Raw genomic sequence first — 132,661 nt, forward strand, 5'->3', positions numbered from 1 at the left:
AATCCCAGCACTTTGGGAGGCCGAGGTGGGTGGATCACCTGAGGTCAGGAGTTCAAGACCAGCCTGGCCATCATGGTGAAACCCCATCTTTAAAAACAAAACAAGACAAAAAAAAAAAACCCCAAAGTGCCAAGATTGACACACACACACAAGAACAGAATTGAATCCAAGGTGTCTACATTGGCACACTGTGGTTGATTAGGCCATGCTTCTACCCAGTGGGGTGGTTAAGCGAAGCTTTCCAGAATTTACCCTACTGAGTTTTCGATGTTTGGACTCCAAGTGCGCCGGTTCCTTCTTGGTGTTCAGCCCTTATGCCAGATGCCTGCAGGCCTGCCTGGCCATGCTGTGGGTGAAGGATCCACTGGGGCCAATGCCTACCTGGGAGTGCTCTCGGGATCCTGTCACTCAAGCGGGCTGGAGTCCCCTGCGGGGATGCCCCTGTGCAGGGCAAAGCTGCCCTGACCGTCCGCCAACTGAAACTCATTTACCTGCCCTGACCATCCGCCAACTGAAACTCGTTTACCTGCCCTGACCATCCACCAACTGAAACTTGTTTCCCGGTCAGGGAACCAAAATGAAGCAGGAACAGCAAGAAACAAACCTCTTGAATAACAAACTGAGGGAAGAAGTGGCTTTTTATTTGGCCATGAACTGCGGGGGGAGGGGGGGCTACAGCCTTATTCACTGAGCTCCTCGAGAAGCAGCTTCTTTCCCCTTTTATAGGCTTACAATGCTAAAGGGGAAACTGAGGTGAAACTATGTTATTGTTCATTGGCTGGACATTCAACCTTACAATGTTTTGGCTTTATTAATTTGCTAGTTCATATGCAGCACAAGCAGGAACAGGCAGGGGAGAGGGTTTACAGACACAAGACAAAGGCAGTAAATTATTGGTAAAGGTGTTTTCAGAAGGGAGCCTGCGTCGTGCAAACACGGGAGTGTAACCCAGTGCCAGGCTCCAGCTGGTAAAAATAATATTCATTTGCAACTTTTTTAAGGCTTACAAATAGCAAAGATGCTGGGAACCAAAAAATAAGTTATTTTCCCATCTCTTTGGTATTTTCTTTCTTTTTTTTTTTTAACCTGCCTTCCAATCCAAAGGGGAGGAGGAAGTAAAGGCCAAAAAGTGGGAAAAGGGGAGGGGGTCTCCCTCTCAGTGCCACACACTTTACAACAAACAGATCTCGTGAGAACTCTTATCATGAAATGGCACTAGGAGGATGGTGCTAAACCACCAGAAGCCACCCCCGCTATCCAATCACCTCCCACTAGGTCCCGCCTCCAACACTGGGGATTACAATTCCACACGAGATTTGGGTGGGGACACAGAGTCAGACCATATCACTGTTTATTTTTGTTCCACCTGAGAATGCTCTGTCTTTGCAGGGTTAGGGTTATATCTCTGCCAAAGGGTTGTCCCTGGAATAGCCCCACTTGCCCTTGAGAAACTTAGAGAACTCATTCTATTCCACTCACCCGGAAAGAGTAAATGCTCTTCTGCCTTACAGGATTAAAGCTGTTTCCCCCGTGTGTGTGTGTCTTACCTCTTTGACAGGACAGGGAAATGTCCCCATAGCAGGCATTCTTGCCTACTCTATAGCTCCACCAGCTTCTCATAGGCCTTGCAGAAGCTGCATGTTAAATAGTTGATGAAGAAATGATGAAAACAGACTTCCACAATGGATGGAGACCTTTGTGTATTGTTTGGGCTCCTAGCAATACCGCTTTGCAGAACTGGGATATGGTTCGTTTCCCCAGAAGTCTTCTCCAGGTGTGTGCCACCATGCTCGGCTATTTCTTTTTTTTAATTTTGTAGCAACAGGGTTGTTGGAAACAGATGCTCAGTGCTGCAATGAAAAATCGTCGCTGAGACAAAGATCTCCCAACAAGGCAATTTTACTTTCTGCAGAAAGGGTGCTCCCATTAGCCATCTTGCCCTGAGGGTACAACTAACAAAGGAAAAGCAGACATATTTATCCTTTACGCATTTGGGGTCATCCTTACTCCTGTGTCTGATCTCTGTTGATTGGAGCCAGACCTCACAATCTAAAAACACCTGATTGGCTAACAACTTAAAACTTTTCTAAACAGGTAAAAGCAATGGAGAACAGAAGGAAAAGAGGAATTCCAAATAGGGAAGGGACAGGAAATTGCTTGTGAAAGGACTTAAAAAAGTAATAAACATCTTGGTTAAAGCACAAGGAAGGAGGTACTACGTGCCTGTGAGCGTGTCTAACACCTGCATAGGATAGGGCTTAACAAAGAGTTCTTAGCAAAAAGCAAGAAGGCTTTGAAGAAAGTCTTTAAAACAAACTATTATTTCTAACACTTATGATTTATTCTTTAACAAGAAAGGAAACTTCGAAGAGAAACTTTTCTACTTCCTCCAGGGTCTTTCTTTGTTGCCCTGGCTGGCTTTAAACTCTTGGCCTGAAGCAATCCTCTGGTCTCAGCTTCCCAAAGTGCTGGGATTACAGGCATGAGCATCACGTCCCGCTGACCTCAGATGTATCTCCAGCCCAGGTGCTGGACATGTATCCCTGAACTTAACCTTCACTGGAACTCATTTTAGACTTATAGGGGATCTGAATCTTGGCCCATTGGGTGGTCTTGGTCAAATTTTCTTGTCTGATCCCTTCTTCCTGGAGGGATCAATTCTCAGCCCCTTACAGCCCAAAGAAAGGCACAATACAGGGAAGAAACAAGACTATCACAGCTCGGGCAGGAACCATGGCAGCTTGCCATTTTGCCAAGATTAGTCTTCCAACAGCTTGGAGCTTGGAGCAGAGGTGGAATGCAACTTCCCCAAGGACTTGTCCCATGGCCCTATTATTGATGCGCTGAATCCTGGGTTCCTCCAGGGATTTAACCTCTCTTGTTGAACTTGTCAGGGAACACCTGTGTGTGATCTGCTAGGTGAGCTTTTCCATTTGAGTTGTTCTCCACCCTCAGCCCTCAGCAAATCAGTGAATTCAATAGGCAGAGGGCTGCTGTGCCTGGTCATGCTTTGAGATTCACCCTGGGGTCACCTCTTCCAGGCAGGTCTCACTGACCACCCCTGCCTGCCTCTGTGCACCACACCCCTCCTCCCACCTCCCACCACCCTGTGCCCTCTATACAGCCTTCTTATTGCACTTTCCAGGGTGTTGTGATGGGTCCATTTACATGCTGATCTCTCTAGTGGCTCCTCAAAGACAAAGTTAAATCGACTTTCCTTGACCTGGCCTGCACATCGTAGGTGCTCAGTTCATGTTGCTGGAGTGAATGACTATTTTTTATTTATTTTATTTTTATTTTTTTGAGACGGAGTCTCACTCTGTCACCCAGGCTGGAGTGCAATGGCACCATCTCAGCTCACTGCAAATTCTGCCTCCTGGGTTCAAGTGATTCTCCTGTCTCAGCCTCCTGAGTAGTTGGGATTAACAGGCACCCATGACCACACCCAGCTAATTTTTGTACTTTTAGTAGAGACAGGGTTTCACCATGTTAGCCAGGCTGGTCTTGAACTCCTGACCTCAGGTGATACACCTGCCTCGGCCTCCCAAAGGGCTGGGATTATAGGTGTGAGCCATGGCGCCTGGCCGTGAATGACTGTTATTTTATTTATTTATTTTTGAGACAGGGTCTCACTGTGTCACTCATGTGGAGTGCAGTGGTGAGATCTCGGCTCACTGCAGCCCCAACTTCCCTGGCTCAAGCAATTATCCCGCATCAGCCTCCTAAGTAGCCAGGACCACAGGTGTCTGCCACCATGTCTGGCTAATTTTTAAAGTTTTAAAGGGTCTTGCTCTTTTGTCCAGGCTGGTCTCAAACTCCTGGACTCAAGTAATCTTTTGCTTTGGCCTCCCAAAATGCTGGGATTACAGGCATGAGCCACCACACCCAGCCTTTATTTTTATTTTTGAAGAAAATTTAGAATAGTGGTTCTCAATCTTGGAATCACCTGCGAGCTTTAAAAAAAAAATTACCAGTGCTGGAGCCCACTCCTCAGGATTCCGATGTCATTAATTGGGGTTAGAGCCACGGATGAGAACCACTGGCCTAGAAATAGTTTTGCTAACTGGCAAGATGAGTACAAATTTAACCCAGCAGATAAGGTTAATTATACAAGACTGCGACCTCATAGTTAATAAGTTACTTACCATGAGGTTAGTAACCTAACTTGATTTCCCAGGACAAAGATGAACAAACTAGATTTTCTGATTTTCTTTTCTTTTCTTTTGAGATAGGGTTTCCCAATTGTTGCCCACGCTGGAGTGCAATGGCGCAATCTCGGCTCACTGCAACCTCTGCCTCCGGGGTACAAGCGATTCTCCTGCCTCAGCCTCCTGAGTAGCTGGGACTACAGACATGTGCCACCATGCCTGGCTAATTTTGTATTTTTAGTAGAGACGGGGTTTTTTCATGTTGGTCAGGCTGGTCTCGAACTGCCGACCTCAAGTGATCTGCCCGCCTCGGCCTCCCAAAGTGCTGGGATTATAGGCGTGAACCACCGCGCCTGGCCACAAACTAGATTTTCTTAGAGAAATAGTCTGACCGATAGCAGCGGCCGCGGGCCAGAGGGTGGGGACCGGGGCCACGACCCACACCGGGATCGCACCGGCTCCGGCTCGCGGTCCCCGCTGTCGCCCATGGCCCGCCGCCGCGCCTCGCCGGTGCACAGGGAGGCCCCAGAGCGCCTGAACCTGGAGGACACAGAACCGTCGGATTCCGATGACGAGATGATAGACCCGGCCAGCTTGGAGGCGGAGGCCGCCAGATCCGCCATCAGTACCGGGCGCTCATCAACTCCGTCCAACAAAACCGGAGGACATACTAAATGCCGGCGACAGATTTAACAGAGGTCCTTGAAGAGGCCAACACTCTGTTTAATGAAGCGTCCCAAGCAAGAGAAGCAGTCCTGGATGTCCGCTTTCTTGTTTTGGCTTCAGATTTGGGCAAAGAGGAAGCAAATCAGCTGCGCTCGGACCTGAGCTCGTTTGAAATTTTAAGACACGTTGAAGCTCTACTGATACATATGGGTGTAAATCCGCTAGAAGCTGAAGAACTCATGCGTGATGAAGATAGTTCTGATTTGGGATTCATAGTCTATGACTCCTGGAAAATATCAGGCAAAACAGCAGAAAACACTTTTAATAAAACCCATACATTCCACTTTCTGTTGGGTTCAATATATGGAGAGTTCCCTGCGCCAAAGCCGTGAATTGATCCTCCAGGAAAAGTTCCTATGATACAAGAGGAGAGCGCAATGCCCGCCCAGTTAAGCAGAATGGAAGGCAGAGGTGAGCAAATCGCTTGAGCCCAGGAGTTCAAGACCAGCCGAGGCAACACGGAGAAACCCTGTCTCTACTAAAAATACAAAAGTTAATCAGGTGTGGTGGCACATACCTGTAGTCCCAGATACTTGGGAGGCTGAGGTGGGAGGGTCACCTGAGTCCAGGAAGGCTGAGGCTGCAGTGAGCTGTGAAGCTGGGTGACAGAGCAAGACCTGGTCTCAAAAAATAAATAAATAAATAGGCTGGCATGGTGGCTCACACCTGTAATTCTAGCACTTTGGGTGGCCGAGGCAGGCAGATAAACTGAGGTCAGGAGTTCGAGACCAGCCTGGCCAACATGGTGAAACCCCTTCCCTACTAAAACTACAAAGTTAGACAGGGATGGTGGCGCACACTTATAGTTACAGCTACTCCGGAGGCTGAGGCAGCAGAATCGCTTGAAACCAAGAGGCAGACGTTGCAGTAAGCCAAGATTGTGCCTCTGCACTCCAGCCTGGGTGACAGAACAAGATTCTGTCTCAAAATAAATAATAAAAAACAAGAAAGAAATTTCCCAACAGTTACTGGCTCCCCCAGGAAGGAACAGCCTGCGTTTAACACAATGGAACAAGATTCACTTTCTGGGCTGGTTTGATTCCTTTTGTTTCATCCTGTTATTTTAGGATGGTTTTGTATGTTTTTCACGGACTGATTGTTCTAAACGCACCAACATGGGTGACCATGGACAAGCACATTGCCCTGGACTTCTTGGAGTCAGCCGAGGCGGGGAATGAATGGTGGCCAGCACCTCTTGCCTCACGATTTGCTTAATGACTATTTTGCTGACTGTGCTCTGGCTGGGACCCTGGCTGTAGGCCTGGTCAACCTGCTGTCAGTCACAGTCATGGCAACACTCATGTTTTCTAAAGAAAATAAAATAGTTTTGGGACCAGGCACAGTGGCTCATGCCTGTAATCCCAACAGTTTGGGAGGCTGAGTTGGGCAGATCGCTTGATCTCAGGTGATGCCAGCCTAGGCAACGTGGTGAAACCCCATCTTTAATTTAAAAAAACAAAACAATGATTTTGAGGCTCATGCTTGTAATCCCAGTGGTTTGGGAGGTGGAGGCGGGCGGATCACTTGAGTCCAGGAGTTTGAGACCAGCCTGAGCAACATGGTGAAACCCTCCCTATTTCTACAAAAAAATACACAAATTTTAAAATAATTGTTTAATTATGGTGATGTTGGGTGCGGTGGTTCATGCCTGTAATCCCAGCACTTTGGGAGGCCAAGGTGGACAGATCACCTGAAGTCAGCAGTTCAAGACCAGCCTGGCCAATGTGGTGAAACCCCATCTCTATTAAAAAAAAAAAAAAATTAGCTGGGCTTGGTGGCACACACCTGTAATCCCAGCTACTCAAGAGGCTGAGGCATGAGAATCACTTGAACCCAGGAGGCACAAGTGGCAGTGAGCTGAGATCATGCCACTGCATTCCAGCCTAGGCAACAGAGAAATACCCTGTTTCCCCCCCACCAAAAAAAAATTATAATGGTGGCATGGGTCTGTAGTCTCAGCTCTTGGGAGGCTGAAGCAGGGGGATTGCTTGAGCCTGGAGGCAGAGATTGCAGTGAGTCAAGATCACACCACTGCCCTCCAACCTGGGTAACAGAGTAAGACCTGGTCTAAAAAAAAAAAAAAAAAAGTTTTGGTCCAAGTCCCTATCAGTGCAAATAACTAGAGTATCTGATGGGGCAGCTATACCCCTGAGAGTCCTTAGCTGGATACATGAAAGGTCAGAGACCAAAGGACTTAGGCCAAGTGGCAAAGGCTGCAGCTGAGCTCATCTGAGTCTTGGCAGGGCGCCTTGCGATCATCCAGAGGGTGAGGCTGTAGAAGCTGCTACGTCTCCCATTGGCCTCCCATCGCCCCCTAGAGGCTGCCGTGAGATGCTTCTGTATCGCCTCCAGCTTCTGTGAGATCATCGCCTCCAGCTTCTGTGAGACCTAAGGCCCTCCTCCGAATAGAGCTGTAGAAGATAAAATTCCTCAGCTGCATCTGGAACAGGCTCCACAGCTACTGGGCATCCCACAACCTTGCGGTCACAAGCCCCTTCAGGGTCTTTCAGGGTCATCCTGTTCGGTGTAGGGGACAAGGACTGCAGGGGCTGGCACCTTAGGCTTGTCCTCCTTTTCGCTGTCTATGTAAAGAATAAATCCTAAATCTAAAAGTGGCTCACTGTGCCTTTATAGGTCAAATCAGCCAGGATTTGGCCTCTGCCTGGCCTAGTTGGATGTGAGCTTGACAGTGGCCTATTGCTCCACCTCTCATCTTAACCAAAGCTGAATCAGAGAATCTGGGGATAGAATTTTTGGCTGTCACACAGGTCTAATAATGGCCCTGAGCTTGGGAGAGATAACTGATTTATGGAACCTCAATAAATATGGGTGGCTGGCTTTGAAATGAAGACTCAGGGATTATACCTGGAAGGCTTCCATTTAAATGGGTCACATGAAAGGTTTAGTTCCAGAGGAACATATACATATTTTTTGAAAGGAGTTTTGCTCTTGTCGCCCAGGCTGGAATACAATGGTGTGATCTCAGCTCCGTCTCTTGGGTTCAAGTAATTCTCCTGCCTCTGACTCCTGAGTAGCTGGGATTACAGTCACCTGCCACCACACCCAGCTAATTTTTGTATTTTTAGTAGACATGGGGTTTCAACATGTTGGCTAGGCTAGTCTCGAACTCCTGACCTCAGGTGATCCGCCTTCCTTGGCCTCCCAAAGTGCTGGAATTGCAGGCGTGAGCCACCGCGCCCGGTAGGAATATTTGTATATCGAGGACACCTTATTTCCTGATGGAAAGCCAACAAGATGTAAGTTACCAGTGTGCTGGAAAAATACCCAGAAGGTCTTTCCAACAACCCACTAGAAGAGGGAGGCCAGGGAGTGGATTTCTTTGACCACGAGGGCACGTGTGGAGAAGCCTCTATGACCAGTAGCAGTGAGACAGGATGGGGTTCTTGCTGGTGCTCCAGAGTGGCAGCACAGGGAACTTCCAGGTCCTCCAGACTGCACTCACGCTGCTCCCTGCGTGCCTGCTCACCCACCACAACCTCCTGCAGAACCTCACAGCCATAACCCCAGAGCATCACTGCCGGCCAGGGACAACTGGACCAATGGGTCTCCTGTCCGAGCTATGTCAGGGATAGGGACCTACTGGGGGGTCTTCATTCTGCTGAGCAAGGACCGCAGGGCTGAGCAATGCCTGAGGGTCTCTGAGCCCCAGTGGCAGATCTTAAACCACAGCAGCTCCTCTTCTTTGGGCCTGGGCGGTGAGGCCTGGCTGGATGTATGGGTATATGACTGGAGCACCATGGCCTCCTCCATCACCACTGAGCGGAGGCAAAGCTACAGTGGAGTGCTGAACCTTCAAACGGCTTTTTAACTTTCTTTTAATCAGGATATAACCTTTTACGTTAAATGTAAATTTAAGTGTACAGCTAGATAACTTTTATATTTTGTTTTGCCTATGTTTGAATTCCACATAAACAAAACCATGTAGAATGTATTCTTTAGGCTGGGCGAGGTGGCTGGGTGACAGTGAGACTACGTTTCAAAAAAAAAAAAAAGAATGTATTCATTTTCTTTGAGATGGGGTTTTGCTCTTGCTGCTCAGGCTGGAGTGCAATGGAATGATCTTAGCTCACCGAAACCTACACCTCCCAGGTTCAAGCAATTCTCCTGACTCAGACTCCTGAGTAGCTGGGACTACAGGCATGTGCCCCCATGCCCAGCTAATTTTGTATTTTTCGTAGAGACAGGGTTTCTCCATGTTGGTCAGGCTGGTCTCAAACTCCCGACCTCAGGTGATCCACCCACCTCAGCCTCCCAAGTATTTATTTTTTTTAGAGACAGATTTAACTCTGTTTTCCAGGCTGGAGTGCAGAGGTATAATCATAGTTCATTGCAGCCTCAAACTCCTGGGCTCAAAAATTCCTCCCAAACTTTAATTTTTTTTTTTTTTTTTTTGAGATGGAGTCTTGCCGTTGCCCAGGCTGGAGTGCAGTGGTGTGATCTCGGCTCACTGCAACCTCCGCCTCCCGGGTTCAAGCAATTCTCCTGCCTCAGCCTCCCGAGTACTACAGGCGCATGCCATGGGGCCTGACTGATTTTTGTATTATTAGTAGCGACTGGGTTTTACTGTGTTAGCCAGGATAGTCTCGATCTTCTGATCTTGTGATCTGTCCGCCTCAGCCTCCCAAAGTGCTGGGATTACAGGCGTGAGCCACCGCACCCGGCCTCAAATTTTAATTTTTAACATTTTTTATAAAGATGGGGTCTCATTATATTGCTCAGGCTAGTCTTGAACTCCTGGGCTCAAGTGATCCTCCTGCCTCAGCCAAATACATCCTGGGCCAGGTGCAGTGGCTGTTAAGATTGCAGGTGAAAGCCACCGTACCTGGCCCAGGATGTATTTGTTAGTGTCCTGGGGCTTTTAAATTCAACATAGGTTTTTAGGAGTCATCCATGTTGAATGTATCAGGAGGTCTTTTCTTTTTTAGTATTATAAAGAATTCCACTGCATGAATATATCATAGTCTAGCTGTCTTTTCTATCATTGAAAGACATGTGCACTGTTTCCAATTTGGAGCTATTCTGACTATCACAGTCATGAACATTCTGGCACGTCTTTTAGTGGACACAGGCATTTGTCTCTGCTGGGTGTATGCCTGGCATGGAATTGCCGGATCACAGGGTGTCCCTGGGACAGTTTTGTAAAAGGCTTGTATCAACTTACAAATGTATGAGATGTTCAGCAATCTCCCATTGCTCCACGTCCTCCCGCAAACTTGATCCAAGTGATTTCATCTTGCCTTCACTTAGCTACTTACAAAACAGTAAATTTTTTAAAAATCAACATTTTATCCATTTTCTTGCTACTCCAAATTTCTCATGCACCTAAATAAAATGAGAATAGGGCCAGGCGTGGTGGCTCACGCCTGTAATCCCTGCACTTTGGGAGGCCGAGGTGGGTGGATTATAAGGTCAAGAGATGGAGACCATCCTGGTCAACATGGTGCAACCCCATCTCTACTAAAAATACAAAAAAATTAGCCGGGTGTGGTGTCACGAGTCTGTGGTCCCAGCTACTCAGGAGGCTGAGGCGGAAGAATCACTTGAACCCAGGAGGTGGAGGCTGCAGTGAGCCGAGATTGCATCACTGCACTCCAGCCTGGTGACAAAGCAAGACTCTGTCTCAAAAATAATAATAATAATAATAAACAAAATGAGAATGAGAAGAGGAAAAGGCCAGGTGCGGTGGTGGGTGCCTGTAATCCCAGCTACTTGGGAGGCTGAGGCAGGTGGATCACCAGCGTCAGGAGTTCAAGACCAGCCTGGCCAAAATGGTGAAACCCCGTCTCTACTTAAAAAAAGAAATTAGCCAGGTGCAGTGGCGGGTGCCTGTAATCCCAGCTACTTGGGAGGCTGAGGCAGGAGAACCACTTCAACCTGGGAGGTAGAAGTTGCAGAGAGTGAAGAAGAAGAAGAGTTGGAGGAAGAGGAGGAGGAAGAAGAGGAGGAAGAGGAGGAGGAGGAAGAGGAGGAGGAGGAGGAAGAGGAGGAGGAGGAAGAGGAGGAGGAGGAAGAGGAGGAGGAGGAAGAGGAGGAAGAGGAGGAGGAGGAAGAGGAGGAAGAGGAGGAGGAGGAAGAGGAGGAGGAGGAAGAGGAGGAGGAAGAGGAGGAGGAGGAAGAGGAGGAAGAGGAGGAGGAAGAAGAGGAGGAGGAGGAGGAGGAGGAAGAGGAGGAGGAGGAAGAGGAGGAGGAGGAAGAGGAGGAGGAGGAGGAGGAGGAAGAGGAGGAGGAGGAAGAGGAGGAAGAGGAAGAGGAGGAGGAAGAGGAGGAGGAGGAAGAGGAGGAGGAGGAAGAGGAGGAGGAAGAGGAGGAGGAGGAAGAGGAGGAGGAGGAAGAGGAGGAGGAAGAGGAGGAGGAGGAAGAGGAGGAGGAGGAAGAGGAGGAGGAGGAGGAGGAGGAAGAGGAGGAGGAGGAAGAGGAGGAAGAGGAGGAGGAGGAGGAAGAGGAGGAGGAAGAGGAGGAGGAGGAAGAGGAGGAAGAGGAGGAGGAGGAGGAGGAAGAGGAGGAGAAGGAAGAGGAGGAAGAGGAGGAGGAGGAAGAGGAGGAGGAAGAGGAGGAAGAGGAGGAGGAAGAGGAGGAATAGGAGGAGGAGGAATAGGAGGAGGAGGAGGAATAGGAGGAGGAGGAGGAGGAATTATTGAAAGATTTCAAGCAAATTGGGTCTCAATTTGTGTGGATCATCCATTGAGGTTAGAGGGCTCCTAAGATGAGGGATTGGACTGTGTGCTTTATAAAATGTCTGGGATAATGTGCTAATTTTATCATGCTAGCATTATTATAAAGGTTTGTGCCATTTAAAATAAATAGGCTGGCTGGGTGTGGTGGCTCACACCTGTAATCCCAGCACTTTGGGAGGCCGAAATGGGTGGATCACTTGAGGTCAGGAGTTCGAGACCAGCCTGGCCAACATAGTGAAACCTCATCTCTACTAAAAATACTAGGGAGACTGAGGCAGGAGAATCGCTTGAACCCAGGAGGCAGAGGTTGCAGTGAGCTGAGACAGTGCCACTGCAATCCAGCCTGGGTGACAGAGTGAGACTCCTTCTAAAAAAAAATTACTAAAATAAAATGGCTGGTGTTCATGACAGCAGGACCACTGGACCCCACAGTTGTGGAGAGAGGCACATAGTGAGGCATGGCAGCTGTCGGCTGACACCTCCTTCTCTTCTCCTCCAGTGGGACCTGGTGTTCAAGTATAAGTCACTGAAGTCCATATACATGGTCGGATGGGTGGTGGGGGCCGCTGCCTTCAGCATCTGCTGTGACAGGTAAGGAAAGGAGGCCCAAGCAGGCCCCGGAAATGTCTGATCGGGCTATTGCTCACACTATCCTCACACTATCCCCAGAGACTCAGGATCCCCCCCTAAGAAGATCCCCATTCCCTTCTCCCTTCAACAGAGGGTAGAGCACTCACCCCATACTTCTGGAGTCCTGGGCCCCCCACGTTTCTAGGATGCTGTCCACTAGGCATGCATCTGTTGCAGCTGAAGTGATGGTATCTCCCCTTTTTGTTCTAAAATGAACTTAAGTCACTAATACCAAATTATTTTCTGCTTGCTGCGAAGTTCTGGGTCATGTGGCAGAATGCCTTTTGTCACACGGAAGGTGCCGAAGCCCCACTTGCAGTCACTTTTCTGCTGCCCTGCGTGATTTCACCAGCAGTGTTGCCTTCACCGTTTGCTTCCTGAGGAAGGGGGAGATACTGCGGTTTGGTTATTGTGAGTGGCCAACTTAATAGAGCACCAATAATGGGAGTCCTTGTAGGTTCCCATTTTACCTATAAGGAAATGAGGTTTTGCACCGCCGGTCTTAGAGAAAGCTGCTTCCAACATGGACATTGGACCAATGTCCTTGGAGGTAAAGATGGTGTTGGAAATAGATGCTTGGTGCTGCAAAGAAAAATTAGCACTGAGGCAAAGGATTTTTTAGTAATGCAATTTTTACATCCTGGACTGCAGGAAGGGTACCCTCACTAGCCATTGCTACGAGAGTACAATGAACAAAAAGAAACATATACATTTTTCCCTTATGCATTTGGTTTTTTGTTTTTTTATTATTATTATTATTATTTTTTTTTTTTGAGACAGACTTTCGCTCTTGTTACCCAGGCTGGAGGGCAATGATGAAATCTCAGCTCACAGCAACCTCCACCTCCTGGGTTCAGGCAATTCTCCCGCCTCAGCCTCCTGAGTAGCTGGGATTACAGGCACGCGCCACCGTGCCCAGCTAATTTTTTGTATTTTTAGTAGAGACGGGGTTTCACCATGTTGACCAGGATGGTCTCGATCTCTTGACCTCGTGATCCACCCGCCTCTCCCTTATGCATTTGGGGTCGTCCTTACTGCTGTGTCTGATCTCCGTTGGCTGGAGCCAGACCTCACAGTCAAAACTAAAACCTGATTGGCTAACAACGTAAAACTTTTCTAAACAGGTAAAAGCAATGGAGAGCTGGGACATGCCTGTGAGCCCGTCCAGCACAGATATCTTGGTTAAAGTACAAGGACATAGAATGTACTACGTGCCTGTAAGCATGGCATGTCTGACAGCTACATAGGATAGGGCTTAACAAAGGTATTAGCACACTTACTCTTTAACAAGAAAGGAAACTTTAAAAGAACTTTTTTACTTCCCACAGATGATTTTCTGTGAGGAGGAAGCTCTGTGCCTGACACTGCATCTGTGGATGGGAGACCCCGTGAGTGCCAAGGCAAGAGTCAGAAGCCTCAGCCTATTTCCATATAAATAATGAAGAAGAAAATAACTAGAAACATAACCTAGTAGTTATTCATATGTGATCTTGGTTATTCATATGTGATCTTAGTTATTCGTATGTGATCTTAGTTGTTTGTATGTGATCTTATTCACATGTGATCTTATTCATATGCGATCTTAGTTATTCGTATGTGATCTTAGTTATTCATATGTGATCTTAGTTATTCATATGTGATCTTAGTTATTTGTATGTGATCTTAGTTATTCGTATGTGATCTTAGTTATTTGTATGTGATCTTAGTTATTCACATGTGATCTTAGTTATTCGTATGTGATCTTAGTTATTCATATGTGATCTTAGTTATTCGTATGTGACCTTAGTTATTCACATGTGATCTTATTCATATATGATCTTATTCGTATGTGATCTTAGTTATTCATATGTGATCTTAGTTATTCGTATGTGACCTTAGTTATTCACATGTGATCTTATTCATATATCTTATTCGTATGTGATCTTAGTTATTCATATGTGATCTTAGTTATTCATAAGTGATCTTAGTTATTCACATGTGATCTCAGTTATTCGTATGTGCTCTTAGTTATTCACATATGATTTTAGTTATTCATATGTCATATTAGTTATTTGTATGTGATCTTAGTTATTCATATGTGATCTTAGTTATTCATAAGTGATCTTAGTTATTTGTATGTGATCTTAGTTATTCGTATGTGATCTTAGTTATTCATAAGTGTTCTTAGTTATTCATAAGTGATCTTAGTTATTCACATGTGATCTTAGTTATTCGTATGTGATCTTATTCATATGTGATTTTAGTTATTCATATGTCATATTAGTTATTCATATGTGATCTTAGTTATTTGCATGTGATCTTAGTTATTCATAAGTGATCTTAGTTATTCATAGGTGATCTTAGTTCTTTTACTAATGCCTCTCAGATCTCAAAGTGTGAACCTGGGGTGACATTGTGAAAGGAATGACTCTAAGACAAGATGTTTAAGCCCTCTGTCACACCCATGTAAGGGCTGCCAGAGGGTACCTTGGCTATGTGGCAGTGCCAGCGCTGGGAAAGTGCCTGCTGTTTAGCAAGCTGCAGAAGGAGATGTCAGAGATGTCTCCTTCCCAGAGGAATGAGGAGAAAACTCCGCTCCTCCAAGCTCTTGCGGCAGGCCTGACGGCTGTCAGGGAGGCCCACAGACATCCGGGGGCTTACTTGTCTCTGCGTGACGCTGTGCCTCAGTGGTCACGTTCCATGTCCACTCTCATGTTCCGCTTCTGCACCTGGTTCCTTTTTTTTAAGAAGAGATAATCAGTAAAAGTAAGTAATATAAATCTTAATGCCTTTGTTCTTTCTTGACAAGTATGGAAAAGTGCTGACACATTATGCTCCTTACCTCATCTCAGCTACTAGAAAGTCTTGGGCCCCTACCTAAATGACACATGATGTACTTGGCCCTATCACTGACCACCAATGCCACGCCCTGCCTGCCCTGCCCCCAGCTTTGTACTCAATAAATGTCAGAGTGTGCGGACACAGGGCCACTGCCGGACTCCGCGCTTTGGTGGGCAGTGGACCCCTGGGCCCAAACTCTGTTTTCTTGACCTCTGTGTCTTGCGTCTTTATTTTCAGTTTCTCGTCTCCACACCAGCAGAGAGGGGCTCACAGGACCCCGTAGGGCTGGATCCTACAGCATCTGGATGGCTAATCCTGGTTACAGCTGAAACTTTGGGAGCTGCCAGGACCCGTGTCTCAGGAGGCCAGTGCTGGGCTCTACCTCCTCAGTTTTGTCAGCCCCTCAAATGAGTCACCCCATGTGCTAGAGAGAAGATTTAAGTGGACATCAGAAGAGCTGGGCTCTGGCCCCTCTGTTGCTAACCTTCCATGAAACCTTAAAAAATGGCCGGGTGTGGTGGCTCACGCCTATAATCCCAGCACTTTGGGAGGCCGAGGCAGGTGGATCATGAGGTCAAGAGATCGAGACCATCCTGGTCAACAAGGTGAAACCCCATCTCTACAAAAAATACAAAAATTAGCTTGGCATGGTGGTGTACACCTGTAGTCCCAGCTACTTGGGAGGCTGAGGCAGGAGAATTGCTTGAACCAAGGAGGCAGAGGTTGAGGTGAGCCGAGATCCTGCCATTGCACTCCAGCCTGGGTAACAACAGCGAGACTCCATCTCAAAAAAAAAAAAAAAATTAACTTAGCCTCCTTGGATCTTTTCTGGAAGATTGAGGGGCTCCCTCAGCTATCCCAGCTGGCACAGTCCCCCATGGCTGGGTCTCAGGGACACTCGGCCTCCTCCTAACCACTGTGCTGGGGGCAGGAAAAGCCAGCCAATCAAAGGTCTTGCTCATCAGAATAGAAGCCAAGGAAACGGCCCTGGACTCTGTGCTCACCCCCACCCTGCCCAGAGTGAAAGGAGGGAACCAACTCATTTCTACAGGAGCCTCGGTAGCTAGGAGGGGGTGCCCATGTGCTCATCACCGTCCCCTACCAGGGACATCTATACTTCAGGAACAGGCAGAGGGGAGCAGTGCCAGGCAAAAGCCCTATGCAGATGCTAGGGACACTTTGCAGCCAGAGAGCAACCCCTGGCCCAAAGAGGAGGCAGAAGGCTGGGAGAGCCCTGGCAGCCCCTGGCCCTGCGTTCAGTCCCCAGGCCCAGCACAGCCAATCCATCTCTGTTGCAGGTGTGGCCGCAGGACATCGCCGCATGGAGCAGCACTGCTAGCGGTTCCCACAGGCACCGAGGCCACCTCCACACCGATGTTTACAGCCCACTCCATGCTCTGCTTCCTTAGCAGATCGACACTCACCAGGAGCATCCTCACTAGCCTCTTCTTCAGTGAGTACCCCAGGGTGGCTGTGGTTCCAGCCCTAACTCCTCACTAACCAGCTGTGTGACCTGGGGCATGTTGCTTAAACTTTCTGGGCCTCAGTTTCTCCATCAGTAAAATGGAAGTGGTTATGATGGTACCTTCCTTATCTCACAACTATTTATATAATAACACTTGGCACACATGAAGATTTGAAGAAATCTTTGCTCTTTTAAGGTAGTGGGTTGAGGGCCCTAGGCTCAAATTCCCAGCTCCATCACTTACCTGTTACTATTTTTTCAGATCGAGTCTCGCTGTGTCACCCAGGCTGGAGTGCAGTGGTGCGATCTCAGCTCACTGCAACCTCTGCCTCCCGGGTTCAAGTGATTGTCCTTCTTCAGCCTCCCAAATAGCTGGGATTACAGGCGCACACCACCACGCCTGGCTAATTTTTGTATTTTTAGTACAGATGGGGTTTCATCGTGTTGGCCAGGCTGGTGTCGAACTCCTGACTTCAAATGATCCTCCCACTTTGGCCTCCAAAAGTGCTGGGATTACAGGCATGAGCCCCCATGCCCAGCCTATCTGTTACTTTTGACAAGCCACCTCAGACTCCTGCGTGTGAAATGGGACTCGGCACACACTACTGCATAGAGTTCTTATGAGGATGAAATGAGAGAATGGAAGTTGCTTGAATCAAACTGTCCACCATGGCACTGATGCAGGGAAAAGACCGATGTAGGTGTCAGAAGCTCACCCATGAGCCCCATCCGTCAGGGGAAAGCCCAGCTGGGACACCGCCTGGGAGACTACATCACCGACGACCAGGCTGACCTCTCTCTCTGGGCCTGCGGAGCTGATGTCCGGCAATGGTAGGTTTGTCATCCCCAGCCAGGGAGTGGACCCCAACCGAGAGGCGGAGGCTGGTGAACACCTACAGCATGGACATGATCGCCCTGGGGCAGGGGGTCCTCTCCCGCCTGGCCTACCTCCTCTGGCAGTGGCACTGGCTGTGAACACAGTGTCTGTCTCCCACGTGATTATTCTTCTGCACACCTGGTGCATCAGCTCCCAGGTCCATATTTCATGGTGGAGGCTGCCCCCGCCCCACTTCCCTTGTGGGCAGTATTTGCTGAGCTCGGAGCTTACTTTGTTTTAACTAAAGTGTGGGAGGCCTACCTACTGCTGGATCTAAGTATTCCACATCAGAAAAGCATCTGAGGGAGCTTTGGCTGGGCCCGCTGGGATTTTGCATCAAGCAGAGAAGAGGGAACCCATGAAATATTCAGTGTCTTCATTTGATTTTTTTTTTCTCCGTATCACCTTTGGTGAAAAGCCCTAGGCCATTTAGGGTTCTTCGTGGGCCAGATCCACCTTCAAAGGCTGCACATGGGGTGTTTGATGTGTGTCCCTAGATATGACTATGGAGCTCCCCAAGCCAACACCAAATTCAGTCTTGAATGATTGACAGGCAACTGTGAGGTCTCTGATAAGCTCCAGGCTCACTTGGCTTCAGGGAATGCCCCTCGGGGATCGGACCAGATGTTTCTGGTCACTCACTCAACCAGTGAGAACAGGCTCACCATACAAGTCCAGAACCACAAGGAAAGCAAATAGGAAGCCTCACAAAAATGATGATGAAGATCCATAGTTAATGCCATGGAGAGATGGTCAGAGCGTCCGTTAAGTGAGAAATGTAGGTGACAGAGCATGTACAACATGATGATAGTTTTGCCTAAACAGACACATGCCACCATCTGTACCTTGCTTTGTGATTAGAAGGAAAACAGCAGAGACAACGAGCAGCCCCATGAGAGCAGCTGCTCTCACTGCGGTGAAATTCTCCCCACCAACCCTGTTTTTCTTATTTGGATTTTCCAGTGGGTCCCTGTGGTGGACAGCTAGTCCAGCACCTGTCCCCCAGCACCTCCTGTGCACCCTGGGTGGAGAGGTCCCCTGGCACCACCAGCTGCTCAGGGTCAAAAAAGGCAGGGAGCCCTGCCCTGTGTGAACATGCCTGCAGCTCCCCGCCCCTCTCACTATCAGAGGACTGCCAGAACCAGCGTGCTGGCTTATCACCCACGACAAACATGATATGGCTGTGAAGAATCTGCAGGCCGTGGCAAGATTAAATGGCAGAAAGGAGCAAGGGGAAAAACTCGCTCCAGAGGTAGGCACAAAGGAAACCCACACGCTGCTTCACCCTTCCTCCCATTATTAATACTTCTCCGTGAGGGCCTCAGCTGGGCTACCAAAGGTGAAAAAGAGGCAAGCTTCTTTAAAAAAAAATTTGCTTATTTCTGAGATAGAGTCTGGCTTTGTGACCCAGGCTGGAGTGCTGTGGCATGATTTTCGTTCACTGCAACCTCTGCCCCCCAGGTTGAAGCCATCCTCCCATCCCAGCCTCCCAAGTAGCTGAGATTACAAGTGCATGCCACCACACCCAGGTAATTCTTGTGTTTTTCATAGAGACAGGGTTTTGCCATGTTGCCCATGCTGATCTCATGAGCTCAAGTGATCAGCCCGCCTCAGCCTCCCACAGTGCTGGGATTACAGACATGAGCCACATGCCCAGACTTCAGAGGTAAGTTTCCACATGCAAATGGAATAACTAGAACCATCAGATAATCAGAGGACCTGTGGGAAATGGATCCTGATGTACTGTTTCTCAGAAATTACTGCAGAATGCATTCCATCAAAACAAAGGTATAAACCAGGCCCGGTGCAGTGGCTCATGCCTATAATCCTAGCACTTTGGGAGGCTGAGGCAAATGGATCACTTGAGGTCAGGAGTTCAAGACCAGCCTGGGCAACGTGGTGAAACCCCATCTGTACTAAAAATACAAAAACCAGCCAGGCGTGGTGGCATGCACCTGCAATCCCAGCTACTCAGGAGGTGGAGGCAAGAGAATTGCTTGAACCCAGGAGGTGGAGGTTGCAGTGAGCTGAGATTGTGCCATTGCACTCCAGCCTGGGTGACAGAGACTTTACCTAAAAAAAAAAAAAAAAAAAAGTTGTCATGAAGTGGGACTTAAAAAAAAAAGTTGTAAACCAGGAGATCCAAAATAGGAGGAAGGCACAGGGGGAAAGAAAGAGTCATGCAAGAAATGGAGAGAATAAAGAGTTCACACTGGGGGCCATTCACTAAGAAGAAAACGTACTGATAGATTGTTGTACTTGATCTTATTAACCGTTTTATGATTCTATCAGAGAACTCAGGGGTAAATTCATGGCAGACACTTAAAAAACTAAGTATATAAACAAGCAAATAAAGAAAAAAGCAATTATTAACTCCAGGAAAAACAAAAAGTGACAAGAAGAAAGGAAATGTAATTGGAGTGCAGTACGTAGCAAACAGAATTTACGTTGGGAGAATGGGGAAGGGAAAGTAGTCAGAGGTGGTAGGGTAAGGGGGCTAAAGCCTCATGCTTCTTCAAAAAGAATAATCGAAAGTTGGAAAATTAAGCCATAGCAGCATGATATGTTATTTAGAAAGATGGAAACAAATTCAAGAAGAAACACCTAGAAGAGCTGAGGGTAGTTGCAGTTGGGGAGCGAGATTTGAGAATGGTACTGGAGAGGGAAAGGCAGGGACCTTTCTAACCGTGAACATGAAGAAGCAATATGGCTGAATGGCTAAAACCCTAGACTGTGGGCCAGCCGCCTGGGTTTGACTCCTAGCTCATCACTCACAGCTCTCTGATTTGGGGCAAGTTATTTAATCTTCTGAGCCTTAGTTTCCTCATCTGTGAAATGGGGACAGTCATAGAATCGCCTTCCCAGAGCGCTGTGAGGATTAAATAAGTTCGTTAACACCAAGTACTTACAGCCCACCCCCACCCTGACACAACCTGAATAAATGGTGGCTGGTTTTCGTTATTACTTTTTATTTTTATTATTTATATATTTAAGACGGAGTTTCCCTCTTGTTGCCCAGGCTGGAGTGCAAAGGCTCGATCTCGGCTGAAAAGGCCAGGTGCGGTGGCTCATGCCTGTAATCCCAGCACTGTGGGAGGCTGAGACGGGAAGACTGCTTGAGGCCAGAAGTTTGAGACCAGCCTGGGCAATATAGCGACACCTCGTCTCCTAAAAAAAAAAAAAATTAAAAATTAGCCGGCCATGGTGGCACGTGCCTGTAGTCCCAGCTACCTGGGAGGCTAAAGCAGGAGGATTGCTTGAGCCCAGGAGATCAAGGCTGCAGTGAGCTATGATCACACCACTGCATTCTAGCCGGGGCAAGAGAGCAATCCCTAGCTCTAAAAAACATATAAAATCGAGCAGGAATTTCTGCTGTTACAGAAGGTTAAAAAAAGAAAAAAGAAAGAAAGAAAAAGAAAAGAAAAAACATACAAATGTAAAAACATGTTTTTAACTGTGGTGGCTTCACGGTGGGTTTGTTATATTGATCTCTGTGGTCTTCTTACATGTTAGAAATCATTGTCCTGCAGTTTTCTCTTAGGCAGAGTCTCGCTCTGTTGCCCAGGCTGGAGTGCCATAGTGCAGTCTCTACTTACTGCAACCTCTCCCTCCCAGGTTCAAGCCATTCTTGTGCCTCCGCCTCCCAAGTAGCTGGGACTACAGGTGTGCACCACTGCGGCTGGCCAGAAACAGTTGTTTTTAGGTGATAAAAGATCATATGTAAAGATGCTTATCCCAGTGCCTGGCTCACGGTGAACATTCACTATATTTTAGTTGTCACCACACAGGTAGGTTTGCCAAGATATAAATTTAGCCTTATGAGATCTAGTAGGACATGGATATGAACTTGGGATGATTGAAGGAATGCTGCAGGTGGGAGGCACGTGTAAAAGACTGTCACGTCTGTCATTTACCGATGAGGACACTGAGTCCGTAAAATGGCTGCCTCCTTGACGGCCCAGGACAAGACTATGCTTAGTGTCCCGTTCTCCTTCCCTCCCTCTCTCCTGCTTTCCTCTCCTAGAAATGTTGACGTTTTGGTTTTCAGTTATTCACAGCTATGTCTTGAGGACCCACCTACCCTGGGCTAGGGATAGGGACTCAGGAGAGGTACAAACTGGGCTGTGGCTCAAGGAGCAGAGGGGCCTTCAGGGAGGCACAGTCACCGGCCACATGGGTGTGTTCACTGCAGTTGTGATCAGTGCCCCACAGGAGACATCCAAGGAGCCAGTGTAGGTAGGATCGGCGCCATGGAGGGGGTCAGGGAAAGCCGTTTTGTGAAAGTAGCATTTCAGCTGAAATCTAAAGAAGAATAAGTAGGTGAGGCTGTAGGCCACTGCCTGCAATCCCAGCACTTTGGGAGGCCAAGGTAGGAGGATCGCTTGAGGTCAGGAGTTAGAGACCAGCCTGGCCAACATAGTGAAACCCTGTCTCTACTAAAAATACAAAAATTAGCTGGGTGTGGTGGCTCGTGCCCGTAATCCCAGTTACTCAGGAGGCTGAGACAGGAGAATCACTTGGACCCGGGAGGCAGAGGTTGCAGTGAGCTGAGATCATGGCACTGCATTCCAGCCTGGGCGACAGAGCAAGACTCCATCTCAAAAACAAAACAAAACAAAAAAAACAAGAAATAAGTAGGTGAGGCCAGGCATGGTGGCTCACACCTGTAATCCCAGTACTTTGGGAGGCCAAGGTAGGAGGATCACTTGAGCCCAGGAGTTCGAGACCAGCCTGGGCAACATAGTGAGACCCCCCTCCCACTGCAAAAAATTAAAAAATTAGCTGGGCGTAATGGCATGTCCCCATAGTCCCAGATACTTAGGAGGCTGGGGCAGAAGGACTGCTTGAACCTGAGGGGTCAAGGCCTTGGTGAGCTGTGATCGCACACACCACTGCATTCCAGCCTGGGCAACAGAGGGAGTGCAAAGGACCTGAGGCAGGGAGGCCCCTGACACATTGAGGCGTCCAAGCAGGAGGTCAGCGCTGATACCAAATTAACTCCCTGCTCTCCACCTCCCACCCACTTCCTCCTCGCAGACATGCAGACCATTCAGATGACGTTCAGTTTATTTGGGAAAGGGAGGCTGGCTGGCTCTTTAGCTTTCTTTACCTCTACACCATGGAGCTCTTCCCCGCTGAAATCAGGTAAGAAGATAGATGGAGCTCTAGGACCTAGAGGGCAGCCTCCATCCCTCAGAGCTTCGAGCTGGGCATCTGGGGAAACCAGCCTCCATTAGGAGAGGACTTTATGGTGTCCCATCTCAAAGGAGCAGATGCACGGAGCTATTTTATTAGGATTTTGATCATCACACAGCTGTGCATTCCCAGTTCTTATGGCAGGCTCTCTCTCTGCAGGTGGACGGGGGATGAGGGTTGAGATTTGCAGCACTCACCTGGGCTCCTGCCTCATGCCCCTGGTCTACATCCTCAGCAGCCACAGCTCAGTGCTACAGCCCTTAGAGTCTGGCCTGGCTCCTATCCTGGCAGCCACCGCAGGCTCTTTGCTGGTGGAGACCAATAACCTGCCATTGCTGGACACCACCGAGAAGACAGAGCAGAAGGGAGACCCTGCCCACCCCATCTCTCTAGCACTTTGGAAAGCGCGTGTGGCCTGTAGGGGATGGGGCAGTGGGATCATTTATTTCTTCCTTGGCAGAGGTAGGGGCCAACGGAGAATCCCCTGACCCATGTTGGGATCCCAGGGCAGTCCCCACTGTTCCTGACCCGCCATCTGTAAATAAAAGCAGCTTCCAGTTCACTAAACTTTGTAAACTGCCTGGGAGTCTGACAAAGCACCTGGAGGTAAATCATGCAGGAGCGTGGACAGTCCTGCCAGATTCTCCCCTCACTGAACGCATGGTCACAGTGGACATAGAAGGAACCCGTCACATGGCCAAATTCCCTACAGACCACAGTCGTGAGCGAGCCGGGTCAAAAGGCTGCCTGTCATTCGAGATGAATTTCAGCCATGATTGGTAAAAATGCTAACAAGTTCATCTGAACTTCCAGCAAGTCATAGTCTTTTTGCTGGTAGATAGTCTTATCTCAATGTTGAGGGCTGCTGACTGATCAGAGTGGTGGTTGCTAAAGGTTGGGATACCTGTGGCCATTTCTTTTCTTTTTGAGACAGAATCTTGCTCTGTCGCCCAGGCTGGAATACAGTTGCGTGATCTCGGCTCACTGCAATCTCCGCCTCAAGGGTTCAAGTGATTCTCCTGCCTCAGCCTCCTGAGTAACTGGGATTACGGGCACGCACCACCATGCCCGGCTAATTTTTGTATTTTTAGTAGAGATAGGGTCTTCACCATGTTGGTCAGGCTGGTCTCAAACTCCTGACCTTGTGATCTGTCCACCTCAGCCTCCCAAAGTGCTGGGATTACAGGCGTGAGCCACTGCACCTGGCCTTTTTTTTTTTTTTTTTTGAGACAAGGGTCTCGCTCTGTCACCCAGGCTGAAATGTAGTGACACAATCTCAGCTCACTGCAACCACTGTCTCTCAGATTTAGGAGATTCTCCTGCTTCAGCCTCCCAAGCAGGTGGGATTACAGGCGCCCACCACCACACCTGGATAACTTTTGTATGTTTAGTAGAGACGGGGGTTGCACCATGTTGGTCAGGCTGGCTTCGAACTCCTGACCTCAAGTGATCTGCCCACCTCGGCCTCCCAAAGTGCTGGGTTTAAAGGGGCGAGCCACCACGCCGGGCCACAACATGTATTTCTTAAATAGTAACACTTAAAAGTTGAAATTCTTCCTTCATCCATGGGCTGCAGAATGGATGAGGTGTGAAAACAACATTCATCTCCTTGCACATCTCCATCAGGCTCTTGGCTGACCAGGTGCATTGTCAATGAGCAGTAATGTTTGAAAGGAATCTTTTTTTTTTCCTGAGCCACAGATGTCAACGCTGGGGCCGGGTGTGGTGGCTCTCACCTGTAATCCTAGCACTTTCAGAGGCCGAGGTGGGAGGATCGGCTTGGTTCTAGCTCTAGATTTAGTCTCTACTGTCCAACTAGATTGTCACTGCCACATGTAGCTATTGAAAAATTTTAAACTAGTTAAAACTACATGATTTTTTTTTTTTTTTGAGATGGAGTCTCACTCTGTCGCCAGGTTGGAATGCAGTGGTGTGATCTCGGCTCACTGCAACCTCTGACTCACTGGTTCAAGCGATTCTCCTGCCTCAGCCTACTGAGTAGCTGGGATTACAGGCACGTGCCACCATGCCCAGCTAATTTTTGTATTTTTAGCAGAGATGAGGTTTCACCATATTGGCCAGGCCGGTCTCCATCTCCCAACCTTTTGATCCGCCCACCTTGGTCTCCCAAAGTGCCGGGGTTAGAGGCATGAGCCACTGTGCCCAGCCAAAATTACATGAAATTTATAATGTAATACCTTAGCTTCCATTCTAAGTGCTCAGTAGCCACGTGGGGCTGGCAGCGACCGAATCCGGCAGCACAGATCCAGAACATTTCCGTCATCGCCCTCCTCCTGCTGCTTCTGCTCCAGCATTGATGTCCCACTGGAAGCGCTACTGGCACAAAGACTCTCTCATTTGCAAGAGGAGCCCCTCTCCTAATGAGTCCTAAATGCTTTTAACAAATAAGGTAACGCATGCGGTTATGGGTGACTTCCTACCATTCTAGACGGAAGTGCTGGGCAAGAGAGGATGACTATGCAGAATCACAAAAGAACGGAAAAAGCTCCTTCCTTTCACCTCGTGGCCTTTCTGAGAGCAAGATGGGTCACCAGCAGCTGTACTGGAGCCACCCACGAAAATTCGGCCAGGGTTCTCGCTCTTGTCTCGTCTGTTCAAACCGGCAGGGTTTGATCTGGAAATAGGGTCTCAATATGTGCCGCCAGTGTTTCCGTCAGTACGCGAAGGATATAGGTTTCATTAAGTTGGACTAAATGACCTTCAAAGGATTATCCAAGACATCTGCCATGAAAAACCATGGTAGTGCTTTGTACATAAAATAAACATTTTTAAACCCCTCCCAAAAAAAAGTTTCAATAATGCTTTTATTGTTGTCTCCTTAGGGCTGCCTTTCTTGGGTTCCCAGGACCACTTCTCTCAGCACTCACTCATGGGCAACCCAGGGTCAGTTGTCAGATAATCCTAGCCCACACCCAGCCCGCTCAGGAGAGGGCACCCAGCCAGGGCTGTTGCTATCAACTCCTCCCCTCATGGCTGTCGGCAGGTCTCAGAAGGGTATGGTGAGGATTATAATACAGCCCCACTGAGCAGAAATGGAGCAGCTGAGAAGCAGAGGCCCAGACAAGGGCAGCTCAACAGAGTGGTCCCAACCCACCGCTGGCTTCAAGCAAAGGGACCCTCTGGCGTTAGCTGGGAACAACCATGAACACGGCCAGCTCCGTGGGCATGCAGCCTGGACAGCTGCATAGAGCCTGAGTTCAGAAGAGGCCCACATTTGCCTCATGTTCGGCTTGAACTCCTGACCTCAAGTGATCCACCTGCCTCAGCCTAGAAGAAAACAGGAGAAAATCTTTGTGATCTTGGGTTATACAAAATTTTTTAGGAAACAAAAAGCGTAAACCATAAAAGAAAAAAATTGATAAACTGGATTTCATCAAAATTAAAAATATCTCTTCAATGGCCAGGTGCAGCGGCTCACACCTATAATCCCAGCATTTTGGGAGGCCCAGGCAGACAGATCACTTGAGGTCAGGAGTTCAAGACCAGCCTGGCCAACGTGGTGAAACCCTATCTCTGCTAAAAATACAAAAATTAGCCAGGCATGGTGGCAGGCACCTATAATCCCAGCTACTCGGGAGGGTGAAGCAGGAGAATTGCTTGAGTTTGGGAGGCGAAGTTTGCAGTGAGTTGAGACTGTACTGCTGCACTCCAGCCTAGGTGACAGACCGAGATTCTGTCTCAAAAAAGACAGGCAGAGAGAAAGAAAGAGAGAAAGAGAAAGAAAGAAAAGAAAAGAAAAAGAAAGAAAGAAAGAAAGAAAGAAAGAAAGAAAGAAAGAAAGAAAGAAAGAGGGAGTGAAGGAAGGAAGAAAGAGAAGGAAGGAAGGAAGAAAGAGAAGGAAGGAAGGAAAGAAGGAAAAAAACAGGCCTATTGGGTCAGATTGAGAGGCTTACTCTGCATCCTAAAAGTAAGAGGAACTCACTGACAGGGTCCTAAGGGAATGGGAATACTCACATGGTCATATTTGAATTTCAAGCAACTCACAGGGACCTCAATAGGGAGAACTATGGGAGGTGAGGGTGGGTAAAGTCATGGCACACAGGGCTGCCTAAGGAGTAAAGATAACCAGGGAGAAGCAGCCAGCAAGATGCCCATCTCAGCTGCTGTTATTATTTCCTCTCAGCTCCCACCACCTTTACCACAGGTCTAACGCAGTGCCTCGGACATAGTGGTAACTCAATAAACAGTTGCTAATAGGTTCAAGGTTTAGAGCTTTGGGTTTTTTTGAGACAGAGTCTTGTTCTGTCACCCAGGCTGGAGTGCAGTGGCACAATCTCAGCTCACTGCAACCTCCACCTCCTGGATTCAAGCAATTCTCCTGCCTCAGCCTCCTGAGTAGCTGTGATTACAGGCACCCTGCCTAGCTAAATTTTTTATTTTTAGTAGAAATGAGTTTCCCATGTTGGCCAGGTTGGTCTCAAACTCCTGACCTCAGGTGATCTGCCGACCTCAGTCTCCCAAAGTGCTGGGATTACAGGCATGAGCCACCATGACCATCCCAAGCTTTGTTTCTTTAAATCTCGCCTCCCACTATGCACAAAGCCTTCGTTTCAGATAACAGCATGGGGGGAATTTGGGAGGAAGAAAATCTGAATAACCACAATATTGATGTTGGCAAGGATGTGGAAGAAAGGGAACTCTTTGTTGTCGTTGTTGAGACGGAGCCTCACTCTGTTGTCCAGGCTGGAGTGCAGTGGTGCAACCTCGGCTCACTGCAGCCTCCATCTCCCAGGTTCAAGATTCTCTTGCCTCAGCCTTCCAAGTAGCTGGGACTGCAGATGCCCACCACCACTCCCAGCGAATTTTTTGTATTTTTAGTAGACACAAGGTTTCACCATTTTGGCCGGGCTGGTCTCAAACTCCTGACCTTAAGTGAGCCACCTGCCTTGGGCTCTCAAAGTACAGGGAGGGATTCCAGGCATGAGCCACCGCACCCAGCCAAAAAGGTAACTGTTATACACTGTTGGGGAACTGTAAATTAGTACAACCTCTATGCAAGATAATACAACGATTTCTCAAAGAACTAAACATAGAACTAACATGCACTCCCGCAATACCACTACCTAGTGTCTACCAAAGGAAAAGCAATCATTACATCAAAAAGGTACCTGCACCGGTGCATTTCCCACAGCACTATTCACAAAGCAAAGATATTGAATCAACCTAAGCACCCATCAACAGATGATTGGGTAAAGAGAATGTGGCACATATACACCTGGAATACTATTGGGTCATAAAAAAGAATGAAATCATGTCTTTTGCTGCTACATGGATGGAACTGGAGGCCAGTAAGTAAAACAAGTCAGACACAGAAAGATAAATACTGCACCTTCTCACTTCTAAGAGGGAGCTATGGCCAGGTGCGGTGGCTCAAGCCTGTAATCCCAGCACTTTGGGAGGCCAAGGCAGGTGGATCACGAGGTCAAGAGATTGAGACCATCCTGGTCAACATGGTGAAACCCCGTCTCTACTTAAAATACAAAAAATTAGCTGGGCACGGTGGTGCGTGCCTGTAATCCCAGTTGCTCAGGAGGCTGAGGCAGGAGAATTGCCTGAACCCAGGAGGCGGAGGTTGCGGTGAGCCGAGATTGTGCCATTGCACTCCAGCCTGGGTAACAAGAGCGAAACTTCATCTCAAAAAAAAAAGAGGGAGCTAGACAATATGTACACATGGGTGCAGAGTGTGGAATGGTAGACAACTGCAACTCCGAAGGGTGAGAGGGTGGGGGCAGACAATCAGAGGTGACTGCATGGGTACGATGTGTGTTATTTATGTGATGGAGACCCTGAAAGCCCTGACTTCACCACTACACAATCTATGTATGTAACAAAATTACATTTACACCCCATAAATTTATACACATTAAATAAACATTATTTTTAAATCCTGGAGACACTCAGACCAGACCCGGAAGACCATGCTACATTGCCGCCACCTGGTGGCAATATACCTGCATAGAGCAGTGCCTCCCCGAATTCCCAAATTCCCTGCTTCTGGAGAGCATCAAAAATAAATAAAAGATACACTTACACTACTGAACTGAACACTTACAAATGGTTAAGATGATACATGTTATGTGCTTTGACCACAATTAAAACACATAGATGGCCGGGCGAGGTGGCTCACGCCTGTAATCTCAGCATTCTGGAAGGCCAAGGCGGGTGAATCACTTGAGGTCAGGGGTTTGAAACCAGCCTAGTCAACATAGCACAACCCCATCTCTACTAAAAATATAAAATTAGCCGGGCATGGTGGCACATGCCTGACATCTCAGCTACTTGGGAGGCTGAGACAGGAGAATCTCTTGAACCTGAGAGGTGGAAGTTGCAGTGAGCTAAGATCCCACCACTGCACTCCAGCCTGGGCAACAAGAGGGAAACTACGTCTCAAAAAAAAAAAGCATAGATAAAAGAGAAAAATAAATAAAATAAAAGTATAAAATAGGTCGGGCGTAGTGGATCACGTCCGTAATCCCAACACTTTGGGAGGCTGAGGCAGGTGGATTGCTTGAGCCCTGGAGCTCAAGACCAGCCTGGGTAACATGCTGAAACCCCATCCCTACAACAAAACAAAAACCAAACAACACTGTAAAACCCCATTTCTAAAAAAAAAAAAAAAAAAATTAGCTAGGTCGTGGTGGTGTGTACCTGTAGTCCCCGAGAGGCTATGGTGGGAGGACTGAGTGAGCCCCGGGAGGTCGGGGCTGCAGTGAGTCGTGATCAAGCCACTGCATTCCATATTCCATCTGATTTCCACCCTGTGCTCACTCCAGGTGAGCTACAGAATACATGTGGCCAATCCACCCTGTGTCGTAACAACAATGTGCAATTGGACCCTGGCATTAACCTCTTCTAACATTTCACACTAACCAACGGGAGGTCCATGAGGTCCCCATTTGCAATCAGAGTCCAGGAAGGTCAGCCACAGGAGCTGTTTGTAAATTTCACTCCATTGTTGCCTGAGAGCTCACCACAATAGTTTCTGTTAACCTACCCAGATTTAATGAAAAGGAACTGGTCCACAGTTTACTTTCTGTTACTTACCAGCTTTGTGACCTCCAGCAAATCACCTCTCTGAGTTTATGGAATCCCCATCATTCAAATGGGATTTATAGATAAAATTCCACTATATACACCACATTTTGTTTATCCATCCATCAGCTGATAGATATTTGGGTTAGTTCTACTCCTTGGTCACGATAAATAGTTCTGCTGTTAATATTCTTGTAGAAGTATTTGTGTATACACTTTTTTTTTTTTAAGAGTCTTGCCCTGTTGCCTGGGCTGGAGTGCAGTGGCACAATCTTGGCTCACTGCAACCCTTGCCTCCCAGGCTCAAGCAATTCTTGTGCCTCAGCCTCCTAACTGGGATTACAGACTGTTTTCCACTGCCACTGTACCATTTTGCATTTCTACCAGCATGTTTAAAGTCTCCAATTTCTCTACATCCCAAGTTTCTGTTGCTCGGGCTGGAGTGCAATGGCGCAATCTTGGCTCACTATGACCTCCGCCTCCTGGGTTCAAGTGATTCTCCTACCTCAGCCTCCTGAGTAGCTGGGACTACAGGTATACACTACCACACCTGGCTAATTTTTTGTATTTTCAGTAGAGATGGGTTTCACTATGTTGGCTAGACTGGTCTCGAACTCCTGACCTCGTGATCTGCCCACCTCAGCCTCCCAAAGTGCTGGGATTACAGGCGTAAGCCACCATGCCCAGCCTATTGTCCTATTTTTTTATTATAACCATCCTTGTGGGTACAAATATGATTACATTTCCCTAATGACTAATGAAGTTGAGCATCTTTTTGTGTGCTTATTGCCTATTTGCATATCTTCACTGGAGAAATGTCTATTTTAGTATTTTGCCCATTTTTTCATTGGATTATTTGTCTTTTTATTGTTGAGTTGTAACAATTCTTTATATACTCCGGATACTAGACAATTCTCAAATATATGATTTGCAAATATTTTCTCCCATTCCGAGGATCGTCTTTTCACTTTCTTAATAGTGATGCACAAAAGTTTTTAATACATTCTCTTTTAAAATAAAGTAATTGTTTATTATGATTAAAGTGACACATTTAAAAATATATATATATTTTATTGCATTTTAGGTTTTGGGGTACATGTGAAGAACATGCAAAACTGTTGCATAGGTACATACATGGCAATGTAGTTTGCTGCCTTCCTCCCCATCACCTATATCTGGCATTTCTCCTCATGTTATCCCTCCCCAACTCCCCACTCCCCGCTGTCCCTCCCCTAGTACCCCCCTGCAACAGACCCCAGTGTGTGATGCTCATCTCTCTGTGTCCATGTGTTCAACACCCGCCTATGAGTGAGAACATGAGTGTTTGATTTTCTGTTCTTGTGAGTGACACATTTTCTTACACTAATCAGCTAAAGGAGAAAATCATTCCTTTGTGGTGTTGGGTACAATTCAGCAGTCATTCCTAATAAACTCTCTAAGTAAAACAGAACTAGATGAAAACAACAAAACCCTGATTATACTTTTTTTTCCTGTAAGTTCATTCAAGGCAAAATAATCCTCTCCAATTTTACTAAGGTGGCTGACCACGTCCACGACCAAATCTGCCTCTAAACTGGAATTCAGTTGCTGACCCAGCCCCAGCCTCGGCTTTCTTGTCAGCACCAGGTGGCACAGCACTCCGTCTGTAGGTATCTCTGTCGGCTTCCCCTCTTGTGAGTCTTGCAGGTCGTTCACCTTCCAGACCTTTAGGCCGAGGCCTGCCTGTCTCTGGACGGCTGGGGCGTAGGGTGGCAGGCACAATCTCTGGGGGCAGAGGAAAGTAATCACAGAGTTACTGGATACCCTCATCGGTAAGGTACCAGTAGAAATGTCTCCAGGCAAACTGTTCCTTCACGTAGCCTCGGGACTTGAGAGACTGCAAGGCCTCCATGACATGAAGGTTGGGCACGTTCTTGTCTGCCAGCTCTGGGCGCTTAGGCATGTGGACATTCTTCTTGGCCACTGTGACTCCCTCCTTTAAAAGGAGCTCATAAATGGCAATCCAGTTCTTAGGCATCAACATCTAAGCGGCTGTAGGGTCCGGGGCTGAAGCTGGAAAAGACCTTTTTTAGACAGTTTTACTGTTGCCCAGAGTGGAGTGCAGTGCAACAGTGCCACCTGGGTTCAAGCAATTCTTCTGCCTCAGCCTCCTGAGTGGCTGAGACTACAGGCACCCACCACACCTGGCTAATTTTTTATTTTTCTTTTTTTTTAGTAGAGACAGGGTTTCACCATGTTGGTCAGGCTGGTCTTGAACTCCCGACCTTAGGTAATCCGCTCACGTTGGCATCCCAAAGTGCTGGGATTACAGGTGTGAGCCACCACGCCCAGCCTGATTACCCATTTTTTTTTTGAGATGGAGTTTTCACTCTTGTTGCCCAGGCTGGAGTCTAATGGCACGATCTCAACTCACTGCAACCGCCATCTCCTGGGTTCAAGTGATTCTCCTGCCTTAGCCTCCCAAGTAGCTGGGATTACAGGTGCCTGCCACCATGCTCAGCTAATTTTTGTATTTTTAGTAGAGACAGGGTGTCACCATATTGGCCAGGCTGATCTTGAACTCCTGGCCTCGTGATCTGCCAGCCTTGGCCTCCCAAAGTGCTGGGATTACAGGCATGAGCCACCACGCCCAGCCTTAACTCTTTTCTTACTAACAAAATGTGTATATTGATGGGGTAGCAATGAGTTCCCTCAATAATACAATATAACTTATAAACCTACATTTCCCAGCGTCCTTTAAAGATATGGCTATGTGGCTAAAGTCTAGGGAAGGACTTCTAGAAAGACTCCTCTTCAAAAAGGGATAGACAATGGTTTGCCAATGTCCTCCACTAGAGGACAGTGGAGCAGAAAGATGGAGGCCTGATGAACTTGAAGTCACCATTTTAGCCCTGGTTACCTATCTCTGAAATTATTTCATCCGACAGAGCAATACACTTGTTTTGTCCCAGCTACAATTGTTTTAGCTATGTCACAGATCTAAAACCCACTTGATTTACTCCTGCTATCAAAATATTATATTGACACAGAAAAGACAACAAATCAGTGGAATAAAACAGAAAATCCAGAAACAAATTCAACTGTTTCTGGGGACCTGAGATATGAAAGATTACGGTTCGAGTCAGTTGGAGAAGAATGTTTTATTTCCTAAATATAACTGCTGACATGCTGGCTGTTTGTCAGGAATAAAACACAGCTAAATCCTTCCTCACATCACAAATAAGGTTAGTTCTAGGTGGATTAGGGATCTAAAGGCAAAATGTCAAGTAATTAAATAAACAAAAATTGGAAGAATATTTGCATTAGCTTATCAAGCAAAGCAAGAAACCTAAAACCCATTAAGAGAAAGAATTGTACAATTTTGTGTGGTAGATAAAAACCATAAAGTTAAAAGAGGCTGGGAAAAACACGTATGTAACACATTTGCTACCCAGCAGTTATTGTCGATGGTGGGAAACTGCAAACATTTTCTGTAAAAAATCAGATAGTAAATATTTGAGGCGTAAGTGTGTGAACCCTGAAAGAGCCAATCTTTCATGATGGATCCTCTGTGCAAATACGAATCCCTTGAGGTGGGTTCCTAAAATTGGTTTTTGTTTTTTGAGACAGGATATTGCTCTGCCGCCCAGGCTGGAGTGCAGAGAGGTGATTTTGACTCACTGAAGCCTCCACCTCCCGAACTCAAGCGATCCTCCTGCCTCAGCCCCGGACTAGCTGGGATCACAGGCACCTGCCACCGCAGCAGGCTAATTTTTTGTAGAGAAGGGTTTTCACCATGTTGCCCAGGCTGATTTTGAACTCCTAGGCTCAAGTGATCCGCCCGCCTCGGCCTCCCAAAGTGCTGAGATTACAGGCGTGAGCCAACGCGCCCGGTCTGGGATGGGTATTTTTAAGGCTCCTGATACATATTGCTAAACTGTTTTCTAGAAACGCTCTACCAGTCTACTACCCCACCAGCAGAGTATGACGCCTACGGTTGAGAGTTTTGGCTCAAAGAATTATGATCTATTTCACCCTCTTCTCATCTTAAACCCTCTTTTAGTGACCTACATTTACTCCCAAGCCCCCCTGGGGAATTCCCAGTCACCCACTGGGAATCTCTACCTGGAAATCCCAGGGGCACTCAAACATAACCTGTCCAAAACTAAATTATTTCTGTCACCTTCCCACCTCATATCCCCCCCGCCAAATGCTCCAGATTCAGAAAAAATACCCAGCACTGTGGCTGGCACCACGGTGATAATCACGATAATAACCATGGCAACCAGATTCCCTACTGAAGCCATTCTTTTCAGTAGGATGAACCACGGGATGACAAGGGGAACGGAGAAGGAGGTACAGTAAGTTTGAGACAGTCGACGGCAGGCGCACTACAGCGCCAGCGCACAACCGAACAAAGAAAAAGAGTGACGAACCTAAGCCACTGAGCTTCACCGAGCAGCCAATGCCCAGAAAACAGGTATCTGCCATTAGCACACAGACTCAATTTCCTTACATGTAACCCCGGGGCTTCGCCGGTCACACCCCTCCTCCTCGCCCAGCGAGAGACAACTGCGCAGCTGCCAGCGGGCTGGCCGCTAGGCGCGTGCGTAGAGTCGTCCACACGCCCGCTAGTGCGCACGCGCCCTGGGTCGCGCGTGCGTGCATGGGGTCCGGGGGATGAGCCCCGGAAAGCAAGGGAAAGGGGTGGGGCTGGAGCAGGGTCTCACGCATGCGTGCGCTCCACGAACCATTTGGCGGGTTTTTCCTGGCCACTCTTGTTCTGTTACCGTCACTGAGAAGCTCGGGGGTAGCTTTTAGGAAGCGGGACGTTCTCCCCAGGAAAGCGTCCTCCTGAGATTTCTACTCCCTCCATTCAGGGCGTTTGGGGGCCACCCCTTCATTATTTAAAAAAAAGTATTTCTCTGCGACTAAAGGCTGGGGCCTTCTGACAGTGTGAGGTCTTGCCTGGGCTAGCTGATCACCTCCTGTCACGGTCCGCGGAGGGTGGAAGGATAAGAAGCCGAGGCGCTCGTCGCTCGCCACGCCCGCGGGTTTCTTGGGCGCAGGTCGGAGCTGGGTGGGCCCTCTTCCCGGCCCCCGGCTTGGGCGACCATGTCCGTGTCGCCCAAGCAGCTGGCGGAGGAGCTGCAGATCTTCGGCCTAGACTGCGAGGAGGCTCTGATTGAGAAATGTGAGTCCCGCACCCCTCCCGCGCCCCAGCGGTGCTCCGCGCTCTCGCCCGAGTTCCTCGGCGCTCAAAACCGAAAGAGTAGCGCTTCCAGTTTCCACCTTCCCTTGAGCCGAGTTCTCGGTGGCTGTGAGATGAAGAATCAAACTGAGTTTTGAGATTTAGGATGTGGGGACTTTGAAATGCCCGCTGGGTACCAACTGAATGCTAAATGAAAAATAAGAATATGCAGCCGGATTTTAAACCAACTCGAAGTTCCCGGAAGGCGGAATTGGGATGTGCTAGATCGAAACGAGGCTCGGGTGGCACCCGAGTTTGGAAATTGTTGACACCCTGGTAAAGAAGCAAGAGGTGTGGGGGTTTTGATATGTAGCTCTTTATTCTTGGCTCCTGCCTTTCCCTACACCGTAAACCTCTGCTGATCCATCAGTTCTCATCACAGCTGTTGGTGGTTCTGTGCAAATATGAATCCCCTGAGGTGGGTTCCTAAAATTGAATTTGAGCTTCGGAAGGAGCTTTAGGGAGCTTGTTGGCTCCCTCTGTTTACATATGGAGAAACAGACAAGGAAAGCGAATTGCCTGAGCTGTCTATGAAGCCAGGTGTCCTGCCGCAGAGTCCAGTGCTCCAGTATAGGAGTCCATCGTGTTGGTCAAGCTGTAGAGCAGTGTAAGGAGTTATTTGAAGCAAAGCTTGGGAGATGTGGAAGTTCTAGAATCGGTATGAATGTGCACCTGCCTTAACCACTCAACACTTTGAACTTCTTATATAGAAAAAGAGAATGCAAACATGTTTATTTATGGTGAGAAATTCCGTTCAGAAACCAGAATACTTCAAGTCTTCAGGCCCAGTGCCTTCTCTTTTTTTTTTGAGACAGAGTCTTGCTTTATCTCCCAGGCTGGAGTGCAGTGGCGCGATCTCAGCTCACTGCAGCCTCCACCTCTGGGGTTCAAGCAACTCTCCTGTCTCAGCCTCCCAAGTAGCCAGGATTACAGGCACCTGACACGAGGCCCGGCTAATATATATGTATATATATTTTGGTAGAGATGGGGTAAGAAGGCTTGGCCAAGGCTGGTCTTGAATTCCTGACCTTAAGTGATCCAATCACTTCAGCCTCCCAAAGTGCTGAGATTACAGGCATGAGCCACTGTGCCCGGCCCTTCACTTTTAGAAAGTAAGCTTAAGTGGAAAAGCTATTATAGTCAGAAATTTACATGGTAAGCATTAAATCAACACAAGAGTAATTAGTTATATGAACCAAATTTGTAAAGGCTTCAGGCCAAGATCACAGTTGCTTCCATCTCTCACGTAGGGCTAAACTGGCGTGGCTTTGGAATTATGGACTTTGGATTATCAGTAGCCTCAATGGCACCTTAATGTTTTCTGACAGTCAACCGTATTTCCCCAGTCTCTTTTTTTTTTTTTTTATTTTTGAGATGGAGTCTCGCTCTGTTGCCAAGCTGGAGTATAGTCAGTGGCATGATCTCAGCTCACTGCAATCTCTGCCTCCTGGGTTTAAGCGATTCCTTTGCCTCAGTCTCCTGGGTAGCTGGGACTACAGGTGTGCACCACCACACCTGGCTAATTTTTTGTATTTTTAGTAGAGACAGGGTTTCACCATGTTGGCCAGGATGATCTTGATCTCTTGACCTCATGATCCTCCCGCCTCAGCCTCCCAAAGTGCTGGGATTATAAGCGTAAGCCACCGAGCCTGGCCGTTTTTTGGTTTTGGTTTTGAGATGCAGTCTCCCTCTGTCACCCAGGCTAGAGTGCAATGGTGTCATCTTGACTCACTACAGCTTCTACCTCCCAGGTTCTAGCAATTCTCCTGCCACAGCCTCCCGGGTAGCTAGGATTATAGGTCCACATCACCACACTCGGCTCCTTTTTGTATTTTTAGTAGAGATGGTGTTTCACCATGTTGGCCAGACTGGTCTTGAACCCCTGACCTCAGGTGATCCATCCACCCTGGCCTACCAAAGTGCTGGGATTACAGGCATGAGTCACCATGCCCAGCACCTCGTCTCTTCACTCTGAGTCTTCCAGATTACTATTTTCCACCTTCTCCTCTTTTAACATCCTTCTGTCCCACCTTCACTCTCAGCTGACAAACTTCTATTTTTTGCTGAAAAAAAAAAAAAATAGAAGCATTAGGCAACTTCTGTCAGCCACTACCATTACATCTCACTGACCCATATCTGTGGCATATACCTAGCCTGTTTTCCTATTGCAACGAATAAACTCTCCATATTCCTAGCAAAATCCAAGCTCTCCACTTGAGTCCTAAACCCCATTCCTTCTTGCCTAATTAAGGACATCACTGGTAATTCTCCTCTCTTACATATTTTCTATTTTTCTCTCCACAACATTTTTTTCCTACTTGCATAGAAATATGCTTCCAATCCTGCCTTTAAAATACTCTGTTGACCCTACTTCCCACTCCAGCTCTCTCCTTCCCAGTTACAGCAGACCTCAAAAGGGTCTTGACATCTTTTTTTTTCACTTTAAGTTCTGGGGTACACGTGCAGAACATGCAGGTTTGTTACGTAGGTATACACGTGCCATGGTGGTTTGCTGCACCTATCAACCTGTCATCTACAGTAGGTATTTCTCCTAATGCTATCCCTCCCTTAGCCCCCAACTCCCTGCCATCCCTCCCCTATCCCCCCACCCCCCTGACAGGCCCAGGTGTGTGATGTTCCCTTCCTTGCGTTCATGTGTTTTCATTGTTCAACACCCACTTATGAGTGAGAACATATGGTGTTTGGTTTTCTGTTCTTTTGTCAGTTTGCTGAGAATGATGGTTTCCAGTTTCATCCATGTCCCTGCAAAGGACATGAACTCATCCTTTTTTATGGCTGCATAGTATTCTATGGTGTATATGTTCCATTTTTTCTTTATCCAGTCTATCATTGATGGGCGTTTGGGTTGGTTCCAAGTCTTTGCTATTGTGAACAGTGCCGCAGTAAACATAGGTGTGTATGTATCTTTTAATAGGATGATTTGTAATCCTTTGAGTATATACCCAGTAATGGGATTGCTGGGTCAAATGGAATTTCTATTTCTAGATCCTTGAGGAATGGCTACACTGTCTTCCACAATGGTTGAAATAGTTTACACTCCCACCAACTGTGTAAAAGTGTTCCTATTTCTCTATATCCTCTTCAGCATATGTTGTCTCCAGATTTTTTAATGATTGCCATTCTAACTGGCATGAGATGGTATTTCAATGTGGTTTTGATTTGCATCTCTCTAATGACCAGTGATGAGGAGCTTCTGTTCATATGTTTGTTGGCTGCATAAATGTCTTATTTTGAGAAGTGTCTGTTCATATCCTTCACCCAAAAATACGGAACGCTTCACAAGTTTGCATGTCAGCCTTGCAGAGGGGCCGTGCTCATCTTCTCTGTATTGTTCCAGTTTTAGTATAAGTACTGCAGAGGCGAGCACGGGTCTTGCCATCTTTAAATGTTTCCTCCTTAAATCCATTTCAGTAAGTTCTTTTGTTGCCACCACTTCTCTACTCCAGGTTACCAGTGACTTTCACTTTGCTAAAATCTGGTGATGAATTCTCAGTCCTCATTTTGAGTTAGCAGTGGCACTTGACCGTTTGTCATTTTTTCTTTTTTTAAACACATTGTTCTCTTACCATCTTAGACACTACTTGTTTTTCATTTTCTTTTTTCTGAGACAGGGTCTTGCTCTGTTGCCCAGGCTGGAGTGTAATGGCCAAATCACAGCTCACTGCAGCCTCAACCTCCTTGGCTCAAGCAATCTTTCCACCTCAGCTCCCAAGTAGTTGGAACTACAGGCACGTGCCACCAAGCCCAGCTAATTTTTGTATTTTTTGTAGAAACAGGGTTTCATCATGTTGCCCAAGCTGATCTTGAATTCCTGGGCTCAAACAATCAGCCCACCTCAACGTCCCAAAGTGCTGGGATTGCAGGCGTGAGCCACCGCACCCAGCTTACTCCTAGTTTTTCTTCAGTTTTGCTTGTGTCACCGCTTCTCAGGCTTTGCAGATTCATCCTCAGAGGCCCTGAGGCACCCCAAGACTCAAGTCTGGGCTCTTTTCTCCCTTCTAGATATGCTCACTCCCTTGGTGATCTCACCTGGGGTCTCATAGCTTTATATCCCATGTATTTACTGATGGTTCCCAAATTTATATCTCAGCCTGGACCTCTTGCCTGAACTTCAGGCTGGTCTTTTCAACAGCCTACTGTCTCCAGTTGTATGTCTAAATGGCATCTCAAACTCTGCATGTCTAAGACTAAGCTCTTGGTATCTCCTCTCTCTCCCCAGAATAGTTCCTCCTGCTCTTTTCCCCATCTCAGATAATAGGGACGCCACTCTTCCTTTTGTACAGGCTAAAAATATCAGCATCATCCTTGACTTCTTTTTCTCACACCTTACATTCAGTTAGCAGATCCCACAGGCTTTACTTTCAGTTTGTAAAGTCCTATCCAGAGTTCAACCATTTCTCGCCATCTCCACTGCCACCATCTTGGTCCAAGCCACCGTCATCTCTCACCTGGGCTTTGTCATGATTCTCTTAATTGGTCCCCCTGATTTTGCCCTCTTCTCCCCTGGTAGTAAGCTTTGTGAGGACAAGGATGCTTCTGTCTTCTTTCTCATTGCCCAAAACAATGCCTGTCACTAAGAGATTCTGCATAAACACTGATTGAGTAAACAGGATTGTTTATGCTTTTCGCTGAGATAAATTAACTGAGTTTTCACTTGTCCAATTTTCCTTCCTACAGTGGTAGAGCTTTGTGTCCAGTATGGACAGAATGAGGAGGGAATGGTAAGCGAACTTATAGCCTTCTGCACCAGCACACGTAAAGATGGCCTTACCTCAGAGGTCCTGAACTCTTTTGAGCATGAGGTAAGAACAAAATGAAAGCAAACTAAAAACGCGATTCTCCATTTCTGCTCTACAGGGAAGACACTGTGTTATGTTGAGAAGACTGTGGGATTTCGAGTCAGACCTGGATTCCAGGCCCACCATGAGCTTGGACCAACTACTTAGTGTCCCTGAGCCTCAGTTTCCTCTTCTGTCATTGGGTCTAATAATTTGTATTTTTTATGACTGTTAAAAAGAATTAAATGAGAATGGGCCAGGCACCTGTAATCCCAGCACTTTGGTAGGCTGAGGCGAGTGGATCACCTGAGGTCAAAAGTTCGAGGCCAGCCTGGCCAACATGGTGGAACTACGTTGACTAAAAATACAAAAGCTAGCCAGTCATGGTAGCACATGGTAGTCGCAGCTACTCGGGAGGCTGAGGCAGGAGAATCACTTGAACCCAAGAGGCAGAGGTGGCATTGAGCTGAAATTATACCACTGCACTCCAGCCTGGGCAACAGAGCAAGACTCCATCTCAAGAAAAAAAATAATAAAAGAATTATGTAATCCCAGCACTTTGGGAGGCTGAGGCGGGTGGATCACGAGGTCAAGAGATCAAGACCATCCTGGTCAACATGGTGAAACCCCGTCTCTACTAAAGATACAAAAAATTAGCTGGGCATGGTGGCGCATGCCTGTAGTCCCAGCTACTCGGGAGGCTGAGGCAGGAGAATTGCCTGAACCCAGGAGGTGGAGATTGCGGTGAGCCGAGATCGCGCCATTGCACTCCAGCCTGGGTAACGAGCGAAACTCTGTCTCAAAAAAAAAAAAAAAAGAATTAAATGAGAATGGACATAAAGCACTTAAAACTATGCCCAGCAGGTGATAAGTCTTCACCAAATAATTGGTATTATTAAGATTGTTATGTGTTAGTCATGGGGTATCTTTGTTTTTAGTCTGTATATATCTTAATTCTTTGAGGAATGTCATGTCTTTGATTATATTTTGAAGACCTTTTATTATCTCAAGGCTTTGGAAAATGCCTCTGCTATTATTTGACTATGAAGTAATGTATTCACTATTTTTTCTTTTTCAGTTTCTGAGCAAAAGATTGTCCAAAGCCCGGCACAGTGCCTGCAAGGACACTGGCCATGCGGGAGTTAGAGACATTGTTTCCATTCAAGAGCTGTATCCTTTCTGCTGAAGGTCTTTGCATCAAGCTACATGTTGTATTTTATAATTTGTCTGTAGATGCATGTGTAATTTAAAAACAAATAATTAGGCCAGGCATGGTGGCTGATGCCTGTAATCCCAGCACTTTGTGAGGCTGAGGCAAGCAGATCACTTGAGCCCAGGAATTCATGACTAGCTTGGGCAACACAGTGAAACCCCATCTCTACCAAAAGTACAAATTTCTTTTTTTTTTTTTTGGATGGAGTTTCGCTCCTTTTGCCCGGGCTTGAGTACAGTCGCGCGATCTTGACTCACTACAGCCTCCACCTTTCAACTTGAAGTGATTCTCTTGCCTCAGCCTCCAGAGTAGCTGGGATTACAGGTTTGTGCCATCATGCCCAGCTAATTTTGACTTTTTTTTTTTTTTTGTAGTAGAGACGGGGTTTCACCATGTTGGACAGGCTGGTCTCAAACTCCTGACTTCAGGTGATCTGCCCGCCTCAGCCTCCCAAAGTGCTGGGATTACAGGTGTGAACCACTGTGCCCGGCCAAAGGACAAATTAAAAAAAAAAAATTAGTTGGGCATGGTGGTACACACCTGTAGACCCAGCTACTTGGGAGGTTGAGGTAGGAGAATCGCTTGAACCCAGGAAGCAGAAGTTGCAGTGAGTTGAGATCACACCACTGCACTTTAGTCTGGGTGACAGAGGAAACCCCATCTCAAAAAATAATAATATTAACAATAAATTGTAAAAATTACCTAATATTGAGATTTGTTATAACAGTCAGCCCTTGCCTTATATGCAAGTTTATTATCGTTTTTCTTAACCAGTGTTCTTAGAATTGAAGTGGAAGAAGAAGAGGAAATCCTCTTGAACTCGTATACCACACCCTCAAAGGTAAGTAAACAGTGTTTTACAAGCAGCACTTTAAAATCGGTTATCACAACATTTGAAGATCTGAGGGAAAAAAATCAACCACTCATGCATTTCCTACTATATTTCCTCTTATAGAGCTTCCTTTCTGATCATATGTCTAAATGTTTTACATAATGGCAGTACTTATAAACATATAGCTATCCTGCTTTTCTCAGCACAACATGAAACATTTCTATAACTGTAATTACTCCGTAATTTCCCTTTTTAAATAGTTGCGTAGTTTTATACTATGATTGAATAATTCAGTTGTGTTAGATCCCAGTGCGGAAGGTCAAGTAGGGTAGTGAAAAAGCATTGCCTTCAAAGTCTGAGTCAGAAGCCCTAGGTGGCCTTGAGTGAGTTGTTTTATCTCTGAGCCAGTCTTTCCTTATCCATAATATCAGGATTCATTCATTCAGTTATCCAGCAATAAGTATGTACTGCACTAGACACTGAAACAGACACGGATGGGCTCTGCCCTCAGGAAGCTGACAGCCAGTGCGCAATATCCCCCAGCTTGGCGGGCTTGAAGTGGAAGTGAATAGTTAAAACACCAGGCCCTATGCAATATATTCAGAATAGTAATTATTCTTTATACTAACTAAATAAATTTCTAGAAATTCATGAACGTGGAGTGAGCCTTAATTATTCAAAGTAAATTACATCATAAGAAAGAAGGTAAGGGCTGGGTGCAGTGGCTCATCCCTGCAATCCCAGTACTCTGGGAGACCAAGGCAGAAGGATTTTGAGCCCAGGAGTTCAAGACCACATTGGGCGACACAGTGAGACCTCATCTCTATAAAAATAATTTTAAAAAAAAAATTGGGTATGGTGGTGTACACCTGCAAGTCCCAGCTACTTGGGAAGCTGAGGTGGCAAGATCACTTGAGCCCAAGAGGTTGAGGCTTCCATGAACAGAGATCATGCCACTGCTCTACAGCCTGGGTGACAAAATGAGACGCTATCTCAAGAAGAAAGAAGGGAAATAGTTTAGATATGCCTGTGGAGAGCAAGAAAGCCAAAAATGTGCCTTATGAAGTTGCTAACACAAAACCAGGTACATATAGTATTAAAATAAATAATTAGGTGTTTGTTAGAGTTTCTTCAGATTGGAGAGACTATAATTCATTTGATTTTCCCCATAAAGTAGTTTTCTGAGTCCATATCCTAGTGAAGGATACCTCCATTCTTCTATTGGTTCAGGCCAAGAGCCTTGGAAACCTCCTTGAATCCTTTTTCTCTCACACCCCATCTCCAACTTATTCCTGTCATCCCTCTCCGGGATCTGGCCACCTCTTACCACTTCCACAGCCACCATGAGGTCCACTGCTACCACCAGGTTCACAGTATCATTGTCTCCTTCTGAATGATTGGGACAGCCTCCTAACTAGTCCTTGGCTTCGTTCTTTCATGTCTACCTCTAACCAGATCTACCCAGAAGCCAGAGTGCTCCTTTCCAGTGAAAGGTCAGGTTTTCTTCCTTACATTTCTCCCACTGGCTTTCCATCTTTACTCCTAATACCCAAAGTTTGAACCAGCATGTATGAAGTTCTGTAGGAGCTGGCCCCTTCCTCCCTCTGTCCTCTTTCCAGACTCCTCCTTGCTCTCTCCTTCTGCCATGCCAAATGTACGTCCACTTCCTATGTCTCCTTGTCACAGGGAACAAGCCTGCCTAAAAGAACAAACTCCCTCGTCTATTTTATTTTCTTCCTTTATTTTTATCCATAGGACTTATTACCATCAAACATGTATATACTTACTTTTTTTTTTTTTTGAAATGGAGTCTTGCTCTGTCACCCAGGCTGGAGTGCAGTGGCGCAATCTTGGCTCACTGCAACCTCTGCCTCCTGCGTTCAAGCGATTCCTGCCCCAGCCTCCTGAGTAGCTGGGATTACTGGCACCTGCCACCATGCCCGGTTAATTTTTGTATTTTTAGTAGAGACGGGGTTTCACCATGTTGGTCAGGCTGGTCTCGATCTCTTGACCTCATGATCCGCCTGTCTCAGCCTCCCAAAGTGCTAGGATTATAGGCATGAGCCACCGCACTCGGCCTACATACTTGCTTTTTTGTTTTAGTCTGTCTTCTTACATTAGAATGGAATCTCCTTGAGAATAGAGACTTTGTTTTTACTTGCTGCTGTTTTCCTAGCACCCTGGCACATTAATAGTTGTTGAAAGACCTCTGAATAAGGGAGTGTGGTTGGCTCTCTAGGTAGGATCTGAATTGCAATACCAACAGGACCACCACAGTTTTATCAAGTTGACAGCTTCACAAATCCAGAATTTTATCTAATTTGTCTATGTATTCAGAATTGATCATATTCTTAGAGTCTGACTCATGGTAACCTGGCTCTCAGTAGACTGATGCAAAAGCCAGGTGCAAAAGTAGATACCCTTCCAATGACTGAAATCCCATATTTAGGATACCCCATTCTTGCTATGGAAATACGTGGGAGACTAACTTGTAAATCAAAATTTGTTACTATGAGGCTGCGTGTAGTGGCTCATGCCTGTAATCTCAGCACTTTGGGAGACCGAGGTGGGTGGATCACTTGAGGTCAGGAATTCGAGACCAGCGTGGCCAACATGGTGAGACCCCATCTCTACTCAAAATAATAAATTAGCTAGGCATGGTGGTAGGCGCCTATAATCCCAGCTACTCGAGTCTAAGCCAGGAGAACCACTTGAACTCAGGAGGCGGAGGTTGCAGTGAGCCGAGGTCATGACACTGCCAGACTCCATCTCAAAAAAAAAATGTTTGTGACTGTGAATTTCACACTAAATGAGTTGGATTGAAAGGTTGAGCAAACAGTAAGTGTCTGGCCTAGAGATATGTAAAATGCTTAGAACAGTACCCATCACGTGGAAATTGTTCAGTCACTGTTAGGCCATGCAGCAATGGCAGCATGATAAAATAGTCAAAGTGTGAACTATTTGCCTTTCCACGCAAACAGTGCCAGGCTGAGGTTGCCTGGCCCTTGTCAGGTCTTGAGAACAGGTGTCCCTCTGCTATAGAGGTAAATATGATATGTCAGTGATTTTAGCTTATCACTATTAAGCCTTTCACCTGTGCAGTTGACAACTGTTCTTTTGCCTCCGTGTTCACCATAAATCTGCTTATGATTTGGCTGCCATGTGCCCTAACAGGAGAGAATGTGTTAGCATGAGGACTTAACGTTCCCATACGCTTGGCAATTATATTTCTAGTAAATTAATAAACTGCCATCCTTGGTTATAATTTGATTTTCTCTCTGGGTATGAGAATGTCCTTACCCTCAGATATAAGAATAAGGTACCATTGGTGACTACATTTCTCACTAGAAATTATGAAACCTACCAGGCGTGGTAGCTTGTGCCTGTAATCCCAGCACTTTGAGAGGCCAAGATGGGCAGATCACCTGAGGTCAGGAGTTTGAGACCAGCCTGGCCAACATGGTGAAACCCCATCTCTATTAAAAATATAAAAATATTAGTCAGTTGTGGCAGCAGGTGCCTGTAATCCCAGCTACTCAGGAGGCCGAGGCAGGAGAATTGCTTGAACCTGAGAGGCAGAGGTTGCAGTGAGCTGAGATCATGCCACTGCACTGCAGCCTGGGTGATGAGAGTGAAACTCTGTCTCAAAAAAAAAATGTAGATGAAACCATCCGGGTGTGGTGGCTCACACCTGTAATCCTAGCGCTTTGGGAGGCTGTGAAGCGGATGGATCATCTGAGATCAGGAGTTTGAGACCAGTCTGGCCAACATGGTAAAATGCTGTCTCTACTAAAAATATAAAAATTAGCTGGGTGTGGTGGCACATGCCTGTAATAATACCAGCTACTTGGGAGGCTGAGGCAGGAGAATCCCTTGCCACCCCAGGGAGATGGAGGTTGCAGTGAGTTGAGATCATGCCACTGCACTCCAGCCTGGGTGACAGAACAAGACTCCATCTCAAAAAAGAAAAGAAGAAACCAGCATTAAGTGTTAATAATGAATCTTATGAGCTTGGTTAAAGAGAGCACATCCCTGAGAACCGGGACTGGAGTTGGTGAACACTGTTAGCTTTTACCACTGAGGTTAGGACTAGAACACCAAACTATGCCTTGTTTACTAAAGTGCCATCACCTTGCCATGTCCTGTGAGACAGACTGTCATTCTCTCAAAATATCATCCCTGCCCCACAGCATTGGCCCTAGAGTACCGTAGCCCACTGTATATTAGGAGAATATTTTTGGGAGATAGTTTGAGGAAATGTGTTAAAATTATAAAATCTTTTTTTATTATAATAAAAAAAAAAGACTGTCACGATGTTGCTGAGGCTGGTCTTGAACTCCTGAGCTCAAGTGATCCTCCTGCCTCAGCCTCCCAAAATGCTAGGAGGATTACAGGCATGAACCACCATGTCTGGCCAAAATCATAAAATCTTTTTCTACCCTTTGACCCAGTAATTCTCCCTAGGGAAACAAACAAACAAAAAAGTCTTCTGAAGAAATAATTCAACGTAATGGGAAAAGCTGTATGCATGAAAATGTGCATTTTAGCATTGTTTTTTTTTTTTAATTTAAAATCTTAATTTGCCAAATAACTTTTCACCTGAGAATAAGCATTACTTATCATCACTGAAAATTGCAGGCAACCCATAATCCAGCAATAGAGAAGTAATTATGTAAATCATTGTAGGTCAATTTAATAAAATAATGTAGCTACTTAAAAAGATAAAGATCTGTAGTCCCAGCACTTTGGGAGGGCAGGTGGATCACCTGAGGTCAGGAGTTTGGGACCAGTCTAACCAACATGGCAAAACCCTATCTCTACTAGAAATACAAAATTAGCATGCCTATAGTCCCAGCTACTCAGGAGGCTGAGGCAGGAGAATTGCTTAAACCCTGGAGGCAGAAGTTGAAGTGAGCCAAGATTGCACATTGCACTCCAGCCTGGGCAACAAGAGTGAAACTCCAAATCAAAAAAAAAAAAAAAAGGATAAAGATTGTGCCAGGTGCAGTGGCATATGTGTGTAATCTCAGCATTTCGTGAGGCCAAGGTGAGTGTATCACTTGAGGTTAGGAGTTTGAAACCAGCCTGGTCAAATTGGCGAAACCCCATCTATAGTAAAAATACAAAAATTATTTGGATGTGGTGGCATGCACCTGTAATCCCAGCTACTTGGGAGGCTGAGGCAGCAGAATCACTTGAACTGAGAGGGAGGCTGAGGCGGCAGAATCACTTGAACCCAGGAGGCTGAGGTTGTAGTGAGCTGAGATCTCACCACTGTGCTAAAAATGTAATAATTTGGGAAAATGTTCATAATTAATACTAAGTTAAAAAAATCAGTACATAAAACTTAGGTTTATATTTAAGCTAAGATTATGACTATAATTTTTATATTTGTTATTTTAATATACAAATTATAAGCCACCATGCCTGGCTTTTTTTTTTCTCCCCAGACGTGAGGTCTCACTGTTGCCCACGCTGGTCTCAAACTCCTGGGCTGAGGCAGTCCTCCCACCTTGACCTCGCAGAGTGCTGGGATTACAGGCATGAGCCACTACCTCTGGCCTAGAAAGATATTAAAATACCATTAAGGAATATTCAAAACTAGTTATTATATCAGGGTAGTAGAATAAGAGATTTGTTTTTTTAATTTGTTTTCCATTGCAGCTACCTAACTAACGATGGTTTTGAATCTGTTCTCTGGTGCTTTGTCCTGTAGTTGCCACCAGTTGACCACTTGGCAGTATAACTTCTTAAACTCGCAGCCAGGAGGAGCCCTAGGGCAGGGAAAGCTGCAGATGAGTTGGCTTCCTGGCTGCTATCCAGGCAAGGATTTTGTGTTTTCTCTAGTACAGTCAGTTATCTTGGACTTTAGGGAGCACTAGGTCTCTGGACTATAGGTTTTATCCTCCATTCTGGGCTTATCTTTGGATTCTTGTTGATGAGTCAAAAAAAAAAGGAGTGACCATCAATGAGGTGTTTGCTAGTTCTTCAAGTATGAGCTCAGCCTTGTTATCTGGTTGGAGTCATTTCCTTTGAAAATGTGTGGTAGAGTTTGCCAGAGTAAGTAGTAATGTGGTCTCATTCCTTCTCAGGAAAATATGTCCCTGTAGATCAAATCTATGCATTTCAAAACTCAGATCTGTTTGAAAACAGAGAGAGGTGGGGACAGAAAGTAAACATATGAAAGATTTGGCAGCACAGATTACCTGCCTGATGGTCCTTTTTGGCAGTTTTTCATAATTGCCTTCAAAATAGAGACAGTGTCCTGAATGTTGGTCACAGCTGTTGAAGATTTCTTTTGAGATTGTGCTTGATGGTGACCTCCCAGGATCAGGGGACTACCAGGTTGCTTAAGAAGGGGTGAACCAGCCCAGGTCAGAAATGGAGCAGGTCAAAACTCCTGTGCTGATCAGTAGTGGGATCGTGCCTGTGAATAGCCACTGCACTCCAGCCTGGGCAACACAGTGAGACCCCCATCTCTTTAAAAAAAAAAAAAGAGAGAGAGAGAGAGAGTTTATGCTTGGATGATGGGGCCTGAAGAGAACTCACCAGTCCTATTTTGTGCCTTCATTTGGACATGCTCTCCCTTTTCTTCCAAGGAACTATACACCAAATTAGTATTGAGTCTAGTATGACTGAGATTTTGTTTTCCTTTTTTTTCCCTAGGGTTCTCAGAAGCGAGCTATCTCCACCCCAGAAACCCCCCTAACAAAAAGGAGTGTGTCAACTCGTAGCCCCCATCAGCTCCTCTCACCATCAAGTTTCTCTCCAAGGTATGGATCATAATTAATTCAAGTGCCGTAAAGCAGGCCCCCCCTCCCCTTTCTCTGGCTATCTGGTGAAGGTAACAGCAAAGTTACTCATCAACTATAGGTGGGCGTGTACATCTGCAGTGAATTGACTGGAAAGCCTATTGCTGTCTGCCTTCCTTGCTGTCCCTTTCTCTGTGGAAAATTACTGTTTCTTACGGTAATTAAGGAAGCTCACTTTCCACCTACTTTTCTATGGCTCCTTTCCTAGATCAGGAACTGATATCTTCTATTGAAAACAACCCGCCTATTCAGAAGTCTAAGAGTCTTAACAGGTCTTGTCAGTAGAGGCCAGCAGGTTTCCACCTGCTTCTGTTAGTTTGTGTTTTGTTGGGTTTCTTTTTCTTTCTTCTCATCTGAAGTGTTTATTTTTTTTAAAGAAAAGCACATATTTTTGTTCATGATGTCTCACAACCTGTTATTGTTTCTTACTCAGGTTACAACTAGTTTCTGAGAGTTTTTTTGTCACTGTGAATCTGCACTGACTTAATTGGTATTTTGTCCCTCTGCCACCATTGCACATAAATCCACAAAGATCATATGTAATTTTTTGAAATCCGTAAATGACACATATTAGAGAATTCCATAGGCAAGAGCTCTGCTGAGCAGATGGGTTTTTAGGAGCTTCCGCATCAAGATGAGGCTCCGGAGCAGTAGTATTAACCCTTTGGGGAAACGCCAGTTGCCAGGAGTCACTATCTCTACTTGGATCACTTCTAGATGAACCAGAGCTTAACATTTTTCAGTTCTATCACTTTTTTTTTTAGTCTAATTTTTGTATTTTTAGTATAGACAGGGTTTCACCATGTTGGCCAGGCTGATCTCGCACTCATGACCTCAAGAGATCCACCTGCCTTGGCTTCCCAAAGTCCTAGGATGACAAGCGTGAGCCACAGTGCCCAGCCTTTTCAGCTCTATAACTTTACAAAGGTGGTGATAGAAGCTCTGCAGTCATTCAAGGTGAGTGATCATTGGATTGTTTTTTCTTTCTTTCTTTTTTTTTAAAGACACAGTCTCACTCTGTCACCAGACTGGAGTGCAGTGGTGTGACCTCGGCTCACTGCAACCTCAGACTCCCTGGTTCATGTGATTCTTCTGCCTCAGCCTCCTGAGTAGCTAGGATTACAGGCACGCGCCACCATGCCCAGCTAATTTTTGTATTTTTAGTAGAGACGGGGTTTCACCATGTTGGCCAGGATGGTCTCGATCTCCTGATCTCACGATCCACCCATCTCAGCCTCCCAAAGTGCTGGGATTATAGGCGTGAGCTACCACACCCGGCCTTTTTTTTTTTTTTTTTTTTTTTTTTTTTTTTAAGATAGGCTTTCACTGTGTTGCCCAAGGTAGATGCAGTGGCACCATCATAGCTCATTGTAGCCTTGGCCTTCCTCCTGAGTAGCTGGGACTACAGACGTATGCTACCAAGCCCAGATAATTTTTGTAGAGACGGGGTTTCACTATGTTGCCCAAGCTGGTCTTGAACTCCTGGCCTCAAGCAATCTCCCCACCTCAGCCTTCCAAAGTACTGGGAGTACAGGCATAAGCTACCACACCTGGCAGTATTTGGATCTTGAAGGACAGTTTTACTTTAGGGTGGTCTGCTGCTGCTTCGGGGAGTTCTCAAACTTTTTGGAAGAAAGCTTTCTAGACTTAACAAGAGCATCTTTGCAACCTGGTATGTAGGGATGGTTCTTATAGACATGCCAGCACCGTTTCAGGAGTTATATTCTCCAAATGTAAAGACAATCTCTGAAACCTGTCACTGTTTACAGCTGGCCTCATATGAGCATCTTGTTGCATTAAAGGGCCTGTTATAATGGCTGGTTCGTGATGCTTCCCAGGGAAGAGCTTGGAGAAGTTGGCAAAATGCTGCCTAGTCATTTTTTAATGCACACTGATAAAGCTGACAGCAGAAACTGGTTTTGTAATTTACAAAAGTAACTTCTAAATTATTCAGGCAGAGGTGGCACTGGAGATTGAGATAATTAATCGAGCTCATTTTCTGTAGCCTCTGTAGAAAGAAAGGATGATGGCATTAATTGCAGCAGTGCCCCACATAAAACTGGTTCCTGTCAAGTTTCAGTGCATTAAACAAAGCCTGTTTGAGAGAGACCTCTCTGTATGATGTGTTTACAACCAGAGGGTTAGAAGACCTTGCTGCCATCTAAGCATATCAGCAATAGCCATGTGTTCTTGAGAGGTGTAATTTTACTGTCAGGGAGTGGAAATGTGAGAACTTGGCAGTTGAGCCTGGAAAAATGGGAACATTTGCACATCAGCAGACTGTTAATTCATTACTTCTCTGCCTCCATAGACACTGGGAAAAGCTGATTAATTTTAGCTTCACTTTATGGTTTCTACCTTGAACTATATTGTGAGTTTTTATATATGCTCAGCAAGTTTGGCTTATCCGCGTTCCAGGCTCAGACGATGCTCTAATAAACAGTAACAATTTACAAGATGAAGAAGATGGAGTTTGAAGTTTGCCTTTTAATCAATTCCGAGTTTGGAGATTTTTTTTTGCCTTGCTTAGTTTTAATCCCAAGATAACGACAACCTTTTAAAATACGTTTCTGTCTCTAAGCTTCTCTAAAAATGTTTGGTATTCCTCAGCCTGGTATTCCTCAACCCTTCATTCCTGAAATTCCTTAAAGGTCTGGGTATGTCCAACCTCGTTAAACTGATTCAATATAAAAATTATGAGGCTACATTCCTTTTCTCCAGTCCCCATTTCCAAAAGAACCTCATTGGATTCCTCTCTCCCTTTACATATGAACACAGTAATGTTACTCTGTTTTTGCTTCCAATTAGTGCTACTCCCTCCCAGAAATATAACTCAAGAAGTAACCGAGGAGAAGTGGTTACCTCCTTTGGCTCAGCACAGGGAGTGTCTTGGTCTGGGAGAGGAGGAGCTGGAAACATCAACCTGAAGGTCTTGGGGTGTCCAGAGGCACTAACTGGGAGCTACAAATCCATGTTTCAGAAGCTCCCAGACATTCGAGAAGGTGATTGTTTTTCCCTTTGAAATTCCAGTGGATATAAAACCACCTGGAAGGGTTTAGAGTAACAAAGCTTCAGCTAGGCTGGTAGAACAAGTTCCAAGGTTGTCTTTGAATATATGAGTTGGTAGATGTCCTCATGGAAGTCCTAGTAATGGAGGGACACTGGCGATACTCTCAGTAATTGTCCCAATTCATTTCACTTTGCTTAAAAAGCACACGACCATTCCCAGCAGCAAAAAATTGAACAATGTAAAGGAATTCGACTTAAAGATAGCCATGCCTTCTTCCTTAGGAGCCTTCTTCAGGTTGGCCTTGACTTGCCTAAAACCTCAGTGAGGACCTGAGTAAAGGGCAGACTTGGGGATGAGGTGGGGTTCATGCTGATTCCCTAGGATTGTGCTATGGGGTCTCCTGTGGCCAGATGGAAGGCCAGACTCAGCAACCAAATATCAGGAAATTGGCAAGGGTTTTAGAAGGTTTAAACTGGCCAGATGTCCCAGGCACCCTTCCTGCTTCTGTAAAACGACTGACTTTAATATTTTACAATGTGCTGTATTTTCTCTTCTTGGCAAATGAAATGTCTTAAACATAATACTCTTTTTCCACTTCTGGGATTGCAGTTCTGACCTATAAGATAGAAGAACTTGGCAGCGAACTCAAGGAACATTACAAGATTGAGGTTTTCACTCCTTTGCTAGCCCCAGCACAGGTAAGAGTTACTCCAATAGTTCTTACTAAGTAATATTACATTTTAAAATTGATGACCAAGAGGCACCCTTGTTGCTTCCTTTTTCACTTCTTGTCCGTGTTCTAGTTTGAACATCTATCTTGGTTGAATTTGGGAAAATGGGCCCTTCTGAAGAAAGATTTGTAAGTGCTGTCTGGTTTTGTGACAGAGCATTATTTTCTTCCCACCTGGATTAGAATCTTGCACATAAGCAGAGATTGAAGGCCTTGTTTCCCCTGGTGGTGAGACAGGTAGCTCCCTGGGGATTTCCCACAAATAGAAGCATTCAAGTATTGAGATAAAAGGACTGCAGCGAGGGTGGGGTTTTCAGAGTCTTGTTCTCTAGTCAATGACTCACAGGCTCTCCCCTGGTTTTTTAGTCTGTTGTTATAGACAAACTGCTGCCAGTAGTATCTTTATATCATAGTTTAATCTGGTGTATATACCAGTGCTTTCTCTCCAGAACATTTCTAATCTAAGGGGAAATGTGTTCTAGAAGTTTCTTTAGAGTACCTTTGTCAATGTTTACATTGAAAGAATGACCAGCTGGGCGCGGTGGCTCACGCCTGTAATCCCAGCACTTTGATCACGAGGTCAAGAGATTGAGACCAACCTGGTCAACATGGTAAAACCCTGTCTCTACTAAAAATACAAAAAAAAAAAAATTAGCTGGGCACAGTGGCACGTGCCTGTAGTCCCAGCTACTCAGGAGGCTGAGGCAGGAGAATCGCCTGAACCCAGGAGGCAGAGGTTGTGGTGAGCTGAGATCGCACCATTGCACTCCAACTGGGGTAACAAGAGCGAAACTCTGTCTCAAAAAAAAAAAAAAGAAAGAATGACCAATTGGGGAAGTGATGCAGAACTGTGTCATAGAAGGAAGTTTTGGAGGACTTGTAAGGAAGTAATTGAAGGAAGGCAGGAATGCATAATCACATGGGAAAGATGAGACTTCCTCTTTTCTCCCAAGAGTGGGAACAGAACAGCAGAAGCCATGGGGAGAGAGATTTTAGCTCAGTTTAATAAAGAACTTCTTGTTAAGAGGTTGTATGGTATGTGGCTAAATATATGGCTCTGGAGCCAAACTTCTGGTCTCAAACCCAAGCTTCACCCACCTTGACGAAGTCATCTAACCTCTCTGTTGCTTGTTTTCCTCATCTGTAAAATGAGTACAGTAATATCCACTTGATGGCTGTGGTGAGGATTAAATGAGTTGATACATATAAAATGCATAAGAATACATTTTAGAAGCGTGCATGGTATTTAGTAAGCTCAAGAAATGTTAGCTATTATTAAGTAGATACAGCTATCCAAAGACAGTGGGCTGCTCTGGGGTGGTGAGGATGGGGTGCGGTGGTCATCCAGAGGCAAGTTCCCCTACACTATAGATGCTCACACTTAGGCAGCCTTGTAGGAGGGCTCAGGTGCTGGGTGGGTGGGTGGACAAGATGCCCTTTCAGAGTTCCTCCATCCTGAGAGCCAGTGATGAGCTGTAGTCACCTCAGGGTCAAAGCAATGCCCTGCCAAAAACAATGTACTTGTTGTTTGTAGTTTGTTTTGCTATTCACCCTGTTGACATCAGATTTTGAGCACCTGCTCCAAAGACTGTCATTCTTATGCTGTGACCTTCCTTTGGTAGGAGCCTGTCACCCTGCTGGGCCAGATTGGCTGTGATAGCAACGGGAAGCTGAACAATAAGTCAGTGATTCTTGAGGGAGACCGGGAACATTCCTCGGGTGCTCAAATTCCAGTGGATTTATCTGAACTTAAGGAATATTCTCTGTTTCCCGGACAGGTGAGATTGGAGGAATTCCACCAGGATGCAGGCGCACTCTTTATGCTTGTAGTGTACATGCTGTGCCATGCATGGCTGCTCCTCAGTTCCTGTCTCTGCTGCCATGATGTGTGGCTGGAGCATGTGCCCTGGAGCAGGGATTCCCATTTCACCCATGCTCTCACCGAGGCTCTGGGACCAGACTGCCTGGCCTCAAATCCCAACTCCACGAGGTGCATGGCTGTGGGCAAGGTACTTAACCTAAGCCACAGTGTCTTCATTCTCAAAATGGAAATAACATTCTTACCTCATAGGATTGTGGTGAATATCAGATCGCTAATATAGAGCATAATTATTATTGCTAACGCAACGCCCTTAATTTGTTTTCTAGAAAAATGCCCCAAGTTTACAATTACAAAATGAGAGTAGTTGGACAGTGCTTTTAATTGCCTCAAAATAATATATTCCAGACTTCATTGATGTCTTCTGCTTAGCAATCCTGTTTGTTTCTTGCCTTTCAGGTTGTAATTATGGAAGGAATCAACACCACTGGTAGGAAACTTGTTGCCACCAAACTGTACGAGGTACACAGTGGTTCCCCCACTTGCCTCTTGGTTTGCTTCAGGCAAAGTATGAAGCTGTCTGTTGTGGAAACTGGTCCTTTTTAGGAGCCCATTTATTTGTTAGTCAGTTCTCCATCTATAAGTGGGAGCCTACCCCTAGGCCAGGGGTCAGGAAACTCTTTCTGTAAAGGGCCAGCAGTATCTCTTTTAGACTTGGTAGCGGTATGGTCTCTATCACAATGACTCAACTCTGCCTTCGTCTACAAAAGCAGCCCTAGAGGACTCTTAAGCAGATGACCGTGGCTGTGTTCCAATAAAACTTGATTTAAATAGTGGTCTGCAGCCAGATTTGGCTCCGGCATAAGCTTACTTATCACTGCTCTAGGCAACAATCTTCCAGAGATTTTCATAGAATGCCAGGAAAAGTAGCAAGACACCCTTCTGTCCCATCCTTGCCTAGAAGTACACTGATATTTCAGGCACCTGTTTTGCTCCCACTTATTGCTGGGTGTTTTATGACAGTTGAGTAGTGACCTCCCGTTACCTGCGTTTCTTTCTCCTCTGAGCGCTATTGAAAAGTGGCAGGTCCCATCAGATCCAAGGAGCAAGACAGAGGCACATCCTTCTGCTGCCCTCTGGCTCCTCCCCACTGTCTGCCCATCACACACCTGCACCGCCCCCAACCCAGTGCCCTCCCCTTTCCTTACCAAGGCTATGCCCAGTGCAAGACCTTACTTGAGCTTTTCCCCTGTTTTTAGGGTGTGCCACTTCCATTTTATCAGCCCACCGAAGAGGATGGAGGTGAGTTTTGGTTCAAATATTATTTTCCCAACAATGAGGGTGTTGGACATGAGTCCAGGAGTACAATTTCCCGAGCCGAAGAAAGCTGCAGCAGCTGCTGAAGAGCAATGTGACCAATTGGTGAGAGCACCCCCATCAGTGAGTTCGTAGGCTTTTTGCCATAAGACCCCTGGTCTGAGCCCAGTGAGCATTGGTTGTCCTATTGCCTGAGTTCTGCCTACATGAAGCATGTTGTTTATTTATTTTTTTTTTTAATTTTTTTTTTTTTTTTTTTTTTTAAGATGGGGTTTCACCATCATGTTGGTCAGGCTGGTCTTGAACTCCCGACCTCAGGTGATCCACCCGCCTTGGCCTCCAAAGTGCTTGGATTACAGGCATGAGCCACCGCGCCTGGCCACATGTTTTTTTTTTTGTTTGTTTGTTTGTTTGTTTAAGGAGTGACGGAGAGGAAGAAAAAGAGGGAGAGAGAACGGGAATGAAGCTTTATTCTAAAAATGGGTGTTAATAATGGCTGATCAATATTTTGTGTATTTAAGGTGGAGAATGTATATTTTTTGTATTTAAAGTGGAGAGCTCTATAAATATTTATTGAGTTTACTTGTTCCGGATCTGAGTTCAAGTCCTGGATATCCTTATTAATTTTCTGTCTCGTTGAGTCTAAATCTCTTTATGAGTCTTATGCATCTTGGTGTTAGGATCGTTAGCTCTTACTGTTGCATTGATCCTTTTACCACTATATCTTTGTTGCTTTGAAATCTATTTTATCAGATGCGAGAATTGCAATGTTGTTTAAAGACTAATGTTTAACGGGTATTTTTGAAGATTGTCTTGGAAAGGAAAAAGATGTGCGATTTCAAAAAGAATTTTACATCAGTGTGGGCTGAGCTCAGGTGTTGGAGAGTAGCCTGGGCAACACAGGGAGACCCTGTCTCTACTAAAAATTTAAAAAATTTAGCTGGGCAGTGGCACGCGTCTGTAGTCCTAGCTAGTCAGATCAACTTCAGGTCATGAAATCAACCTGGCTGAGATACCAGGAGCCTAAGTTATACACCAGGGAAGCCTTGGAAGCCGTTTAACAGGTTGTTAATGCACTTATTTTGTGCAAGAACTTAAACGAGGCACTCATGGAGATACAGAATAAGACACGGTCCTCGCTCTCCAAGCACTTGTTGCTGACACTGGGGCTTACATCTCCTGTAGGCTTCTCAGAGCCAAACTTAACCTTGTCCCCTACCCCACCACCACGTGAAACCTTCTCTTCCCCTTGAAGGCTCTGTCTCAATCCATGTAATATTGCTATGGTAGACTGAATTCTAGCCCCAGGAATCCCTGGAACCAGTGAATATTTTACCTTACATGGTAAAGGAGACTTTTTGGCCATGTGATTCAGTTAAGCTGTTGAGATGGGGGAATTAGCCTGGATTATCAGGTAGGCCCACTATAACCACAAAGGTCCTTATAAGAGGAATGGCAAGAGAATCAGAGTCGGAGCTTAGAAATGTTAAGCTGCTGTGATTTGAAGAAGCCTCAAGAAAAATTTTATTTGCTGGGCATGGTGGCTCATGCCTGTAATCCCAGCACTTCAGGAGGCTGAGATGGACGAATCACTTGAGGTCAGGGGTTCGAGACCAGCCTGGCCAACATGGTGAAACCCCATTTAAAAAAAAAAAAAATTTTTTTTAAAGAATCATTTTATTTAAAAATAAAAGAGAGAAATGGTAGGCTTCTGGCTTTGCCGATGAAGATGGCGCCATGAACCAGGGAATGGAGGTGGCCTCTGGAAGCTGGAAAAGACAAGGAAATAGATTCCTCCCTAGAACCTCCAGACAGAAGGAACTCAGCCCTGCCCACACCTTCATTTTAGGATTTTTGACCTCTGGAACTGTAAGATAATAAATTAATTGGCTTTTTTATTTTTTAAATGAGACAGAGTCTTGCTAGAGTACAGTGACATGATCACAGCTCACTGCAGCCTCAACCTCCCAGGCTCAAGCAATCCTCCCACTTCAGTCTCCCAAGTAGTGGGCCCAGGAGGTGCACACTACCATGCCCAGCTAATTTTTGTATTTTTTGTAGAAACAGGGTTTCACCATGTTGCCCAGGCTGGTCTCAACCTCCTGAGCTCATGGGATCCTCCCACCTTAGCCTCTCATAGTGCCAGAATTACAGGCTTTGAGCCACCACACCTGGCCAAAATTGTGTTGTTTTAAGGCACCAAGTTTGCAATAACTTGTTATAGCAACAACAAGAAACTAAACAACAGCATATTAAGAAGCCAGGGATCTTTGTTGTTGTAAGCTACAGATACTGGCTCAGACTGATAAGAAAGCATGAATTTATTAGGGGAGATCCAGATAGCTCACAGACTGGACAAGTGGCTAGAAACCCAGGCTTGGAACCGGGATGAAAGCCCAGGAACTCTAGCATCCAGGTAGCAGGAATTCCCCTGCTGTCTCATCTGGGCACCTCGGCTGGAATAGTAGCTCTCTCCTTGGATAGTTCACCTCAAGATTGCAGACCCTGGAAAGAGAGTGAATGGCCTAAACTGGGTCATGTGCCTGCCCGTGGCTAGAGGAAGACAGAGCACCCAATTTACAGCCCTATGTGGACTGCCTTGTGGAGGGGAGGGCTGATTCTCCAAAAGGAAAGCAGCTGCTGTTAGACAAAGGGCAAAGCGTGATAGGTGGCCCCTGTACCCTGTCACCCTGGAGTCTCCTGTTCCAGGCCTTTGACCCCAGCAAGTCTCTCTGGGCTCTTCAGTACCCTCCATTCTACAGCCACACTGGACCACCAGACATTTCCTAACACTGACCACACCCAGGTCTCAATGCTGTTCTGTACCCTGCCTTGCCCTTGATCCCCAAAAATTCTCAAAAGTGTAAGCAAATCCTACCTTGTACCTTCTTTCTGACTGCCACTTTCCTGGAATCTTTCATGTGCACCGCTCATAAAGTGCCAACTGCGTGTTCCAAGTATTAGCAAACCTGCCTGTCTCTGCCTCTACCACCTAGTGGAGTGTTCTTGGAGGATGGACATGAGGTCTTCCTCACCTTGGGTCCCCAGACTTGCACACATAAAGGACTCAATGAGTTCACCCCTGTGGCATTTTCCCCTAATTGTCCTTTCTCCTCCCACCACTCTAATGCCAGTCCTCTTCTAATCAAGACCCACAATCCTCTGTCTTAGACTTTGAGCAAACCATGGTGCTGGTTGCCTGTGGGCCATACACCACATCTGACAGCATCACATATGACCCCCTCCTCGACCTGATTGCCGTCATCAACCACGACCGGCCAGATGTCTGCATCCTGGTAAGACGCACCAGTGGGAAAGCTGAGGAGATGGCCTTGGAAAACAGTTTTAATGCAGCTCTAAATTTTTAGGAAGCATGTCAGTTCCTCCTCCTTTTAGAAAATATCTTTTCATTTGTTATGTCTTTGGAGAGGTATACATGATCTATAGGCCTTCGCTAAATTGAAAAACCCAACTTTGGCTGCACGCAGTGGCTGACGCCTGTAATCCTAGCACTTTGGGAGGCTGAGGTAGGAGGATCACTTGAGGGGGGCAGGAGTTCTAAATCAGCTTGGCCAACATAGTGAAACCCTGTCTCTACTAAAAATACAGAAAAATTAGCCAGGTATGGTGCAGGCACCTGTACTCCCGGCTACTTGGTAGGCCGAGGCAAGAGAATCGCTTGAACCTGGAAGGTGGAGGTTGCAGTGAGCCAAGATTGCACTACTGCCCTCCAGCCTGAGCAACAGAGCAAGACTCCATCTCAAAAAATAATAAGAAGAAGAAGAAATAAAAGGTGAACTTTTTTTTTTACCGCCCTTCATTGATTTTACAGTATTCTTACCTCTTTCTCATTACTCCAACTTCTGGACTAATCTCTTTTTAAAGCTCAAAATACTGTTAGTATGGTGGTCAATTTCTTTTGCTAGGTTTAGAAAGTCAGAAAAAAGTCCAGTGTGGCTTTTTTTGAGGCAGAGCAAGACTGTCGCCTAGGCTGGAGTGCAGTGGCGCATTCTCAGCTCACTGCAGCCTCCATCTCTTGGGCTCAAGTGATCCTACCCTATCCTCCCTGCCTCAGTCTTCCCAATAGCTTGAACTACAGGCACATGCCACCATTTCTAATTTTTGTATTTTTTGTAGAGACAGGATTTCACTATATTGCCCAGGCTGGTCTTGAACTCCTGGGCTCAGGCAGTCTGCCCGTCTCAGCCTCCCAAAGTGCTAGAATTACAGGCGTGAACCCAATGTTATAGGGGACAATAGTGCTGGTTATGGGGCCCTGGGAGCCGCCCTCCATCCGGGGCATACATGCTCCTGCCTGTGAAATTGGCTTGGTGCCCCTGCCAGCCCATCTGCTAGCTGTCCCAGGCTCTACAGGCAGCCTTGGAGGGATACATGGGCCCTGGGCAGAGAACTGTCAGAAGAGCTGAGCTGAAGTCATTCACAGACACATGTGATTCTGATGTGTTCTTTTGATGTCTTTGTTTCTCCCCTTGCAGTTTGGCCCTTTCCTGGATGCTAAGCATGAGCAAGTGGAGGTGAGTGACTCAGGCTGGGGCAGGAAGGGCTCCTAGGTACTTGCATTCAGTCAGGCTCTCACTTTTCATTTTTTAGTGTTTATCCCACATCTGTAACAAACACATTAATTCCTGTGGCTAATCAGAAAATCATTTTAGCAGGGCACTTTATTAATAAAGACCTTGAATCCCAGGGCTTTCTTTCACTGGAATATAAGGCTGTCTGGAAGCTAGGGGAGGGACATATAAATATATCAGTACCAATGTTCCTTTGTTTGTGATGCCTGGTGCTAAGGCACAAGAGCGCTTGCACAAATGCAGGTGCTAAGTCATGGGCTGCCCTGTGAAAGTACCTATCCTCGCTGATACCCCAGGCTTATAACTCATATCTTGCTGTCCTTTGCATAAAACACGAATGGGCCTTGGTGGGACATCTCCATGGCTGACGTCTAGAACCTCTGATCCTTTGTCTCATGATATTTTACGTTCCACGGAAAATATTTCAAAGTACTCTTCCTTTTAGTCTCTCAGATTGCATTCAAGAGGATTAATTCCCACATCTCCTCTCCTGCCTTTGACCAAACTTAGCTCCTTAAGACAAAGACCACATCTTTTTCTTTGCGTCTCCTTCAGCTCGTAGCACAACAGCTGGCACCTAACAATGTTACACAAGTGAATAAACACCAAACATCTGCCTTCTAAATCTATCTCCTTTCCTTTCTTGCAGAACTGTCTACTGACAAGTCCATTTGAAGATGTTTTCAAGCAGTGTCTACGAACAATTATTGAAGGCACAAGAAGGTCAGAATTCAAAATACTGGACAGAACCTTAAGCTTCCTAGGTTTCTCCAGAGCTTCCCATTAAGAAACTGAAACTGTTTAAAAGTCATGGCTGGGCCAGGCACAGTGGCTCATGCCTACAATCTCAGCACTTTGGGAGGCCGAGGTGGGTGCATCACCTGAGGTTAGGAGTTCAAGACCAGCCTGGCCAACTTGGTGAAATCCTGTCTCTACTAAAAATACAAAATTAGCCAGGCGTGGTGGTGGGCACCTGTAATCCCAGCTACTTGGGAGTCAGAGGCAGAAGAATCACTTGAACCCAAGAGGCAGAGATTGCAGTGAGCCAAGATTATACCATTGTACTCCAGCTTAGGCAAAAAGCAACACTCTGTCTCAAAAAAAAAAAAAAAAAAAAAAAAAGAAGCTGGGCACAGTAGCTCACACTTGTAGTCCCAGCACTTTGGGAGGCTGAGGCAGGCGGATCTCCTAAGGTCAGGAGTTCAAGACCTGCCTGACCAACATGTGAAATCCCATCTCTACTAAAAATACAAAATTAGCCAGGCATGGTGGTGCATCTCTGTAATCTCAGCTTCTTGGGAGGCTCAGGCAGGAGAGTCACTTGAACCCAGGAGGCGGAGGTTGTAGCAAGCCGAGATCACGCCATTGCACTCCAGCCTGGCAACAAGAGTGAAACTCTGTCTCAAAAAAAAAAGATCATGGCACTTCCTATTCTTTTCTTCTTTTTGAACTACTGAGATCAGATAGAACTCTTGAACTTCAAGTGTGGACACCAAATTAAGCGGCATTTTTGTAAAACGCAAAGATAAACGTACTTGAAAGGACAAGGTTTCACTCTTCCATTGCTCTTCTTCTTCTAGACTTAGTTCCTTTTCTCACTCCCTCTTGTATAAACTAATATTCCACGGGAATCTTCCCAGGGTGGTTTTCAGAAGTGTTTGGTGACTTACACAGTGAAATCCTGTGAGACCCAAAACATCTGGTTGTGTAGGCAATTGTTTTGGGTGAGCCCAAGTTCCTCCCAAGTCACTGCTTCCCCAGGGTACATAGGACACCACCAGAGGCTAGAGCCAGTGGTGGCAGAAACTCTCAGTGAGGGTGGGGCCTTGAATCCTTGCCATAGACCAAACAGAAGGAACTGTGAGAAGTCACAGCAGTGAAGCGAGAGCTGTGCAGTTCCCACCTGAAGGAAAGTCGCTGTTCCGGGAGGAGGCTGAAGCCAGGAGTGGAAAGTTATTCAGAAACCTGACATCCTCCATTCCTGTCCCTTTCCCCCAGTGCCAGGGTTTGAAAGAAGTTGGTATAGGTGGTAGGTCTCCTCACAAGATCTCTGTGCCTGTAGCTGAGCTAATAAAATACAAATGTTCCTGAGGCTAAGCTTTTAAAAACAAGTCTATCACAAAGGTGGTTTTTTAAAACAAGACGTCTAATCTTCCGCCTTGTAGCTGTGAGAACTTACCCCAGAGTCGCTAAGTTGTAACACTACCTTCTTGTACCAGCAGTGTGGGCCAGGATGGCAGATGTCACAGCTGGAATAAAGAGCACCCCCCAACTCACCCCAGAATCAGAGACTTGGGTTGTGCTGGTGACAACAATGGCTGGTTCTCCTCCCTCCAATGAAGGTGACACAAGTGCCTTCCCTCTTCTTCCCCAGATGTGTGTGATCCTGATCAAGTTGATCAAGGCCGGAGAGTGCTTAGAACTCCTCAGGAGATAGGCCCCCAAAACACATGAGCAGGGCTGTGTTCTCCTTTTGTCAGCCCTTGGGAACAGGGAGGGACTGTGTTGCAGTGCCCTAACTCTGGCTGGGTGCTTTCAGTTTGAGGTTGGGTTCTGGTTTTGGTTCCTTACCCCATGTGGTATTGACAGCAGTGATAGAAAGCAAGCACAGATGAGGCATTGTTCCACTGCGGGTGAGAGCCCAGCACCACCAGGCACTTTCATCTGTGGCCAGTGTGTGCCACGGGGCAGGGGGAGCTGCCCCACCCTTCTACAAACAGTATATAAATGGTCCTTGAGCAGAGAATTTCTTTGTATTCCTGAGAGGTCGGAAATGCAGAGCATTAAGCTGATTCATCATTAGTAAAAGTCAGAGCCAGGCAGGGTGCTGTGGCTCATGCCTGTGATACCAGCACTTTGGGGGGCTGAGACCGGCAGATCACTTGAGGTCATGAGTTCGAGATCAGCCTGACCAACATGGCAAAACCCCTCCTACTAAAAATAAATTAGCCAGACTTGGTGGTGGGTGCCTGTAGTCCCAGCTACTCGGGAGTCTGAGGCAGAAGAATCGCTTGAACCTGGGAGGCAGAGGTTGCAGTGAGCCAAGATTGAAGATTGTGCCACTGCACTCCAGCCTGGGTGACAGAGAAAGACTACATCTCAAAAAAAAAAAAAAAGCCAGAACCAGTGAGAAAGCACCTCAGAAGAGGCAAGCAGAGCCTGCAGTTCTCGTCCTGTTTGCTGGAGCAACTGGAGGACCCTCCCACCATGACGTATGAGGTTGTGCAATGCTGAGCATAGTTGGGATTTTTTTCTGATCCCTCCTTCTATAGCCAGTTTCTAACCATGAGCAGGAAGGCTATTTCCTCGTTAACTATTGCTCTTCCAAAGCCTGCGCTGAAATAGGGCAGTTTCGTCCCTGGACAGCAGCCAGCTGCACCTCAGCCCTTTGTGTTCATCACAGACGTCAAGCCCTTGAGATCTGGAGCACAGATTGTCCCATTCAAGTTACCCCATGGCCTGTTTACCAGACCCTGGCACCCAAATGGTGGACTGGAGCATCATAGTGAGCTTCTCAGTGTCAAAGGGACTGTAATGCATATGCAAACACCTTTGGTCTCAGAAGTGTGATTTTGTGTTGTAGAAGGCTCAGTTCATACTCTGGGAGGACACCACAAACAGTAATAAGGGTGACAGCTGTCACCAGCACCTTTATCACATGTGAAAATGTACATACATCTGGGAAGTTACACATTTTAAGCAAGAGGAGATGGAAATGAGAGTTATTGGTGGATTTTATTGCCCGCAAAGTAACACTTTATGCCTATTTGATTTATAAAAGACCCCTCTGCCAAGGTCAGCTAAGGGAACCAAGGAAACAGGGCTTTTTTTCTCTTTTGTGTGGCTGGGAAAAATAAATAGTAAAAACTTTTTTCTTTATTTGTTTGTTGTAACCCTAGAGATTCTCCTGCCTCTATCAAAAGAAACATCTGCTGTCATCTGTGCTTTTACTGTTGCTGTTAAATATTTCTTTCACTTTCGCAAGGCGGCCCTCTGAGAAATAGAAAATCGGGGCGTTACTTCCATGTGTGAGAGGGGAGGGCTGCGATGGCTCAGGGAGAGGCCACTTTGGCTCTGCCACATCCCGCTAGAAATGTCCGTATCTTGGTTGTCCAGTGATTGCGGTCCAGTGTTCAGTCAGCCAGAAGGTTTCAGCTGGATCTTCTAAATACAAAGGCAGGCCGGGCACGGTGGCTTACACCTGTAATCTCACACTATGGGAAGCCAAGATGGGTGGATCACTTGAGGCCAGGAGTTCGAGAACAGCTTGGCCAACATGGTGAAACCCCATCTCTACTAAAAATACAAAAATTAGCTGGGTATGGTGGTATGCACCTGTAGTTACAGCTACTCAGGAGGCTAAGACACGAGAATTGCTTGAACCCAGGAGATGTAGGTTGCAGTGAGCCCAGATTGTGCCACTGCACTCCAGCCTGGGCGACAGAGTAAGACTCTGTCTCAAAAAAAAAAAAAAAAAAAAAAAACACAAAGGCAGTCTCAAGGTCTTTTTAGCATGCCTGCCTTCTCCCTAGGAAAGATGCCCCAGCTCCACACACTCTGCCAGGGTGTGGCAAGGGAGACTGTTTAATGCCTGCAAGCTACACCTGCTTAGAAGGTATAATGAGTCTGAGCTGTGGTTTAAACTCTGGCTCTGAGGCTGTGATTCTTTATTCACATCCTGTCTTTCTAGATTTTCTAGATCTCAATTTCTTCTCCCCTTTTTCTGCCAAACAATAGTCTCCATCCTCTCAGTAGAGAGCCACACAGAGCAACAAGAAAGTGTCCCCGGCTGTCTGAGCCTCGTCCAGATGGATGGGTGTGAATTAGAACAAATTGTCCTTCACTCCCAGGGTCCCATGGGAAACAGCATCTCTGTTCACAACAGAGTGTAATTCTGAGCTGCCTCCCTGGGAGTGGGCTCTTTGCCTCCAACCCTGACGCATTCCGCCTGGTGCCCAGCTGTTCTAACTCAACTCCACTCACTTTTCTCCCTCTTCTATTTGTTCTTTTGACAAACTAGCTCCGGCTCCCACCTTGTCTTTGTCCCATCATTGAGAGATGTGCACCACGAGCCTGTGTACCCCCAGCCACCTTTCAGCTACTCCGATCTGTCTCGAGAGGACAAAAAGGTAGCAGTACCCACTCCTTGACCAGCAGGCTGCCAGAATCCAGCATGCCTGCGCCACCAGCTCTGGCCCTGAAGGGGAGGGTGGAGAGGCCTCTTTAAGGCACACCTACATCCTGAATCTTAAACTTTTTTTAAACAGGCAAATGTGTTTATAAGTTTGCTGTATGTTGGTTTGGTCCCCCTTTCCGTGGTCCCCCCAGCCCTCAGACAACCCCCACTTTCATGGGAAGATGTTTCTAACTTTTGGTATACAAATGTTTGTTTCAACCCGTTCTCATTTTAGCAAGTACACTTTGTGTCGGAGCCCTGCAGCCTCTCCATAAACGGAGTGATCTTCGGCTTGACGTCCACGGATCTGCTGTTCCACCTGGGGGCCGAGGAGATCAGTAGGTAAGAAGCACGTTCCAGCCCCAAGCAGGACAACCGGCTCTCTGGTCCCGGCCCTTTCTGCAGCCAAGAAAATCAAGGGGCTTCTTGATGGTCTTGACCAGAGAGTCTTGAAAGCAGCAAGTTGTGTCAGACTCTGGCCATCTGAGTTTCTCTCTACCCAGGGGGAGGGGCTGGATGCATTAGTCTCTGTTACCACCTCTCTAAACTGCCTGTGAGTCCCCAGAGAGCCGTGTCCTTTCTGTCTTTGCACTTAAAGGCGTCGAAATTCATCTCCGTTTTCTTTTCTGCTCCCCTTTAGTTTATTTCCCAAATCTGTGACCTCTGAAGGGTTTTCTTTGTTTCCAGTACAATAACCAGCGCTGCAGAGAATCAGGCCCTGCCAAATTTGTTGAGTTGAAGTTGGGCAGCTCCGTTCTGCCATCATCCTTGATGGGAAGGGGCATGTGAAGAAAATCGCATGTTCAGCGAGATGGGTGTGGCTCCTTGGTTGAGGTTTGAGATTTGGGTCAGCCTGGCTACACGCCTGCCTCATGGTGGTGCCAACTTTGCATCCTCTTGCCCAGTACAGTGCTGGCTAATGGCCTTCCTCGATCTTGATTATGAGGGATTCCTGTGCTTTCATTTCTCAACCCACTGTCCTGCGTCCCTTCTCATGTGGGAACAGACCCAGCTCCTTGTGGGTGGGTCCTTAAACTTCCCCAGAGGCAGCCTCTTGTCACTGGGCCTTGGCCATTTAGCTTCTCTCTGGTTTATTAAATCCTCCCGTCCTCCCAGAAGATAAATGGGTCGAAAAACAGGGTTCTGTGTTTACACTTTCCTTTCTTTCCCAGTTCTTCTGGAACTTCAGACAGATTCAGCCGAATATTCAAGCACATCCTGACCCAGAGGAGGTGAGCTTGCCACTGGGACCCCCGACTGTGGAGACAGTGCCTTGGGGTCATGGCACTATGACAGGCATGATTGTAAGAGCCTTCACTTTACCCTGTGATGACAAGCCTGCATTCTGCCCCCCCACCCACCACACACACACAGAAAAAGTCAGCCTGTGGTCACCAGCAGTGCGGAAGCCAGTACCTACGGGGACTCTGTCTGAGAAGGGGGCCCCTTGGTCAACTGTTGCTGACTGTTTCTCTGTCTCTGTAGCTACTACCCGCTCTATCCACCCCAAGAAGACATGGCCATTGACTACGAGACATTCTATGTCTACGCACAGCTGCCTGTCACCCCAGATATCTTCATCATCCCGTCAGAGCTGAGGTACTTTGTGAAGGTAGGTCTGAACTCTGCTTTTTCCTAGAAATGTAGAACCCAGCCTTTGAGTTTCCCTTCTAGACGACCTGGCACTCACCCCTCATGGGTCTGCTGATGGGGATGGGGCCTCTAGCAACCTGCCCTGGGGTCTTGTTTCTTTGGGGAAGTTGGTGGGACCAGAAAACAAACAACTCTGTCAGTAAAACACTTTAGTAAACCTGAAAACTGGGAGTGTTCCTGCTCCCTCTTCCCTCCCCAAGAGAACAGGAGCCCAGGTGACTAGGAAGACCCTCAAATGAGGGCTTTCATCAGGCCACATCAAGGTGACCTGGGGAAGATTTTGTATATGCACTTGCCTGTCCTCTGCCCCCAGATTCTGATATGACCTCCAGGTTGGCTTAGCTGGGAATAATACCTTGAAGACGCTATTGGGTCATTCTGATCTCTGCCACCCTTAAACCCTGCCTGCCTTGGATTTAGGTCTCATACAGGGAATCCCAGACCAGGCTCCCTCTTGCCAAACGAGAGCCAGTTCAACCTCAAGAGGTTTTAAAAAAAAAGTTTTTCACATGGAAAAGCAATGAACAGCTAGATCAGGTTTGTCTCCAAGTTTGGGGGCTGTTAATCTGCCACGCCACCTCATTCTTCTGTTTGAAAGACTTGAAAGGAATTCAGAGTTTTCTAGCAACAAGTTAACATGTGACTAAGGCTGGGCGCAGTGTTTCACACCTGTAATACCAGCACTTTGGGAGGCTGAGGCTGGTGAATCACCTGAGGTCAGGAGTTCAAGACCAGCCTGGCCAATATGGTGAAACCCCATCTACTAAAAATCCAAAAATTATTCCTGGCTATGAACTTCCAGCTATGAGCTTTTTAAATTATTATTAAAAATAATAAATAAATACAAAAATGAGCCAGGTGTGGTAATATGTGCCTGTAATCTCAGCTACTCGGGAGGCTGAAACAGGTGAATCGCTAGAACCCAGGAAGCAGAAGCTGCAGTGAGCCAAGATCACGCCACTGCACTCCAGCCTGAGCAACAGAGAGAGACTTCATCTTAAAAAAATATATATGACTGAAAATGTTTCTGGTTGTTTTGCTGCCTTCATTTCCATTTTCCAAAACCCTCTTTAGGGTCCAGCCATCTGGTGTCACTTCTTTTTCACACTGGCCCCCAGTTAGCTGAGGCTCTCCGAACCCGTCTCCTCTTCTCTCCTCCCCAGGACGTCCTCGGCTGTGTCTGTGTGAACCCCGGGCGCCTCACCAAAGGGCAGGTGGGAGGCACCTTCGCCCGACTCTACATCAGGAGGCTGGTGGCAGACGGGACAAAGAGGCAGAGTCCGTGTGTTGCTGCGCAGGTCATCAGGATCTGAGGCTTCTGTCTTCTGCTGTTCTCTGCTGTGTGGGCCCTTACAGTCTTAGCCAAGAGCCAAGACATAGCCCTGTGACAAGGTGAACAGTTGGGTGGTAAAAGAGAGAGGAGCCAGCCAGGGAGGGGCAGCTGCGGGGACCAGGCCCAGCAAGAAGGGCTCACGCAGCCCGGCCTTCCTGTGAGTTGAGCCTCTCCTGGAAGGAAGCTCTTACTTCTCGGTGCATGTTCCATGTCTAGAAGTAAGCCAGCCGCGGATACCACCCGCTCAGAAAAGGTGAGAAGGCCTTGGGATTTTCTACATGAATCAACACAGAAACAACTTTTGGAGAAATAAAAATAAATTCTGAGTGTGACTTCTGAGTTTGATCTTTCTTCTACTTTTTCCTGGTAGTAGACAAAGAATGTTGCCTATTTGACCTATGTCCAGAGAAAGCAGAGTGTTGGTCACACTGGGTTTGTGTCTAGCCCCAGGCCTGTCCAATGGGTAACTCAACCCCACCCCTCATCCCCACAAGGCCCCAGTGACCTCTCAACTGCAGAGGTGCCCTGCGTGGGCCCTGGAGCCGGGCTGCAGCACAAGCAACTAGCTGCCTGCCTGGCCCTCCCTGTGCAGTTCCTCACATGCACGCTGTGGTCCCAGCCTGACCTCTCCATCTGGAGGGGGCGGCCTTGCTGGGCTGTTCCAAGCTGGAGTCCTGGTGGCAGCTGCTTTGCCAAGTCGTGCAGTAGCCAAGGCCTGCCTGCAGCCCAGAACACTCAGACAAGGTCAGGCCTTCCAGGGTTCACAGCACATCCCATTCCCCTGTGCCCTGGCATCTGGGGAAAGGCTGTCACTGGCCAGATGGAGTGGCTTCCTGCCCTAAGCTAGCAGGCTGACCTGCCTCACATGCCAGAGCCAAGACTGCATACCCCAGCTGTCAGGGCAGGGAGGTGGGCAAGGGGGCAGCGAGCTGCTGGTGGCTGTGCCTTGACTCAGATAAATACGTGACCGAACAGCGGCCAACCATTGCTTCCCACCTGTCTCTGATGGTGACATGGAATCGAGCCTCAGATCTGACCAACATACAGTAAAAGGTCTCCCTTTAAACAAGAGCAGCTATTTTATTTCCTTGGTTTTTATAGCACCTCCTCTGAGGCCAAGAATTAGAAACAAGTGGCAGCATGGGGAGTGAGTTTTTTCCTCCTCCCCCAGCTTCTCTATGCATGAAGCAGCCAGCTGTGTTCCACGATGGGCACCATGACTTGTCAGCCTCCGGATGTGACATTTGGGGAGCCCAGGCAACAGTTGCCTGGATACCAGTCGTGTGACTGTTGGAAATGATCTGGGAGGGCCGGGAGGGCCGGAGCAGGCATTTAAGAGTCAGACAGAGACAGCAGGATGTGAATCCAGAGCAGGCAGGTCTGGCAGGCGTGCCTCTGCCACCAGACGGTTCCTTTTTTGCTATTGTCAGGAAGGTGCCAAGCAACTGCTGGCTGACCGTCTCTAGACCCCACTTCAGCTGTGTCACCAGTCTCTCCAAGTGTCTGTCATCCCCAGGCGATCTCAGGCAGGCTCTGGGGGGCGTGTCAGTGATGGAGGGTTGAGGGTGCCCAAGAGGTTGGGCCTATCTGCCTCACAACCCCCTTTGTTGGCCTCCCCCAATCTGGTCATGGCCCCTGCCCTTGAGATACCAAGTAGACAGCCCTGAAAAACAGTCCTAAGCTCTAGCCAGGGTTTGCCTCCCATGCCCATGCCCCACCCTGCCCTGCCTCTGCCCTGGCAGAAGGAGCCACCCTCTCTTCCCCTCCTTGTGGCTTCCTTTTAGGGTTCTAGTCTTTGAGCAGGAGAGCTGCCGAACAGAAGCCACTCCTAGCAGCTGTGCCTGGGAACCCAAGTGGGTGCCAAGAACAAAGCGAGGGAATTAGGGCCTCAAGGGGCACCCAAAGGTGGGGGCTGGCAGGGCCATAGTGTGGATCCTCCATCCAGCTCTGCCATCTGCAGCCACTGGGGCTTGGTGTTTCCTTTCCTTTGATCTCATGGCGGCCTGCCCAGCTCAGCCCAGCCCTGCTGCTTCCCTACTGCTGGGAGTAGCCATCTGGGCTGATTTCTCACTCCACCCACCCCAACCCAACGGAGTCTCACTCTGTTGCCCAGTCTGGAGTGTAGTGGTGCGATCTTGGTTCACAGCAACCTCCGACTCCTGGATTCAAGCAACTCTCCTGCCTCAGCCTCCCGAGTAGCTGGGATTACAGGCATCCGCCACCACGCCTGGCAAATTTTTGAATTTTTAGTAGAGACGGGTTTTCACCATGTTGGCCAGGCTGGAATCAAACTCCTGACCTCAAGTGATCCAGCTGCCTCGATCTCCTAGAGTGCCGGGATTATAGGTGTGAGGCACCATGCCTGGCCATAAACATCAACATTTTTGAAGTGGATGATTTAGCTGAGCGCAGTGGCTCACACCTGTAATCCTAGAACTGTAATCCTAGGTCGAGGTAGGTGTATCACCTGAGGTCAGGAGTTCGAGACCAGCCTGGCCAGCATGGTGAAACCCCGTGTCTTCTAAAAATTCAAAAATTAGCCCGGTGTGGAAGTGCACACCTGTAATCCCAGCTACTCGAAAGGCTGAGGAAGGAGAATCACCTGAACCCAGGAGGTGGAAGTTGCAGTGAGCCGAGATCACACCACTGCACTCCAGCCTGCATGACAGGAGTGCGACTCCATCTCAATAAATAAATAAAGTGTATGAGTCAGTGGTTTTTAGTATGTTCACAGCGTTGTGCAAACCTTGCCACTATCTAATTCCAGAGCATTTTCATCACCCCAAAAGAAACGCTGCACCTATTAGCAGTCTCTTACCGCCTCTTCTGCACCCCATCCCCTGCCAATCACTCATCTAATTTCTTTTCTATAGATTTGCCTATTTGGGGCATTTTGTATAAATGGAATCATACAATACATGCTTTTTTATTTTTTTATTTTTTGAAATGCTCACTGCAACCTCCACCTCCCAGATTCAAGCGATTCTCCTTCCTTAGCCTCCTGAGTAACTGAGATTACAGGTGCCCACCAACACACCCGGCTGATTTTTGAATTTTTTGTAGAGACGGTGTTTTGCCATGTTAGCCAGGCTGGTCTCGAACTCCTGACCTCAGGTAATCCGCCTGTCTCAGCCTCCCAAAGTGCTGGGATTCCAGGTGTGAGCCGCCACTGTGCCTGGCCCATGCTCTTTTCTGTCACGTTTTTTGTTGTTGTTTTCTTTTGTTTTTGTTTTTTTGTTTGTTTGTTTTTGAGACAGAGTCTCACTCTGTCTCCCAGGCTGGAGTACAGTGGCACAATCTGTGCTCACCGCAACCTCCACCTACCAGGTTCAAGCAATTCTCCTGCCTCAGCCTCCAGAGTAGCTGGGATTACAGGTGCCGCCACCATGCCAGCTAATTTTTGTATTTTTAGTAGAGATGGGATTTCGCCATGTTGCCCAGGCTGACCTCAAGTGATCCGCCCACCTTGGCCTCCCAGCATGTTGGGATTACAGGCATGAGCCACCACACCCGGCCTGTCAGGTTTGTTTCACTTAGCATGATGTTCTCAAACAAGTTTTGTCCCTGCAGCAGCAGGTATCAGTCCACCATTCCTTTTTATGGCTAAGAGCCCACTGTATGGCCATATGGTATTTTGGTTATGCGTCCATTGTTGGGTTTTTCCACTTGTTGAGTAGTGGACACTTGTGTACAAGTTTTTGTGTGAACACCTGTTTTCAGTTCTCTTGGGTATGTTCCTAGGAATGGGGAGGGGCTTTAGATTTAGGAAGGAAGAGAAGGCAGAGAGAGGGAGGGAGGAGGGACGGAGGGCGTGAGAAGGGTAAAAGAAAAGGGGGAAGGACAGAGGGAAAGAGGAGAGGGAGGCAGTGATGGGCCTGGAACAGTTCTTCAGAAACAGATTGTGAAGTCTTGCAAAGGTGTTTGGACCTGATTCTGTCTGCTCCAGAGAATCTTGGAAGGGTCTGCCTCCCACTCCCTGTGCCTCATCCTGGCCACCCAACAAAGACCAACTTAAGAGGAGTCCTAGGAGCAGCCCCAGTAGCTTGGAACACGTAGCAAAGCCGTGGTTTGAGGGGAGAAGTGCTCAGGGGAGGGGCCTGGGTCTGTTGAGGCAGGTTGGGATGAAGAGGGGCACCGAGCAGGCCACTGGAATACCAGAAGCAGCACATGGACATCGGAGGGGTAGATGGGGGAGTCACTGCAGTCAAAAGCCACAGAATGGCGGGGCGCGGTGGCTCACACCTGTAATCCCAGCACTTTGAGAGGCAGAGGCGGGCAGATCACAAGGTCAGGAGATCAAGACCATCCTGGCCAACATGGTGAAACCATGTCTCTATTAAAAATACAAAAAATTAGCCGGGCATGGTGGTGCGCGTCTGTAGTCTCAGCTACTTGGGAGGCTGAGGCAGGGGAATTATTTGAACCCGGAAGGTTTCAGTGTTGCAGTGAGCCAAGATCATGCTACTACACTGCAGCCTGGGTGAGAGAGTAAGACTCCATCTCAAATAAAAAGCCACAGAACTGGGAGGTGCTGGGAGGGTGGCCGAGAGAGGGATGGGCAAGATCGGCACCATGGAGAGAACTTTGGCCAGCCTCTGCACTTAGCGACACGAATCAACAAGGCAAAGGGTGGGACTGGCCTGGGGGCAGGGGAGTGAAGAGGGGTGGCAGCAGAGAGGTACTGGGGATTTCTGGCTAGAGAGATCGGAGGACACCCATGGTTGCTCATGATGGGACGCTCAGCTGCATTCAGGCATTTGGGCCCCTCTGTGACCAGGCAACCGCCCTTGGTCATTCTGGGTCTTCAGTCCCCGAGTGGCCGCGCCTACTGCTGCTCCCTTGGGTCAGCCCTGGAAATGCCCAGGGGCTTAGGGCTGGCCTGCCCTGGGACCCAGCTGGACCTTGGCCAGCTTCTGAATTCCCCCATCCTGCCCCTCCTTCCCCGGGGCTCCAGGCTCCTCCCCACCCAGAGCCTGCCTCACAGCTGAGGCCCTGCAGTTGCCTAGGCCAACGGGCCCCTGGGAGGTCTCAGGGGCAGCTGCTGCCCATGACCCCGCTGACCCTGGCCCCTGCACACTGCTCTCTGAGATCCCAGGCTTCTGCCAAGCGGCCAGTAGGGCCCAGCCAAGCCTCATCTTCTCCGCTCACTCCCATCACTTCCAGATCTTCCCCGGGATGAAATATTTTAGGCTGAGAATTTTCATGCTGAGTCAGCAGGCCCCACCTGAGGAGTGAGAAAAGCTGCTGGGTGGAGGCACCCCTAGCCCGCTCCTGCCACAGAGAAAGTGCCTTCCAGAGATAGTAGGGGGAGTACTGGGTGAGGGGTACACCTGCCTCCATTAGGCAGGCTGGGCCTTGTTCAACAGGGCATCAACCCTGCCCTCCCACCACCTGCCTCCCACCACAGAGCAGGGCATAGGGGTGACACAGTGGGAGAACGGAGAAGGCAGTCACTCCTGATTCCCGGCAGCTTCTATCCTTGAAGGTCCACTTTCCCCCCAAGGACTCAAGGCCCCTTCAAACTGTTTGCCCCTTAGAATGTTCTAGTAACAGTAGTTGCCTCTGGGGATGGGTGTCCAAGGGCTAGGGGTCAGGAGCAGGAGGGCTCAGGAATGATTTGTCATGTCCACACTCATATCCCATTTAAATTAAAAAAAATTTTTTTCGGAGACAGGGTCTCACTCTGTCACCCAGTCTAAGTGCAATGGTGCGATCACAGCTCACTGCAGCCTCAACCTCCCAGGCTCAAGTGATTCTCTCGCATCAGCTTCCTGGGTAACTGGGACCACAGGTGTGTACCACCCATGCATCCATCCATCCATCCATCCATCCATGCATCCATCCATCCATCCACCCATCCATCCATCTGTCCACCCATCCATCCATCCGTCCACCCATCTATACACCCATCCATCCACCCATCCATCCACCCATCTATCCACCTATCCATCCATCCATCCACCCATCTACCCACCCATCCATCCACCCATCCATCCATCCATCCACCCTTCTATCCATCCATTCATCCACCCAGCCACCCATCCATCTATCCATCCACCTAACTGTCCATCCTTCCATCCATCCATCCACTCATCCACCACCCATCCACCATCCATCCAACTTAACCATTCATCCTTTCATCCACCCATCTATCCACCCAACCATCCACCATCCAACCAACCACCTATCCATCCACTCATCCATATTCACTGAGTACCTACCACATGGCACACACTCTAGGGGACTGGCTGTGGTCCAGTGAGAGATGGACATGAACAAAATGGCAACGGCATGGAGAGGCCCATGGTCCAGAGTTTTCCAGGGTATTACAAGGGGACCTGACATCAACGGGGTCCAGAAAGCTTCCCTGAGGGGAGACATCACAGCTGAGAGCCATAGGAGGCATGGGGGTAGCCAGATGAGGTGAAGGGAGACGGTGGGGGGCCCATGGAGGAGTGTGTGCAGGGACCTAGCCCTGGAAGCTGGGCACGGCTGGCAGCTGACAGGCACTTGCCAGCTGGCTGGAGGCCGAAGAGGCCAGCAGGGGCCCTGCTACAGGTTTGTGGCCATGGCAGCGAATGAACCGGGCACGTGGCAATCAGTGGCATTTCTATCACCATGGGGGGTGCAGAATAGGCAGGCAGCACATCATCCTGGCCCCCAAAATCCTTGGATGCTCCATTGTTTCCCCACCCACACCCTGTCACCCAAGCTATAAGCCCGGACTGGGCCTGATTCCCCCTTCTTCCTCCATGGCCTCATCACCAAATCTCAGCCTTTCAACCTCATTATCTCCATCTTCAGCTCTCACACCCCTCTTCAGGGCCAAGTTCTCTTTCCCTCCTATACTAACTGTCCCCAGAGGTGGCCTCTGCCTCTAGTCTGGCCTCCCTCCAGGTCCCCCTCTCCAAAGCTGCCTGGCACCACCTCCCTAAGCAAAATCTGCAGTCCATTCACCAAAAAGAAACACATGTGGCTTTTTTTTTTTTTTTTGAGACAGAGTCTCATACTGTCCCCTGAGCTGGAGTGCAATGGCACTATCTCAGCTCACTGCAACCTCCACCTCCTGGGATCAACCAGTTCTCCTGCCTTAGCCTGCAACCTCCACCTCCTGGGATCAACCAGTTCTCCTGCCTTAGCCTCCCAAGTAGCTGGGATTACAAACGCCCCCATGTTTTGTATTTTTAGCAGAGACGGGGTTTCACCATGTTGTCCAGGCTGATCTTGAACTCCTGACATCACGGTCTGCCTGCCTCGATCTTCCAGAGTGCTGGGATTACAGGCGTGAGGCACAACACCCAGCCTACATGTGGCTCTTAAGCAAATGAAAAGGTGACCAGCCTCACACATCATAAGAGAAATGCAAACTCAAATTACATCAAATTCCTTTGTTTTGTTTAGTTTTGACCGTTCTGATTGACACAAATCAAAATAGGTGGAAACCAGGGGCTGGTGAGGCTGAGGAGAAACAGCCCTGTCAACTGTGTGGGTCCCTGGTACCTGGCACAGTCTCCAAGAAGGACAAGCTGACAGAACTCACAAAATGACCACTGCACGCCGGGCATGGTGGTGCGTGCCTGCAGTCCCAGCTACACAGGAGGCCAAGGCTAGAAGATGGCTTAAACCCAGGAGGTCGAGGCTGCAGAGAGCTATGATGATACCATTGTACCCTGGACTCCAGCCTGGGTGACAGAGCAAGACCCTGTCTCTAAAATAACAATAATAAGAGATCACTGCACACATCTTTTGCCCCCCAGTCCTTCCAGGTCCCTTCTGGAAATGTATTCCACAGCGGCACTCACGTGTGTGTGTGAAAGGGCTTTTGTGCAGATGACTCGCCACAGCACTGCCTGTCTTGGAAAAGGGCTGGAACAACTGAAGTTCCCTCGGCTGAGAAGTGCGTCTGTAAATTACCACACACCCTCATGCTGGAATGCTGTGTAGCTGTGAAAGTAAGGATGTAGAGTGGTACCCAAAACATAACGCTAACTGGAAAAAGCAAGGTGCCAAACAGCCACTGAACAGCAAAGCCTCAATGCAAGGTGGCTTCCCACAGTCCCCAACCCTTTGCCAGCTCCCACCAGGGCCTGCAGTACTTTGGGGTTCTATTTGTCTAAATATTGCCATTTGCGTAAAAAAATGTGAGGGGCTTTCTCATACATGCAAGAATATCCCTGAAGTGTTTATTAGAAACTGATAATGCCAGTTGGCTTTGGGGAACTGAGAACTGTGTCTGAGGGACAGAGATAAGGAGAATTCTTGCCTCTTAGAACTTCTGGATTTTTTGTTTTTTGAGACAACGTTTCACTCTGTCGCCCAGGCTGGAGTGCAGTGGTGCGATCTCAGCTCACCACAACCTCTGCTTCCCAGGTTCAAGTGATTCTCCTGCCTCAGCCTCCCAAGTAGCTGAGATTATAAGTGCCTGCTACCACGCCCAGCTAATTTTTGTATTTTTAGGAGAGATGGGGTTTCACCATGTTGGCCCGGCTGGTCTCCAACTCCCAACCTCAGGTGATCCACACACCTCAGCCTCCCAAACTGTTGGGATTGCAAGCTTAAGCCACCACGTCCGGTCAACTTCTGAATTTTGAATCACCTGAAAACATTACCTCAGCCAAAGGTGGCTCACCCTTGTAATCCCAGCACTTTGGGAGGCTGGGGCAGATGGATCACTTGACTGAGTCCAGGAGTTCAAGACCAACCTGGGCAGCATGGTGAAACACCATCTCTACAAAAAATACAAAAATTAGCTGGGCGTGGTGACATGTGCCTGTGGTCACAGCTACTCACGAGGATTGCTTGTGCCCAGGAGGGTGAGGCTGCAGCGAGCCATGATCGTGCCGCTGTACTCCAGCAACAGAACAAAACTTGATCTCAAAAAAAGAGAGAAAGAAGGAGAAAAACAAGGATGACCTAATCAAAAAGTAATTTCAGTGAAAGAAAATGCAGCCCTGATGGTGTTGTACCTCCACACACAGACCCTCGTTGCCTTTCCCACTGCATTCGGTAACTCTCCTGAGCGATCACCTGCCTTTAGCTGTTCTGCTATGGGCCCTTCATTCACAGTGGCAGGTGACAAAAACCCAGCTCTAACTGTACTAAGCAAAAACTGGAAAGTGTTGGCTCATAGAATGGAAACTGCTTCAGGCATGACCGGATCCAGGAGCACAAGCAATGCCATTGCGATTCATTCTCTGGTGCTGTTTTCCTCTGTGTTGGCTTTATTCATAGGTAGGCTCTCCCCTTAGGGTGGCAGAGCTGGCCAGCAGCAGCTCTGAGGTGGCATCTTGGCATTTGTGACCCTAACAGTCCCAGCAAGTTCCCGGGCTGATGCTCTTTGATAGCATATGCCTGAGCTATTCCCATGACTCGGATTGTCTAGACACAGGACTCAAACCCGCTTCCAGAGCTTGGGGGCGGGGAGTCAGTCACAGTGGAGACGGGAAAACTGAGGGACAGTCGCCGGAGTAAGAGAGATGGCTGCTGGGCAGGGGAAACAGTGTTTACCCACCACCTCGCGGCCTGTCCCCTCTCCTACGTCACAGACAGATTCATGGCTGTCCTCTTGGGTTCTTCGTTCAATTCCTGGTCATTGGCTGAGCCTCCTCCATGCTGGCCTGGGAGGGATAGAGGGCAGAGTCGGTTATTTGGTTCTCACTCAGGTTATCTGTTCCCTGAGGGTTGGGCCCAGCCTTGGCCACCTGTGTCTTCTCTAGTCCAGCACAGCCCTAGGCACAGGGGAGACACAAGCCTGGGTTTTCAGTGAGTAATGACAAAATACCCGGGAGGCACTGGAAGTGCTGAAGACGGCCTTTGCTGACTCCACAATTTACTCCCCACGACAAAATCCAGGCCTTGGGCCTGGGATGCTCCCAGAGGGATCTGGGAGGAAGTGCTGGGGCTGGTCCCTGCTAGGACAAGGCTGTCACCACTCTGGAAACCCCCAAAGTCCTCAGCCCGAGGCCACAATCCAGATGCAGAGCAAAGTCCCCCCAGCAAGACCCTGATACCCAATTCCCAAGGAGGGGGTCCCAGGCAGAGGCAGCAGCTAAGAGTAACTCTGAGGGTGACCTTTCATCTGGAATCACAGCCTCCAGTGGGTCACAGTTCCCTGAAGCGGGGTGAAGAGCCAGGAGGGCAGGGCTGGAGCTGGCAGGAGTCCAGGGGAGGAAGGAAGCAAGAAACAATCAAGGAAAAATCCAACCCAGGTCTGGGGTTGGCTCAGGCCACGGGGTCCTGCAGGCTGAGCTCAGGCTGGGACATTGGAAGCTTCCCGGGTGCGGCTGAGCACCTTCTCAGCTCCCTGCCACCCTGCAGCCCAGCAGAGGGACCTGGGGCACCTCTAAAGACCCCTGTCTCTTCTTAGTGATTCCCCTAAATGCACCCCCAAGAGAATCGCCACCCTTCCCTGTGACTCTGCTCCCAGAACCCAAGTCCCCATCATCTCACCTGCCTCCCAGGGTCCTGGGTTCCAGGTGGTGCGGCCATGGAGAGCTGGCCTCAGCTTCACCCGCCTGGTGTAGGAGGGAGCTTCCCTGCTGGTCCCTCCAATCTGGCCAGTGGGAAGGGGCTTCCAACTCCACCCTCCAAGTCCCATGGGGGTGCTGTGGCCGCTGATGATGGCGATTTCCAGGAAGGAGAGGCTGGGAGGGGAAGGAAGGGCTGAGTCAGTCGCTGTGTAGTGATCATAGTGGGGGAGGTGGCTGTGGGGTCAGTGGGAGAGCCTACTGGGTCCATTTCAGGACCAGGAAGAGGCTCTAGGCTAAGGAAACGGAAGTCAAATACCCCACTCTTTTTTTGGAGGCAGTCAGAGTGGTGGTTGTCTTTTTTTTTTAGATGGAATCTCTCTCTCTGTTGCCCAGGCTGGAGTGCAGTGGGGTGATCTCGGCTCACTGCAACCTCCACCTCCTGGGTTCAGATGATTCTCCTGCCTCAGCCTCCCTAAGTAGCTGGGACTACAAGCACGTGCCCACATGCCACTTCACCTAGCTAATTTCTATATTTTCAGTAGAGATGGGGTTTCACCATGTTGGCCAGAATGGTCTCAATATCTTGACCTTATGATCCGCCCACCTTGGCCTACCAAAGTACTGGGACTACAGGTGTGAGCCACAGTACCCAGCCAGTTTTTTGTTTTTGAGACAGAGTCTCATTCTGTCACCCAGGCTAGAATGCGGCGGTGTGATCTCGGTCACTGCAACCTCTGCCTCCCGGGCTCAAGCAATTCTCCTGCCTCAGCCTCCCAAGTAGCTGGGACTACAGGCCTATGCCATCATACCCGGCTAATTTTGTGTTTTTAGTAGAGACAGGGTTTCACCATGTTGGCCAGGCTGGTCTTGAACTCCTGACCTCAGTTGATCCGCCCACCTCAGCCTCCCAAAGTGCTGGGATTACAGGCGTGAGCCACCAAGCCTGGCCCCAAATGCCCTTTTGGGTCCTTCCCCTGAGCTACCAGGCTGTCCAGGAGCCCTTCTGTCCAGGTCAATCTGGGCCCCGGCATCAGACCCTGGAGTCCAGGCTGGGGAGCGCAGCACTTGGCCTGAGTGTCTCTTGGGTCAAAAATGCAGGCCACTCTTCCCCGTGGCTCAGGCTATCCCAGCCTCCCTGCCCACACCAAGGCCTCTACTTACAGCCTGAGAACTTGTGCAAAAAAGCCAATTTTAGTAAATGAAATTCTGTTCTATACACGACCTTATGAATGACAGGGCTCCCACGCAATGCTGGGGTGTACACAATGATCCTGTCTATTCAGGAGAAACTCCCCAGGGATTCCCTGGGCCCCAGCCAAGTGACAGTCACATCTGTGAATGGGGAGAAGGAAGTGCCCTTCCTGAGTGCTTGCACAGCACAGAACCTGAGGCCAGGCACCGATCATTCCTGCGTTGTGGATGTGGTCGGGTCTCCTGCTCTGAATGACGGGAGGAGTGGATTGAGCATTGAGGGCACTGGCACTGGGCGGAACATGTCTCATCCAGGTGGGTTGAAAAGAGTCCCCAGAGTGCAGAGAGCATTACTAGTCCTGGTTGGAAGGCTGAGGGAGGAAAGCAGGAGCTTGGACCAGGTTTGGGCTCTGCTGCTCTCTACCTCTACCCGAGGGACCCCTAATCACCCCAGAACTTCTTCAAAGAGCTCTGGGGTAGGTCCCCAGCTGTGTGTGGCCTTGGGTGAGTGGCTTTGTCTCTCCATCTTCCTTCTCTGTAACTCTGTTTTGCCCCCACCTCTGAATGGAGCATCTGATCCTACTCTGACCCCTACCCCCCAATGGGGAACTCAGCAGATGGGCAGGGGATGGGGGCTTGGCCTAAGCCTCATTTCGGCAGGCTCACATGGCTTCATCATTACAGCCATTTCGATCAAGTGGCACAGCCAGCTGGCCAGTCCCCAGAGCTCTTGTTCTAATGTTTCTGTGAAATCATGCCACCTGAGGGGCTGTGTTTTCCCACGAACAAAACACGTGAGTGTCCATCCCTTATCTGGTTTGGGACTCAAGTGACTTGATGCTGCTACCCCATGTTTCAGGCAAAGAGGCTCCGAAAGGGAAAGTCATTTGCCTGTGGCCACAGAGCAAAGTAGCAGCAGAGACAGCTCAGAACCTGACTGATGGCTCAGAGTGCAGTTCTCGGGCACTGAGCTGCCCCTCCTCTCTGAGACCTGTGTCCTGGGGATGCATAGGAATGATGACTGTGGGGTCAGAAGCCTAAGAGGGGGGCGGCTAGAGCCCACATGCCTGGCCTCTTCTAGGCCCAGCAAATCACTGTCTGTGTCCTGAGCTTTAGTTTCCATCTGTAAAATGGGGATCATGATTCAGGCCCTGGTCATATCACTAGGCAACCCCAGGAGGGTGTAAGGAGTTCAGGAACAAGAAGCAATGGGTAAAGGGCACAGGGCAGCCTGGCAAATGCCGATGGCAAGAACGAGGAGAGGCACACCCTTTACCCACCCCCACCATAGCTTGGCCCAGGACAATCATCCCCACCTCAGTGATCCAGGCCTGTTTTCCTCCAAGCTGCCCAGCCAGTCCTGGCAGAATCCACCTGACGAATACTCACTGCAGAGTTGAGGGTAGTCTCAAGATTAAAACCTCAACTTCCCTGGATTCATTTTCTATCGCTGCTACAACAAATTATCACAGAGTAGGCAGCTTAAAACAATAGAAATTCAGCCAGGTGCAATGGCTCATGCCTGTAATCCCAGCACTTTGGGAGGCCAAGGCGGGTGGATCACTTGAGGTCAGGGGTTCAAGACCAGCCTAGCCAACATGGTGAAACCCCATTACTAGTAAAACTACAAAAATTAGCCGGGTGTGGTGGCATGCACCTGTAATCCCAGCTACCCAGGAGGCTGAGGCAGGAAAATCGCTGGAACCCAGGAGGCTGAGGCAGGAGAATCGCTGGAACCCAGGAGGCAGAGGCAGAGGCAGGAGAATCGCTGGAACCCAGGAGGCGGAGGCAGAGGCAGGAGAATCGCTGGAACCCAGGAGGCGGAGGCTGCAGTGAGCTCAGATCAAACCACAGCACTCCAGCCGGGGTGACAGAGCAAGACTCTGTCTCAAATAAAAAAAAAAAAAAAAAAAAAAAGGTCAACGTCTCACTGGGCTAAAATCAAGGTGAGGAGGTGAGGGCAGCCTCTAGGGTAGAACTTTCCTTGTCTTTTCCAGCTTCTGAAGCAGTTCCTTGGTTTGGGGCCTCTGCCACCATCTTCAAAGGCAGCAGCACAGCATCTGTCTGGCCCTTCAGTCATATGTCTCTTTGCCTGCCTTCTGCTGCTACTTTTTTTTTTTTGAGACAGAGTCTCACTCTGTCGCCCAGGCTGAAGTGTGATGACACGATCTTGGCTCACTGCAACCTCCGTCGACCAGGTTCAAGGGATTCTCCTGTCTCAGCCTCCCGAGTAGCTAGGACTATATGCATGCACCACTACACCCAGCTACTTTTTGTGTATTTTTTGTAGCGACAGGGTTTCACCATACTGGTCAGGCTGGTCTTGAACTCCTGATCTCATGATCCACCCGCCTCAGCCTCCCAAAGTGCTGGGATTACAGGCATGAGCCACAGTGCCCAGCCTACTTTTTTTTCTTTTTTTTTTTTTGAGACAGTCTCCCTCTGTTGCCCAGGCTAGAGTGGAGTTCAGTGGCATGATCTCAGCTCACTGCAACCTCCACTTCCTGGGTTCAAGCGATTCTCCCTGCCTTAGCCTCCCAAGTAGCTGGGATTACAAGCGCCTGCCACCATGCCCAGCTAATTTTTTGTATTTTTCGTAGAGACCGGCTTTCACCATGTTGGCCAGGCTGGTCTTGAACTCCTGACCTCAAGTGTTCCACCCACCTCAGACTCTCAAAGTGCTGGGATTACAGGCATAAGCCACTGTGCCTGGCCTCCTGCTTCTACTTTTAAGAACCCTTGTTATTCACAGGACCACCCAGTACCTCAGTATAAACTCTCTATTTTAAAGTCAGCTGATTTGCAACCATAATTTCATTGGTAATTTTAATTCCCCTTTCTGATGTAACAAAGCGTATTCACAGATTCCACAGGTTTGTATGCGGGCTTTTTTTCTTTTTCTTTTTTTTTAAGATGGGGTTTTGCTTTATTGGAGCCTGGAGTGCAGTGGCATAATCTCAGCTCACTGCAGCCTTAACCTCCCAGGCCCAAGCCATTCTCCCACCTAAGCCTCCAGGGTACCTGGGACTACAGGCTAGAGTCACTGTGTCTGGCTAATTTATTTTTTGTAGAAACAGGGTCTCACTTTGTTGCCCAGGCTGGTGTCAAACTCTTGGACTCAAGTGATCCTCCCACCTCGGCCTCCCAAAGTGCTGGAATTATAGGTATGAGCCATATAGCACTGGGCCAGATGTGAACCTATTTAACGGGGCTGGTATTCTGCCTTCCATGGTCCCCTTCTTTCCATCTGTTCCTCCCAGCTTGTCTGGCATCTTCCCCCACCCCCAGCATCCTGCCTTCCTCCTGGAGGTCTTCCTGGCCCTGCTTCCATAAAATCCCTTCCTACACTGACGGCATGGAAGCCAGCCATCCTGGTCGCACTGAGCTGGCTTAGCTGTCATCCTCTAGAAAGTGAGGTCTGTCCACTCCATCACTACCCACCCCTTCCTCTGTCTCACTCTTCTCAGCACTTACCTGCCTGGAAGAGTATCATGGTGTACCTGGGAACTTGGATTTCCCCCATTTCCCTTCACTGGGCTGCAGGTCCCAATCCAGAAGCTGAATCCCGGGACAAGAACGGCGCTGGGCACTTGGTAAATAGTCAACAAATCTCTCTTGAATCACTGAGCGGTGCAAAGTTTCCTTCAGTCTGTCTCCAGCACCCTGTGCGGTGCCTGCCCTTCAAAAAATGTTTCTGGTCCTGTAGGAATGACTGGATGACTGACTGACTGAATGAATGAATGAGGAACTAGTCTGAGTAGGGGCCCCACCTTCGCTTTGGAAGCCTGCCAGCAAGCACTGGGGTCCAGGCCACTCTGCCTCTGCCCTCCCACACTCTCTTTTCTAGTGGGAGGTAATAAACTCAATTCGCTTGTAAGTTTGTAGTATTCTAAGGCAGGCGCTTCCAAGGCCTCATTCATTCCCTTGGAAGTCACTAAATATACTAGTACCGGCGCCTCCCCGACCCGGCCGCGCCGGGAGGGATCCCGTCCAAAGTCGCTCTGCGATTTCTGAAGAATTCGGTTTTCCGGTAGCCTCTCCCCTGGCCCTTCTAGAACCGAGGGTTTTAGTTCCCACGGGCACAGCTGGAGTCCCTGGGGGCCACCCTGCGCCACCAGGCCGGTAGCGGCCCGCGCGCGCGGCCGCAGGACCCTGGCGCGGCACCTCCCACACCCGGAGCGGTGCCTGGAGAGGGGCGGGGCAGGGAGGGGCGGGGCCTGGCGGGTGCGGCCCCGGGATTGGCTCCGCGGGCCGGGGCGGGGCTACGGGGGTCCGCGGTGCGAGCTGTAAGTTCACCACCCGGTCGGGTGCAGAGCCGCGCTGTCCAGCTCCTGAGCCCTTGCCGCCCGCCGGTCCGCCGTCTGCGCGCCTCACGGTGAGTTCGGGCTGGTATTTCCGAAGCTCCGCTGAGGCCCCTGGAGAAGCCCATCTCTGCTGCGCCCCGACCCAGCTCGCGTCCTGGCCCCGAGTCTCGCCTCACGCAGGTCCTTTCGCTGGCGCCTAGGGCTTCGTGGGGTTTCCCGCCCGCCTCTGGGTGCCCGCAGCTTCGCCCGGACCGTGGGGGACCGCGCATCCCGACCCCGGATTCCCCGTTCTGCCCTTCATTCTGTGCCTGGGCCCCCGCCCCCCTTCCGGGACCCAGGGGTGCCCAGCCGCCCAGCGTACCCACCAGGGCTGGGGACCGTATTTTTAGCCGATGGTGAGGTGTCCTCCTATCTTTAGCTGCGGTCTTGAGTGTCCTGAAACGGATCCCGGCTGGGCTGGGCTGCGCCCGGGTAGGGGCGGGGAGGGGTCGGCGCCGGAACCCGAGCCAGGGCTAAGGAGCCGGACCGTGGGAGGGGCGGGGGCCCGCACGCCCGAGCTTTGGCCCTGCGCCGAGCGGACACTCGGACATCGCCCAGGCCGGAAAGCACAGGGGAGGCTCCTCCCAGCGGAGATTAGGGCTGGGTCCCTAATCGCCCCCTTTTTCCTTGATTGTGGGACCAGAAACCCCGAAGCAAAAAGATCTCGCAGATAATCCACATCTGGTACTCAAACGCGTAGCTCCTTGGGGAGCGCCTGCCTGGGGCCCGGGGGGAGGGGCGCTGGAGACCCCGATGCGCTCGCGGAGTCCTCCCGGACACTGGGCGATCGAGGGAGCACGCGCGCCACCTGGCGGCCGCGGAGCCGAGCGCCTCTCCGCACGGGAATCCCGGAGACCCTACGGGTCTCTGCACCCGCGAGGTCTGGAAGGACGGGAGGAGTCGGATGCCTGGGGCAATGAGCCGTTCGTTTTTTATATTGTTCAAAGCCCTGGCCCCGGAGAACTGAAGTGCTTGAGGAGGGCAGGCTGTGTAGACATTTGCTGAATGAATGGTGCAGCCGACAGTGCCACCCTGAACTCCGCTATTGTATACATTGGCGCTATCACTTTCAGTATTGATGTGGGGTCTGCAGTAGCCCTCTAGTGGTGGCTTCATTGTCAGCCCGTTTTATAGATGGGAAAGGTGAGACCCAGAGAAGAGAGGAATCTTGCCGAAGGTTACAGAGGAAGTCCCAGGTGGAGCTGGATTTAAGAACAGTCTCCTGATTTGGGGGAGGAAGGGGTGTGAGGTGGCCTAATATTCCTCATGACAGGAGGAGGCCTGCCTACTGGAAGTCATTTTCTCACAGGAAGACCCAGGGCTCCTGTCCAGGGCAATCCCAGAGAGCTAGGATGCTCCCATCTGCTCCTCCATTGCTGCAGAGAGCGCCCCTCCCAGCCCCGCACAGTCCTGTCCTGATGGAGAGTTCATTCTCATATCTCTGGACACAAGAAAATTGGGCAGAGGGGGGCAGCCAAAGGTCAGGATGTAGATGGAGGAGGCCTCGGGACCCACTCTTCCCAGCCTAGCTTTGAGCCTGTTTCTCTCTCGCTCCCCAACCATATTATGTAGGTAGGCGTGGCCCACCGCATGGGAGCCACATGGACCAGGCTGGGTACCCACTCTTCCACTTCCTAGCTGGATGACCTCAAAATGTCCCTTAACATCTCTGAGGACCACCTTCGACCTCTGTCAAGGGCAGTAAGGACCTCACCATGCTATGGCTGGGAGCATTAAAATGGGAAACTGTGTGTGGCAGGCTGGATCCTAGGATCTTGCGACTGCCAAATCCGAATTCTTGGGGCGTGAGGGTTGTAATTCCCAGCTCTCCCCTGGGCCACTAATGCTGGCCCCACCCTCGGTTCTCCCCACATCTGGAATTGGGCGGGTACATCTGGCTCTGAGTGAGACAGCTGTCAGGGACGCCCAGTCTGTTGTGGAAACACTCGGGCTGTCTTGGCGATCCTGTGTGCTCCGGTTGGGGGTGCGGGAAGGGTCCGGCCCAGGCTCTCGGCACATCCCACCAGTCAGCCTCACTCTCCGTGAGTGAAAAGGAAGACAAGCCCCCCAGGACTTCTCTCCTGACAAGCGACAAATTGCCTGTTTGTCAGCATGGCCCCCAGGCGTGGCAAGGTTGACACAGGATGAATGTGTGACGGGATTCCAAGACCTCAGGGTGCCCATGCCTCCCCAGCCTCCCCCCAGCTCTTCGAAAACTGCGCTGGATTTCCAGCAGTGGAGAGTCATTCCTTTGTTTCCTGTTAAGCTCCAGGTGCTCTGGGAGGGGCAAGATGTCCGGCCTCTGGCTCAGAACCACTGACCCGGGTGTCCGGTCCTGGGGTGGGGTTTCCTGAGCAAGCGCCTCGGCGGGTGGGGGGTGGGGGGCAGTTGGACGCTGCTTCTCCTGCATCCTCCTTCGTTTTTCCTGCTCCCTCCTCCCAGCTGCCTCACCCCCACCTTCATCCTGCCCAGAATGAAAAGTGAGGCAGAGAATTGGCAAGAGCCACCTTTGGTGAGTCCCTGGCCGGGCCTGGGGAGCAGATAGTACAGGAGGGTGGGCTCATCTGGCTTGAATTCCCACCCTGCCCTTACTCACGGGGTGACCTTGGACGAGTTTCTCTCTTTGCCTTTTATGCTGAGTCTACATCTGGGCTCATGTGTACTGGACCAATCAGGCCCCGCATGCATCCCCCACCCTCAAGCAGAGGGAGTGCTGGCTTTATTTCTTTCCTCTGCTAAATCAGTATGACACCCCTTCATAGCTATTTATTTTTCCACGTTAAAAATAGCTTATTTTTTTCTGACTACATAAATATGTGCATATAAATAATACATTGCTTATTAGAATTCATAGAGGTTTGAACAAGAAAGGAAGAGTAGGGCCGGGCGCGGTGGCTCACGCCTGTCGTCCCAGCACTTTGGGAGGTCAAGGCGGGCGGATCATGAGGTCAGGAGCTTGAGACCAGCCAGGCCAACATGGTGAAACCCTGTCTCTACTAAAAATACAAAAATTAGCCAGCATGGCAGTGTATGCCTGTAATCCCAGCTACTCGAGAGGCTGAAACAGGAGAATCACTTGAATCCAGGAGGCGGAGGTTGCAGTGAGCTGAGATCGTGCCACTCACTGCACTCCATCCTGGGTGACAGAGTAAACTCCATCTCAAAAAAAAAAAAAAAAAGAAAGAAAGAAAGGAAAAGTCAACCTGAAATTCTATCACTTTGAGATAACCACTGTTAACATTTGGATGACCATCTTTTCATATTTATATACAGTACACACATTTATCATGTCATAGTCATGGGACCCAAATATTATAGGTTATTTTTATTGATGACCCCTTTCCTCCCATATCACTGACCCCACACCCCATCCCTACTCTGTACCCTAGTCAAGGTAGCCCATATGACAGCCTAGGACTGGCCTTCTAGATTTTTCTCTGTTTTTTTTTGTTGTTGTTGTTTGTTTTCTTTTTTTGAGACGGACTCCCGCTCTGTTGTCCAGGCTACAGTGCAGTGGTGTGATCTCAGCTCACCACAACTTCTGCCTCCTGGGTTCAAGTGATTCTTCTGCCTCAGCCTCCAGAGTAGCTAGGATTACAGACATGTGCCACCACACCTGGCTGATTTTTGTATTTTTAGTAGAGACGGGTCTCACCATATTAGCCAGGCTGGTCTTGGACTCCTGATCTCAGATGATCTGCCTGCCTCAGCCTCCCAATGTGCTGGGATTACAGACATGAGCCACTGCACCCAGCCTCTGTGTTTATATAGGATAGAATTCTACATAAACCTGTACACATGCAGGTATATAACACACATACGTGGTGCGGGGGGAGGCAGGTTGTCAATGCTTTTAATCAGTGACATGTCTATATGATATTTTTGCATTTTGGTTCTCTCTGTGATGCCTTGTGGGAATCCTCCGGAATTTTTCACCCCTGAGTCACCTCAGGTTCAATTTTTGACCCCTCTAATTTTTATTTTTTGTTTATTTATTTAATTTTTTTTTGAGATAGAGTTTCGATCTTGTTGCCCAGGCTGAAGTTCAGTGGCACAATCTCGACTCACTGCAACCTCCACCTCCCGGGTTCAAGCGATTCTCCTGCCTCAGCCTCCCAAGTAGCTGGGTTACAGGCATGCACCACCACACCCAGCTAATTTTGTATTTTTAGTTGAGATGGCATTTCACCATGTTGGTCAGGCTGGTCTCAAACTCCTGACCTCAGGTGATCCACCTACCTCGGCCTCCCAGAGTCCTGGGATTACAGGCATGAGGCACCACTCCCGGCGACACCTCTAATTTTTAAATGGGGTTGATAATTGGTTGTGTTGATTGATTGAGATGTATCTGCACAAAGAGTCAGAAAAACGCCAGGTACAGAGCAGAGCCCCCCCACCTCAAAAATATACATACTCCGCAGTCCACCTTCTCTTGAGGTGTTAGGGCAGGGAGGAGAGCCAGAAACTATCCTAGACTCAGCCCCTGCCCATAAGGAACCCTTAACAGGGAGAGGAGAAAGGCGACTTGCCTCCAGGTGGGACATGATTGGGCCGAATGGGAAGTGCCAGCCACGCAGCAGCCCTGGCCAAATGCCCTCTGCACTCCAGGCCCCCACCAGGCCTGGGTGGGAGAGACAGTGGTCACAAACCTCTGTGTCCTTGGTCAAGTCGGGAGTCAAGGCCATTTGGGAGGCCCCCCACAATCTGGCACTTACATCGTGGGGCACAGGTGATATGCAGTGGAGGTGGCCGGTATGGCGTGAGTGCCTGGACAAGGATGATGAGGACCTACCTTGTTGGGAACCCAGGGCAAGAGACTAGAGCAGGACTCTCTGTGTGACTTTGGACCTGTCATTCAGGTTCCCAGGCCTCAGTTTCCCACCTGTAAGGGGAGGGGCTTGGCCCTGGTGGTCAGTCTCTAAGATGCAATGGGTCTTAGAATGAAGACATGCTTCTCCCAGCACAACTCCCTGCAAGGGGACTGCCCCCCTTGGGCTCCCATAGCTACCGCAAAAGGCCCAGAAACAAGACGGATGCTTCCAGGTAGGCAAGGTGGCTCACACCTGTGATCCAGCACTTTGAGAGGCCAAGGCAGGGGGACCACTCGAGGTCAGGAGTCCAAGACCAGCCTGGCCAACATAGTGAAACCCCATCTATACTAAAAATATACAAATTAGTTGGGGGCCGTGGCAGGCACCTGTCATCCTAGCACTTTGGGAGGCTGAGGCAGGCGGATCACCTGAGGTGGGGAGTTCAAGACTAGCCTGACCAACATGGTGAAAGAGGCAGGTGGATCATGAGGTCAGAAGTTCAAGACCAGACTGGCCAAGATGATGAAACCCCATCTCTACTAAAAATGCAAAAATTAGCTGTAATCCCAGCTACTCGGGAGACTGGGGCCGGAGAATCGCTTGAACCCAAAGGTTGGAGGTTGCAGTGAGCTGAGATCATGCCATTGCACTCCTGCCTGGATGACAGAGTGAGATTCCATCTCAAAAATAAAAAAGACGGTTGCATCTGACTTTGGTCCTGCTGTTTCTGACAGGTGTGCACCCTTTGTGTTTCAGCTCCTCAGCCCCAGACCAGGACCAGCAACTCTCGGTGACAACTCTCCAAGTGCTTTGCTGCCTGCAGAGTTCCTACCTTTCCGCCTTCAGTTTTTCAGAAGGGTTTTCATTCCTCTGGGAAGAACCTGCTTTTTGTTATCTCAGCCCTCTGACTTCATTGATCTCTAATCCTGTTTAATTCCTTGGGCCAACTACGGTCCTGCCCCACACTGTAGCCTGGAGCCCTTTGGCGAGTTCTGGGCATCTGCAAACGACGCCCTAGAACGAGTGTTTCCTCTTGCTGAGGATTTGAGAGGAGGCGTGGTCTCCACAGGCGGCCGTCACCTGACAGCCAGGCCTGAGTGGTGAGCTCACCATGTCCACCAAGGTACCCATCTATCTGAAGCGTGGCAGTCGCAAGGGCAAGAAGGAGAAGCTTCGGGACCTGCTGTCCTCAGACATGATCAGCCCGCCGCTGGGGGACTTCCGCCACACCATTCACATTGGCAGTGGCGGCGGCAGCGACATGTTTGGTGACATCTCCTTCCTGCAGGGCAAATTCCACCTGCTGCCAGGGACCGTGGTGGAAGGGCCTGATGAAGAGGGCACCTTTGACCTCCCCTTCCAGTTCACCCGCACCGCCACCCTGTGTGGGCAGGAGCTCCCAGATGGCTCATCCCCTCTGCTCAAGAATGCCATCTCTCTCCCGATCATTGGTGGACCCCAGGCTCTCACCCTGCCCGCAGCCCAGGCTCCACCCAAGCCCCCTCGCCTGCACCTGGAGACCCCTCAGCCTTCCCCACCGGAGGCAGGGAACGTGGACATCTGGAGGATTCCAGAGACTGGCTCCCCCCACAGCGGGCTGACCCCAGAGTCAGGGGCCGAGGAGCCCTTCCTGTCGCATGCCAGCTCCCTACTGTCCCTGCATGTGGACCTGGGCCCTTCCATCCTGGATGATGTCCTGCAGATCATGGATCAGGACCTGGACAGCATGCAGATCCCCACATAGGACCCGAGGCAGACCAGGCTGGGTGCCCAGGTGGGGGTGTCACCAGGAGGCAGGGTGTAGACACACGGCCTGGGAGGCAGAATCCGAGTCCCAAGGTCCCACCTGTGTGGTCGCTGGCCAGTGATTCTACTTCTGAGCCACGTTTTCCATTCTCCCTCCCTCTCCGAATGGGCGGGGCATGCCTCATCACTTTCCTCTAACAACCACATGGACACGTGCTGAAGTCAGCCCAGGGGATCCTGAACATCTTGGGGCACCTGACCCCACCCCATGCTCCTTCTTCCCTCAGGTCCCCTGGATGAAAGCTCTGCTGAAACCGACCCCCGTTTTCACATCCCTTCTGCCTCAGTCCCGTTGGTTGCCCTGACTGGGGGACAGGAAGAGGCAGGGTACAGCTGGTCACAGGGCTTGGGCACTGGCCTGGCTGTTCTGGGCCTTTGGCTTTTCATCCTGGATGGGGAGTGTCATGTCAGGGACCAGATGCATCCTGCCTCATCCCCAGCTACATCCCTTCCCCACGTGACTGGGGATTCTGGCTGCAATAAAACATGCTGCTGCTGGTGGCGGAGCTCCCTGTCCCCTTGCCCCAGGTTTCATCCTGGAGGCAGGCAGTCTCCCAGAGCTGTGGGCTCGCCTGGGGAAGAACCCAGCCCCAGAGGGTTTTGTGGAGGGCAGGGCCTGCCCTCAGGAAGGTTGTACTGACACTGAGCCTGTTGTGGGAATGCAACAGGAGCAAAGCAAGCGTCACTGTGAAAATTTCAATGTTGATTCAGATGTTTGGCAAGAGGTGGCCAAGTACTTGGGTAGGCTCAGCACTGTGCCAAGCCTGGGGCCAATCCCTGCCTAGTCAATTGGGGCCTGTTGGGGGAGACCCAAGAATAAAAGAGTAACCACAAAGTGTGCAAGGGACCAACAGCTTCTCCAGCTTCGGAGCATCGAGGGAGCATTCGGGAGGGATGGCTTGGAGCTGGGAGGGTCTGGCAGTGCGACTTCAAGACTTATCCCATCCATGGCTGTTTACTGAGCATCTCCAGGACACAAGGCCTGGCACCAGGTGCTGGGGATACAAGCAGATGTCATCCCTGCCCTCTTGGAGTGTAAATTCTAGTTGGAAGGGGGATTTTAAATTTCTAAACAAATAAGAGATGATTTCCAGCAGCGGTAAAGGCTGATCAGGAATTCCCGGGCAGGGAGTGCAGGTGGTGTCGGGGCACCTTAGTGTGATCAGATGTGATTCTGAGCCAAATTGGAGCTACCAGGCAGATAACTCATATCTAACAGGCACTGAGACACCAGAGTGAAGACAGAGCAGCACCGCATAGCACAGGCGTTTGAACCTCTGAGTGCCACCTAGCCTGAGACTCAGGTTTTCCATCTCCGGGATGGAGCCACTGACAGCTACCTTGCAGGGTTATTAGCGAAAATTAGGGTTAACATTTACTACTTGCCCCAGGAAAGGTTTTTTGTTTTTCTTTTTTTTTTTTTTTTTTTTTTGAGAGACAGAGCCTCACTCTGTTACCTGGGCTGGAGTGCGATGGCGCAATCTCAGCTTGCTGCACCCTTCACCCTCCAGGTTCAAGTGACTCTCTTGACTCAGCCTCCCAAGTAGTTAGGATTACAGGTGTGTGCCATCACGCCTGGCTAATTTTTAGTAGACATGGGGTTTCTCCTTGTTGGCCAGGCTGGTTTTGAACTCCTGACCTCAGGTGATCCACCCACCTCTGCCTCCCAAAGTGCTGGTATTACAGGCATGAGCCACCGCACCCACCAGGAAACCATTTGCACCATATTGCAAATGGTTTCAATGTGTGATGAAGGAAGGAACCAAAGCTCAGGAAGGGCGTGACTGTGAAGCTGGAGCGCAGGCTGGCGTCAGCGGGAAACAGTTTTGCTGGCCAGGCTGATGCTGAGGCAATGGGGCGCTGCTGAAGGACTCGAGAGCAGGAGAGACAGGTGGTCGGATCCAGACCGGAGGAAGGACGCCACCCAGGCCAGGTGGGGGATGGAGGTGGCCATGGCAGGCATGAGCAGGAGGACTAGACCCAGGTGAGGATGGTGGGGACAGAGAGGAAGGGAGTGGGCTAAGGTGGAGCCTGGGCAGTCCCCTTCTGCCCTCAGCCGGTTCTTTTCCACCTGTATGACCCTGGAATCCCAGACACCCACCACTCCCCCAGCCTTTCACAAACATTACACACTGGGTATGTATATGTGTATATATTTTTTCTTATTTCTGGACACTTTATTTTATTTATTCATTTTGAAGTGGAGTCTCACTCTGTCGCCCAGGCTGGAGTGCAATGGCACCATCTGCCACGGCAACCTCTGTCTCCTGGGTTCAAGCGATTCTCCCACCTCAGCCTCCTGAGTAGCTGGGATTACAGGTGCCTCCCACCATGCCTGGCTAATTTTTGTATTTTTAGTAGAAACAGGGTTTCACCATGTTGGCCAGGCTGGTCTCGAACTCCTGACATAAGGTGATCTGCCCACCTTGGCTTCCCAGAGTGCTGGGATTATGGATGTGAGCCATGGTGTCCGGCCTTATTTTTTATTTTTTGTAGAGATGAGGTTTTGCTATATTGCCCTGGCTGTTCTCAAACTCCTGGGCTCAAGTGATCGTCCTGCCTCAGCCTCCCAAGATGCTGGAATTACAGGTATGAGCCACTGCACTCAGCCCACATATTTTTATTGTGGATACATATCTGTATGTATAAAACATACAGTTTACCATTTTGCATACACATTTCAGTGGTGTTAACTACATTTATGTCATTTTGCAACAGTCACCACCACCCATCTCCAGGATGGTTTCACCTTCCCAAACTGAAGCTGTGTCTCTGTCAAACATTAACTCCCACTCTCCCCGCCCCAGGCCCTGCGACCACCATGCTACTTTCTGTTTCTATAAATTTGACTACTCTAAGTACCTCATTGCTTAGCCTCATGTCCCCAAGGTTCATCTATGTTGTAGCATATGTCCCAATGGCCTTCCTTTTTAAGGCTGAATAATATTCCACTGTATATATGGATATACTACACTTTGTGTATCCATTGATTCGGGTTGCTTCTGCCTTTTAGCTATGCTGAATAGTGCTGCTATAAACATGGGTGTGCAAATATCTGCTCAAACCTTGCTTTCCTTCCTTTGGGTATACGCAGAAATGGAATGGCTGAATCACATTTTTACTTTTTTGAGGAACTGCCATATTGTTTCCATTGTGTCTATACCAATTTACATTCTCACCAAACTCACTCTTTCTTTCCTTCTTTCTTTCTTTCTTTCTTTCTTTCTTTCTTTCTTTCTTTCTTTCCTTCTTTCTTTCCTTTCTTTCTCTCTCTCTTTCTCTCTTTCTTTCTTTCTGTGACAGAGTTTCACTCTTGTTGCCCAGACTAAGTGCAATGTGTGATCTCAGCTCACTGCAACCTCTCCCTCCTAGGTTCAAGCGATTCTCCTGCCTCAGCCTCCCCAGTAGCTGGGATAAAAGGCACTCGCTACCACGCCCGGCTAATTTTTTGTATTTTTAGTAGAGACAGGGTTTCAACATGTTGCCCAGGCTGGTCTCGAACTCCTGACCTCAGGTGATGTGCCCACCTCAGCCTCCACAGTGCTGTGATTACAGGCGTGTGCCACCGGGCCAGCCAACTTTTTGTTTTTCACCCAAATGTTTTACCATAATATAGAGACTGGAGATTTGACATACTATCTGGACTGGGATTTGAACCCATGCCTGTGGAACCCCACAGCCTATACTTGACTGCAATGCTCTGTCCCTGCAGTGGTTCAGCTTCAGGCCCTGGTAACGTTTGTGAAGGCAGAGGGTCGGGGAACTGAAAGGCCAGCACCTTCTTACCTGCAGGGCCCCTCAGTGCTTAGGTGGCTTATCTCCTGCTCTCTGGGGAGGGGAAGACAAGCAAAAAGGACAACTTCCTTAGAGCTTCACTCAGTGGAAGGCAGCACCTCACCCTGGACCTGAGCTGAGACCAGAGTAGCTATGAAAGGAGGACATTCTTGTCCTGGGTCCCCAGTGCTCTCAACTCACCCTGCAGAAGGCACCAGCCAAAGGGCCTGGGAAACCACCCGGGCCTGGGCTGCCCTGTTGGGGTGGAGAAAGGGAACTAGGTAGCCCAACTGAAGCACTGGATGAACAACTCAGAATACTCCTTAAAATAAGGTAGCTGGCCCGGTGCAGTGGCTCATACCTGTAATCCCAGCGCTTTGGGAGGTCAAGGCAGATGGATCGCCTGAGGTCAGAAGTTCGAGACCAGCCTGGCAAACATGGTGAAACCCCATCTCTACTAAAAATACAAAAATTAGTCAGGTGTGGTGGTCCGTGCCTGTAATCCCAAATAGGAGGCTGAGGCAGGAGAATCACTTAAACCCGAGAGATGGAGGTTGCAGTGAGTTTCAATCCCACCATCGCATCATCGCATTCCAGCCTGGGTGAGAAGAGCGAGACCCCATCTCAAAAACAAAAGACAAAAAAAAACAAGGTATCCAAGGTAGAGAGAAGGACCTTCCCATTTCGGCTTATCTAGACACCATGCCCCACAAATACCGCCTACAAAGGAACTGCCCAAAATAGGCAGAGAAGTAGTTGGACAATCAACAAAATGACAAATGTCCCTGCAGCATACTGTCTTAGTCGCCCAGCTGTCATCTATATCCTATTCTGTGCCTTCAAAAACAGCAACAGCAATATATCTGGCCTACCTAGTATAATGAATCTACTCCTCTTTCGTCAAGAATACATTCACTCTCTCCAAAGGGAGACAACTGAAAGTCTTGTTAATTATCCTATCCGCTCCCAAGTCCAGGGTTTCTGGATGGTGTCCATTCCTCCCTCAATTCCCTTATCAGCCATCTCAACATTTTGAAACCTATGAACTGTATTGCAAATTCCCACCAATGCACCCTATATACAGGAGCAGAGGGAATGAACGAATGAAGAATTACAATCTATTAAAGGCCAGGCACAGTGGCTCACTCCAATCCCAGCACTTTGGGAGGCCAAGGCGGGTGGATCACCTGAGGTCAGGAGTTGGAGACCAGCTTGGCCAACATGGGAAAACCCTGTCCCCACTAATAATCCAAAAATTAGCCAGGCATGGTGGCATGTGCCTGTAATTCCAGCTACTCGGGAGGCTGAGGCAGGAGAATCTCTTGAATCTGGGAGGCAGAGGTTGCAGCGAGCTGAGATCGTGCCATTGCCCTCCAGCCTGGGCAAAAGAGCAAAACTCCCATCTCAAAAAAAAAAAAAAAAAAAAAAAACTATTAAAAATATACTGACTGGCTGTCCAGGCTTGGTGGCTCACACCTGTAATCCCAACACTTTGGGAGGCCAAGACAGGGAGATCACCTGAGGTTAGGAGTTGGAGACCAGCCTAATGAACATGGAGAAACCCCATCTCTACCAGAAATACAAAAATTACCCTGGCGTGTTGGCGTGGTGGCACACACTTGTACTCCCAGCTACTCAGGAGGCTGATGCAGGAGAATCACTGAAACCCGGGAGGCGGAGGTTGCAGTGAGCTGAGGTCACACCACTGCACTCCAGCCTGGCAACAGAGAAATGAGACTCCTTCTCAAATAATAATAATAATAATAATAATAATAATAATAAATACATATATATATATTTTTGTAGTTTGTCTTCAGAGGGAGGGTTGGAATCAAATATCTAATCAGGAGCTATCTCCCCTTACCTACCTGAATATAATATTAAGAAGAGCCATCCCAGGGGATTCCCTGGGTTTTCTCCCTGCCCCCGCCCAGGCTAATAGCAATCCTATTTCCCCTTTACAGTGGAATTGATCACCCCAACAGTGGGACCCTCTTCTTATTTTCTTGCCCAGTGGCATGTGGAACAAAATATGGTCTATTGATGATCTCAGATCATAATTTAGAGAAACTGTTACTGGGTGCCCTGGTAAGGAGTTACTCCCTTGGGTCCTAAAGGCTCTAAATCAGCCAGAGACCAGAGTTGCAGGAGCAGGAAACAAATATTTTGCAAAATAGCCATTAGTTGAGATTCCAAGGGAGTTCATGCCCAGTTCCTACTCTGTGATTCCTGTCTGTAAGAGAAACACTATATATGCTGGTTTCTGGTTCAGAGCACGTAGAGGACCTGTTGTTTGGTGATGTAACATTGCTTTTTTTTTTTGAGACAGAGTCTTGCTCTGTCACCCAGAGCAAGTACAGTGGAATACAATGAAATGATCTTGGCTCACTGCAACCTCCACCTCCATGATTAAAGCGATTCTCATGCCTCAGCCTCACAAGTAGCTGGGATTACAGGCCCCAACCACCACACCCAGCTAATTTTCGTGTTTTCTGTAGAGACTGGGGTTTTACCACGTTGGCCAGGCTGCTCTCAAACTCCTGGCCTCATGCATTCTGCCTGTCTAGGCATTTCAAATGCGGGGATTACAGGCAGGAGCACTTGCACCTGGCCAGGTGATGTAACATTTTTTAAACAAATCCTAAAAAATTGAAAGCTATTGATGCTGGGTTCCTAAGCTGCCTTTCCAATTATATGGAACTGGCCCATTTATTATTACTACTATTTTTAAATTGAAACTTTTTTTTTTTAGATGGAGTCTCGCTTTGTTGTCACCAGGCTAGAATGCAGTGGCATGATCTCAGCTCACTGCAACCTCCAACTTGAACCTGGTTCAAGTGACTCTCCTGCCTCACCCTCTCGAGTAACTAGAATTACAGGTGCATGCCACCATGCCTGGCAAATTTTTGTATTTTTAGTAGAGATGGGTTTTCACCATGTTGGCCTGGACAGTCTCAATCTCCTGACTTGGTGATCTGCCGCCTTAACCTCCCAAAGTGCTGGGATTACAGGCGTGAGCCACCACACCCGGCCAAATTCAAACTTTTAAGTGAAAGATACATAAAGAAAAGTGCATAGATATTGTATAGCTTAACTAATTTTTTTCAATTTTTTAATTTTTGTGGGTACATAGTAGATACATACAGTTATGAGTACACGAGATGTTTTGATGCAGGCATACCATGCAAAATAATTATAGCTTGATTAATTTTTACAAAATAGACAAATCTGTGTAACCACTACCCAGATGAAGGAAAAGAACATCACTGGCACCTCAGTAGCCATTTCAAGCCCTAAAAATTAGTGTGTCTGTGTAATTTTACATCAATGGAATCACACAATATGTCCCCTTTTGATTTGGCTTCCTTTGTTCAACATTAATTTTTTCCTTTTTTTCAGACCCCACAATGCTTTGTCTACAATATTACAGTTTTGAAAATTATTTTTTTTTACTTTTTTTTTCTTTTGGACAGGGTCTCACTCTGTCATCCAGGCTAAGTGCAGTGGTGCAATCATGGCTCATTGCAGCTTCAACCTCCGAGGCTTAAGTAATCCTCCCACCTCAGCCTCCTGTGCACACTACATCCTGACTAATCGAAAAATAAAAAAAGATTAGTGGCACAATCTTGGCTCACTGCAACCGCTATCTCCCTGGCTCAAGCACTCCTCCCACCTCAGCCTCTCTGGGACTATAGGCACATGCCACCATGCCCAGCCAATTTTTGATTTTTTTATAGACAAGGTCCCACTATGTTGCCCAGGCTGGTCTCGAGCATTCCTTCCGTTCTGGCCTCCCAAAGTGTTGGGATTACAGGCGCGAACCACCATACCTGGCTGAGATTCATTCATGTCATTTTTGTGGTAATGGTTTGTTCTTACATTGCTGTTTAGTCCATATTACTGTTGACGGGCATTTGGAACTATTACAAATAATGCTGTTATGGGCCAAGTGCAGTAGCTCACATCTGTAATCCCAGCACTTTGGGAGGTTGAGGCCAGCAGATCAGTTAAGTCAGGAGTTTGAGACCAGCTGGGCCAACATGGTGAAACCCCATCTCTACTAAAAATACAAAAATTAGCTGGGTGAGGTGGAGGGTGCCTGTGATCCCAGCTACTCAGGAGGCTGATACAGGAGAATCGCTTAAACCCAGGAGGCGGAGGTTGCAGTGAGCCAGGATCACACTACTGCCCTCCAGCCTGGGCTGGTCTTGAACCCCTGGGCTCAAGCGATTCTCCCACCTCGCCCTCTCAAGTCACTGGGATTAAAGGCATGAGGCACTGCACTCAGCTTCTTGTATAGCTTTCTTGTGCATATATCCAGGCGTGGACTTCCAGGGCTCATAGAGTATGCGTATGTTCAGCTTTGGTGATAGTCTATAGGTATTTTTTGAAACGGAGCCTCACTGTTGCCCAGGCTGGAGTGCACTGCCATGGCTCCAGTGGCTCCCTGTAGCCTCAACCTGCTGGGCTCAAGTGATCCTCCCACCTCGGCCTCCCTAGTAGCTGGGATTACAGTTGTGTACTACCATGCCAAGCTAATTGTTTTTCTTTTTTTTAGATAGAGTTTTGCTCTTGTTGCCCAGGCTGGAATGAAGTGGCATGATCTCGGCTCACCGCAACCTCCACCTCCCGGGTTCAAGCGATTCTCCTGCCTCAGCCTCCCGAGTAGCTTGGATTACAGGCACGCGCCACCACGTTAAGAAACATTAAGTTTATCCTGCCCCCATGGCTCCTTTGTGGAGGATACCTTTTAGTTTGTACTTAGTGGTGGGCGGGTAACAGCTGCCTACTTGGTATAGTCTGGAGTTATGTGTATATGTAGAACACCTGTGCATTAGTAAGAATCACCTGTCAAAGAGTGAATAATTACGTGGATGAATCTCTGCTCAGGGCCTTCAGTCCTGGAGAGCTGCAAGGCCCGCAGGCTCTCAGGCTGTTGGTCCCCAGGACAGATCCACTCTGTTGGCTATCCGGGTGTCTGCCTCTCTGAATACCTTCAGCCGCCTGGGTGGGAGTCCCCCAACTGAGCTAGTTCTCGGTAACCATGCCCAGCTAATTTTTGTATTTTTAGTAGATACAAAGTTTCACTATGTTGGCCAGGGTGGTGTCCAACCCCTGACCTCAAGTGATCCACCTGCCTTGGCCTCCCAAAGTGTTGGAATTACAGGCGTGAGCCACTGTGCCCGGTCACCCAGCTAATTTTTAAAAAAACATTTTAGGTCAGGCACGGGGGCCCATGCCTACAATCCCAGCACTATGGGAAGCTCAGGCAGGCAGATCACCTGAGGTCAGGAGTTCAAGACCAGCCTGGCCAACATGGTGAAACCCCCATCTCTACTAAAAATACAAAACTTAGCCAGACATGGTGGCACAGGCCTGTAATCCCAGCTACTTGGGAAGCTGAGGCAGGAGAATCTCTTGAACCCGGGAGGTGGAGTTTGCAGTGAGCCGAGATCATACCACTGCACTTCAGCCTGGGCAACAGAGCAAGACTGTGTCTCACAAAAAAAAAATCTACTACCATCTTCTCTGGGTTTTTCTTCCAAGCTGCTAACACCTATTCTGCATGTTTTGATACTCGTACAGGGTTAGGAATGACAAAAACTCTCACCTGCTAAGTATGATTTTAAGACACAGCAATGGTAAGATGTGTCCAGCTTCTGAAATATTAAAATGAAGGGGGAGATTTATGTGCATCTTGGAATTGGTGATATAAGATATATTGGAAAGATGACAAGTACCAAAGACCAAGCCCTGAGGATTCTGACAGTTAGAGGCTGAGCAGAGGAAGAGACTGGAAGGAACTGCCAGTGGGGTAGGACAACCGGGAGGGGGTGGCGTCTCAAAGATCTGCAGAAGAGTTTGAAAAGCAGAGTGGCCAACAGTGTCATGGGGTTGACAGGCCCATGAGGACAGAGAAGACATCTCTAAATCTGCTGAAAGGGAGGTCAGGGTTACAGGAGCTAGTTCAAGTGAACAGGTGGGAACCAATTGGGTGGAAGGGGGACTTGGAAACAAGGCAACAGAGACAGGGAGTACTATTTGCTTTGAAAGACTGAAAAGAGGTGATAGTGAAGGTCGACTGTGCTGGGGTTTTTGTTTGTTTATTTTTTTTGACACAAGGTTCGCTTTGTCGCCCAGGCTGGAGTGCAGTGGTGCGATTACGGCTCACTCAGCTTCTACCCTCCTGTGCTCAAGCGATCTGGTCACCTCAGCATCTTGAGTAGCTGGGGCCACAGGCACATGCCACCACACCCGGGTAATTTTTTAATTTTTAGTAGAGACGAGGACTCCCTAAGTTTCCCAGGCTGGTCTCAAACTCCTGAGCTCAAAGCAATCCTCCGGCCTCCGCCACCCAAAGTGCTGGGAGCCACCGCGACGGGCCTCCTCCAGCTCTTTTTTTTTTAAGGTGGGGTCTCGCTCTGTAGCCCAGGCAGGAGTGCAATGGTGCAATCCCAGTTCACTGCAACCTCCGCCTTCCCGGGTTCAAAGGATTCTCCCCCTCAGCCTCCCAAGTAGCTGGGATTACAGGCACCTGACATCATGCCCGGCTAATTTTTCTATTTTTAGTAAAGGCAGGGTTTCACCATGTTGGCCAGACTGGTCTCGAACTCCTGAGCCCAACCGATCCACGGGCCTTGGCCTCCCAAAGTGCTGGGATTACAGGCGTGAGCCACCTCGCCCTGCCCCACCTCTTCTAGATAGAAGAGGCGGCCCGCCTCCAACCGAGCTCCGGGACGCATGCCAGTCTCCGGTTTCGCCTGCGCATCGGTCTCCCGTGCGGTCTCACGCGTTTCCTTCCCGGCCCCCGCAGACAAGCGTAGAGCTTTCTTCAGTACTCGCTCTCGTGCGCGCGCCCGGGCGGCGCCTGCGCAGAGGGCGAGGAACCTGGTGCCCCCGTGTGGTCCCGGCGCCTGCGCGCTGCGGACTCTGGGGCCTCCCGGCCCGAGGGAGAGGAGCAGGGAAGATGGCGGCTGTGGTGGAGAATGTCGTGAAGCTGTGAGTGGTCGTTTCTTTCTCTCCTAGGGCGGCAGGTTTTGTAAAGGGCCTGGGAGGAGGGGGCCGTGCGGGAAGAGATGAGACGGAGAGAGGGACATGCCCGGCAAGATCGTGTTGCGACTCCTGGTGGGGAGGGCAACAGGAGACTCTGGAGAAGACGTTGCGCTTCTTTGGAAACTTGTGGAGGCCCTGATGGGGGCACACTGGAGCCTCGACGGGCGGCCTCCCTGCGGGGCTGTGTAGCCTGAGCGTTCCTCGGGGCTGACGGTTTCTAGAGCATGGCGCCCTGCCTGCGCGCGAGACTCACGGTCCCGGTCCTCTCCCCAGACGCCTCAGTCCCGAGGAGCGGGGCTGAGGCCCGGGCGGCCCCTGGCGAGTCCGCCGCCCAAACCGCCCGGTCCCGTCCCGTCCGCTGCAGCAACAGGGTCGGCGGCCCCAGTGGGGTGCACTGCGGGGCTGGATGTTTTAGTTCCGAGCGGCCCCGTGACGTTTGGGAGGATCTTGGGTGGCGGGCACCTAAGACTGCAAATATTCTTGGGAAGAATTTGTCGAAGAGCGGATACAAGAAGGGAAGGAACTTCAGGGGAGCGGGCCTTGGCGCAGTCCAGAAGCAGCCATCAAAAACCTGCGGCTGGACCGAAGCCGTTCAGGACAGCTCAGTAGCCTAAAGGGACATCCAGATGGGTATTCTTCCTATTTCACGGTACCATTGTGCTGGCCAGATATCAAGCAGAGTTAAAGTTAGTATTTGTTGGGGCCATGGACACTGGCCTATGAACTGCTTCCTGTCAGTTAAAGATGCTTTGGGACTTGATTAATTCCTACAGAAGAATGAGAACGAGTTTTGGACTGGGTTAATGCCCCCTAGGCGAATAGAGCTTCTTTTAATGGGTACGTTGGGCTTGGTGGAAGGGTGGGAAAATTGAGGATGTCTAGCTGTCCAGTCAGGGCTGTTGGATTTTGACGGAATGAATGACAGTGGAAGAGTGGGAAAATTGAGGATGTCTAGCTGTCCAGTCAGGGCTGTTGGATTTTGACTGAATGACAGTGGAAGGGTGGGAAAATTGAGGATGTCTAGCTGTCCAGTCAGGGCTGTTGGATTTTGACTGAATGACAAAGTAGAGGTTCGCTAGCTGTTCTAAGGGACTCACCGCTTTTCATCCGTCTTTATCGTGGGCTGAGCCCCACTCTTCCTAAGAGCCTTTTTAAAGAGTAAACTGCTTCTCCCTCATGCCCTGAAGCCTTTTCTTTGAGAATGCTTTCCCACTTCCATTAAGCTAAGTGCCTTTCCTCCTCGTGTGTGTGTGTGTGTGTGTGTGTGTGTGTGTGTTTCATTTAACTTGCTTTCTGATCTATCCTGTCTCTTTCAGCCACCCTCCTCCCAACACTATTGTCTTTCTCTCTGATCTGCCCACTCCAGTTTCGCAGCTCTCTTGAGGCTGACATTTTTCTCAATTTAGAAATGACACTGTTTGTATACCGGTTATCCTTCCTGGCTGAGATGTTCTTTGTTTCCCTGCGTCTTTGTTGACTTCCCTTATCCCATTGGAAGGGGATGTTTTACACGGGTTTCTCCAAAAATAAAAAGAAAGATTCCCCTTGTACTGGAGGAATATCAGACTTGCCTATGTTTTGAGAGTTAAACGTAGTGGGGCTTTTTGTGTTGGAAGACTTTCCTCAGGGAGATAGGGTTGCCAGTGCTTTCAAGTTGTGTCATAAGTGAGGGGTTCCCATTTAAACCGCATGACTTCTGATTTCTCTTGGAAAAACTATAGAGATTGTTTCACCTGCCACTAATTCCTGAATGCCAGTAATGAGAAACCAACTTTCTCCTCATTTCTGGCTGTACAGGGCCTCAGACCACAGTTAATACGTACTCCTGCAGAATGATCCCTTTAACAAGGGCTTCCATTCTTCCAGTTCATTGGAAAGAGATGCTTTTCTGGCACTTCTCTTGATTATAGTGTGCCTAGTCTTCTGACAGTTGATATTATACACTGAGGTCGGGACCACTAGCTCATATTTTCTTTTATTTTTTTGAGACAGAGTCTTGCTGTTGTCAGCCCAGGATGGAGTGCAGTGACACCATCTCGGCTCACTGCAACCTCAGCCTCCCAGGTTCCAGCAATTATCCTGCCTCAGCCTCCTGAATAGCTGAAAGGCAACCCACCACCACACCCAGCGGGTTTCAACATGTTGGCCGGGCTGGTCTTGAACTCCTGACCTCAGAGGTGATCCACGGGTCTCAGCCTCATAAAATGCTAGGATTACAGGCATGAGTCACCGCACCCAGCCACTCAACTTTCTGACTTGCATCTTGTCCTGGGAGAAGAATTTTCTTATTTGTAAATTTCTGTCCCTTCCAAATGTGATGTCAGAAATAAAAATCTTGGCTGAGCAGGGTGGCTCACGCCTGTTATCCCAACACTTGGGGAGGCCAAGGTGGGTGGATCGCTTGAGGTCAGGAGTTCAAGACCAGCCTGGCCAACATGGTGAGACTCCATCTCTACTAAAAATAGAAAAATTAGCCGGGTGTACTGGCACACACCTGTAGTCCCAGCTACTCAGGAGGCTGAGGCATATGAATTGTCTGAACCCGGGAGGCAGAGGTTTCAGTGAGCTGATATCACACCACTGCCCTCCAGCCTGAGTGACACCTTAAGACTCTGTCTTTAAAAAAAAGAGGCTCGGCACAGTGGCTCACAGCTATAATCCCAGCACGTTGGGAAGCCAAGGCAGGCAGATCACAAGGTCAGTTTTCAAGACCAGCATGGCCAATGTGGTGAAACCCAGTCTCTACTAAAAATACAAAAATTAGGCATGGTGGTGCGCGCCTGTAGTCCCAGTTAGTTACTCAGGAGGCTGAGGCAGGAGAATTGCTTGAACCCAGGAGGTGGAGGTTGCAGCGAGTTGAGATGGTGCCACTGTACTCCAGCCTGGGCAACAGAGCAATATTCTGTCTCGAGAAAAAAAAAAATCTTTTAAGGTTCTTACGAGGAGAGTAAAATAAAAGTATAGCTGTAGCTGCTGATTGGTTTTTAAACTTTCTATAGACAAGAGCTAGAGGCCGGCACAGTGGCTCATGCCTGTAATCCTAGCACTTAGGGAGGCCAAAGCAGGCAGATCATGAGATCAAGAGTTTGAGACCAGCTTGGCCAAAATGGTGAAACCCCATCTACACTAAAAATGCAAAAGTTAGCTGGGCATACTGGCGTGTGTCTGTAAGCTCATCTACTCAGGAGCCTGAGGCAGGAGGATCATTGGAACCTGGGAGGCAGAGGTTGCAGTGAGCTGTCATGCCACTGCACTCCAGCCTGGGCAAAAGACTAAGACTCTGTCTTAAAAAAAAAAAAAAAAAAAAAAAAAAAAGATCTAGAGAACAGTGCTAATTTAGCTTGACATTTCTTGCTTAGAGAGCGTTAAGTTTTTGTTGTTGTTGTTGTTTTGTTTTGTTTTGTTTTAAGAGATAGAGCCTCCCTCTGTTCCCCAGGCTGAAGTGCAATGGTGTAACCTTGGTTTACTGCACCCTCAGCTTCCTAGGCTCAAATCATCCCCTACCTCATTTCCCCCAGGGACTTCGTAGGACCACAGGTGTGCACCACCGTGCCTAGCTGATTTTTTTTTTAAAACATTTTGTAGAGATGAGATCTCACTATATTGCCCAGGGTGGTCTCTCACTCTTGAGCTCAAGAGATCCACCTGCCTTGTCCTTTCAAAGTGCTAGGATTACAGGTATGAGCCACTGTGCCCAGCTCCCTTAAGTTCTTAAGAGCTCACTCTCATTCTGTCTTGTTCTCTCTTCATCACATTCTCCCCACACATACACTTAAGTGTTTCGTTCCCAGCCCTTTACCCCCAAGACTGTTTGCCTTACCTTCTGAAATCCCACAAAGCTCACAAGAGCTTTGACAGAACATCTCTCATCCATTCCCCCAAAACTGTTTCCAGCCTCTTTGCTCTGACTTTGCAGCCCTCACCAGCCTGGCCCTTTCTTCCGTTTGACTTCCAGTGTCAGTATCAATTTCCATCAACAGAAACAAAGGAGCTGCCTTAGCTTGTTTATCCAGTTTTATTCTGTGTGGTGAAGATGTGGCCGCCTCCTAAAGACAAGCCCACAGAGGCTGCCTTCTTCATTCTGCTCTCCAGCACGAGATTCGTGTCTACCTCAGACTATAGTCATTACAGCTCACTGAATCATGCCAGGCTATATTTGAGATATTGCCATCTCTGCATGTGGTATGTGTATTTTTTACTTGCTGGGCACATGCTAAGCTATGCAGTGGTCTATTGTCTGCTCACTGAAGGCCCCCGTCACATTCCAGAGCAGGGTTGTTGGTGTGGCCTGAGTTACGGACATAAATCCTAGAGACTGAATCTGTTCAGTGTCTCATGTCCAGTCTTTTTCTCGTAAAATCGTGATATATCAAAGCTCATCTGGTCCACCCTCTTCAATCTATAGAAGCGTAACCAAGGTCCACCCGGGTTATCTAAATGTCTGTGTTCATCTGGTGACTTGCAGGCAAGCCAGGTCTACTCTCAAGTCAAGTCTGACTGTATCTCAGACATCTTCATGAGCATTGTGGATACTATGAGAAAGAAATCAGTTCTGCCCTCAGTTTAAGATTGATTGACGCCAGGTAATGTGACGCACACCTCTCTTCCTGGACACTTGGGAGGCTAAGGCAGGAGGATCACTGGAGCCAGGAGTTTGTGTCCAGCTTGAGCAACATAGTGAGACCGTGTCTGTTTAAAAAAAAAAAGGATTGCTCGAATGTAAGTGTAAATTGTTAGAGTTAGTTTAACCTCCATTACCAAAGTGCTTGTTAAACCCTGCGGTATGAGAACAGGATAGCTTCTCTCCATGCTTCTTAGAACCAGATAACTCCTGGCACTGTTCAGTTTTCCAGTTTTCCACTTAAAGGTTTACCCTTGATTCAGATTTCAAATTGTCTCTTGATACCAAGAAGATTCTTTCCTATATAATTTGGTTTTGTGAGCGTGGAGAAGAACCCCAAGATGGGCCTTAGAGCAAACAAGTTTCTGATCAGTAACGGTGCTCAGTAGAAGCTTCAAGGAACTTCAGGTACTTGTAGACATCTTCTGTAAATATAAAATTAATTAGCTGGTTAAAAACCTATTTCAAAATTCAAGAGATATAAAAAGGCATGTGGAAGGAAGTGGCCTAGTCACCCAGTTTTTCTCCCTGCAGACGTGTAGTTTCTTTTCCAGTTTGTTACATAAATGACAGCTGTCTTTGACACTTCTCAGCAGTGTGCCTTGCTTTGCTTTTTTCCCTAGTTAACTTGAGATTGTTCAATATCAGTATGTGAAGAGCTCCTTTGTTTCTTATGGGCAAATAGGATTTCATTGTATGGATTTTCCATACTTTACTGAATACATTTTAATAAGTTCCCTAGACCTTAATGAACTCTTTCCCTCTGGAACAGATCCTGGGGCAAGGATGTGGGTGCATGTAGTTTATTTGGGATGTGATTCTAGGAAGGAGAGAATAAGGAGGGACTGTCCTCTGCTTCTCAGCATCGTAAGGGTTAAGAGAAATAACACAGCACAGGGCTGGGCTTGCGAAACACACAGAGTGAAACGTTAGTTCCTTCCCCCGCTTTGGGGGGTTAGACTTAAGTCTGATTAGACATATGATGAAATCTGTGTTCCTGATGGTAATTTGCTTGAAAAGTAATTCCTCATGATGGCCTAGAAAAGGGGCTTGGTGTCCCATGAGGCAGAAGTGGAGGCAAATAGAGTGGAAGAGACAGCCTCCCAGTCCCTTGAGCCTTCTAGAGAAGCAGATGGCAGGGGAGAGGAATAGTTCAGCACCCCATACTCCCTCTCCAACACACACGCCCGATTTCTGTCTTCCTTGCAGCCTTGGGGAGCAGTACTACAAAGATGCCATGGAGCAGTGCCACAATTACAACGCCCGCCTCTGTGCTGAGCGCAGCGTGCGCCTGCCTTTCTTGGACTCACAGACTGGAGTAGCCCAGAGCAATTGTTACATCTGGATGGAAAAGCGACACCGGGGTCCAGGTGAGGGTCCAGACTTGGGAGAAGGGGACTTAGGAGCATAAGGAGGAAGAAGCCTCCTCGTCTTAGGTGATGAGACAGGTGATAGGGTTTTCCCTATTGCCTTCTGCCTTTAGATGAATATGGTCTTCTTGTGATTAGAAACCCAGGGAGGATGAAGCAGATAGGTTGATACCAGCATCTTTGTTTTCTGCCCTGCTGAGGCCTTTGTGTGTCTGGAGAACTATGTGTTAGCCAAGGCTCCTAAACTTATATATCTCTTTTTCTTTTCCACAGACTGTTCCACCCAACTCCCTAGGCCCTCAGTGTCAGAATTCCTCCCTTGCTCTAGAACTTAAAGTGGGGCCTACTTATTTAGAGTATTTGGTATTATTTTCTAATACTGGGTTAGGGCCTGACTTCTGTCTTTCTTCCTGCCACAGGATTGGCCTCTGGACAGCTGTATTCCTACCCTGCCCGGCGCTGGCGGAAAAAACGTCGAGCCCACCCCCCTGAGGATCCACGACTTTCCTTCCCATCTATTAAGCCAGGTAAGGCACACACTTCTTGAGCAGAGGTGTGGCCTGCTGCATGGTGAGAGCCTGCTAATCACCGTGCTATACCAGGCGCAGTGCTAGATACCGAATATACTCAAATAAATATGATGTGATTCTTTCCTTTAAGGAGCTTAGTCTAGTAGGGGAGACAGGTAAACAGGTACGTTATGGTGCCAATTGAACTAGGGTGTCTTCATTCCTGGGCATCCAGAGAACAGAAGACAGTGACTTACCTTTGGTAAGCCCCAACATGATGTGGACTCAGAGCAGTCTGCTTTCAGCCCTTCTGAGCCTTGCTTCATTCTGACCTTGCTTGCAGACACAGACCAGACCCTGAAGAAGGAGGGGCTGATCTCTCAGGATGGCAGTAGTTTAGAGGCTTTGTTGCGCACTGACCCCCTGGAGAAGCGAGGTGCCCCGGATCCCCGAGTTGATGATGACAGCCTGGGCGAGTTTCCTGTGACCAACAGTCGAGCGCGAAAGGTACAAGATTATCCCTGTGGCTCAGGGAGCTTTGATAGAAATCAGCTTCCTCTTCACTGGGGGCCACCCAGTTTCTAGAACTGAAACAGAAGCTGGGGTCCAGGAAGCAGGCCCCTGCAGTTCTGTTCTTACTTTAAACCCTGATTATTGTCAGATACTGACTGACCTCTCCATTGCCATTTAGATTTTTCTGCTCCTTCTAAGTATAGACTCTCACTCATTCATCTACTTTTATCACAGAAGGTTATTATACATATAATTTTCATTTAAAAAATTAAAATAGGCCAGGTGCAGTGGCTCATGCCTGTAATCCCAGCACTTTGGGAGGCCAACGCAGGAGGATTACTTGAGCCCAGGAGTTCAAGACCAGCCTGGGCAACAAAATGAGACCCCATCTCTACAAAAAAAAATTTTTTTAAATTAACCGGGCATAGCGGCATACGCCTGTTTTCCCAGCTGCTAGGGAAGCTGAGGTGGGAGAATCGCTTGAGCCTGGGAGTTCGAGGCTGCAGTGAGCTGTGATCTTGCCACAGCACACCAGCCTGGACAACAAAAAAATTAAAACCAGGAGGTGCAATAGCGGTCAGTGAAATCCCATATACTCTTTTTTTTTTTTTAAACAGTTTCACCTTTGTTGCCCAGGCTGGAGTGCAATGGTGCAGTCTTGGCTCACTGCAACCTCCACCTCCTGGCTCCTCCTGCCTCTGCCTCCCGACTAGCTGGGATTACAGGCATGCACCACCACACCCGGCTAATTTTATATTTTTAGTAGAGATGGGGTTTCTCCATGTTGGTCAGGCTGGTCTCCAACTCCTGACCTCAGGTGATCGCCTCCCAGAGTGCTGGGATTGTAGGCATGAGCCACTGTGCCCAGCTGAAATCCCATGTACTCCTAACCTAGATTTATCAGTTTAACATTTCGCCACATTTGCCTTATCTAACTTTGCTAAACCGTTTGAGAGGAAGATGCATATATCAAAAACTTTCAGTGTAGGCAACATAGCAAGACCTTGTCTCTGGGCATGGTGGTACACACCTGCAGTCCCAGCTACTCGGGAGGCCAAGGTGGGAGGATTGCTTGAGCCAGTAGATTGAGGCTGCAGCTCTGATCATGCTACTTCACTCCAGCCTGGGTAACAGGGAGGCCCTGTCTGGGGGAGCGTCAGGAACAAACTTGTATCCCTGAATACTTGACACTTCTTTTTTTTTGAGACAGAGTCTTATTCTGTCACCAGGATGGAGTGCAGTGGTGCGATCTCAGCTCACTGCATCTCCATCTCCTGGGTTCAAGCGATTCGCCTGCCTCAGCCTCCCAAGTAGCTGGGACTGTAGGCATTCACCACCACACCTGGCTAATCTTTTGTATTTTAGTAAAGATGGAGTTTCACCAGGTTGGCCAGGACGGTCTCGATCTCCTGACCGCGTAATCCTCCTGACCTCTTGGTCCGCCTGCCTCACCCTCCCCAAGTGCTGGGATTATAGGCATGAGCCACCACGCCGGCCCCTACTTTACTCTTCTGTCACAAAAGTTTGTGTCACAAAGTTTTTTGGTCTCTGAGGTTACACAGCAAAGCAGACTTGGTCTCTGCCAACAGAGAAGATAAGACTATAAGAGCTATAAATATGCTACTACTGGGCTAAATGCTTATTCATGCCCTTTTTCCTTTAGTCTGTACAACCTTACGGAGTAGGTCCTGTGTTCCCCATTTCACAGATAGGCTGAAAACAAAGCAGTTTAAAAACTTCCCACAAGGTCACACAAATAAGCAACAGCACTTTCATTTAAACTAGGAAGTGAGTGTCAGAACAGAACCACCAATATTGTGCTCCCTGAGTGGCCAGTCAGAGGCAGGAGAAGGCGTGGCTACTTAGGGTATCAGGACAAACTTTATGGAAGCGGGCTATTTGATTTGGCCATGTGGCATGGTGGGGAAAGCATTTCATGCTAAGGAAACAAGGTGAAGCACAGGGGAAGGAAATCCCAAAGTATGGAAGGGAACGGGAGGAGAACTATGGGATGCCTATAGGGCAGTGGTGAGGAATGAGGCTGGTATAGGTGGGACCAGGTCATGGGAGGTTCTGGGCGGCCTTGGCCAGTCTCATCATAGGGGAGCTTTGGATGCACGTATTTCTACCCATGCTAACCCTCCTGTCCACTCAGCGGATCCTAGAACCAGATGACTTCCTGGATGACCTCGATGATGAAGACTATGAAGAAGATACTCCCAAGCGTCGGGGAAAGGGGAAATCCAAGGTGAGGGGCCAGCATGTTGCCTGCATCTCGGGAAGGGGTGGCCTGGGGAATTCCTCATTTTATTTCAAGTGAGATTAGCAGCCACTTCCAGAAGAGTCTTAACTCCTTAGGCCCAGCTGCCGCAGTAAGGATGTCTCTTTGCTCTTCTTGGCAGAGTAAGGGTGTGGGCAGTGCCCGTAAGAAGCTGGATGCTTCCATCCTGGAGGATCGGGATAAGCCCTATGCCTGTGACAGTGAGTGCCTCACAAGTGGGTGGGGTAAACCTTGCCTTGGCCCTAGCTCCTACTCAGGATATGAGAGGAGGGAGGGTTGTGTTTTTGCCCAGAGTATTAAAACAAACCTGGGTTCCTGTCCTGCCTGCTGACTGGTTCCTTCTGAGACCCCTGGGAGGCCTGGGTCCCTGCTATATGATGGGTGGAACCTGCATGCTCTGGGAAAGATTTCTGCCATCCTCTGGGGTGGGGTTGCTTGTGGGGGCCACAGCAGGCAGGGTTGGCCTCTCAGCAGATGCCCTGCAGGTCTCCTGGCCTCAGTTAAGCCAGGGCCCCAGGGGTCTGACACTGAGTTTTTCAAAGTCTGTTCTCTTTTTCTTTCTCTCTGGCTTGCCCCACTTCTGTCCCTCCACCCTGGGAGCACCATCGCCGCTGGGGTTTCTCTCTCGTTTGTTCTGCTTTCTTGCTGCTGCTGCTCCTGTCTCAAGTGTATCAAGGCCTTCTCATGACTTTTCTTTCTGTCTTTCAGATAGTTTCAAACAAAAGCATACCTCGAAAGCGCCCCAGAGAGGTAGCTCTCTCAACTTTTCAGACTTTTGGTTTTCCTATCCCTTTTTCCCTCTTCCCTTGTTCCTCTTGCCTTTCTCATTTCCTGGGATGCTAGCTTTAAAAATCTCTGGAATGGCATGGGGCTAGGAGCAGTGGAACTTCTGCTGTGCTCCACTCCTCAAAGTCCTGGAAGCTGCCTTTACCACTGCTTGTCTCCCACAAACCTCCTAGAGCTGCTCGGCCCAGTGCGTGGGGTGGCTTCAGAAGCATTATCAGGAGCCCATTACAGTCAGATCCTTCATCCCCTCCCCAAATCAGGCACCTAGTGGTCAGCTCATGTTCCCCACCACCCCACCTCCTCCTTTTGCCATCCTCTCTCCCCATTCCTTTCCTTCTGGCCCCCTTGCCCTTCTTGGTATCACTTCTCAAGATGACAGAATGCCTCTTGGGGAACTGCTTTCCTTGCTGGTTGGAGGGCCTGGACCTGGCACTTATGTGGGAGTGTTTGAATTTCTTTGGGGACCAACTGCCCAACTGGCTTCAATGATAAGAAATCCCCAAGAAACCCCTGCTTGTTGTTTACCCACATTCAATAGAGATGGGCTCCATGGTCTGTGTGGGATAGCATGAGCCTCCCACATTTACTGAGGAGTAGAAAAGTTTGGAGTCTTACCCACTTTTCTCCCTTCCTGCCACACCAAAGACCTGTAGGAATATCCTTCCCTTTCCTGACCCGGAGCTCCCCAGACTGCTACTGTATCCCAGAGCAACTAACTGTTGATGGGGGGAGGGCTAAGCCCCTCAAAAGCCAACATAGAAGAGCAGTGGTGGCCATGGGGTTGAAGTTCAGGAGGGAAAAGAGCCCCAAAAGCTAGAGAGCCCTGGGGCCTAATGCTCCTGGCTGAGGGGAAGGGGCCATCACTAAGGCCTGTCCCAGAGTAGAGATGCTAGGGAAGGGATGGTTGCCCTCTGCCTCAGGTGGAGCCCCCACAGCTTGCAGAGGTGGGGATGTAGCACTCTTACATCCTAACACCTTTCTCTGAAATCTTTTCCCCACTCAGTTTGTGGAAAACGTTACAAGAACCGACCAGGCCTCAGTTACCACTATGCCCACTCCCATTTGGCTGAGGAGGAGGGTGAGGACAAGGAAGACTCCCAACCACCCACTCCTGTTTCCCAGAGGTCTGAGGAGCAGAAATGTAAGCTGAGGTGTCAGAAGTGTGGTGGGCAGGCAGGAGTTGGCCTGGTTATGAAAACCACTCCTTGCGTGGTTGTTGAATGGCTCAGATACCCCCATGGGCATCATCGAAACTCTTTCTCTCTGTAGCCAAAAAGGGTCCTGATGGATTGGCCTTGCCCAACAACTACTGTGACTTCTGCCTGGGAGACTCAAAGATTAACAAGAAGACGGGACAGCCCGAGGAGCTGGTGTCCTGTTCTGACTGTGGCCGCTCAGGTACCGCCTCCTGGAAAGAGAAGGCTGCTGCTGTGTCCAGTCCCCAAGGGGCTCTTGGCTTGCTGGCCTCTAGTGGTATCATAATCAACCAGCCCACCTCGCTTTTCCTGACCAAGAGAAGATGCAGCCACAGGCAGGAGCTCCTTTTCTTCCCCCTGCATTTCCAGTTGTTGGTCTCACTCACTTCCCCCACTACAGGGCACCCGTCTTGCCTCCAGTTTACCCCCGTGATGATGGCAGCAGTGAAGACGTACCGCTGGCAGTGCATCGAGTGCAAATGTTGTAACATCTGCGGCACCTCTGAGAATGACGTGTGTATCCCCACCCGTTCCTCAGCATGGCTCCTTCTGGGCCTTTACTGTGGTTTGCACAGTTCCCTTTAAAGTGAAATTCCCTTTAAAAAGGGAGCAAGAACCCTTCCACATGCCACACGCCCCCTCTCCAGCATCTCAGTCAGAACTCTGATTTGTTTCCAGATATATATTGAGTCCCGATTTTATGTCAGGCACTGTTCTAGGCACTAAAGATACTACACAAGACAAACAAGATCCCTGCCTCATGAGATTTACATTCTTATGGGAACAGCAATAAGCAAGGATGTGATATTTGTGTGATGTGCCATGAAAGTAATGAAACCAGTGATGTGGCAGAGACTAATTAGATAAGTGATTTTTTTGTTTCGTTTTTTCTTTTTTTTTTTTTTAACTTTGATAGAATCACTCAGTTTGGCGATATGTGATTTATTTTGATGGTCAGATATGGCTCTTCTGGGAGGGTGATGCTGGTGTTGAAATTTGAGTGATACCAAAGAGCCAGTCAAGAAGCTTTGGAGTTAGAACATTCCCAAGAAAGGAGCAGCCAGTGCAAAGGCCTTAAGTGGGTCAAGCCAGATGTACTGAAAAGGCTGATAGGACCTGGAAGGGAGTGGTAGGGGACAAGATGAGAGAGGTAAGCACTGCCAGATCTGTGGGGCCTTGGGTATTATTCTGAGTACAGCAGGGCACTGTTGAAGGGTTTTAATCAGGGCAGTGACATGGCTATTTATGTATGTATGTATTTTTATTTTTTGAGACAGAGTCTCGCTGTCTCACCCAGGCTAGAGTGCAGTGGAGTGCAGTGAACTCCACCTCCTGGGTTCAAGCAGTTCTCCTGCCTCAGCCTCCCGTGTATCTGGGATTACAGCCATGTGCCACCATGCCCAGCTAATTTTGTATTTTTAGTAGAGATGGGGTTTTGTCATGTTGACCACACTGGTCTGGAACTCATGACCTCTGGTGATCCACCCGCCTCAGCCTCCCAAAGTGCTAGGATTACAGATGTGAGCCACCACATCCGGCCGGTTATTCTTTATGTATTTATTTATTTATTTTGAGACAGGGTCTTTCTGTCACTCAGGCTGGAGTGCAGTGGCACTATCTTACCTCACTGCAGCCTCCTCCCTTCAGCTCAAGCAATCCTCCCACCTCAGCCTTCAGGTAACTGGAACTGCAGGCACACACCACCATGCCCGGCTATTTTTTGTGTGTTTTTGGTAGAGATAGGGGCTCGCCATGTTGCTGAGCTGGTTTCAAACTCCTGAGCTCAAGTACCCCTCCCACCCTGGCCTCTCAAAGTGTTGGGATTACAGGCATGAGCCCACCATGCCTGGCCTTGTCTTTTGTTTGTTTGTTTGTTTTGAGATAGTGTTTTATTCTTGTCACCCAGGCTGGAATGCACAATCTCTGCTCACTGCAACCTCTGCCTCCCAGGTTCAAGTGATTTTCCTATTGGGATTATAGGCACCCGCCACCACACCTGGCTAATTTTTAGTAGAGATGGGGTTTCACCATGTTGGCCAAGCTGGTCTCGAACTCCTAACCTCAGGTGATCCACCTGCTTCAGCCTCCCACAGTGTTGGGATTACAGGCATGAGCCTCCATGCCTGGCCCTTGTCTTGTATTTTAAAAAGATGGCTTTGGCTGCTGTGTGGTGGGTAGACTGTGGGGACAAGGATGGAGGCTCATGCCTTTAATCCCAACACTTTGAGAAGCTGAGGTGGGAGGATTGCTTGAGCCCAGGAATTCAAGACCAGCCTGAGCAACATAGGGAGACCTTGTCTCCATAAAATATTTAAAAATTACTCAGGTGTGGTGGCACACGCAGTTAGTCCCAGCTACTTGGGAGGCTGAGGTGAGATCACTTGAACCCAGGAGTTTGAGGCTGCAGTGAGCCATGATCACACCACTACACTCCAGCCTGGGCAACAAAGCAAGACCTTATCTCAAAAAGAAATAGTAGTCACTGGGCATGGCATCTTACACCTGTAATCCAAGCACTTGGCAAGGCTGAGGGAGGATTGCTTGAGCCTAGGAATTCAGGACCAGTTTGGGCACATAAGGAGACCTTGTCTCTCCAAAAAAAAATTTTAAATTAGCTGGGTACCGTGGTGTGTGCCTATAGGCCCAGCTACTTGAGAGGCTGAGGTAGGAGGATCACTTGGGCCTAGGAGGTCAAGGCTGCAGTGAGCCGTGATGGTACCACTGCACTCCAGCCTGAATGGCAACAAGACCTGTCTCAAAAAATGTATACCTATAGAGCTTGGGCTCCAGGAAAAAAAAAAAAGGTGTCGATCTGATCAATTAGGAGCTCTGAAAGGATCCAGGTGAGAGATGACAGTGACTGGATCTGCGGTGGAGATGGACAGCATGTTTTCCTACATAAGATTCCTACATCTCTTTTTACCTGCCACCTACTTCTCGGAAATAGCAGTGTCACAGAAGCCCTCCCACCTCCTATAGTGGCCTAACTGAGGCATGTCATTCATTCAGTCCCCATCCTCTTCCCTCCTGCCTACTTCAGGACCAGCTGCTCTTCTGTGATGACTGTGATCGTGGCTACCACATGTACTGTCTCACCCCATCCATGTCTGAGCCCCCTGAAGGTAAGTTGCCCAGATCTTTTACTCAGAACAATTTGGAAAACACTAAGTTCTATGTTCTTTATGTTATCAGCTATATATTCTTCCAAATTAGGGAGTAGGGCACCTTGCCTTGGCTTAGTTTAGAATGCCTTCCTAACATTTCAGCTTAAAGGGTTTAGTGTTTGCACATTATCAGTTACATTTACAACAGAAAAATCAGTAGCCCAGCAGAAAGGAGATGCTGAGCCGAGATCAGTCACCCAGAAGGAATGATTTATTTTCTTCCAACCAGTCCAGGAAACTCGATTGGTAGATTATCTGATGTGAAGCTTCTATAATCAACTCCTGAAACTTGATAGATTTGAGTGTTTATTTCCTCTCCCTTCCCCTTCTGGATTGGGAAGGGACTTGATCTTGGAGCCTCAATGGGTCAGGCTGCTTCTCCCATAACTTACTTTATTAATAATGGTTCAAGTTAATGGAAGCTAGTCCTTGAAACCAGTGGTGGCACCAAGCATCTCCACAAGTCCCCTTCCAGCTGAATTTCTGTGCATAAACAACTCGTGTACAGAAATTCAGAAGCTTACTCAGAACACAAATGGCCAGGAGCTCTTACTGTGCATGAAGGATATGGGCCAGAATTACAGGCAAGGGAAAGTGTTTTATTGTGTGATGTAAGCTGACTTGTAACATACTGGTCAAACTCCTGTCACCCCTCTAGAGAATGAGGCCACTGGCAAAGTCCAAGAGTCCTTTAGCTTCTGTCAGGCCCAGCTTACGAATCTGCTTTTGGGAGAAGTAGCATGTTTATGTTTTGTTGTGTTTTGGTTTTTTTAGCCATCAAACAGATGATCTATATTACAGAATGACTTTCTTAAAGTTCTGGGGGACATTGAGGTGGTGGAGAGCTGCAGGCCCAAGTGTGCTCACTGGAGTGTTAAGGCAACTGAGGGGCAACCCCTGGAAGCATTACATGTTGTAGGTCAGGGTAGCAGGCTACAAGCTACAACCTATAGACCACATCCAGCCACAGCCAGCTTAAATAGCTTGCAAGCTAAGAATGTTTTTCACTTTTTTTCTTTTTGTTTTTGAGACAGGGTCTTGCTCTATTGCCCAGGTTGGAGTGGAGTGGCATGATCTCAGCTCACTGCAGCCTCCGCTCCCCTGGGCTCAGGTAATGCAGTAATCCTTCCATCTCAGCCTCCTGAGTACCTGGGACTACAGGCATGCCACCACACCTGGCTAATTTTTGTATTTTGAGTAGGGACAGGTTTTGCCACAGTGCCCAGGCTGGTCTCAAACTCCTGGGCTCAAATGATCCATCCGCCTCAGCCTCCCAAAGTGCTGGGATTATAGGAGTGAGCCACAGCACCCAGCCTGTTTTGCATTTTTAAGGGATTTTTTTTAGGCTAAGCACAGTGGTTTGATCCTGCTATAGAGATGGGGTATCGAGCGTGAAGAAATTGCAAGCAGGTGGGGATTGTGTGGGATCCAGCCTGACCCCATTTTGCTTCTCTGCAGGAAGTTGGAGCTGCCACCTGTGTCTGGACCTGTTGAAGGAGAAAGCTTCCATCTACCAGAACCAGAACTCCTCTTGATGTGGCCAACCCCTGCTCCCCAACATATCTACGGCTGTTTCTCTCCTCCACTTCATTTTTCATACCCACTTGTCCCTTCTTCCTCCTCTCCTTCACAAGTCCAGAGAACCTTGGGGTGGTTGTGCCAGCCTGCCTTTGGCAGCTGCAAGCTGAGGTGGCAGCTCTGACCACCTCTGGCCCCAGGCCCTCAGGGAGAAAGGAGCAACACGCTGCCCCAGGGCATACCTGTGGGCCTAGTTTCTGCTCTCCGTGAAGTGCATTCACTCTGCTTGCCTTGGGCCCAGGCCCTGGTGATCACAGGGTTCAAACAGTGTCCTCCTAGAAAGAGTGGGAGAGCAGCTCACTTCTCTCTCTGTTCTGCCTCCACTCTGGTGTCCAGAGTTTTCCATTCCCCCAGAGGCGAGCCAGGCCATGGCCTCTGCCTGAGGCAACTGGGAGAGAACAGGCTGAGGCCACGTCCAGGAGCTTTCCATGCCCCTGTGCCACTTAGCCTCACCTCTTTCCTCCAGAGTGGCTCTATGCGGCCCTGTCTTCCTGCTACATAGGGTTCTTTGCTGAAGTCAGGATGTTCTCGTTCACCCTCCTGGCTCTGCCCTGTCCCACTCCACCCCACCCCAGGGGGAGTAGCAGCTTCACCTTGTTCTTCCCAGTGCTCTACTGGCTCACTCTCATGGGTGGTCTCCAGTGACCGAAGCATTGCCTACCCTTCGAATTTCTCATCTTCTGCCTCCCTTCTTACTCCTTTTGGTTTTGTGGGGAGAGGGGAAGGATCAGGGGGCCAGGCCAGCAGCTCGGGGGCCACAGGGAGATAGATAATGTGCCTGTTTTTTAACAAGACAAAAAAGCCTACCTCCAAAATCCCCTTTTTGTTCTTCCTGGACCTGGGCATTCAGCCTCCTGCCCTTAACTGAATTGGGAGCCTCGGCCACCTGCCCCATGTATCCTGGCTCTCAGCTCATGGGGAAGCCACGTGCACATCCCTTTCTTCCCTTGCACGCTCGCTAGCAGCTGGTAAGGTCTTTACACCCTAATTCCTCAAGTTTTCTGCTTAGTGGCACTGACATTAAGTAGTGGGGGGACAGTCCATGCCAGGACACCCTGGAGTAGCCTTCGTCCTTGGCCGCGGGCAGGCCCTAATTCACTGTTGCTTTGGAGTTGAGGTGTCTCTTTTTTCTTTAATTCCTGTATTCTAAACATTAGTAAAAATAAATGTTTTTACACAGAGCCCTCTGCTGGATGGTTTATCTCCTGCCTCGCTCCATTTCATCATAAGATTTATGGTGATTTTTTAAAACAGTTTTAAATATAGCTTTTTTCCCCAAAAATTAAATTTCTTTTGTCGAACTCCAATATGTAAATGGAATATAAAATTGGTTATTTTGTTAGTTTTAATTTGTTACATAAGTTCAAATTTATAACAGTTTTTTGTTATAAAGAACAAAAGCTGTTTTTGATCAATACAAAATTTGGGTTAAAAACTTTAGCATCCTATTTTTGTGTTTCAGTTGGTTTGCAAAAAATTCTGCTAGACTTGGATACATAGATGGAAAGTGGTGACAGATTTCTAACAGTTGACCTTGCAATCTCAGATATTTAAAACGAGACCAGAAGTTTATATACAAGTTTATAAAATAATTAATAAGCAAACCAATGACATCTCCATGAGAGGAGCAGGGTCCGTGTGCCCTCCGTTGCCTGCAGTGCCCCCAGGCCAGAGCAAGTGCCCCAGGGCCTGAACTGCCTGCAGAGGCAGGGAAGTAGCTAGGCTGAGTGGGAACCGGCTGGCCCTGTCCCCAGGATGCCAGAGCAGAGCCAGGGAGGGTGCGTCTCTTCCCTCAGAGGGACAAGAGAATCTGGGCTAGGGTCTGGCTTCACTGGGGGAGAAGAATGAAGAGGGGACAGCTTTCCCAAGGCACGTTGATGTGCACAAAGTGAGTTTCCCTGAAGCCAAAGTGAACATATCGACAGCTGGCATGTTCATATGACATGACATATGGCAGCGTGTATGTCTTTAGTGTGTGTTTTAGAAGTCTAACTTTGTTGTTTTTAAATGAAAGATTTGAATCAAGCAATTATGGGCCCCCTGAAGTATCCTGTTTTATTCCTAGAATATTTTGAAAGCCATCGTTGCCTATCGGAAGGCCTAGGCCTGCGCTTTTATGTCCAGTACATAAGCAGGGTGCTGTGGGCTGGGAATCGTATGAGAAGCAGAGTGCAGCTGGTCCTCATGTTTTTCCACTGAAGTGGTCAGGCGGAGAGGGAGTAAAGCAAAGAATGCTCTTTGGCGGCTGAGTAGTCTGAGAGCCAGAGAAGAAATGTGCAAAATAAGAACACTGTAGGAGGCATAAGTGACGGGATTTGGGAGGGGGTTGCGAGAGGTGGCATTTGGGATGGGACTGGGAGAGTTGGTCAGTGTCCGCAGCCGGTAGGATGGTGTATAGGGAAGCCTGTGAGGAAGGCAGAGGATGCGGAGGGCACAGCGAGGTTGGAAAGCAGCTGGACTGCAGGTCAAGAGGTCTGCGTTTAATTCGGGAGTGAAGGTTAGCAGGAAAGGAAAGCAACGACGCCAGATCTTGAGTTTAGGAACTTCAATCTTGTAAAGTACCAAATCTAATAAAAATTAGTGCTTACTCGTCCTAAATCAACTGGCCCAGGCAAGCAATGTTTGCAGGGCCGACAGATTCAAGCCAGCGCTGTCCATGGTAACCAGCTTTTGTGTGGCTTAAAGCTTGCATCCATTTTCTCTTTTCATCGTTTTCCCAAAACAACTCTGTGAGGGCAGTTAGCCCTGCCTGGTAGACGAAGAAGCCAAGGAGGCCTAGGGTCAGAGCCAGGAAGACTCTGGGACCTAAAGTCAGCTCGGCGGCCCTCACGCCGCCTACAAGGCTCATCGGGCCATCGGGGTCCGCGGCTGCGGTAAGCAACCAGGGAAGTCCTGCCGGTTCCTGGCTCCGCCTCACGCCCCTCCGCGCTGGAAGCCCCGCCTCTAGAGGGCTCGATGAACCGCCACTTCCGCGGCATCCAATGAGACTTAGCCAGGGGCGGGACGGGACGCCACTGAGGACCAATCTGCTTGGGCCGGGGCGCGGCAGCGGCGGGTGGGTGCAGAGGGACCTCACCGCGGACTTAGCCGGGAGAGAGAGCCCGGCGCGGGCGGCGCGCACCGGGCCTGTGATGCGCGCGCCCGCCCGCGCAGCCCCTCGACCCTCTCTGCCCTCGGGGTCGTGGCGCCCATCCCTCCCTTGTTCTGCCGTCGCCGCCTGGACAGGGGCTCGGGAGTCGAGCTGGGGGCAGGGGCGGGAGCCGCGGGACCAGCGCCTGAGGTGGGTGCGGAGCGGGAGGCAGGGCGGGCGGGCGCATGGGGCCTCCCCGCCGACGGACACGGGTTCCAGGGCGAGTGGCCGGCCAGGACGCGTGGGCCCGGCTGCCGGCCTGCCTAGGTCCGGGCGTTGGGACCCTCCCAGGCCACCACCCTCCCCAAGGGGACACCCCGCCCCTCTGCAGCCTCCTCACGCCTCCCGCCCTTTGTCGTCGGTGCACCTGCGCCCGCGGCCCTGCCCTCCACTTCCTCAGGCCGAACCCTCGCCCGGCCTCCCTCTCAGGACCCGGCACCAAATTAACCTTGCTCCTTCAGACCCCCTCTGTCCCCTTTGTCGTCTATACACCTGTCACCTCAACTCTGTGCAGCCACCCACCTCCCCGCCCCCAGTGGCGTCATCAGAATCCGGCCCAGGCTGCCTCCCACTCCCTCCCGGGGGTAGCCCCACACCTGCCCCCTAGGCCCCAGCCCCAGGCCCTCCATGTCGGTGCACCTTTGTTATCTCTGCAGCTGTCCCCTCCACTCTTCATTCTTCTTCCCCAGTGAAGCCAGACCCCAGCCCAGATTCCCCTATCCCTCTGAGGGGAGAGACGCCCCCTCCCCGACTCTGCCCTGGCATCCTGGGGACGGGGCCAACCGGCCCCCACTCGGCCTGGCCACTTCCCTGCCTCCTTCGGCGGGTCCAGTCTCCCCTGGTTCCTGCACATGTCCTTGTCTAATCTCTTACCTCCTGCGCTCCTCTCCCAGCCCTCCCGGCCTCAGCTTGCTCTACCCGCTCATTCTTTCCTCCCAGCACAGATGCCCGGAGAAGCCATGGAGCTGAGCAGCAAGAAGAAGCTTCATGCCCTGTCCCTGGCCGAGAAGATCCGGGTGCTGGAGCTCCTGGATGAGTCCAAGATGTCCCAGTCGGAGGTGGCCCGGCGCTTCCAGGTCTCCCAGCCCCAGATCTCGCGCATCTGCAAGAATAAGGAGAAGCTGCTGGCGGACTGGTGCAGCGGCACAGCCAACCGCGAGCGCAAGCGCAAGCGGGAGTCCAAATACAGCGGGATCGACGAGGCTCTGCTCTGCTGGTACCACATCGCCCGGGCCAAGTCCTGGGACGTGACGGGGCCCATGCTGCTTCACAAAGCCAAGGAGCTGGCCGATATCATGGGCCAGGATTTCGTGCCCAGCATCGGCTGGCTGGTTCGATGGAAACGCCGAAACAACGTCGGCTTTGGGGCCCGCCATGTTCTTGCGCCTTCATTCCCCCCTGAGCCACCTCCCCCGGGGCTCACATCCCAGGCCCAGCTGCCTCTTTCCCTAAAAGACTTCTCTCCAGAGGACGTCTTTGGCTGTGCTGAATTGCCCTTGCTGTATCGGGCAGTGCCCGGCAGCTTGGGTGCATGTGATCAAGTACAGGTGCTGCTGTGTGCCAACAGCAGGGGCACCGAGAAGCGGCGGGTACTGCTGGGTGGGCTCCAGGCTGCCCCCAGATGCTTCTTTGGGGTCCGCAGTGAGACTCTGCCTGCCTCCTACCACCCTGACCTGGGCATCCCCTGGTCAGAGTGGTTGGCACAGTTTGACCGGGACATGGGCGAGCAGGGCCGACAGGTGGCCTTGCTGCTGGCTGCCCGAGTGGTAGAGGAGCTGGCAGGCCTGCCTGGGCTCTACCACGTGAGGCTCTTACCTCTGGCCACCTCTAGCACCACGCCTCCCCTCCCCAGCTCGGTGGTCCGGGCCTTTAAGGCTCATTATCGGCACCGGCTGTTGGGCAAACTGGCTGCCATCCAGAGCGAAAGGGATGGCACCTCGCTGGCTGAGGCCAGGGCGGGCATCACAATGCTGGATGCCCTGCATGTGGCAGCAGCCGCCTGGGCCAAGGTGCCTCCTCAGCTCATTTTCAGCAGCTTCATTCAGGAAGGGCTGGCTCCTGGCAAAACACCTCCGTCCTCAGACAAAGCCTCTGAGATGCCACCAGTCCCCAGCGGGCTGAGTCTAGAGGAGTTTTCCCACTTTGTGGACCTGGAAGGTGAGGAACCAGGGCCTGGGGTGTGCAAAGAGGAGACAGGCACTGAAGACAAGGAGGGGGACGGAGAGGGCGCCTTCAAGCCCCTGCCCACTAGAGCTGATGCCCTCCGGGCCCTGGGCACATTGAGGAGGTGGTTTGAGTGCAACAGCACTTCTCCTGAGCTATTCGAAAAATTCTACAACTGTGAGGAGGAGGTGGAGCGGCTTTGCTGCCTGTGAAGGCGCCTTCGCTGCCCCCGACTCCTGTTTCCCATGGAAACGGCCTCTTCAAAAGGCAGATCCGGCTGTCTCTTTCCTGTGGAAATACAACTGTCGTAAAGGTGTAGAAGTTGGGACACCAAGTCTGAGCTTGGAGTGGCAGTCATCCAAGCTCCAAGAAGAGAGCTCTAAAGATGGTACTTCCGGGGTAGGAATCCAGGCTACTTTAGTTTCTAAACCCTGCTTCAAAGTTCTAGAGCCTTAGAGAGGAGTTAGTCTAGAGGCTGGGGCTTAGAAAGGTGGAATTTGGGCTTTTGGGACAGGCTGCTTCCTTGAACTCTGTGTTAAAAACAGTTCTGCTTCTGGAAATAAAGTTTTTAATCAGACAAGAGGCCAGGTGTTATTTTCATAGGAGAAGTGTAAAAACTTGCCATTCAGATTTGGAAAATTAATTGCTGATGGTTGCTGCAGTACAGCTGTCTGTCCATGACCAGGAGGGATCCTCTTCTGGATATTCAGCAGCAAGGACTCGCAGGGTGTGGGCGCTGCTCGTGGGATACCCTCGTGAGAAGGAAGCCCCAGGACAGACAGATCCCAGCTACTGCCCCAGATAAGGGGCAGCTCTGATAGTTTCGCTCTCAGAATGTGTATGTTTAGGGTAGGGCAGGCTACAGACATGCCAGGGAAACAGAAAGGAGCTGGAATTGGAATGGAATATTCATTCATTCATTTTTTTTTCCTTAGCTCATTTCACAACATCGCTTCAGCAAGGTCTCCTATGTGAACAAGGTTGCAAAGATGACATCTCTGCTGGGCAGGACCTTGCAGCCAATGACAGTGGGGTGTGACAGGGCTGTGATAAAGGCTTGTGCAAAGTGCCTGGCCCCATAGAGCTGGGGAGACTCCAGGGCTTCGAGAGCTTCGAGCTGCAGTTTGAAGGGTGTCCCAGGCCAAGGGATAGCATGCTCAGTCTGATTGGAGTGAAGGGGCACAGTGTGCTGGGGGCGGGGGCAGGCAGTGCTGCCTGAGCATGGCATACTTGCCGAGGTAGGGGCAGAGTACAAGGAGAGGCCTGGAGAGTAGGAAGGCCCTTTAACCAACCAAGCATAGGGGTAGGCGCCATCAGAGGGTTTTAGGTAGGCAGGAACAAGTCATTCTTAGGGTTCTAGAATAACAGTCTGTGTAGGGTGTGTCAAAGATGTGAAACCTAGAGGCAGAGAGGCTCTAATCCAGGTGAGAAAAGGTGAAGTCTGAGCCAGATTCTGGGAGTAGGATGGAAAGAAAATGGTTTTACCGGCTGGGTGCGGTGGCTCATGCCTATAATCCCAAGGCGGGTGGATTTACCTGAGGTCAGGAGTTTGAGACCAGCCTGGCCAATATGGTGAAACCCCATCTCTACTAAAAATACAAAAACTAGCTGGGCATGGTGGTGGGCTCCTGTAATCTCAGCTACTCGGGAAGCTGAGGCAGGAGAATCACTTGAACCCAGGAGATGGAAGTTGCAGTGAGCCAAGATCACGTCACTGCACTCTAGCTGGGGTAGCAAGAATGGAAAACCAGTCTCAAAAAAAAAAAAAAAACAAAGAAAAAGAAAATGGTTTTACCTGGAACGGAGATGGGCTTTGGATGCAGATAGACTCTAGCAGGTAAAAATACTGGCTGCAGGTCGAGCACAGTCACTCATGCCTGTAATCCCAGCACTTTGGGAGGCCAAGGTGGGCGGATTGCTTTAGATTAGGAGTTCAAGAGCAGCACCCTGGCCAACATGATGAAACCCTGTCTCTACTAAAAATACAAAAGTTAACCAGGCGTGGTGGCACGCACCTATAATCCCAGCTACTTGGGAGACTGAGGCAGGAGAATCACTTGAACCTGTACGGCAGAGGTTGCAGTGAGCAGAGATCAAGCCGCTGCACTCCAGCCTGGGTGACAAAGTGAGACTGTCTCAAAAATTAAAAAAATAAAATAAAATTACTGTAATCCCAGTACTTTGGGAGGCCAAGGTGGGCAGATCACCTGAGGTCAGGAGTTCGAGACCAGCCTGGCCAACATAGTGAAACCCTGTCTCTAATAAAATTACAAAAACTAGACAGGTGTGGCGGTGAGCACCTGTAGTGTCAGCTACTCAGGAAGCTAAGGCAGGAGAATTGCCTGAACCCAGCAGGCAGAGGTTGCAGTGAGCCGAAATTGCGCCATTGCACTCCAGCATGGTAACAAGAGGGAAACTCCGTCTCAAAAAAAAAAAAGAAAGAAAAAGAAAGAAATAAAATAAAAATACTGGCTCTAGGCCAAAATCCTAAGGGTGGCCTTTTAGGCTTCACTACTGGCAATCAAAGACTTTTGCCTGGCAGGTCTCATGGAGGGAAGCTGCCCTTCCACTCCAGCCTGGTGAATTGCCTGTGCGTTGCAAGTTCCTGGCAAAAGTTGCAATCAAAGACTCCAGGCCCCCAGACTGCCATGCTCCTAAGCACACCTGCATTCCTAGCCAGGCACCTCCGTTCAGGGACCCCAGCTGAGGCACTTTCCAACAGCCTCTACCAAGACCTCCTTCCTGGGACCAATGACAGATCCTTTCTCCGCTTCAGCTCAGTACGTCTCATTCCAGCCCTTCTCCCCCGCCTCCCTGCAGCTCACTTCAGGTCAGGTCTGTAAAGAGGCAGGAGCTTTTATCCTTTTTGTTCTGAAACTCCTTGATGCCAAGACTGTTCCTGTCTGACCTTCGTCCCGTGCTGTTCTCTAAAATGGCACGCTGGGGAGCTGGGACCTGTCTTTGCCTCTTGCTTGTAGGTCGTAGTGAATGAATGAATAGAAGCTTTTTTGTTACTTTCATTTTGCTTCTTGTTGTCCTAATTGACCACCTCCACACCTGGTGGCTGGAACTAACAATTCCCTTTCAAACACTTATGAAGCCACCTACAGGCCTTCCATTTTCTAGGCTGAGATCCCAAATCATTTAGCCATTCCTCACAGAATCTATTTTTCCTACCTTGTATTCATATAAATTGTTCTTTTCTGATACCTTTCCAGTTCTGACATGTCTCTTTTCTATTTTATTTTATTTATTTTTGAGACGGAGTCTCACTCTGTCACCTAGGCTGGAGGGCAGTGGCATAGTCTCGGCCCACTGCAACCTCCGCCTCTCGGGTTCAAGCGATTCTCCTGCCTCAGCCTCCCAAGTAACCTGGATTACAGGTGTCTGCCACCATGCCCAGCTGATGTCTATATTTTTAGTAGAGATGGGGTTTCACGGGGTTGTTCAGGCTGGTCTCAAACTTCTGACCTAAGGTGACCCTCCCGTCTCGGCCTCCCAAAGTGTTGGGATTACCCAGGCATGAGCCACCGCACCTGGCCTATTTATTTATTGTTTGTTTGTTTGTGTTTTGTATTTGAGATGGAGTCTCACTCTGTCACCTAGGCTGGAGGGCAGTGGCACAATCTCGGCCCACTGCAACCTCCGCCTCTCTGGTTCAAGTGATTCTGCTGCCTCAGCCTCCCAAGTAGCTGGGATTACAGGTACCTGCCAGCTAATTTTTGTATTTTTAGTAGAGATGGGGTTTCACCATGTTGACCAAGCTCGTCTCGAACTCCTGACCTCAGGCGATCTGCCCGATTTGGCCACTGCGCCCAGCCCATATCTCTTTTTAAATGTTGAAATCAAAATTACACAATCTCTAGGCCGGGTTCATTGGCTCACATCTGTAGTCCCAGCTACTCAGGAGGCTGGGGCAGTAGAATCACTTGAATCCAGGAGGCAGAAGTTGCAGTGAGCCAAGATCACGCCATTGCACTCCAGCCTGGGCAACACAGTGAGATGCCTTCTCAAGAAAAAAAAAAAAAAAAGGCTGGGTTCAGGGTCTCACACCTATAATCCCAGCACTTTAGGAGGCTGAAGCAGGCAGATCACGAGGTCAGGAGATCAAGACCATCCTGGCCAACATGGTGAAATCCCATCTCTACTAAAAATACAAAACTTCGTCGGTGTGGTGGCATGTGCCTGTAGTCCCAGCTACTCAGGAGACTGAGGCAGGAGAATTGCTTGAACCCGGGAGGTGGAGGTTGCAGCGAGCAGAGATTGTGCCACTGCACTCCAGACTGGCAACAGAGTAAGACTCAATCTCAAAAAAAAAAAAAAAATTACACAATCTCTACAGGTCTTATCAAAGCAACAGAGAGCAGACAGATTCGCTGTCTCAGGTGTCCCACTCCTATCAGAGTACCAGAATATAACACTTTATTGCTGGCCTTTTTTTGTAAAAAGACGTCATTAATCTCTTCCTTCCTAAATTGCTATCATATGTCAGACATTTCCCAATTGCAGGTGACTTCATCTGCTCACGCAAGCAGTATTTCCCAAACGCTTAGCTTGTGGCTCAGGCCTTACTCTGGGACCTCAAAGTCAGTGGTAAACAAGGCAGAGAGGACCCCGTCTCTCAAAGTCTTTACTTTTTAGAAGAGGGAGAAAAAGAATAGACATTAAACCCGTGAGCACAGTAATTTTAGATAGCGAAAGGTGTCAAGATGAAAATAAAATAATGATGTTGGAGTGACAGGAAGACGGCCTGTGAGCTACGTTGTGAATTATTTCTCTGCGAAGGAACTGTGGGTACTGATCCAGATGGTTAGGAAAAGCTTGACAAGATTAAGAAACAGAAAGCGGTGCCCATGGCCACAAATGAGGGAGGCCAAGGAGGGAGGAGGTCAGAGAGGCGGACGTGTTTCACTAGGCAGTGTTTAGACTGCATTCTAAGCAAAACAGGAAGTTTGTTTGCTTTTTTTTTTTCTGCAGGGTGGGGTGGGACTGTGTGGTTTAGACAAAAAAGGACCAAGATATGTTTTATGTGTGTTTTTGTTTTTGTTTTTTTCGAGACAGGGTCTTGCTGCCCAGGCTGGAGTACGGTGGCACTTTCACGGCTCACTGCCACTTCAAATTCCTGGGCTCAAGCAATCTTCACGTCTCAGTCTCCTGAGTGCCTGGAACTACAAATACCCAAGAGTGCATCACCACACGTGGCAAGATTTTTTTTTTTTTTTTTTTTTTTTTTGAGACGGAGTCTTGTTCTGTAGCTAGGCTGGAGTGACAATCTTGGCTCACTGCAACCTCCACCTCCCGGGTCCAAGCAATTCTCCTGCTTCAGCCTCCCGAGTAGCTGGGAGTGCAGGCACACGCCACCACGCCTGGCTAATTTTTGTATTTTTAGTAGAGATGGGGTCTCACCATGTTGGCCAGGATGGTCTTGAACTACTGACCTCAGGTGATCCACTCACCTCGGCCTCCCAAAGTGCTGGGATTATAGGCATGAGGCACCAAGCCTGGCCCAGTATTTGTCTTTCTGTACCCGGCTTATTTCGTGTTGTATCATGCCCTCCTGGTTCATGAACATTGTCACAAATGGCAGGATTTCTTTCCTTTCGATGTCTGAGTAATGTTTTGCTGCATATAGGATTTCTTCCTGCATTTGATCACTGATGGACACTTCGGTTGCTTCCATACCTTGGCTATTGTGAAGAATGCTGCAATGAGCATGAGAGAGAAGGTATTTTTCAAAAGCCTGATTTCAGTTCCTTTACTTGATTTTCATTTTTTATTTTTAGTTTTTGATAGAGATGAGGTCTCACTATGTTGCCCAGGCTGGTTTCAAACTCCTGAGCTCAAACGATCTTCCTGCCTCAGCCTCCCAAAGTGAGAAGATTACAGGGGTGAGCCACCATGCCCAGCCCATTTTATTTTATTTTTAAGACAGGATCTTGCTCTGTCACTTAGGCTGGAGTGCAGTGGCACGATCACAGCTCACTGCAGCCTCGACCTCCTGGGATCAACGGATCCTCCTGCCTCAGCCTCCTGAGTAGTTGGAACCACAGGCACAGGTCACCACGATCAGCTATTTTTTTTTTTTTGGAGAGACAAGATCTCACCATGTTATCCAGGCTAGTCTCGAACTCTTGGCCCCAGGCAATCCTCCTGCCTCAGCCTCCCAAAGTGCTGGGATTACAGCCATGAGCCACCACCCCTGACCCAGTCCCTTTAAATATATACCCAGAAATGGGATTGCTGGATCATATGGCAGTTCTATGTTGCATATTTAGACGAACTTCCATGCGGTTTTCCATAACAACTGAACCAAGTTACATTCCCACCAAGAGTGTACAAGGGTTCCTTTTTCTTCACACCTTCACCAACACTTGTTATCTTTTCTAGACAGATGGAAGGTGCTTCTGATTTGCATTTCTCTGATGATTAGTGATGTTACGCACGTTTTTATAAATGTGTTGGCTATTTGTATGTCTTCTTTGAAAAATCATGCAGGTCCTTTGCCCATTTTGTTTCTTTCTGAGACAGAGTCTCACTCTGCGTCCATGCTGGAGTGCAGTGGCATGGTCTCTGCTCACTGCAACCTCCGCCTCCAGGGTTCAAGCAATTCTCCTGCCTCAGCCTCCCGAGTAGCTACGAATACAGGCGCACACGACCATGTCTGGCTAATTTTTTGTATTTTTAGTAGAAACGGGATTTCACCATGTTAGCCAGACTGGTCTCGAACTCCTGACCTCAGGTGATCCACCGCCTTGGGCTCCCAACATGCTGGGATTATAGGCATGAGCCACTGCACCTGGCCGCTCATTTTTTTAAATTGGGTTATTTGGTTTTTGCTATTGAGTTGTGTAAGGTAATTTTTTATTAGCTGTACTTAATATCTGGAAAACCCAAAGATCCTGATTTAGGATGTGCCTTGCTTGAAAAATGTGTAGTTTTGGGGCGCGGTGGCTCACACCTATAATCTCAGCACTTTGGGAGGCCAAGGTGGGTGGATCACCTGAGGTCAGGAGTTCGAGACCAGCCTGACCAACATGGTGAAACCTCATCTCTACTAAAAAATACAAAAATTAGCCAGGCATGGTGGCACATGCCTATAATCCCAGTTACTCGGGAGGCTGAGGCAGGTGAATTGCTTGAACCTGGGAGACACAGGTTGCAGTGAGCCAAGATGGTGCCACTGCACTCCAGCCTGGGCAGCAGAGCAAGACTCTGTCTCACAAAAATATATTTAAAAAAAGAATAAAGCAGCCAGGCACGGTTGCTCACATCTGTAATCCCAGCACTTTGGGAGGCCGGGGCGGGAGGATCATGAGGTCAGGTGTTTGAGACCAGCCTGGCCAACATGGTGAAACCCATCTCTACTAAAAACAAAAAATTAGCCAGGCATGGTGGCACATGCCTGTAGTCCCAGCTACTCGGAAGGCTGAGGCAGGAGAATCGCTTGAACCCGGGAGGCAGAGGTTGCAGTGAGCTGAGATCGCGCCATTGCACTCCAGCCTGAGCAACAAGAGCAAGAAAACAACAACAACAACAACAAAAACTCCGTCTCAAAAAAATAAATAAAAAGGAAAGAAAGAAAAAAGAAAACTGTGTAGTTACTCCCACCAGACACAAGGGGACACTACCAACATGACACATTCGTTTCCTAGCGGCAGGCGCCCCCGACCTGAGGGAGCACAGGGAGCGGGCAGGTGGTTCTGAGTTCACGGATCCAGATCTGATTCCTAAACTTTTTTCACCTCAAAGGAAAGGGGCAGGGCTTGTTTATCAATTTCCTTTACTGGTGGGTGGAGGTTTTCTGGTCTACCTTTCACCGCATGGGAAGCCCCTTCCAGGATCCACAGGAATCTACTTAATCTATGAGCCTTGGCAGCGAACCACACTGCCACGTGTGTACCTATGCAACTATCCTGCACGTTCTTCACATGTACCCCAAAACCTAAAATGCAATAAAAAAAAATTTACCTACCAGAGTATTGGGAAGTACATAACAAAATGCCATGAAGAGTACTGTACCACAAAATAAGCTGAGAAGATAAGAGAAAAAATAGATAAGTAGCTAATATTGAAATATACGATAACTAAAAAGATTTTGTATTTTACAAGGGCTGTGTTTCTAGAAAAGATACTTTAAATTTAATGCTTCCTTTCTGATTAACTGTCAAAATAAATGAGGAAAATAAGTATTGTTATCAAAATAGAAATCTGAATAAAATTATTTCTAAAAAAAAAAAATTATGAGCCTTGGATTCGGACTCAAGGTCTAATCTGTTCCCCGAGGTTCCTTAATCTCCCAGGTCATGGAGTCATCAGCATTTGGCCCAGGGGCTGCCCCAGTTCCAACACCCTGATTTACACCCTTCCTTGTTTTGAAGGGGTCTTTGGGAAATTTCCTTACTTTTTGCAAATGGTTTAAAACTGTTTGTTTATTGAGACAGGGTGTCATTCTGTTGCCCAGGCTGGAGTGCAGCGGCAAGACCACGGCTCACTGTAGTCCTGAACTCCCGGCCTTAAGCAATCCTCCTGCCTCAGCTTCCCAAAGTTAAACATTCTGTTTATTATCACTGATAGAGACTCTAACTGGTCTCCAGTAGGAGGGCACTACATAAATTCTGGAGCACCACCTTGCCACAGGGGAAGCGGGGAAGACCAGCTTGCCTTCTTTCATTTATTCATTCACTCATTTGTTCAACAACTATTTATTTACTTATTTTGATAAGTAAGTTCATTTTAATAAGAGACAGTGTCTCGCTCTGTTGTCCAGGCTGGAGTGCAGTGCTGTCATCATGGCTCACTGCAGCCTCAACCTCCAAGGCACAACGATCCTCCCATTTCACCCTCCTGAGGAGCTGAGACCACAGGCCCAAGCACGCCACCATGCCCAGATAATTTGGGGGGTTGTTTTTTTTTTGCTTTTTTTTTTTTTTTTTGAGACAAGAGTCCTCGCTGTTACCCAGGCTGGAGTGCAGTGACACTATCTCATCTCACTGCAATCTCCACCTCCCAAGTTCAAGTGATTCTCCTGCCTCAGCCTCCCAAGTGGCAGGGACTACAGGCATACACCACCACGCCCAGCTAATTTCTGTATTTTTAGTAGAGACAGGGTTTCACTATGTTGGCTGGGCTGGTCTCAAACTCCTGACCTCAGGTGATCTGCCCATCTCAGCCTCCCAAAGTGCTGGGAATACAGGCATGACCCACCATGCCCGGCCATTTTTTTTTTCTGTATTTTTGTAGAGATGAGGGTCTCACTATGTTGTCCAGGCTGGTCTCAAACCCCTGGGCTCATCCCAGCCTTGCAAAGTGCTGGGCTCACAGGTGTGAGCCACCCCACTCAGCCAACAACTATTTACCGAGCGCCTCTGTATCCCAGCTAGAGTTTTGACAAGAGCTGACATAGGGGTCTCTGCTTTCCAGACCTCATGGTTTAGGGAAGCGACAGATATAACTGAAGAGTTACACGAATGAATGTGTCATTATAAACTGATGAAGGGGGACACCATGAGGACAAGGGCCCATGGTTCTCAAGGCATTGCTCTCAGCAGCAGCATCTGGGCAACATAGTGAGACCCCATCTCTAACTCAGTGGAAGGCAAATCTTGGACCATCCCCAAGCCTACTGAATTAGAAACTCGAGGGTGGGACCCAGCAATTTGTATTTTCACAAACTCCCCAGGTGATTCCAAACAACAGACATAAGTCAAAGGAACGTGAACAAGGTTTCCCTAAGGAAGTGAAGCTCAACTGAGAGCTGCAGGGTGGGTGGGAGGCACA

General features: G+C 48.8%; 4 protein-coding genes, 2 long non-coding RNA genes, 1 other non-coding gene and 3 pseudogenes across 11 annotated transcripts; 6 read left to right on the plus strand and 4 right to left on the minus strand.

Moving 5' to 3' along the window:
- Positions 1-205: 205 nt before the first annotated feature.
- LOC144577927 (non-structural maintenance of chromosomes element 4 homolog A pseudogene) lies at positions 206-5,332 on the plus strand (annotated as a pseudogene).
- Positions 5,333-25,056: 19,724 nt separating this feature from the next.
- On the plus strand, positions 25,057-25,348 carry LOC108593877 (small ribosomal subunit protein uS14 pseudogene; annotated as a pseudogene).
- Positions 25,349-30,989: 5,641 nt separating this feature from the next.
- Positions 30,990-34,165, minus strand: LOC100412637 (small ribosomal subunit protein eS10 pseudogene; annotated as a pseudogene). Its single transcript, XR_013523478.1, has 2 exons — positions 34,106-34,165; positions 30,990-31,662 (listed from the first exon to the last, which is right to left on the minus strand). The product of XR_013523478.1 is annotated as a small ribosomal subunit protein eS10 pseudogene (transcript).
- A 154-nt stretch (positions 34,166-34,319) lies between these two features.
- On the plus strand, positions 34,320-68,458 carry POLA2 (DNA polymerase alpha 2, accessory subunit). The gene is made up of 18 exons (XM_002755525.5): positions 34,320-34,783; positions 39,539-39,663; positions 40,718-40,809; positions 41,636-41,693; positions 48,351-48,457; positions 51,305-51,498; positions 52,116-52,204; positions 53,859-54,014; positions 54,515-54,577; positions 55,315-55,357; positions 58,544-58,668; positions 59,869-59,907; positions 60,614-60,687; positions 64,985-65,093; positions 65,376-65,482; positions 66,313-66,372; positions 66,626-66,752; positions 67,957-68,458. The coding sequence occupies exons 1-18, from the start codon at positions 34,705-34,707 to the stop codon at positions 68,104-68,106; spliced, it is 1,797 nt and encodes a 598-aa protein (XP_002755571.1). The 5' UTR covers positions 34,320-34,704; the 3' UTR covers positions 68,107-68,458.
- LOC108593878 (uncharacterized) lies at positions 35,141-62,412 on the minus strand. Of its 2 annotated transcripts, none has more exons than XR_013523479.1 (2): positions 62,242-62,412; positions 35,141-36,903 (listed from the first exon to the last, which is right to left on the minus strand). It is a non-coding gene; the product is annotated as an uncharacterized LOC108593878 (long non-coding RNA). The 2 variants fall into 2 exon arrangements; XR_001914528.4 differs by lacking the exon at positions 35,141-36,903 and adding an exon at positions 57,676-57,877.
- Positions 38,122-38,228, minus strand: LOC118145905 (U6 spliceosomal RNA). The gene has a single exon (XR_004731390.1). It is a non-coding gene; the product is annotated as a U6 spliceosomal RNA (small nuclear RNA).
- An 8,863-nt stretch (positions 68,459-77,321) lies between the features above and the next one.
- Positions 77,322-83,955, minus strand: LOC103796381 (uncharacterized). The gene is made up of 3 exons (XR_624131.5): positions 83,261-83,955; positions 78,576-78,769; positions 77,322-77,743 (listed from the first exon to the last, which is right to left on the minus strand). It is a non-coding gene; the product is annotated as an uncharacterized LOC103796381 (long non-coding RNA).
- Positions 83,956-84,072: 117 nt separating this feature from the next.
- CDC42EP2 (CDC42 effector protein 2) lies at positions 84,073-91,581 on the plus strand. Its single transcript, XM_009008464.5, has 2 exons — positions 84,073-84,161; positions 89,697-91,581. The coding sequence occupies exon 2, from the start codon at positions 90,052-90,054 to the stop codon at positions 90,682-90,684; it is 633 nt and encodes a 210-aa protein (XP_009006712.1). The 5' UTR covers positions 84,073-84,161; positions 89,697-90,051; the 3' UTR covers positions 90,685-91,581.
- Positions 91,582-101,445: 9,864 nt separating this feature from the next.
- On the plus strand, positions 101,446-118,772 carry DPF2 (double PHD fingers 2). 2 transcript variants are annotated; one of them, XM_035263267.3, is made up of 12 exons: positions 101,446-101,519; positions 107,404-107,564; positions 107,984-108,091; positions 108,417-108,580; positions 110,742-110,834; positions 110,989-111,067; positions 111,576-111,617; positions 112,657-112,794; positions 112,923-113,051; positions 113,250-113,362; positions 115,890-115,971; positions 117,472-118,772. In XM_035263267.3, exons 1-12 carry the CDS (start codon positions 101,488-101,490, stop codon positions 117,546-117,548), a joined length of 1,218 nt encoding a protein of 405 aa, XP_035119158.1. In that variant the 5' UTR covers positions 101,446-101,487; the 3' UTR covers positions 117,549-118,772. The 2 variants fall into 2 exon arrangements, with proteins under 2 accessions (XP_035119158.1, XP_035119160.1); XM_035263269.3 differs by lacking the exon at positions 111,576-111,617.
- A 1,904-nt stretch (positions 118,773-120,676) lies between these two features.
- TIGD3 (tigger transposable element derived 3) lies at positions 120,677-123,461 on the plus strand. Of its 2 annotated transcripts, none has more exons than XM_009008465.6 (2): positions 120,677-120,871; positions 121,661-123,461. In XM_009008465.6, exon 2 carries the CDS (start codon positions 121,666-121,668, stop codon positions 123,094-123,096), a length of 1,431 nt encoding a protein of 476 aa, XP_009006713.1. In that variant the 5' UTR covers positions 120,677-120,871; positions 121,661-121,665; the 3' UTR covers positions 123,097-123,461. The 2 variants fall into 2 exon arrangements, with proteins under 2 accessions (XP_009006713.1, XP_009006714.1); XM_009008466.6 differs by having other exon boundaries at positions 121,666-123,461.
- The last annotated feature ends 9,200 nt before the right edge of the window (positions 123,462-132,661 follow it).

The sequence above is a fragment of the Callithrix jacchus genome, chromosome 10 (genome assembly GCF_049354715.1).
Source record: "Callithrix jacchus isolate 240 chromosome 10, calJac240_pri, whole genome shotgun sequence".
Taxonomy (NCBI): Eukaryota; Metazoa; Chordata; class Mammalia; order Primates; family Cebidae; genus Callithrix; species Callithrix jacchus.

Coding starts and splice junctions, on each gene's coding strand:
- POLA2 (XM_002755525.5), top strand. CDS start 34,705: ATGTCCGTGTCGCCCAAGCAGCTGGCGGAGGAGCTGCAGATCTTCGGC. Junction 58,669..59,868: donor GGCCAGATGTCTGCATCCTG/GTAAGACGCACC, acceptor CTCCCCTTGCAG/TTTGGCCCTTTCCTGGATGC. Junction 60,688..64,984: donor ATTATTGAAGGCACAAGAAG/GTCAGAATTCAA, acceptor TTGACAAACTAG/CTCCGGCTCCCACCTTGTCT.
- CDC42EP2 (XM_009008464.5), top strand. CDS start 90,052: ATGTCCACCAAGGTACCCATCTATCTGAAGCGTGGCAGTCGCAAGGGC.
- DPF2 (XM_035263267.3), top strand. CDS start 101,488: ATGGCGGCTGTGGTGGAGAATGTCGTGAAGCT. Junction 101,520..107,403: donor GTGGAGAATGTCGTGAAGCT/GTGAGTGGTCGT, acceptor TCTTCCTTGCAG/CCTTGGGGAGCAGTACTACA. Junction 115,972..117,471: donor CATGTCTGAGCCCCCTGAAG/GTAAGTTGCCCA, acceptor GCTTCTCTGCAG/GAAGTTGGAGCTGCCACCTG.
- TIGD3 (XM_009008465.6), top strand. CDS start 121,666: ATGCCCGGAGAAGCCATGGAGCTGAGCAGCAAGAAGAAGCTTCATGCC.